This window comes from Ixodes scapularis, unplaced genomic scaffold (assembly GCF_016920785.2).
Source record: "Ixodes scapularis isolate PalLabHiFi unplaced genomic scaffold, ASM1692078v2 PGA_scaffold4__175_contigs__length_147842914, whole genome shotgun sequence".
NCBI lineage: Eukaryota > Metazoa > Arthropoda > Arachnida > Ixodida > Ixodidae > Ixodes > Ixodes scapularis.
In genome coordinates, this window is record NW_024609879.1 from 14,958,421 (window position 1) to 15,102,599 (window position 144,179).

At 45.7% G+C, this 144,179-nt stretch overlaps 1 protein-coding gene and 1 pseudogene across 1 annotated transcript; one reads left to right on the forward strand and one right to left on the reverse strand.

Annotated features, from left to right (window-relative positions):
- LOC120846175 overlaps positions 1–1,973 on the forward strand; it is a 6,994-nt pseudogene extending 5,021 nt beyond the window's left edge.
- A 27,297-nt stretch (positions 1,974–29,270) lies between these two features.
- Positions 29,271–109,954, reverse strand: LOC120846174 (cytochrome P450 2F5). Its single transcript, XM_042293394.1, has 10 exons — positions 109,732–109,954; positions 109,561–109,646; positions 97,166–97,416; positions 88,115–88,239; positions 87,904–88,010; positions 51,619–51,923; positions 46,991–47,106; positions 39,500–39,755; positions 33,096–33,286; positions 29,271–29,449 (listed from the first exon to the last, which is right to left on the reverse strand). Exons 1-10 carry the CDS (start codon positions 109,952–109,954, stop codon positions 29,271–29,273), a joined length of 1,839 nt encoding a protein of 612 aa, XP_042149328.1.
- Positions 109,955–144,179: the final 34,225 nt, after the last annotated feature.

Genomic DNA, 144,179 nt, shown 5'->3' on the forward strand with positions numbered 1-144,179 from the left:
CCTCTGTCAGGTCCTGCATTGAGTCACATGATGAACTTTCGTTCCGGAACTCAAGTGGGATAACGTTGGAAAGTTTCCTAGAACTTTTCCATTTCTATCTTAGTTCCACTTTCATAGAGTGGCAAAATGGGGTTTATTTACAAAAGTCGGGTGTGTGCATTGGCTCATGTGTAGCACCGGTTTTAAGCGATATTTTTCTTTCGGGTGTTGACCGTGCTATTGAGTCTTCCATTGATTCCACGACTGTCACAAAAGTGTTTAGATATGTCGATGACTTCTTGCTGGTGCACAAAAAAAAACGGTCCATAATGATGTTGTCTGTAAGACAATGGACATTTTCCACAAATGTGGTTCGGGACTTGTCTTTACCTGTGAAACGCCAAAGGAAGGAATTTTGCAATTTCTGGACCTTCCGCTTTCTCTGCTACCCAATCACCTGTGCTGGACATTTTCCCCTCGTTCCAAGAAAGGCATTCTAAACTACACGTCCTCTCACTCCAAAGTCGTTAAAAGGGGTATAGCTATGTCATGCCTTACAAGCGCCTCAAATAAGTCTTGTTTTCATACCCTCCAATGTAGTTTTGAAGCACAAATTGAGAGGCTGACATCCTCGGGCTTTCTTATGCAGGTGCTGACTGAGGTAGTGGGAACTCTGGTCAAGAGAGTGAAGGGAGTTCAAAAACCTAAGCCCGCTTTTGACAAAGAAAGAATTGTGGTCGTCCCGTATATGCATAAAATTTCCCACAATCTTAAAAAGGTGGCTAGCCGTTACGGGGTCCCTTTAGTGATGTCAGCCCCCCAAAAAATGGCTCAAATTTGTCAAAAAGTTCATGCTAAGGTAAACAATTTTAAAAAACATACGTGCCACAAGAACCACTCCCACTTTTATGTGCCCTGCTCCCTGAGTGTAGTATATAGTATCCCTCTTTCATGTGGTAAAAGCTACGTTGGACAGACCGGAAGGTGTGTGAACGACCGGCTACGAGAGCACAATCTCTCTCTAAAGTCTACGGTGGCGGGCCATCTACCCGTTCACTGTAAATCGTGTAAATGTACGCCATCCTTAGCCGAAACCAGGATAATAGGCAGGTACCGAGAAAAACACACCAGAGAGATTTTTGAAGCTTTCATTATTCTAAGCATGGGCGAGCGATGTGTCAGCTTTCCGTCTGTGTCATTAACAGAGGAGGAAATTGCCTTTTTAAAATCATTTTCGTGTGGGTAATTGTAACAGTACCCCTCGAGCCCTCGGGCCTCTGGTCTCTCGTGCCTGTGTGGCCAACGCTCGAGCGGATTCCGCGTTCTGTACCACTTTCTTTTCTTCTTTCGTTAATACATGAGTTGTGAGTGTGCGCTTGTCTGTCGTCTACGTGTTCCTCTTCTCTGTCCTTGTCCTTGTGTGCGCAACTGTCACTATGTTCAACTAACGTGGAATGCACGTGTTAGGCATATCAAGACACGGCTATCAAGGTCTCTTGAGTGAATGTACAGAATGAGAAATTTAATACCGCTCTGGCAGAAAAAAGTGTCTTTATCACTCCCTGCTTTATTCTTATTTTTTATATGGCATTTTGGTATGGGGTACTACGACCATTAAAAACTATAATCGGCTTTCAGTACTACAAAATAGGGGTCTACGTATGTATGCTAATCACTGTGGAAACCTGCACGACTTTGACTTCGAGAAACATTGCACCTTATTTAACATAGCAGACCTATTCAAAGCCATATTAAAATAAAATCTCTACATAGAATTTAATGAAACTCGAGACAATCGGGGTTACTCACTCCGGCACACCAAATGGAAAATGCCTCGAACCACGGCTAACTATAGAAAACAGAAACTTGACTACCATATAACCGATCATTGTAATACTTTGGGAGCAGAATGCAATTATTTGAACAGCTTTGTACAATTCAAAATCGACCTCAAGCGTCTTCTAATGTGTAATGGTATTGCTTTTAGTTGGTAGTGTGTTTTCTGGTTTGCGTGGAGTACGCTTCTTTCCTATTGATGTTTCTTTTTTTTTTGTTGTTGTTCGGAAACATGGGAGGTGTGTTGTTGCTTACGGCTGTGTGGGTGTTTGATGACTGAGTTGTGCTGCAGTTGTTGCAGGTGCCTAATTTGTTGGGCGCTTTCTTGTATGAGACGGTATCACCTTTGATTATGACTGAAGTGTTCACTGCTTTGCGTATTCATTTGTTTTCTATTGATGTTTTGTTTATGTGTTGGTGTGTACGCGACATGCGATTGTTTTTATTGCTTTCAACTTTTATTGTTACTGTTGAAGGGGAAATATACGTGCTGTGCTGTTGCCTTTAACTGTGGGGGTGTTTGGTGCCCGGGTTGTGCAGCAGTTGTTGCTGGCACCTAGTTTTTTTGTAATGTCTCTGGGTTGCATATTCTTTGGCAGCTGTTGAGTTTCTGTCTGCTTCTTTAGAACTGCATTACAGCTGTAAGGGGCAGTGAAGGCTCGTCAGGCAAAAATGTATTTTTCGTCTTTTGCCCTGCCGGCCACCGCCTGCAAATTTAGTATAGAAAAAAAATAACACCCAGCGCACCGTGCAGGCTGTGGGACATTTCCTCCGTTCCTGTGTTGCACGGGCTTGGTACAAATGCGCTTTTACAAAGCGTCGCTTGGAACTGACGTACTTTCTAAAGGTTTCGCCAGAGCGTGCAAGGTTGAAATTCTGATACGCCGTACATGTGGCGCGGGAGGTTAAATAACAATTATCAGGAAGAAATGTTACATTAAACGCGGGCACACTGAAGCTGACAAAAAGAGCTCATTCATGAACGACAGAGGGTTGTGCTCGGATATTGTGACTTGTAGGACTTCAATTGCGTTTCGTGAGGCCTCTTCGAGAAAACGGCGAAATCTATGAATGTCTCTAGACAAGAAGTTTTATGAAAGTGGAAGACAAAAAAAAATCTCGCAGACAGCGAACTGTTTGATGAGCACATTAAACATCTGAGATTGTTTTCTGCATCGAATCCTTGAATTTTTTTTGAGGCACTCTTTGTTTAGACACAGAGCCGAAGAGACTCGCTTTTTGTTTGCATTTTGTGCAAAGCCGTTTGCATGTATTGCAATTACCAAATCTGTAGCAAGTTCAACACGAGGTTTCGTCAAAATATTTTTTTCTAAATACTATTTTCAAATTAAGAAACAATTTCAGTGGTAACCAATACGCAATATGACACTTCTTTCAAAACTAGTCCATCAACTTCGTAACGTGGTTGAGACTAAGCGTCGGCAACGTGATGAATGCATGTTTTTCTTATCACGAAACTCCTGGAAAGAAAGAAACTCCAGGACAGCAGGACTGCGTGTCTTGCAGCTACATCCTGCATCCCCATCCCTTTAAAGGTGCAACTAGGTGGGCCGGATGATGACAGTCATATCTTGGCGACGTTCTGGTGAGTTTTCAGCTTGTAGACGCACACCGTGCTAGACCCATTCGCTAAAGGAATAAAGGAACACGCGAAGTAAAATCTGATTTTTGATTGAGAATGCCTTACCTATTTTTGAGCCCCGTTTTAATAATCACGCAGTGAGCCAGAAATTTTAAAGTATATTTCACCCGATTAAGCGATTCTTCGATTCAAATAAACGGGACGTTTCCCACAAAACATTTAGCATCGGAATCAAAACATAATTTTTATTATTGTTTTGTGGCACGTAGCTAGCCTGACAAGAGCGAAAGCGCAACATGGTGAAATGTAATTACAATGCCGAAGTATCAAATACCGATGACACTTAAATAGACAGAAAGTATGTTTCCTTTATAAATAGTTTTGTCTTTTGCAGAATTTTTTTAAAGGGTCAGCTTCCCTCAAAATTGATTATGTCGAACTTCTCATATACCGTACTTAAAAATGTCGAATCTTGGCAGATGAAAATCAATATCATCTCCCAGATTTACACAAAGGGTTAGGGTATAGGAGGTTCTTTGTGGAAAACAGACCTCGATTTTTCTGAACGTACACAAACTCGCTTGCTCACATTTGCGCAACCCTCTGGTGATATTGTCTATTTATTTCAATGACTTCAAAATGACAGCTTTGTGTACAGTCATTGAAACGGGGCAGCCACAGCTGATACACTAGGTAGCCACTGGGAAAACGAACACCGAAAATCTTCTCAGCGATCTAAATAAAGAAATACTTGATATAAAAAAACAACGAAAGCGAATGGGGTCGTTATCTTCTTACAAGGTGAAACGTATCAGATGTTGAGAGCCCCCTAAGACTTTTCCGTAAGCATTTTGTTTTCATTTATTTTATCAAAATAATTGATATTAGCCAGTCAGTGCTCACATGAATAAATTCACCTTTTCACAATAATTATTTGAAACACTTTTCTATTCAACTATTCCGACAAATCAAGGGCTGTCGGCAACATTTTTTGGCGACGGGCCGAAGTGGGGTCCTTGAGTCTCTGTGAAGAAGCGGCAAAGGGGGGGGGGGGGGGTCTTTTCAGGTGTCGTGTCGGGGCCGTATGAAACTTCCTCGGGGGCCACTTGTTGCGGACCCTTTCTCTACACAGCCATTTTTTAAGAACTATGGATCACCTTTTTCCACTGCACGAATTGTGCCTAAATGAATTACGACTTCTAATTGTTTCGCCGGAATTTTTTGCAAAACTCGCATTTATTTCAGTAGTTTAACTGAAACTGCTTGAATTTTAAATTTTATACCATCTGAAATTAATTACACTTTTTCGGTTTTTTATTCGAAATTGATTTCGACGCAATAAGGCGTTTTGAATGTGTTTTATCAATTTCTAAGTGTTGTTGAGATTGAGGGAGTCAGAATTATCTGAAAAATGTTACGAACTCGCAAATAAAACGGGTGCAATGCAACAAGCCTTTGCAAAAAAAAAAAAAAAACCTTGTTCTGCAACAAAATAATTTCGGATCGTGTTACCATCTTGCCTTTCTTTCGAGCAAACCGGAGTACCTTCAAAGCATATTAATCTTGCTCGAATAGCACCCCAGCCAGACTCTTCTCGTTTTCTAATTAGATTTTGCTTCGTTCTACTGTTCTTCAATAATATAAAACGCCGCAATAACACAAATTTTCGGCATCTTAATCGAATGTCTGCGTGTTTAAATTGGGGCTAGGCTAGACGCCGTGCAGCTAAAGGTTGTTTATTTTGTGCGGCACAAAGATATGTCGCAGTTCGCGATGTAGCACAATTTTTCGGACTAAACTTAGATATTTTTTCTGGAAATTAAGGGCCTTAAAAAGCCCGAAGAATCCCGAAGAATACAAGGTAGAGCCAAACTTGACCTTCTTTGAAACATTATTTTGATATTTTTTCTCTCATTCGCCAAACAAATGCCAAGGGTAGGCTTCAGTTCTGCTTGTTCAATTTTTAAATGGCAACTTTGAGCCTACATCGCAAAAACAAGGTCCAGATGTAGGCTACTCTGGAGGTTCGTCGGTAAAAACGTGCAATCTTCGGCTTATGTCTGGTACTTTGACGGTATGTGGCGAGCCAGAAGAAGCAGTAAAAACGTCAAAGGAATGTATCTTGGCACTAACCATGGCCTCGGAAAAAAACCGTATTAGGCCGAAATTAGCCTTCTAGGATTGAGTAGCTTGAGTCGAGTTAGACGTACCTTTGGCGTGTTACCTGTATTGGAATTACGCTAATTCGAAACCTCAGCTGTGTCATGAAGGAGTTCAAACGCTATTAAACGGTGTCTCCGCTCTATACTAACCTGATGCATTGTACAATTTCAGGATAATATTCCTTGCTGCCTCACCTATCGTAGAATGATTTAGCTGGGCGACGCCTCATCGGGTGTCATTTTGTGCCATCCCGCCATTGTATGATATTCTAACGCTACGAAGGAGCCTACATATTAGACTGATAGCATTTGTTACCTGTCTAATAGGCTCACATGTTCATGTGACATGCACAAATGCAAGGTGGCACTTGTTAATCTTGCTTTGGTAACTTTTTTCTGGTAGCAGACTACGCTCAAGCCACAAAATATTATCATTTAGACAGATTACATCTATCCAAAGCGGATATCCTTTACCCTTTGTCTTCGTGTAGTCAAAAAGGAGAATTTGATTTATATTTAATGAGGAGTAGTTTTGCAATATTATTTATGAGAGATTTTGTTTTATAGCGAACGTGCGTGTAGGGGCGTGCATGTTGGTATACCTAAAATGTATATGTTAAAGTTCATTTTCGTAATTAAGTACGAAGTCTTTTATATAATTTAGAAAATGTACATCTATTCACTAAACGTTTTTGAATTATTAAATACTATACAACTCCAGTTATATACATAGGGTGTCGAGCCGTACAAATTTAGTTCTTTTTTTCTTCAAAGGTGCTTTCATCAATATTTGAACTTTGCAAACAAATTAAACATAACACACTTTATTGAAAAAAAATATATATATATATTTTACTAACTTTGTATATGAGGCTGCGCCTGGTCTGGCGAACCGAACGAGGCCGGAACTTTCAGGATCCATAAGCGGCGCAACACGAGCTTGAAAACGAACACCGCGAACTGGAGTCAGCAGCTATGGCTCGGCACTCCTCAGACCTAGTTACACCTTAACGATTCCTGTAGCTATGCAAATAAGCAGATTGTTATCGGAAACCAAGGCCACGACGACTACGGGCATACTCTTTCAAAGTAAATATATATATATGTGCCAAATGTAACAAAAAACAACAGCAGAAGGTTAAAACGTCTTGCCCTTAAATATAACACGTGTTTCAAAAATGTTTCATTATATGTTATATTAAGCAAACCAGTTTCGAAAGATAACTCTGAGATAATTTAGTCACTAAACGTTTTACGTGAAGCCAGACGAATTATTAAATACTATACAACTTCAGTGAGGTATCGAGCGGTACAAATTTAGTTTTTTTTTTTTTCTTCAAAGGTGTTGTCCGCCTGTCGAAATCTAATTAACATATCACAAAAAAAAAAGAATCGAAAAAAAAAGGTTTTACGTCTATTTCTGGTCTTATAAATTTAGATATATGAATGTATGCGCAGACCTTTTTTCCTTAAGCAAAAGGTCCGCACACAAGGCACTTCTGATTTTTATCAAAGCGAAGAAAAAGAAAAAAAACAGCCATTCAGAGAAACCACAGTAACATGAACCTTCACTCTTTCCCTTCCACATTTCATTTCTGACGTCAGCCAGGTGCTAGTTACTTACGCGGAAGGCGACACAACGGAAGAACAACCTCGCAGAAATCCACTCTATCAAACACCCACGTCATTCAAAAACGTTAAACGTCTGAGGTTAACTCACAGGAAGCGTGGAATGCGCAAGTGTTGCCGCTCGTAAAACGTGCTCACGGCTGACGCAGTGAGACGGCGGGTAGTAGGAAACTGAAACACCACTCGGGCCCTTTGGCGTTGCATGCATTTTAGACACGCTTATAAACAAATCCCGCGCTTAAAATCTTTGTAATTGATGGATTTCGTGGTTTTTGATTGTGCCCTGAAAATATCTACTTAAGATATGCGTTTATTTTAATGCGAGTTAATTTGTCAAAGCTTATTCAAGACGTGAGAAAAAGAAACGCAATCTACATAATGAGACAAAGCTAATAAAAAACAGATATCGCAATTTTTTTTCTCTTTTGCACTTATCCTTGAAAGCCGAATATTTTATCGGAAAGTTATTATTCGGTTCAATAATGTTGGTGAAATGCCACAAAGCACCGATGACGTGGTCGTGCTAAGTTCGTAGTGCAGAGTATCTACGGTGCAGACGGTTATCAAAAAGGTTTGAAAATAAATATGTAATGCACCGCGAGAATGAGAGCTATGAGCTAACTGCGATACCGATTGTAGCGCCGAGATTGCTCGATGGTCACGTAGTGACCAGCATCACGTGACAGAGACAGGTATTTTAACGACAAAATAGTCAGAGTGCAGGCGAGGTGGTGTGAGTTGAACATGACGTTGCCTCCTCTTTTTCTACCTTCTGTTGTGTTCTCTTTTCTGCCCCAGTCTCAGGTTTACAATCATGGTCACAGGTATTTTCTCCGCTTTGCTTCAGTTGCGTGATCTTTAGCGCCGCAACAGAAACTGTTCGCTTAGTATATTTTGTTTATGCCACGACTCAAAACGTGCGTAAACATAAAAACAAATCCAAACATGCGAAGCGAAACGAATGTAAGTTGTGTGTAAGTTACGATGAAATCCTACTACAGCATCAGGGCTGTCAAAATCGTCCAGATTCTTCACCTCGGAGACAAACGAGCATAATTCTACGTGCTCTTTGGCGCTTCCAGACTTCAAGCAGCAAATTTAAAAAAATAAAAAAAATACGAACTCCAAACTATAATGCTTGTTGAAGGCCGCAGCCGTCGTACATCATTCGCTGTAGACGACCCGCTGCTCTGTTGAATGGAAAATGCGCGCATGACCCTTTTCGATTTTTTTTTCTAAGTCGACCCCTTTCAAATTTGAACCTTAAGCTAGATTTTTAGTTTAAAAAGTCAGCCTTACATCTTCGTCGTTCAGTTGTCACTTTTGAAAGTGTCGTGCCATAGAATCCTGTATACTCACAAAGACTGGCAGTTCGGTGACGGAGCCATAGAGTGCCCGGCCGCAGATTTTGAGAGCGAGGATCAGGTCGCACAGAGCATTTCTTAGGGAACCTGGACGTCAGCGCACAGCCTTTGCAGAGGCAAGGACCCTAAACACACTTGTTTGCTCGGGAGAAGTGTGTTTCAGGACATCGCCGGAGCGGGGCGCCGGTCACGTGGGAAAGGAAAAGGGAGATAAGTAAGGGAAAGGGGATAAGAGAAAGGGAGAAAAGTCTGATAGTAGGAATTATCGTCCCATAATCGCGACACCGGTTATTTTCAGGTTGGTAATGCCGATTATAAAGAACAGACTGGAGGAATAAGTAGATGGCGAGGGTATGCTGGGCGAGTTACAGAACGGGTTTCGGAAAAAAGAAGGTTGGAGGACAATTTATTTTCTCTAACAGAGTGTATAGAAATAGCGCAAAAACAAAACAGACAGCTCTGGCTGGCATTTCTGGATATCTAGAGTGCCTATGACAATGTGAACCAAAGGAATCTGTGGGACATAGGGGAGAGCTTAAATCTCGATGAATGACTAGCAGTAATATTAAGGAACATTTACAAAGATAATAAGGTGATTGTAACAAAGGCAACGGGTAAAATAGAGATAAGACGATGCCTTAGGCATGGGTGCCCGTTATCGCCTTTGCTGTTTCTATTGTATCTGAGAGGATTGGAGGATAGACTAGAGAAGAGTGGGCTTGTATTGAACCTTTCGTACAGTAGGCTAGGCAAAAAAAAAATTTAGCAGTTCTTACCGGGATTGATGTATGCGGATGATATCGTACTAATGACTAACAACAGGGTAGATTTGCAACAATTAATGAGCATCTATGGTAGGGAAGGAGAGGAATTAGGTTTAGAATTCAGTAGTGAAAAATCAGCAGTCATGATTTTTAACAATGATGAAGTTGAGAGGCTGAAGATACAGAATATTACAGTTGAGAAAGCTAGTAAATACAAGTAGCTAGGAGTATTGATATGGTGCAGAATATCTCAGTGAGCATGAAAAGTATATAATAGGTAAGAGCAACAGAAATTCAGCTGTAATGTAAAATAGAGCACTTTGGAATTACAACAGGTATGACTTGGTGAGAGAGATTTGGAAAGGGGTCATGGTGCCTGACTTGACTTTTGGAAACGCAGTGCTATGCATGAAATCCGAAGTGCATGCAAGACTAGAAAGAAAACAGCGCGGAGTGGGTAGACTGGCTTTTGGGGCACATTGCAAAACGCTAAACCAGGGAGTACAAGGAGACATGGGATGGGAGTCATCGGAGGGCACGGAAGCTGTGAGCATTATGTTGAATTAACAGCCAAATACGACGAGGAAGGATAGGCAAAGGAGACAAGATAAAGCGCTGAACTAACAACCGACGTTTAATGAAAAAGAGAAAGAGGAAGAGGCCCTAAAAATGCGTTTAAAAATATAAGGAAAACCCGCAAAAACATATGCTATAGCTTGAGTGCTCCCATACACTGCCTGAAAATGAATTGCTAAGGATATTAAGCTGTAAGCTGCTCGCTTAAAAGACTTTTTTTAAAAACGAGTGAGTCCTGGAACGACGTGCATAGAACTCGGTATAAAAAAGAAATAAAAAAAATTGAAAGTTTAAGCCTAAAATATTCACAGAAGCTAAGGATAGTTAAAGATCGCGACTCTACCTTGTCTCTTTTCCCTATCCTTCCTCGTCCTATTTGCGCTGTTAATTCAACATAATGATCAACCAACTAGCCCACCAGAGGATCGTGATGAAGCTGTGAGCAAGATAGAATTTGAGGATCGGTTGAGGCAAATAGATGGGGCGCAATGGGCACAAAATGTTTTCAGCTATTTATACATGAGGAGTATAGACACAAAGAACAGACAGCGCACTAGGAAATTAAGAGGAAAGTTTTAGGCTGTAGTGGAGTCACGGAAGAGCAGTACTCCGTTAAGAAGAAAGTTAAGGCCACAGAAAGAGATCGGTGGCTAGACGGAATGCAGGCAAATACGGCTCTGGAAAGCTATAGATTAAACAATACAGTTATTGCCAAAGAAAGCATTTGTGACAATTCTAGGGGAGGCTCATTGTTGTTTGAGGCAAGGACAGGTGTTTTGCTATCCAGAACATATTGAGCGAAGTACTAGGAAATGGATACAGTGTGCACTGCTCGTGGAGAAGAGGACGAGACGGCTGAGCACTTGGTACTCTACTGTAAAGGGCTTCACCCTATGCCTACCGAAGACAACATAGATTTAATAAAGTCATTGGGTTTTTGGAGACAGCGAAAGAAAAGTGGATTTCAAGACAGTAAATATTACCAAGCAAAGATTAAGTGAATGAAGATAAAGTAAGTAGGCAGGCGAGCTGGTTGATGTTACACATTTTTGAAAACCGGAGACGACGGACGAAGAAGGGGACAACACACAAAACACACAAAACGTCTCTCGAAGAAGGGGACAACACACAAAACGTCTCTGAGACGTTTTGTGTGTTGTCCCCTTCTTCGTCCGTCGTCTCCGATTAAGTGAATGGTGGAGGAAAGCGAGAGAAAACAAGGTGTTTTCTTACTAACTGATGGCAAGGGGATTTTATAGCCTCACTTTTTTTCAGTGCGGAGTGAATATAGTGTTCACATTTAAATATTCTCACCTTAAATGGTAAAACAAAATGGCCAGGTAGCGTAAGCTACCGCCTGATCCAAATGCCTCAGCCGGATTCATCCATCCATCCATCCATCCTCTCCTCCTGTGTCTGCCGATGGATCTTTTCCAATTCGGCGGCCGTTTCTAGTGGCGACCTGCCAAGCTTTGTCAGTAGTAGGAGGCTATGGTGCAGCAGTGGTGGCAGACCCTGTCGTCGCAGAATTCCACACTCGTCGATTCTATAGCATTAGCTGCTTTCCATAATCTACAGCTCAAAGAAACCCGCTACGCATTACCGTCTCTTCGTGCTATACGAACACTTCGTTGCTCGAGTTTCTTCTTTTATTCCCAGGTGACAGTACAAACCTCATCACGGATTGAGCTACACCATGTATCGGTAGCTACGCTAGTCACGAGACACCGGATAAACACTTCTTTTGCCGAACTCACGTCAGTATCGAGACCAAAATGTCAGCGCAGAAGGTAATGCTGCGCGTGCGTGATATTTCAACACTCGGTTAGTTTTCTCGGGCCACAACAGCCTCAAAACCACGCGAGCACACTCCGAGAAAGCCGGTGATCGAAATGCGAAGTTGGACGCCTACTCAACCATCTACGCGAATGCTTTCTGCTTGCTGTCTTGTACCGACAAAGTGGGAAAAAAAGCTCGACCTTAAAATAAAGTAGTCCCGGAATCTGTTTTGTCGTTTGACAAGCCCCCGAAGCCGCGACCACGGCCGACTTGGTCGTGGTCAGTACTATAATAGTTGGTGCTGTCCCGTAGGCAGTGACGTCACTATCTTGTGTCGTACCCTCCATCCTCTATCCTGTGCCGTACCCTGGAGCGAATCATCAAACAGGCATCTTCTCAACCACTTGGAGCACCTCCCGCTTCTTCCACCATCCCAGCATGGGTTCCGAAGTTCTCACTCGTGCGAGACCGCCCTAGCAACTCTGTCTTACAACGTTAGTGACACCATGAACGGCCTCCTTCACACCGACGTGGTCCAGCAGGACTACAGCAGCGCTTTTGACACGATGGACCACGTCTGCCTTAGTAAAAGTTGTCGGACTGTGGGCTAGGAGGCAGCTTGTTGGGCATTGAATTGATGCCCTCCTCGCTTGTCGCAGTTTTCGCGTAAGGCACAATGGTGCTGTCTCGCATAACCTTGCAACAGACTCAGGTGTCCCTCAAGGGTTCGTCCTTGACCCAACCCTCTTCCATATGTATGTTCGTGACATTCCGCACTCCGACAGGGTCCTCACAATTCAATACGCCGACAAAACTACTTTGGAGATGTGCATAAGCCGCCCCGTTGATATTGTCGCCATGCAAGATCACCTGGACAAGCTGGCTGTCTGGTCTACCACTAACCACCTCCGTGTTAGCCACGGCAAGCGTGCCGTGATGTGGTTCAGCTCAGACAGGAAGGTCCAGATGCCACACTACACGCTTGGAGGCTCCTTCTCCCATCTGTACAGGAGCTCAACATCTTGGGTGTATCATTCACGCCCTCACTCGACTTCGGCTGCCATGTGGCTGAGGTCGTAAGCAGGTCCCGCAGGGTACTGGGATTCGCATCCAGATTTTACCGGCGTTTCAGACGGGAGGCCCTGAAGACGCCGTATACGGCTCTGGTGCTCCCTCGACGAGAGCACTGTTCTTCAATAGGGAGAACTCATCAGATACACCTCACTGAGCGCCTAAAGCGAGCGCAGCACCGCGCGACTCGAACCATGGCCCGCCACGACCATTCCTCTGACTACGATGAATGCCTGCGGTCTCTTGGCTGGCACCGCCTGAGCCACCGACGGGCAGTGACACGTGTACAACTCGTTGCTGTTGCCTCTTGCTGGCCGGCTCCTACTTAGCGTCGGCCCTCCGTATCTCCAGCCGGATAGGCTGTCCTATCGCTTCCCGCCCTACCGAAAATTCCGGTATAACGTTTCGCTATCCGGATTATGGAACCGGAAATCTATCTGGATTCTATCCGGATTCTATCTGGAATTTAGGTTTTCAGAAATTATTCCTTTGTCTGCAATCTGGATTTCGGGTTTCCAGAAACAAATTTCCGGTTCCATAATCCGGATAGTGAAAAGTTATACAGGATTTTTCGGTAGGGCGCGGCTGCACACGGCGACACAAAGCTTCACTGTTCCCCTCCGCGGTGAGCTCGTACCTGTCTTTACCAGAGCGCACGCACCCGCCCCTGTCCGGGACCGGGGACGAACTCCGCGACTTTAGCAGGACGTGTCGAGCGCCCCCGAGCTTAATAACTTCGTGTAACTACCATTTCTTTCTCCCTTTTATTTGTATATTCATCTTCATAACTTCACTTTTTAACACACAGCCGAGGAAGCAGCCATCACTTGGTTGTACGGGCTTCTTCCTCTGGCTGCCTCAGGCACTCGGCTGTTTCGAAGTTGTACCAATAAACACCTTGAACCTTGAACCTTCGGTTTAACTTCGATGAGATGTACAACGAAAACATTTTGTTATTAGCAACACTAAACATTCGTTCAATATAGAGAATTAAACGTGAATTCTGAACGACATAAACGTCCATGCGCAGAAGCGGTCACGTATTACTTTTTCCTACGTCACAACGAGGAGCAGTCAGGTGGCTTTCCTCCATGTTCCAGGATTAATTAAAAAAAGAGTAAAACATTTAATCTGTCAAACTTGGAATTAAATTTGTCAGACTGGTCTAACTGGCCTAACAAGGAATTATTCTGGACAGGTTAGTCCAAGGCAATCAAACTGGCCATACGAGAATTAAACCAGCGTAAATTAACTGGTTAGCATGGTCGGACTGGCAATAATTCTTGCCTCACGAGAAATTGAGTTGGCTAGACTGGTTCAACGCAATCGAACTGGATATACGAGGAATCAAACCAGTTCAGCACAGTCGTGTAGATAATTTTCCGGAAACAAACATTAATGTGACTGTCAACACACTTTTAAACACCTTCCTCCCATTATTCTTCTGTAAAGCATACCATAAGGGTGTCCTAAAATAATGTTCTGAAGATCTCACAATTAGAAAAGACTATTTAAGAGAAAAAAAATGATTGTATATTGCGTCCTACAGTAATTTCAGCGCGTGGTTTGTATTTGTCAAGCGCCAAACACTTTTCAAGGCGTGGACTTTGGTTTTAGAAAAACTACTTTTATAAGTTTGTTTTAAGAAATCGTACACCAACGTTAGCTATAATTTATAGTATGATCTCAGCGGCCGGTGTTGCTAAAGTACTTATATTTTACTAATTTCAGAAATAAAAAAGTGTGACCAACCTCAGTGTCAGTGGCATAACGAAATGTATAAAAACGTTTGCCAACCATATTGAATGTGTATTGTATGAAGACTGTTTAACACGTTTTAGGAAGTCTTACGACAACAGCAGGTCACCCTTGTTTAATACGTACAATTTTATTAGTTTATGAATATATAAAAATGACTGCGCACATTTTTGATCTGTGAGTTTTGTAACGGACAATTTATTTACTATTTTAGTTCTGCAATTTCTTGATTACAAAAAACTTTCAGTGACAAAACAGAGATATGTTTCTGCGATGATCAAAATATCAAACCCAAACTGTAAGTTTTCTGTTTAAAAAAAAAAAATTTGCCCGATTTGTTACGTCGTGTAACGCTCAGTCCTAGAACGGTCTATTGTATAACGGTACTCTGAAAATGCTTCGGCACTCTAAAAATGCCTTTTCCTCTAATATTTTGTGTGATAAATTTATTTATTGTATGTGCAACAATACTTAACTGTTAACAAAAAATTTGACATTCACCCAAATAAATAATATTTTTCTTTAACATTTGTTTAAGTAAGTTTTAAACAGACGAGGTGGCTAATTTCAAGAAGCGTTTGCAAAAAAAAAAACACCCCTCGCAAGAATATTTCCAGATCTACACACAAAAGTTGAGCCTATAGGTTTTCGTACATTATTGCTAATATTAATATAGCAAGATAGCAACAAAATACATTTTATAAGCACAAAACTTAAGCCCGAACAGAGCTATGAATCATTTATATTGAGGACGTTGAACAATATTTGTTGTTAACGATATTACAAAACACTGTAAGCTCGGCTGTGCTATTTTATCAAACTAACATACGAATTACCTATTCATGAACATAAGATAGTAAACTAAAACCAAATGTTGCAAAATCAACCTTTCGTGAAACTTGTTTCTAAATGTCTAATCTTCGGGAGAATGACCCGTGTAGCTGTTAACCAAACTGGTCAACTAGGAGATGAACTGGTTTAGCTGCATATTATTCTAATGGAACTAAGAAAAAACTGCGCATTTAATGAAAAAATTAGGTACCGATCAACTTCAATATGAAAAAAGAATAGTTTACTTTCCAGTACCTGCATTAACGTCGTGCATACATTGAATTACATGTCCGTTTTTACATGTATAGATATTTATATTAAATAAATTTAACTTTGGTGTGTACATATGAAATAATTACGTTCGAAAATGCGACATAGGGATAGTACATATCATAAGGAACTGTGCACCATACAGTTTTCGCGAATTACAAATTATCCTGCCAAACTGACCTTCCGGTTTTTCCTGTGTTTTAATTATGTTTGGGTGGGTCTGCGACGACTCTTGGTTCCCTAGCGAGCAACTGCGTGAGACCTGTGCTCTAAAATGCCCCGGAGTCGCGCGTTTGAATGGTCGATGCGTACCAGTACGGAAGGAATGCCACGAGTAAAGTTGTTTTGATTATCTCGAGACGAGGACGCCACCGACGCCGCCCAGCTTCGGTGCTCTTATCTGAGCAGACGGTGTTCGCCTACTTCGATGTGCTGCCGAAAGATGGCACAACACGACAAACTCCAGGATACTCGAGGATGCGGCACCTCCCGGGGGTAACTCTAGGTTGCCTGCCTCGTCGGCAACCTTAAGTTACATGAGAACGAGGAACACGAACACGTGCTCCTCGTTCGATGGGACGCTATATCTTCTATCGTGGTACGTGTCATCGAAGACAGCGCGGAAGCGCAAAGGGGAGGAGGAACCGGAATATTACGTGGGTTTATAATCATCTGTAATTGGAAATTTTCCGTTCTTCTTCTGGTGTTTACAAGCTGCTCGTCTTGTCTCTGGCTAACGCTAATAATATAGCTGTATACACATACCCCTCTAAAAGAGGTACAGTATATTTCATGATGATAAGCGAATCGAATACTACACTGATTATAAAATACGCTCAACCCAGATTTGTAACTCTCAGATAAGCATCAAAATAATACCAATGTGTTGGACGAATACACATTTAGTACCAAATATTAGCAATACGATGAGCAAATAGATTACAACTTTCCCACAATATGATACGAATATAACTAAACGTAAAACCACAATGATGAGCGAATATTATACTACTCCGATGGGAAAATAAACACAACAGTTATACCATAATAGATCACAATAAGCGAATGTAATATTATGATGCGCACATGATGTCATGTTACAGAAACTTTTTCTTAAACATCCACCTAGCAAAGTGGTATAACAACACCTACGTATACTTCTTTATGGCCGGAAGTTTCAGTGTGCGTGGGAATCTTAAAGAGCCCCCGAATATAACAGACGAAGCGCAAGCGTGGACAGTGTAATAATCCAACTTAACGTCGACGATCAAGGTGAAACTGCTGCAGTGACGCGCAACCAAACGTCGACCAAGAAATATGAAATATTTATCGCGAAACTTGCTGAGTAAACATTCAAGCAACATGCCGATAACGTAGGTCTCTGTCGCTTAGCGCCCATTTCGATTTATGTTAACTCCCAAGCGCGAGCTTATGAAAGATTAGGGCGCAGTGTAAGCAGGTTTTGATCAAATGGACAGCCACTGGACGCCGCAAGTTCGCGTCCAATAACTCCCAATATCAACTTTTTTTTATACAAACAAATCGACAAACACCACACTCTAACCCCCGAGGTCAACTTCTTTTTTCGTCAAACAAAATCATGCGGAGCTCTTCCTTGATGACCTCACGGATGATACCGCCAATGCCAGGTGGTAAGGCTGATGTCGTAGCTTTATGCAGAAGCAGCGAGGCTCGAGTGCCGATGGTAGTGGCTGGCTCTTGCGAGGGGGGCGCCTTCCATGTTCGTGAATTGCGTGACGACATCTTCGACGGTGGTTGGGGGTTGCGGTAAAGACCACCGAAGATATCATCCTCTGCACCCCGCATTAGGATCTGCAGCTTCTTTTTGTCGGTGGCTTGAGGGCCGGAGCGAGCAATCGGGTGCAGAACAGCTTCGACGAAACTGGTGATAGTCTCGTGTCCGCCCTCGGCCCTCATTCGAAGAAGGTCCTCGGCCCTCTCCCGAACATATTGGTTGGTGAATGTCCGTCTTAGCCCGTCCGTTTGTAGACGGTCCTTGAAATCAAGGAAGTCTCGCGATTCTCGAACCAGTGCCTGGCCGTTTTTTTAGAGCGCGAAGTAAAAACTTTGCAGGCGCTGTTCGTCCGTCCATCGGTTGTGCTGGGCCACTCGCTCGTACTGCTGTAGCCAGTCCTCGACGTCTTCATGAGGCTCATCATGGAAGGACGTGGGCGTAGGTGCAGCAACGGACAGGGCAACGACGGGTGGAGTGGTCATCGTCGCGGTCTTTTTTAGCCTCTGCGGCAGGGGACCAAAATCCGGTGGTTGGAACGGCGACTCCTTCGGGCTTCGGCGTCTTCTGCGAAAGGAAGCATTTCGGGGTTGAGCACCTCACTTGGAAGGGGCGTCTTTAGAGTGGTACGCTTCACGGGCACATAATACACCTCCACCAAGATATTATGAATGACAAATCATGAGGCGGCGAATACCTGAAAAGACTAAACGTTTAATGGGGCTAACTTGTGCCCAAAACCAAATTAGAATAATGGAATGCGTCGTAGGCGAACGTCGATGTTGGCGCAGTAGCAGGACCGAGCCCTGGCGACGAACTAGGCTGGCAGAGCCACGCGGATCGTCTTTTGTAGGGGCACAAGTTTCGCAAACATTTGAAAAAGAATATTCGGCCTTCGAACATTCTAATCGAGAAACTTCTCGAACGTTGTAAAAACTAATATTACAACAATATAATAAAAGTTACGCAGCCCTCAGGAATTAAACCTGGAGCCTCTGCGTCTGTGTCGGGTGCGTTGCCACTTGGCCAAGCACGCAACAATACTTCGTATCATGTTCTATGTAGGCGATGGTTCCGATTAACGAAGATTGGAAAATACATCAAGGGTGCATGCTAGTGGTGCAAAACTATCGATAGTACTATCGATAGTATCGATAGTCGCCAGAAATCTATCCATAGTGAGAAAAACTATCGATAGTACTATCGATAGTCGACTATCGAAAAACTAACGATAGTACTATCGATAGTCGACTATCGAAAAACTATCGATAGTACTGATAGTCGACTATCGAAAAACTATCGATAGTCGACTATGAGAAAACTATCGTTAATCGACTATCCGAAAACTATCGATAGTCAACTATCGTAAAACTATCAATAGTACTGTCGACAGTTTACTATGGATAGTTTTGCGACACTAGTAGTTTGCGTCGCTCCCTCTAGTCTATTTATCGCTTTAATTTTTTTTTCAAACGGGGCACCAACTAGCCCAGGCACTTACCACCCCAACTTTGGTTCAGCTTTCAGTGATGACGAAGATGGGGGTTTGGGCGAAAAAAGAAAAAGGGGGAGGCGAGCGGTAGGGCGAGGGCAAGACGGGCCGGAGAGGAGGAAGCAGACGAACCGCTGGAGAAGAGAGGGGGAAACCTCCTTCTCTCTTTAGCGTTCCGTCTCCTTCCTCCTCCCCGGCCCATCTTACCCTCGACCTACCTTGTTGAGTTGTAACGGACTATGTTGGTGCAAGACTATCGATAGCACTAGCGATTGTATCGTTAGTCGCCAGTATAGTAAAAAACCATCGATAGTTGACTATCGAAAAACTATCGATAGTACTATCGATAGTCGACTATCGAAAAACTATCGATAGTCGACTATCGATAGTCGGCTATTGATAGTTCTGGGACACTATCGATAGTTTTGGAAAAACTATCGATAGTATCGATAGTCAATTTATCGATAGTTTTGCATCACTAGTGCATGCACTTGATACCATTTCAGGATGCGCAATATCACCTCTAATAATGTAGCAGACGACATCGTCGATTCTCCTGCAGTAGACGAAAGAACCTCCTTCTGCTTGGGAGCGCGTGAGCCGCGTGGAGTTGACACACAGAGTGGAAACAGGAACATATGACCAATGGGACCAGTACGTGCAACCGGGACCGATTGGCTCCGGTAGCACGTACGACTTACTGCGCGTCAAAACTAAGCTGGAATGAAAAAAAAAAAACAGCAAAAAGTAATAGCATTCGCACGGGAGTGCCAAGACACGGCAATCTGATTAAGCTCGTTCATTCCCCCCGTTTTCGGTAGAATTTCAGTGTGACTGGACTCCGCTTTTTGCTGCCACCTCTATGCCACGACGCTGTCTTTATTATCTCGGCGTGTGGTTCCGACACTGGTTTAATTGTTATTTTAATGTATGAACAGACAAACGTGACAATCACTGCGAACACCCACTGTAGCAGCACGCGCTCAGAAACAGCGCACAATTCTCAAGCATGATCAGACCGACTTGGAAACCAGTAGCCTCCGGACACATGTCTGCATGCCTTCTCTCGTTGCTATTCCAACTTCATGCGTTGGGGCAGCACAACGGGTATGTTTCGGTGGGTGCTCGGTCGTTTCAGCTCATGTTGTCCATGACTCTACAGAGGAAGGATTGTGTTGGGTGTCGTGACCCGTTGGAAGCATGTTATCAAGAGAGAGAAGCAATGCTTCCACATTGGTTCAGTGAACCTCTTAAGCAAGCTCAACATTCAGTCACAATTACACAAAAATAGTTGTGTAAACAATTAGGCGTAGAAAAATTGACTTGCTATAGAAATAAATGTAGTAGTACACGCAAACCGGTACAGGCCGGCTGACTGAAGACGCTGTAGGGGAAAGTGATGGCTCGCGTATTGCCACGAATGACAGACGAAGCGGCAGGAGAAACCGGAATAAACTAATGATGTCTTTCTTGGGCGCACACTTGTGCCAGAAACGAGCAAGTGAAGGACAAATGACTACAAAGCGGTAGCGAGCGTCGACGGCGGAAGCAGCAGGCGACGGTACATCGGTGTAAGAGCTGGCTTTCGCGAGAGAGAATCAGTGAGTGAATCGGCAATATGGCTCTTGACTATTTATCTACTATGTTCGTCATTTGGATATTCAACCGACCTAGATTCTTCGGGAAGAAACTAGGGCGACACTGACTAGGCAAGATAATTCTGGCCTCCGAATCGTTTACGCTCGAGTAAGAGTGTACGGGATCTTCTCGATGATGCACGCGGAAATGATTATGTAGTGAAAGCAAACTTCCGACAGTTTAATTTATAAAATTAAAGCTGTTCTGGAATGAGGGTTGGCTGCGGTGCCCATATCGTGCACTAGCAATTTCCTACGAGTACCATCTATTGCCAGGCGTGCCGCCGAGCGAGCGGGTGCGTGGCTGCTCGTGCGCACAGTAACCGAATGGTTACTGTGCTTGGCTGCTCGTGCGGAGGCTCCAGGCTCGATGCTAGATAGCCGAATGTAATTTTATTTATTATTTCAACTTGCCATTTTCGCAACTTCAAAAACCTTCTTATCTAACCAAGTTACGAATGGTCTGCGCGCCGAACGTTGTACGGCGAATGATCCAGAAACGCACGCGGGTACAAAATGTGCTTAGCGTTTGGGGTCGGAGTCAGTCATGCCCCAGCGCTCGATCCTGCTGTTTTGCCGACATCGACGTCTGCGACGCTAACCTTTTTCTATTTTGTATTTGGTACAAGTTGGCTTCATTAAACGTATAGTTCCTCCAGGTATTAATTAGCCGCCTCATTATTTGTCATTCGTGACATCTTTTGGGGGAGCCGCTGGGTAACGCAGCCCACAAAACGTACCCCTCCGAGGCCTCGCAGCGCGAGCCAAATCCCCCGAGAAAGCGGATCATCTGAATACACTACTGTGACCCGAAGAAGCCGCCACACCCAAGGCCTACCCCCGAAATTCAGACGTTTGCCACCCAAGAACAAACAGCCAACGAGGCCGACGATGGTTAATAAGTCGTCACAGACCCAGGCCGCAGCCACCGTCGTCGTCGCACCCCGGACTCCGACGCCTTTTTACGTTGACGTTCACTAGGACATAGATTATTGGCTTCAACACTATAAACCTGTAGTCCGCCACATCAAATGAACGACTCAGCAGTGCCTCCACAAACTCTACTTCTCACCTGAAGCCAATGCGAGGCACCGAAGCCTTCTTCACTACATGGGAGGCCTCCGCCGCCGCATTGAAGCGTACGTTCATCAACCACCACCGTCGGCAGCGAGCGAATGGTCTTTTCCAAGCAAGAATGCAGGACCACAACGAAAGCGTGACCAGCTTTGTTGAAGATGACCTGCGCCTAAGTGCCCGAGCAAATCCGGAGGACTCCAAGGAAAAGAAACATCACGTCTTCATGCGTGGAGTGAAGGGTGAAATTCTCGGTGGCCTCTTCAGCAATTCCCCGACAACCGTCGACTTTTTTGTGGCTGAAGCCACCAACATTTAGCGCGCAGTGTCGGCCTAAGAAAGCCATTACCACTGATTCCCCGGCGTGCCCGCTCCTTCAACCGTAGCATCTTCACGACTGGACCTGAACACCGTCGGTGTCGACTGCCTTCGGGAGATCGTGAGCGACATCGTCCGAGAACAACTTGGCAAGATGCTACCCGCTGCTGATTGCCCGTCCTCTCTCTCACTCGGCGACGTCGTCCGAGGAGAGGGGTACTGAGCCTTTCAGCCTAAAACTCCAGTCACCGTATCAGTACTGGAGGAGCCCCCACTAAGTTTTGCCGCAATGGTCCGACAAACACCACCAGCACCGCGTCCGTGCATGCCGAACCCCCGTCTTGAAACTCCCGCACCGCAGTATCCCCAACGCCAGGAAGATTGACCGCACGCTCGCGAATAACAAACCGCCTCAAGAAAGACCGACCTCCGGCGAACGATCGACCGACGCCCGCTCTGATGCCACTGCGAACAAGCCAACCACATCTATCGTGGATACCCCTACCGACGACGTGTTCTGCGTGTTTTCACCCGAACGATTCATGACCAAGGTACGGCTAATGCCCTCATGCCATAGATGAGTGCCTCCGACGTTCGCCATCCTCAGCACCACATCTCCGCCGTGAATACCTCTAACCATCGCCAAGACGCTCAGCGTCTCAAGCGCCACGACCCTGCCGACAGAGACTGTCTCACTTACGTCGCCGTGAAAACTAACTGCTGCAACGCCTGGAGGTGGCGTTTCCGTAGACGACTGAAGTAAAAAGCTTCCAAGAGCATTGGAGCGCTCTCACTCTACCGACGCCACGTATCGCAACAACGCCCTTGCCACGGTGCCAAACAACCTAAACGTTGTTATCGACGGCCACGACGCATCAGCACTCGTCGACACCAAAGAAGACTACTCAGTCTTGAGTCGGAGACTTTCTCGCCGCCTTTGAAAAGTGACGACGCCATGCGATGTGCCGCAAATACGAACCGCTGAAGGACACCTCATCACGCCAGGCATAAGCTGCTGTAATCGCGTCGAAATTGCCGGCGAGTCGTGTCCAGCGAATTTCTTCGGTCGCCAAAACTGTGCCAGAGATGTCATTCTCGGCATAAAATTTCTGTTTCAATATGGCGCCGTCGTCACCCATAGAGAGAACAGATTGACATTTTCGGCACCTGTTCCGCCTCCAGAGAAACCCCCAACAACGTCAGTCGTCGTCCGAGTAGCTGCCGACTACGTCCACCTGCCGCCGCGATCAAGTCTTGAGGTACCCGCCGTATCCACTGCCTCTACCTGCTCTGAGGTTCTTATGGGAGGCAATATTTAATTGCTCCTGGGAAGAGGAATAGGTGTCGTAAGAGGAGTAGCTGAATTTCAAGGATGGAGCACTGTGGTCCGCGTGACGAACTTCCGACGAGAGACGCAGCACCTCACGAAAGGTGCCGCTGAGGGCCTCGTGGAAGAACTTCGGAACGCCTTTGAAATCGCCGCCATTACTGAAGAGTCCCCACCATCTCACCAAGGCAGTACGTCGCCAGCGCAGCTCGACATTGACCCCAAGCATCCAGGCCCAAAACGACGGCAGCTGATTAAGATCCTTGCCCAATACATTGACTGCTTTGCGACATCAATGAAGGTGCGCCAAACCGCGGTTGCGAAGCAGCGCATCGTAACCGAGGACGGCGCTCTTCGTGTGCACTGATCGCCGTAAAGAGTCTCCGCAAAAGCAAGGGGGGTCATCTAGGAGCAACTGCATGAAATGCTGACCGTCAACATAATCCAACCTTAAAGCAGTCCGTGGGCCTCTACAGTCGTCCTGGTTATGAAAGACTGAACGCTTAGGTTCTGCGTGGACTACCGGCAGCTGAAAGCGGTAACTAAGAAAAATGTGTATCCACTCCCCCGCATCGACGACACGCTAGACCGGCTGTTCAACTCCCGATACTTTTCATCGATTGATATAAAGAGCGGCTACTGGAAGATCGAAGGCGACGAACGTGACCAAGAGACGACAGTCTTCGCCCCACTGAATGGCATGTATGATTTCAAGATTGTGCCCTTGGACTATGCCCATCGCCAGCAACGTACCAGCGGGCCATTAACACCGTACTGAAAGGACTGAAGGGGCGTAGCTGTCTCGACGACCTTGACGATGTCGTAGTATTTTAAAGCAACTTTGATGAGCACTTGCGACGACTCCGAGCTGCTTTCCAAGCCATACAGACCGCCGGACTCACCCTCAAGCGGTCGACGTGCCTGTTCATCTATTACGAACTCAAGTTCCTAGGCCACGTTGTTATTAACGAAGGTGTTCGCTCAGACCCAAAGAGGACTCGCACCGTGGCGGCATTTCCACGACCGACAGACAAGAAAGCCGTGCAAAGATTCGTTGGAGTATGTGCCTACTATCGGCGCATCGTTCGGGATTTCGAAAATATTTCTGCACCGCTCACAAACCTCAGGAAGGACGCCGAGAAGTTCCAATGGGCCGAGGAGCATCAGTAGGCATTCAACGAACTCAAACGAAGACTCCAGACACCACACTTACTTGGGCACTTTGATCGGGATGCGGAAAACGGGACTCACACGGACGCTAGAGTCGCAGGCCATGCAGTGGTCTGGCTTAAGTGCAAGAGAGAACCAAGCGAGTCATCTCCCCACGCAAATCGGACACTGTCCAAGGCAGAGAAACATTATTCCACGACTGAAATAAAGTACCTTGCGTTCGTCTGGGCAATCACGAAGATTAGCCTGTACTGGCACGGTAGCAGGTTCTGTGTAGCCACAGACAACTACTTACTGTGTTGGCTTGCGAACCTCAAAGACCCTCCAGGACACCTCGCTCGATGAAGTCTCCGGTTGCAAGTGTTCAGCATGGCTGTAGTCTACGAGTCACGCCGCAAGCACAGCGACACCGACTTCCTCTCCATAGCCCCTGTCGAGACAACTTCTGGCAGCAGCGACGACAATGACGACGAGCTGTTCCTAGGCGCATTGAACACCGACGACATGGTACGACGTCAACGAGGCAATCGGGACCTGCGCGCAATAACAGAGCAGCTGGAAGGGACCGGGAGTACTATGCCACGCGTTTTCTCACGAGCCCTGACGACCTTCGCCATTTGACATTGTGTGCAACACAGAGAGACCTTCGGGGACAACAACTCGCCGTGGCTGCTGGTAATCCGGACCGACCTTCGAGAGGAGACCTTTCAAGCACGTCACGACAGCAAGACGTCCAGACACCTTAGTTACAGCAAGACACTGGCCCGCATTTGTGGCAAGTATTTCTTGCCGAAGCTCCCCAAAACCGCCCACCTATCCACACTGCCATGATACGAGTGCCAGCGACGCAAGGAACAACATACGAAACCGGCAAGTCTCCTGCAGCCGATTTCTCCGCCAACTGCTCCCTTCCAGCTGATCGGAATGAATATAACGGGGCATTTTCCGCAGTCAACCCTGTGAAAGTGTTGGATAATCATTTCCACTAATTATCTGACAGTATACGCCGAGACTAAAGCCCTTCCGTCGGTGCACTGCTGTGGACGTCGTCAAGTTCTTCGTCGAGTCCGTCTTCCTCCAACAGGGCGCTCCTCTAGTCCTCATTACAGACCGGGAGTCATCGTTCATGGGTCAGCTGACCAATGAGATAATTTGTCCACACCGAACACGGTCGGACCACGGCATAACATCCACAGACCAACCAACTCACGGAGCGGCTCAACAAGACTATCGCCCATATGATCGCTATGCACATCGACTTAAGCACAATATATGATATACAGTATTGCAGTGCATCACGTTTGCCTACAACACTGCAGTTAAAGGGACCACCAAATGACACCATTCCAGATGGGGCATGAAAGAAAGGTTAAAACGATGCTTTACGCAATGCTGCCCCACGACCCTGCAAACGACGGAACCGACGACGCCCAGTTGAATACCCAACAAGCAGAGGAGGTCCGCCAGCTCGCGCGCCTGGGGATCCATGACCAACAACGTGTTGACGCGAGACAATATAATCTTAGTCGTCGCGACGTCCACTTTGAGCCCGGAGACAAAGTGTGGGTGTGAAACCCATTCGCCGCCACTACCTCAGCGAGAAACCGTTAAAAAGGTAATTTTGACCCTACAAGGTGCTTGGGTTACACAGGGACCTGAACTACAAGGGGATTTCCGCACGAAACACGAATTTTATCAAGCCGCCCTCTACGACCGGAAGTCGTTTACGTCGTGCGCCTCAAGCGGTACTACGTTCTTTAGCACTGCGAACTGTGTTTTCGCACTACGCTCGACAGGACTGTGTTCGTCATGGCTTCGTCGTTTCCCTTTTTTTTCGTTTGTTTTTAGGTTTTTGTTTCCTGACACGTTGCCTCGATACGATTAGCTTTTAAAGGGGGAAGGGGGTCATGCCACGCGCGTCGCCGAGCGTGCGCGTGCGTGGCCGAAGGGTTGCCGTGCTTAGCTGTCGCGCGGAGGCTCAAGGTTCGATTCCAGGGAGCGGAATGTTATTTTATTTATTGGTTCAACTTGGCGTTCTTCGAAGTTCGAGAACTTTGTCGTCGCATCGAGTTACGGATGTTCTACGCGCCGAACGTTCAACGCCGAATGTTTCAAAAACCCGCGCGTGCACAAAACGTGCTCCGCGTGGCGAGCTGGAGTCTGTCTTGCCCCAGCGATCGATCCTGCTGCTTCGCCGACATCGACGCCTGCGACGCTAACCTTTTTTTTTTCTTCTTTTTGGCACAGCTTCGCTTACGTAAACGCTTAGTCTCTCCAGTTATTAGCAGTCTCATCATTTGTCGTTCTTGAGAGTATTCTTATGACAGAGTAGTGCTCTGGTCTTGTATGACGTCAGACAAAGTTGCTCCTTGGCTCCTTGCTGTAAAGACTACAAGGACGACGTGGTGCCACCATACACAATTTGTGGGCATCCAGATTCCCCGAAGTTATGTGACAATGACATGAGCTTGTTTAACATCTTCGATAAGTTTTTTTTAGAGTATCCAATAACAAAATTTGTCGAAAGCTTTTGAGACGTTTAGCTGGATTTGGTTGAGGGGTGCATATATTTCCAGGTGAGATGTGGCAGGCTACACAACTGGGCATAACTCACATCTCACAGCTGGCTCCACTAAAAATAAACTTGACGTCTACATGTATGCAGTAGTCGATGCTGCGTTTAGTCATGGATAATTAGATGTCAATTTACGTACTAAATCAAATAACGTTTGATAAGATTTGCCTATATGATTATTTGTTCATATCAAACAACTTAATATGAAGTTATTTCTGCGCGAATATCGTGTTGAGCGTTGTGTTTCCAACTGACACCGCGCTATTATTGGTCCGAGTCTTGTGATCATTTATTATGTGCCTCCGTTGACATTCGATGAACTGAAGGTGCAGAGCGGCCCGAGTTGTCCTTGTTAGGAAAAAAAAAGGCTCTCTCAAAGCGCTTCAAAAAGTCATCCGAGAGCTTTGCTGTTTATATTCTGCGCCGCTGTTGTAGGTTCCGGTGCGTTTCCTTTGAAGCTTTGTCCTCAGTCGTACCATCGGCTTGATGACCTGGTGGAAATGTTTCTTTTCTCTCCAAGACACTTCCGCCCGCAACGGCAATTTCTTTTCCGCGTCAATTTTGTGCAGAACCGTCTAGCCGGTTGACGGTGTTGAGAAAGTTGATTCTTCGCGCCCAGCTTATTTCCAGAATTACCACCCATTCTCTTTCTTCTACTCAGTAAGATTCTCCCTCGAAGTTGGCCATCCTGTGCGAGGAGTGGATACAGATCAAAGGTCTCCGAAAACTATTATTGCAGTTGAACGATGACCGACAGGAAATTTACTGCCATTGCATTTACTTTCGTTCACCTGACTTTTTTAACCCCGTACAGAAGCATGTGTCTCGATTACATGCAATTGCACTCTTTTTTTTTTCTGATGATCGTGGTCTGAGGGTGTCCACGTGTTTTTCTTGTGAATTTCGCAAATTTGCTTGGTTAAACCATTTCGAGGTTTGCCAGTGCTTTCGTTTTATGTGTTGATAATTTTACAGGGATTTAATTAGAGAAGACTTTATAACGAGCTGTCCTTCGAGCTGTTGAACGTTTGGCCAGTCGAATAACTCACAGTTTATAAACAAAAGAAGCGTCGTATTGTTCAGTTTTGAACGAAATCCGTCAAGGAGCAGGTCTTCACTAGCGGAAATTAGATTCTACCAACGTTTGGGCTACAAACAGCAGAGGTTTCCATCTTGGCGGCGGGCAACAGAAGATTAATAATTGCAGTATATTTTGCATACTGTTGAGTTCTCGATTGCTGTTTTCCCGGGAGGAAGGGCCGGAAAAAGGAGCCTTTCATCCCACTGCTGATCTTTCAACTTTGCCTAATAGCTTTATCGACCGCACACTCTTGTTCTTTATCCAAAGGGTTAGTGTGAACCCTACAATAGACGAGCTAGACAGCTCCGAGTTGCTTCAAGGGTGTTAGATCTCCTCATATGTATAAAATGTTTCATATTTTAGACATGTAACTACTACAAGCACCATATCGATATGCTTTTGGACATATCTAAAGCAACTGAGCAACTCATTACCCAATCGCCAGTTGAGTTGCAAAACTGTTTTGTCAAAGGGTCTGATCTCGATAAACTATGAAAAATAACCTGGCAACGGCACTGCCTTTTTACCTTTCGTGTTTTTGTCTAAGTCAAGAAAGGCATTCTAGTAAGGCTACTGTCAAATTTCTTTATTTTACTTGATCTCTGTCGGCCGTGAGACCCTCGATTCCAGCTTGGAAACTTATACATGATCAAAATATTTTTGATAGCAAAAAAAAAAAAAATAAATAAAAACCGAACTAAACAATTTATAACGTCAAAGAACACCCGATGCGTAAATATGCCAATATATATTGCAAATAGAGTTAATTACGGAGTGTTTGGCCTACTTCCTTCGCCCTGCAAGCAATAAAATGTCATGTGTTTTGTAACTTTCAATGTTATATCATTACAGTAGGTCGAAATAAATAGTGAAATGTTTCAAACTTAAACACTTCCAAATCATTTGGATCTACTATAAACACGCAATAAATTAACCATTGATATCTTTTCCAGCAATGAGGCATGCATTATAGTAGGATGTGCTCAAAATCTAAATTAACATAACGTTTTATGAAATATGAGTACGTAAATAACAGTGAACTCCTACCAAAGAACGTGTACCAACGGTGGTGAAGAAACCTTAACTACGCCTATTTGTGAACAACTTCATGCAAAACTATATACAACGCTGTACGGTAAGACAATGGGCATAGTTTATTAAAACCCTAACTGCAGTGCAATTTAACGTAACACACATGAAGTAAATCATGACTAGTGTAGGCTATGTGCGTGAAATGAAGCGCAATTTCTGCATTTTAGGAACGTTGAAGGTCACGCAGTCGACAGACAAGTCAACTGGAATGTTATCTTCAGGCATCACAATAAACTTTTGCAGAATTGTTGTGAGATACAAGAAAATCTGAATATTGGTGGGCGTCTCTGCTGGGCACATTCGTTTTCCTGGAAGTAAAATAAAAGCGCAATTAGATTCAGTCGTATCACCAACTGTATTCAAGTACCTATTCTAATTTTAATTCAGCAACTAAATATGTTTTCTACCTGTTATATGTAGAATGAGAACGCGGAAAATGTGTGCTCTATAATAGGGGTAAAGCCGCGTGATTTCTGCCGCTTCGCTAGGACCTGCCGCTTCGCTAGGACCTGCTGCTTAACCGGGAGATGCATAGGAACAATAATCCAGCTAGGTTTGCTGAGTTACTCACTCGAGGCACAGTCCAGCGGACAGAAGCAGTGGTGTTGCATCGGTGGGGCTCGCGTCGCTCCCGGCTGTTCGCGCTAGCTACATTGGTCGCTGGTTAGCGCCACCAGGCTCAATTCCCGATCACTGCGGCAGCTTTGAGGCCTTTTCTTTCCCTCAGAAAAAAAGAGCCACTCGACACGCCGTTCCCGCGGGCAACTTTCTGGTACTATGCAGTCAATACTATGAGCCCCCGTGTGCACCCAAGAACCTGGAGAGCTGATCGAAGGTGTTCACGCGCCCTCTTCACAGCTTCTAAAATACCACAGAAAGTTGTTCACGTGCTTTGGCGACATGCGCGAACAAACCCGTTGCTCTGCTCGACCCTCCAAAATTGGCCAAAACGCTTAATTTGACGTCTTCAGTAGGATTCATTTTACGTTTACTAATATATCTGTAAAGGGATCGGTGGCCGAGTCTGTTAACACACCGCAGCTGAGAGCGCGTGAAGCGAAAGGTCGCACTGCAGAACTCATAATTCCCGGGTTAAATCCCCACCTCTTCCCGCCTCAACCTGGATGAGCGTCGTACCGGCGTGCGGTCATGTACGTTTAACTACTGCGTGGTGCACGTCAAAGACTTGAAGCTAGCGGTTGTACTGCACTGGCTAAATTTCTCATCTAAGGCTGAGAGACAAGTCGCCCATTGAGGCTAACTTTCGGTTGTCTCAACGTACATAGGACATAGTAGACATATCGCTAAGTTATGCTAACATAAAAGGGAATGTCCGGAATGTAAGCGCACGTCCTGTAAGTGCTCGCCTTCCTTGTCTGAAAAAGTTGAAATAAATAACCAAAAAATAAAGTGATGACAAACGCGCCTGAAGGATGCCATATCAGAACAGTTACTGCTTCAGATACCAGCATGTGCACCTCGTGTAACCACTGAAAGCATACTCCTTGGTGCTTAGGTAATAAACCTTTCTTGATAAAGCCCCTCGATGTGTTTACGGTTGCCTCGCAAGTAGTGGCAAATGCGACAGTGCACGAGGCTCCTGTCTCGAGCGGTTCTTGGAAGCAAATGGCGGCGCTGCGCTGAAATGAATGGCTCTTGAAATCAAATGGCAGTCGGGCACCTGATCGTGGCACCTGTCTAGCGCGTTTCCACAACAATAGTTGGCGGTACTTAAAAGCGTGAATTTTATCAAGGGACATTTCTCGAACGTAGCGTGTGCCTTGAAGCGGCACGCGTGAGGCATTATTAAAACTGTGAGGGTCGCTGATCCGTCGTCTTCTGCTACCGCCGTACTGTCTGTGAGAACTACGTTTACTATGCGTTCGCACTGGGTTCCTGTGTCCGGCAGACGACAAACTTTGCAGCACCCTTTGCTTCGCTGCGTTGCCCATATGAGTTGAGAAACCCTCAATCATAGCACGTCCGTCCATTTCCCTTTTGTAGATGCACCATCCTTCTGGATGTGCCAGGGTTGTTTTTTTAATGCGCCAACACGCGCGGGCCACGCGTCAAAATAGCGACATGTCACTCACGCATCCAACCTGTTTTTTTACATATTTTTTGCTACGGGAATCAGTTGAGCTAGTTAGTACATATTATTTTCTTTCGCAAGTAAAAAAAAAACGCACCATGTTTCTACAACGTTTAAAAACCGTTACCTCGCCTGGATACATAAATGCCTTAAGAATGGCGCTGCAGTTCCGGGGGTAGTGTGTGCCACCTTGCATGCAAAAGCACGACAAAGCTAGATTTGGCGTGGCTAAAAGGCGCCACACCCTTATAGTTTCCGCAATGGTCCGGAGCGCTCACTGGTGGTGCAGTTGTTTCCACAAAGGGCGCATTGTAAGACTGTTTAACTTTCAAGGTATTGGTTGTTGTTGAGCGAAAGCTATCACCGTTCTTTCTACACACACCGTCGAAATTGCCACTGGCATTTAATAATCCTACTCGTTGCTATAGTCCGTTCACCCTTCAGCTGAAACTATTCACCGTTCACCCTTAAGCTGAGACTAGAAGCTCCGCCTTCAGCGCGAGCATTCAACTCCTGCTAACACAAGTGCGAACGCGCAGGCACGCGCAAACAAAGCACTGCGGAAGCCAGCCAGCTCGTGCTGAAGGCGGAGCTTCTAGTCTCAGCTTAATGGTGAGCGGTGTTTAGGTGTGAAAAAATTGAGGTTGTGTGGATATTCGTACAGCGAGTCGTTGGTCAGCCATTTTTAAAGTTTCGACGAGGCACTCGCTGTACATAAGCAATTTAGCCAGTGCGGTACAACCGCTAGCCTGGGGTCTTCTATATGCACCACGTAGTAGTGATACACGACCGCATGCCCGTACGATGCTCATCCAGATCGAAACGGGAAGGGATGGATACTGAACCCAGGATGTCTGGCTTCTACAGCGCGAGCTTTCGCTCCACCTGCTCTGAGCTGGTGTGTGCTAGCCCACTCGGCCACCGATCCCCCCTTTTAGGTGCAAAAAGTACTGCCGCAAATGTTTCGATTTAGCACGCTCACATTCGTAATAGGGCGGTTAGGTAGTTTAGAGTGCCTTAATATGAAAGGCCTAAATTTTAGCACAAGCATCGAAGCTGTAAAATCCACAGTGTGAAATTTCGATAAAGAGAGCCCGATAATAGGCAGCACAACGTATATAACTTTCAAGAGAAAAAACAGTGAGAGGGGTTGAGCTTAAAGATATCATTTTTTTTTTGTATTTAGAGATACAGTAACTGCAGGGCAGGTATGGTTAACACTTTTTTGTTTTGTGTTTTATTTGACAACATGCACATCTAAAGGAGGAAATGTCACAGGTCTAAAAGAAAAACCTGCGCCAGAACTAGGAGGCGAATCTTGGAGCACCGAGATAACTAACCGCGACAACTGGCTGCTTTACGAAAACGGCAAACTTTATATTTAAGAAAACAATGGTTGTATTCAATTTTAAGGGCGAACAGTAACCATTATAGAGCTGTATTATGAACCATACATCGGCTACTCCTTTGGCCAACGAGATGTCCTGTGCATCCTTTACTCTGCTCAACCTGGGTGTGGTTCACTTTTTTTATCCAAGCTTTTCATCACTACATCAATTAGTCTGATTCAAGAAGGATTCCGCAACGGCGCAGGACATTCTCACAGAGCGTAGAAAGACAACCAGCAGCGCACAAAGTACGTTTGGGTGCTTCCTCTCCAACATCCTCTGCAACGCAGATGAGCCGCGGGAAATCAAGGCGGGACAGGTTGCGTAACTCCCTTACGGAAACCAATAGCACTTGGAGATTTAGCCGCTTGGTGTTGCCTTTTTTGTACAAAGGTCAATTGAGTAGCTCGCATCTGTTTAAGCGCGACGTTTGTAGCCGTTACGTTAAAAATGCGTTATAATTACTCAGTTTACCGGCAGAAAATGGCACTAAGTGCTCAGGCCTTGGAATCAAACCCGAGCCGTCATTCTTCAGAAACCTTGAGGGATCAAAGGCTTCCGGATCCTTCCACAGGGTTGGATCCATGTGTACAGCCCATAGATTCGGCAGTACGATGGTTCCTTTGGGAATCATGTAGTTGTCGATGCTCGTGTCCTCCAGGCAGCTGCAACACGAGTTTAAACCTTTCGGAACAAAGTTATTTTTTCTTTTTACGTATACTGAAAGTGTAAATAAGCAAGATATCGGGCTCAAGATGTTCAATGAACACGACATCGCCTGTGGCCACGACAAATGCATCTTCCGAAAATGCTGGAAATATTTTATTCATGATACCATTGTTTCCTGGTAACGTTAAAAAAGTAGCGCATAGGATTAGAATAGGTGCATTAAAAGAACAAAAAACGTCTACGATAATGCTACAAATTTACTAATTATACCGCTTATATGCAGCCGAGACCGAGAACATGATGCGCAGTTTATTTTAAATTGCATTTGACATCATTATGATACTTTGTTCGCTACCGAAGAAGAATCGCATCTTATATTTTTAATTCAAACACGTATTTGTAGTTGGTGTTCCCTTTTGTGAATGATATCAACAGGGACAGTGCTAAATTGTGGTTAAGGGTTGGTACTATCGGAATCAAATGAAATGCGAACAGGTGCAGAATTTCCATCGCACAACCGGCGCATCGTCGAACCTTGGGTTGTGCTGGGCTAGGGTCAAACGCATCGGAGCAGGACGCACATCGTCGCAGCTCCCTACGGTCTACTTCGCAGATTTATCAGTTTTTTATTGGACTCCAGGAGGCGCAGCGTGTGTTGGCGGCTACTCGCTTCAGTGTTCGCATTTCATTCGAACCCGGTAGTACATGAAAAATAAATTAGTTTGTAGCTCATAAACCACCACAATTGGATTACGTGATTCTCATGAATCTTCATAAATCAAGGACAAATTCAAGTTCGCATAGCATTGTGTATGATTACAAATATTGTCTAGTGACGAAGAACAAAAAAAAATCTAAAAACGTAAAAATTAAAAAAAAAATTATATACGATTATTTTATGCCATTCACTATGAAACTAAACTAATACAAACGATTGTTCGGGTTATTACTTATCTCCATCAACAAGCGGTATTGTTTTAATTTAATCGGAGTCAAAACGCTTTGTTATTTTATGTATAGGTGTCATTGTATTGAGTCGCCAGTGATGCCACCTGTGTGTTTCCGAAGCAAATTTATCGTTTACAGGGTTCCACTTAGCGAACTCACGTCATAGCCAAGAGATCCCGCAATTTTACTGTTCAATAGAGGCAACGGGGTAGATAGAATTTCAAGTTTTGTCCTTTCCTTTCAAAATAATGTTTTTGTTCATTGTTTTTAGAAACAAATAAAACGGCCTCCAGAAAGCACATGGATTATAATAATAATTAAATTAATGCAAAGGTGCAAGCGAGCTGGACAAGAATGACCAAAGTTTTTCCTAAAGAAGGGGAACAAAGGGGACAAAGGACAAGCATAAATTTCCAAACACAGCTATAGGTGACTGGTGCGGTGTCGAAAAACGTCCGCCTGACACTCCATATCGAACCAGGGACCTCTCTCTTTCCAGGAGAGCGCTTTACCAACTGAGCTAATCAGGAGTTAGACGTCAGTAGAGCAAACAGGTTTTATGAACTGCCTCCAGTCTAAGACCAGCAAGGGTGAACGGCGCGCATTTAAAGGTTATAATAATAATGCAATTGTCCCTTTTTCCCCCTTTCCAGGAATTCTTATTGTCATTCTTGTCCATCTCGCTTGAACCTTTCCAGTAATTGCACTATTACCATAACCCTAAAATCCAGGCCGTTCACACTTGTCCGTCTTGGACTGGTGTCAGCAGATAAACCCCGTTTGCTCTACGGACGTCTAACTCCTTGTTAGCTGAGTTTGTAGAGCGCACCCAATTGAGAGGTCCCTGGCTCGATACCAGTTCCAGGCGGATTTTATTCGGTCGCGCAGAAGTCACCTATAACTTTGTTTTGATATTTTTGTTTGTTTTTTGTTCTTTTTGTTACCCCTCTCCCGGGGATTATTGTCGACATGGAGGATATTGTCTTGGAAATCGCAGTTTTCGCAAATGCTTGGTAGCAGGAATCTACAAATCCGTCACAGGTCGGTCCAGTTCTACTAAACCCCTAAGCTGACAGTGTGGGATGCTCCACGCTTGCCTGACCATTCAGCCTCCTCCCTTTTTTTTTTCTGACCCCAATCTTGGCGCGTTGGTATGTGCTGAAGCCTGGTGATGAGGCAAAAGGTATCAGTGCTGCGGAACGGGCACCCCCATTCCAATTCCATTCCGGGGAATAGGAGTTTCCGACCATCCCATTCAAATCAACTCCCCGGAATGGTGACATTGGGCCTATTCACACTCCTGGAATGAAGGAAATTAACTATTCCACTCCTCTAATTCCTAAACGCAAAAAATGGCCACCCACAGTCACATTCTGTTGGTGAAAAAAAATTATCAGGACGTTGCTGACGTTATCCAACACAGAGACGACTGCAAAGGTATGTAAAGGCTTCCTAAAAGCATTATTTCTAGTAAACCAAAGGGTAATCGTAAAATGCACTTTCTGCCACCTGGTGTCACTTCGGACATTAATTGCGTGATCAAGCACAGAAACTCGCGAGTCGCAACAAATGTCAAAACTAAAAACACTCATTTTCTTCCCAAGCGAACCACATCCTTTCCATATGTACACGGTTACCGTGTCGATTGTTTCATAAGTCTTTAAAAATGTCTAGTTCCTGCGTGACGCAAGATGAAACCACCTTGCACTCTGCTTTGCATACTTGCACAGCCGATCCGCCAGTGCGGGGAAGAAGCGACGCCGCGTATACCCGCTCCAAATGTCCATGCACTGCAGCAAGACGTGAACACCGCTGAGAAAGTGCAATCGGTATACCGCGTCTGCACAAGGAACTGTAGAACCATATTATAGGACCTGCCTTAAAAGGTAAACCTTTACGTTTGCTTTACAATTCTTGCGATTTCTTAACATATTCAATCCAAATACTTGTTTGTGTTTCACGAAAACACTAGAAGATCGGCTCGGTTAAATGCAGGAAGACGAAATGGTCATTCTTTTGGTTCGGTTCGGGTTGAGTAGCTTCGCATTTTGTTTATCTTTGGTTCTGGTTTAATTATGGCTCAAAATAAATGTTCGGTTACCGGTATTACCTAGCGCGAAGGAGTTGAAACCGCTTTTTAAAGAACCGTGCGTAGCTCCTAATCGTTAAAAAGAAAGGGCCACTTGAACACGGCGTCATCAGCATTAAAAAAGTTAGATCTCCGGAAACAATAACAGCAAAACAAATATGCGGTTGATTTCGTTTTGTGATCTTGAATATTTAACTCAAACGCCGTTCTATAAGAATTACGCGGTTATAGGCGCTTGGAAAACTACCAAAGTACAGTACTCAGATGTGAAGCATAATGACACGTACTTGACGGAAGCACGCGCCGAACTCGCCAACTATTCAACAAGAAATGCAATTATTCGTTGCTTGTTTAGACAGCAAGTGTTTAGTCTGCCAGAGTATGGTGACATTGTTACCCACTTTTGGGGAAGAATTTAGCATGTGCAGTACGACTGCTGACATGCGGTATTTAACGGGAATCATGTAGTACTGGCACGACCGCACGCCGGTACGACAATCGAACCACTGGGTTGAAGGGAAAGAAGACAACAAAAACCGCTCGAAAGACGAGTAAGAAATTGGATATAAAAATACAACGCACAACTTGCTGTTTCTAAAAACGCTCACATACAAAAAAAAAAAACATTATTCTAGCAGGACAGAGGGATTTGGGCGATTAAAGTCCCAGCAACGGGCGCCGCAGTGTCGCGCTCGTCGCGGCTTCGCCTCTAGCCGCCTCCAGATTTCGGCACCGTGAAACAAACGCACCGAGAGTTGGCAACTTTTTAAAATATTTAATGCTTATATCCACATTTTCCTTTCTTGGGGAATATTGCTTAGCAACAAGACAAAAAGATACACATTCACACACAACACACAAATAATGGCTCTGACACCTCTCGACATGGTCAAAAGTACTCCATTTTATTTTATGATGCACCCCAATAGACAACGAGCTTCAGGAGCTAACCCATAGGTCGTAGCTTGTCACGTGACTTTGCGCTCCGCACGTCGCTCCGCCCAAGCGGAAGGGCCGGTGACACCCCCTGAGCTATGAATAGGCTCCGGTGTCTCGCCGAGGTCAATTCATGCTGCACGACATGAAATCTACTTATTTGTTCATTGTTACTGAGATGTCTCCATGTCGTCGCTGCTGTATGTTTAGTGAAAAATGAGCCGCTGACATAACCATCGCGAATATTTAATTGACTTCGCTCCGACACCACCAAGTAGGGGTGTGGCTCAAAATGTATTACGCCGAACCGGTTCCAATAAATCGGTAACCGTTACATGAGATGCCAGTTCTGGCCCTGTTCGAGTTCAATATAAAATGCTTAATTTCAGCTACATTTTTTTCCTGTTCAGTTAAAAATAAAGCTTTCGCTTCGGTTTTTGGTTCGGTTCGACACCCTGGTTAAAAGACTAATCGCGCATGATTACAACAGCCACTTTGTTGCGTCTCGCGGCGCCAGGAGCGACACGTTGTTCGTCTACAGCTATTATATTTCGGTAGCTTCACTGAGGGCGTTTCATTTTAATCCTCGAAGGAGCATAAACCAATGAGACACCCGAGTCGTTAGTCTCCTCCAGTGCAACAATGCAATTTTAAGATAAACTTTCCATGCGCTAGCGAGTTGTCCAATAATCCCATAGGACCAAGATGAAACTTGACACAGCTTGAAAAGAGCCCATTATATATTTTCACTTTAATCCGGACAAAAAGCGCCTAATTCCATTCCCACTTCAACCCCCCTGCGCTGCCGCCGTTCCATCCCCATTCTATTCCGGATTTGTGAAAGTGCGGAATGATTTCGGACGGAATTGTTTCAACTCCGGAGTCACCACTCCGCCACACTGAAAGGTATACGCATGCTTTGTCTAGAGTGTCTTCATACAGACGCGCGTTTTTGCTTTAGTGGTGATATCTCAGCCATTTTTCCGCCCAATCGAATTTTTATGCATTTTGAAATGCGCACAATCTGGTGTCACTCAGCTCGAGAGCGTAGCTTTGGTAATGCATAAACGCCTATTTACCACCCAAGTCACGCACCGAGTGCGCCAGTGCATCACGCGCGGGCACATTTAGAGGAACAATGGATGTCTTCACCCTGAGACAGTCTAGCGCTGGACAGAGAGACATGTAGGCACCCTAGTTTTGTTCATCTAGCTTGTACCACCCAAACAAATTGAACGTACGTGCTTAGGCAACTTAAGGTCGGTCTGTCTTTGCGGCGCGGTAACACTGGTATACGACATAAATTAGGCATTTTGCCAACAGTCTCACTGATAGCCTGGGGTTGTTAACGGACCTCACTCAGGAGTGATACAGGATCAGTAGCTACGAGTACGTGGCTACGAGTACGTAGCTACCACCTCAATGTTAGCTTAAGGTTAGATGAAGTATGATAGAAACTGCAGTGTTTTCCGATTCTTGCAGCGATGCCGTGTGTGAAGAGAATTCCAAGACTAACTGGCTGTCGGCCTAAGTCGTGTTCAACCGCATTCAACAATGTGCTGTTTTAACATAATATTAAAAAGCTACAATCGGCAGGGACGCTCACTGTGCTTCTCTGTCCCGCACCGAATATCGCTTTCTTGAATAGAGACGTTATCGGCGCTTCTTTATTTTAATCTGCGAGTGTCAATAACTTACCGATTTGGTTGCCACAAAATTTGTTTTAAAATGCAGTTCGGAGTACGGCCGCTACCCTGAAGTGGCACTAGTATCGGAGCTTCTGGTTTCTGATTCTCGTTAGGCCCTTCATTTACCGTCCGTTGCTCCTCTCGTTTCTTACCGATGTAACCCATTTCGCCCATCTGCCAGGATTCCGCAGTCAAGAAGTGTGCAGGTATGGCATTCGGGCGCCGCCATATCGCTGCTGGCATATGTAGACCTTCTAATAGCCAAGCCGGATGGATGAATAGATGAATGCTAACGGCTGTACTTTTTGTCGCATACAGTAGCTTGCCCCAGCTAGCTCGGAATTTAAAAGCAAAAAGTATGATTTTTCTCCTCCGTGGGTCCTGCTAAGGCGTGCCCCCGGTTGCCAGGCACACGTCTAAAAAAACAATATTTCATCTAAGGCGGCCAGTCTAGCTTTTTAAGCGCGTCGGTTTGCAAACTTCCATAGAGGAGGATATGCGTCTATATAACATATGATAAAATACTGAGAATTATTTCTCTCGTGTACCCTCTTGGAATTCCCATTGGACTCATCGTCCTCCAGCGGTGAGTCTCCCAGATGCAGGCCATTGTGAAAGGCATGCTGTAGCGGTCCTCCCAGGTGGGCGCTCGTTGCTGTCCAATCACACTGTCGACTTCTTGTCGAATCCGGTTCTGAAGGCTTAGCATGTCAGCACAGTTCAGCAGATGCCAGACGATGCTGTTGCTCACGGGATCCACGCCGGCACCCATCAAGCCCACTACATGACCGGCAGCGTATTTTACTGCAAATATACGCCCAGCGTTTTTAGAGATAATGATATAAAGTGTGTATTTGTTGAACACACGATTACTTCTAACTTTGAGCCACGCAATTCTACGTACTATGGTAACTGGAAAAAGTCTCAAACAGGTGTGTGTACCGCGTTCACCTTCGTCGTCTTTTTATTTCCGCCACATGACGTCACAGTTGCTGCCGTTGCAATCGTGACGGTGCACGGTCGCAAACCCTTGTTCTCCCGAATTATGCTCTCCAGCTTGAAAGTACACGGTAGCTTCAGAAGCCAGCAGTTGGGGTCCCGTGATGGCACGGTACTCGCCTTCGCTTTTACTCGTTGCCGGAACTTACATGACCAAACTCCAGTAACGTGACACCCGGCAGCACGACAGGCCAGCTCCTGTGACGTGATTTGTTGCAACTTCGGGACCCATTTGAATGCATGCGGGTAAGATCGTTGAACACACCAGTCGGAGACGCGTTCAAGTCATTATAGTATATACCAATCTTAAATAAGCCCGGAGGTCTCCTTTCCCGCAGAGCACTTAAAGATTGAATCACTGCGAATCATGATGTCACCTCCGTTAATGAGAAGGTCAAAAATACGTTCAGAAGTAAAAATGTTACGTAATTTTGCTGAGCGTGTTGGTGATAACGTTTAGTACTAGAAAGAATAAAACACAAAGGACAGACCATACAACGCATCGACTTGCAACTATGCATGATTTCCCAAATATGTTCACTGTTAGTCGCAGATTTATTTTAGGTATAATTATCGTTTCGGCTTCATGATTCGCCAAGCTCTCTTTGTAGGTTACAGGAATTGACTCTCCGAGCATTCTGGAGGAATGCAAATCGACGTATACATTTTTAAGAATGGATAGCAAAGAAACATATAGAACGAGGTACATTGAAAGCTCAAGTTTGCTGGCAGACAAAGAACCGCCAACACAAAACTGTAAAGTGGGTAGCGGTTTGAGTTACGGTTGATACGTCACAGTCTACCACAAATGTGGCCTTGCGAAGTCCTATTTTTCGTTTTACTACAGTTGCCTAAAAGTGTGTTATGTCTTCAAAAGGTATTCTTCGTCAAATAGCATAACCGAAGCTTTTTTCGTCAATGTTCGCCTTCGCTGATGACGGAAATAAATATTGTTGCAACGCCCCATGGATCCGCTCTTGCAATGGTATTCGCTCTTTCTCGCATGAGTTAAAACCCGATGCCGCCAGTGTGCAAATTGCCCTCAGCAGCTTCCGGTCTTAAGCCATAAGGCAGTTTCTGCAGTATTTACGGCACCACATCTAAGCGGAATTTTTGGGAAATTGTTTCTTATGGCGCTCTCAGACGTAATTTACTCTTAAGAGAAAAGAACGATGGGTACATAATTAGGAAATACACACGGACCGGAACTGCGCCAGGGCTCCCCGATAGATGGCACCACTAAGTTTGTTGCCAAACAAAAAGAGAGCGAATAGAGGCTGAGGCCTCACGACGGCCAGAAAAAATGACGATATAAGTCGGTGTTTGAATCTCTATTATAACACTTGGTCGCTCCGTGATAATATTTATAATATAGCACTGTATACTACAGAAAATAGCATTCATCTTCATGTCAAATATGTATAAATAAATTAAAAATTCAGCTCGGATGGAAAACGTGGGGAAAATGGCGTTTCCGATCGAGCATGATTTGTTAGTAGCAGACTTGTGCCTATCTCAAATACTCTACTCAAGGTACTGTATTTCAGATACTTTTTAAAGTATCTTGGTATCTTGCAAATACTTTTGATCGAGAGTATCTTAAACTTTGTTTTAATTACAGTTCTGAGTATCTTGCACTCATTACCTTAAATACATTTTTTACATTCCACCATTTTTCGAGTTTTTCGGTATGAAGTGGCGTGGCGTGGCACGAGCAAACGTGAACATTCTTGCGAGCAACCAAATCCTGCTGACAGCTCCAAATAGCTAGGGTGACTTTGATTGAGCTCGTGAAAACATCGCTTTTTGTGCCGATTGTAACTCCTATTTCAGCCGTAAGTTTGCATAATGAAGGTATTCCCCTCGCCTTCTCAAGGGCGCCTTTTGTTTCCATAAAGTTTCTCCCCAAAAAATCCTCAAAAAAAGGTGTGGTTTTACGGAAGTAAAGATGCCACCGTGAGCCCCAACGCAGACCGGAAAACGAACTACGACAACAATGCAGGCCTGAGTATTAAGGAAATAACAAATAGAAGAAAATAAGAAGTGGACACACACACACAAAAATAAAACCTTTTGGTTTTGCTTTTTGTATATTTGACCCATCTAGGGCAAAACGTCGAGGTTTTCTTTTGTTTCTCTTGTTTTTGTCGTCAGTCCGTCAACTATTGATCTCGCGAACACTGTCTGTAAGCGAACGTTGATAACCAGAGAACAGTACAGGAAACAAACAACGAGCTGGATGACCTCTAAAAATGCCAACAAAATGTACCCCAACGTTGAGTGCCTTTTTGAACGCAACCTACTCGAAGAAAGTTCGATCACTGCCGTGGCTATTATGTGGGTTCTCTTTGTTATCCATACACTCATATCCCTATCCCAAGTTCGTTTATAGTGAACTCCCCATATAGTGAATATGGATTGTAGTTAAACGATGCGTCTAAGGTTCGCCGCAGGACGTGATATTCAGCGATGTCACTACAGGCGAGGCGCTCTGACCCGTTTGTCCCCCCCCCCCCCCCACACACCTCAGTGTGTACCCAACAGAAGGCGTGTGCACATGCCCACAGGCCTTGTGGGCATGTACATGTGGTTTTTTCATAGAGCACGAGGCACAGTGTACTGTAAGAATACCAACAATTAGTGGAATGACGTTAAGTGCCGGATCTCCCCCGAGAGCACACGTTACAGGATGCGAGCTTGACCCACTTGGGCTTTTATGCTGAGCTGGGCACCCTGCATGCTGCATTGGTCATGCAGGCCGCAGTGGTAATAAAAGAGCTCCTCCTCCCCCTCATCGGAGAACACGAACTCCAGCCGAACGCTGACGCCGCGTTCGGTTATGTCGGCCGAACGCTGCGTCATTGTATTTGTTGTCCCCATCCGTGTAGTTCTAGGTTAACCGCTTGGGGCGTCACGGTCTGATCTCCTCCCCAACAGCTAAAGTGACTTCTTTCTTGTTGTCCCAGAAATGTTTTGTAACCTCTGTCAGTGATAATGCCACGCGCGCTGCCCAGCGAGCGCGTGGCCGAATGGTTACCGCGTTTGTCTCTCGCGCGGATGCTTTCGCGCGGAGGCTCCGGGCAAGATGCCAGGGAGCAAACTCCTCTTTTATTTATTCTTTCAACTTGACATGCTCGTAACTTCAAGAACCTTGTCGTCTGATCGAGTTACAAATGTTCTACGCGCCGAAATTTCTACGCCGAATGCTCCAGAAACCCACGTGGGTACAAAAGGTGCTCCGAGTGGCGGTCCTGAGTCAGTCTCGCCCCATTGCTCAATCCTGCTGTTTCGTTGACAACGACGCCTGCGACGCTAGCCTTTCTCTATTTTGGTTTGTGCACAAGTTCGCCCCATTAAACGTTTAGTTTCTTCAATTATTCGCCGCCTCATCATTTGTCAGTCGTGACAATATCCTTCTCCTTATAGTTGGACTGCATAAATTAGCCCTGCGATACCTTTAATTTCTTTTTTCGTTTTGTGTTGTTGCGGGATAATAAACCATCCTGGTAACCCAGATTTGCGCAGCTGTATTACTGCCACTGTTGATGACGTCGGGACAAACTACGCAGTGCGGGAGTATCTTCAAAAGTAATCGAATTATATTTCTAAGTATTTCTACTCTACTCAATATACCTTGCAGTGAAAGTAACTTGAGTAGTAGTTTCAATACTTTATGAAGCAGCTATTTAGTTACTTAACTTAAATACTTTTATTTATCGAGTATTTTGTCCAACACTGAGTAGCAGAAATGGGCAGAGTTTAGGGTTGGACCAATTTGTTTTTAAAGTTTTAAGATATGAAGATTTGGGGCTTTTCCTATCGTGGCCCTTTTTCCTATTTTCATCTTTGTTTAAGAGATATCTCTGTTGCAAAGCTTCGTGGAAGGAAATGCACGATCAAAGTCTATGAAACTGCTCGGTTTTTAGGTCTAAAATTTTTTAACAGCTACTCATGTATATAGTTTAAAATATGTGTGCTGAATGTCATAAAGGTTAGTGCTCAACGTTTGTTGTAAGGTTCGCATGGAAATAGAAGATAATGAAAAAAAAAACATCGAAATAGAAAAAAAAATGGGAAAAATAGGCAAACAGTGTTTCATAGTACAAATATACCGCCGTTAAGTGTCAGGAAGAGAAAGCAGCCATTCAGAACTTGAGAGAAGACAAGAGCATCGTCGTCCTCCCTGCCGACAAGGGGAACGCAACCGTGCTACTCGACCGCGCGGACTACGATGAGAAGGCGCTTCAGCTTCTCAACACCGACGCATACATGATTCTGCCAAAGGACCCGACTGCCAAGATTCAGGCAAGTCTAAACAAAATGCTCTCTACGATTTTTGATGGGTATCCCGAGTCCCGAGGCCTTTACTTGGGTCTCATTTGCCGGAACGGTTCAGCGCCGGCCTTTTATGGCCTGCCGAAGGTGCACAAGCCAGATGTCCTCCTCCGACCCATTGTGGATTTCACCACGTCTCCGTTACGTGCGTTGTCCAACCATCTCCACCGACTGCTGTCGCCTTTAACCGGGAAGACCGACACGTACGTCCAAAATTCTGGACACTTCATCGAGCTCACATCGGGCCTCGAACTGCGGGACGACGAGAGCCTTGTCTCCTTCGACGTCGTGTCGCTTTTCACAAGTGTGCCTGTGCCTCTCGCAGTGTCTGTGACGCGGAAGGCCCTCTCGTCTGACACGATACTCTCCGAAAGAACGTGCCTTGAGGTGGACGAGATTTGCCGTCTACTGGAATTATGCCTATCCAGCACTTATTTTTCTTTTGCTGGCCGCTTCTACAGACAAACCAGTGGTACGGCTATGGGTGCTGCGGTCTCCGTCACTGTGGCAAACTTCGTAATGGAGGCGATCGAGAGAAAAGCCCTGGACACTTTCTCCCCAGGACCCGTGTGTTTCCTGCGGTATGTCGATGACTGCTTTTGTGTTGTAAAGACCAGTGAGATCGACCGTCTCCACACACATCTCAACTCCATCGAGCCAGCGATTCAATTCACGATTGAGCAAGAATCAGATGGCTGTCTCCCTTTCCTAGACGTCTGTGCAGTGAGAAAGTCCGGCCGCCTGGACTTCCGTGTGTATAGGAGGCCGACACACACAGGCCTATAGCTGGACTTTTCCTCAAGCCACCCTAGGACACATAAGTCTTCCGTGGCTTCGGCACTCGTCAGACGGGCGATCACGGTCTGCACATCAGAGGAGACCCTTCGAAAAGAGATCGAAACGATTAAACAAGACCTGCGGAAGAATGGCTACCCGGCTGGATTTGTAAAAAGCACGATCAAAAAAATTCGACGCACCCCTTCAACCCAAGACGCCCCCCCTCCCTCCACCCGCGTGTGGGTACCCTACATCAAGGGCACAAGCGAGGTTCTCGCCCGAGTACTGCGACAGTACGGCATAGCGGTATCACACAAGCCAGTCTCGACCATCGGCGGCCTTCTCCCCCTGCCAAAGGATCGCCCCCCGAGGGAGAGGGCACAGGGATTGGTTTATAAAATTCCCTGCGGTGACTGCCCCGCGTCGTACGTTGGGGAAACGAAAAACTATCCAGAGCGCCTGCGGCGCCACCGCTACGACATCGCGAAGAAAAATGTGGAGGGAAGCGCGCTGGCCGAACACATCGAGAAGGCGAACCACTCCATCGACCTTGACAACAGCTCCATCCTCGGAACGGAGAAAAACTGGCGGAGGCGCCTCCTGTTGGAGTCGTGGCACATTCAATGCACACGTGGCAACATAAACCGGTCGACGGGGACCCTTCCCAGCAGCTACGTTTCGGGGTTAAGAGGGATAATCCGGAAAACACCCGGGGGTGTTCGGGTTCGTGGGAAGGCCGTTCCGCGGGACAAAAACAGTCACCCGTGATCAAGGGACCGAGTTGGTTCCGAAACGTCGGGATTTTTGCTTTTTAATAAAGCTTGGTTAGAGTTTCTAAGTTGAAGATTTATTAATCATCCCTAACCAGACGGATGTCCGTCGAAAATGTTTAAGTTTAAGATATACAAACTTCTGTCGCGCAAACTTCAATATATGCTGGATTGCATATTGTGACACTTTTTCAAATCTCGCGTTTAGTGTTTCTGTGGAAGTGTTTGAATCTGCAGCAAAAAATGCATCCTCTTAAACACAAAAAACTAATTTTGATATAATCTTTACCAGTTGGCAGATAATGTTTCTGAAAACTAAATAGTAGAATATTATCGCATATATAAACTAGCAGCCTTTGATTTCAGTAAACGTTGCCCAGCTTTGTCTAAAGTCCGGAAAAAAAAAAAAACATAAAGAACCAAACCGACCGGAGCGGTCGGTTTGGTTCTTTTGGGGTTTTCATCGCCGCTTGCGCCATCTGTTGAGTTGTAACCAAAATTGGTGAGAACTAAGTTTGCACAGTTATTAGAGTTAAAGGTAAACTGAAGAGGTTTTAGAAACAAAGAGCTAGAAGTGAATTTGAGAGTATTTTTATTATATGAATTTTACGCTCGTCGGGCCGAGCAAGCAACGGTTGGTCCTGCATCGGGGCCATATCACGTTCCTTTTCTCCAAAGATGTAACTATACGCGAGAAAACACGAAAAACCTCCGACCAGTCGTTTGTCATAAAAAGATCTTTCGGCCATCAACGCGTGTCTTTCGTGTGGGCTGCGCGTGCAACTGTAAGCTTGCCATGTATCTTTCGCACCCTGACACCAGTCGTTACGTCTCTTTCTGACCTTCTTCGAAAGAGGAAGAGTGCTCGTGCATAGCTTTGATAGGCACTGAAGATGCACGAGAATGGAGGTACCAACAACCCGTTTTATGACGTAACGCTTCTTGAAGAAAAAACTTTAGCGGTACTTTGAAAATAAATGTTTGCAGCCTCTGTGCGCCAATTTGAAAAATATACTCAATATTCGTGGTCCTGGAGACAAATTGAAGATGATTTAAGTGGACTTACTTCAATAAAATACAGCGCCAGCTTCCCTTTAACCAGCTTTGGCCATTATCGACATAGAGATCGCTGAGATAAACAGAATCGAGATTACCTACCACTGATATGAGGGTTGCTGTCTTTACAGTACTCGCACGTCTCCTTTAAGTACGCATCTGTGAAATCCAAGATGGTGTGCTCGTCAAGAACCTCTTGGTGCTCTCTAATTTTTTCGCTGAAAAGATAAAATTGCCGAGGATGCAGTAAGCATAAATTTTAAATATCAAGCAAAAAATGCAAAAACAGGCAAGATTCCTATGTTTTGATATCTGTCATTCAAAACATTATGCTTTGTGTTTTGATTTTTATACATGTGCAGGAAAATGCAAAGCTGGGTGTAACAGATCTTCCCTTCCTTCTTGATTTCGACACAACGGTGATGGCTTTGCGTGGTGCTCATTAAATACCCCAACCTACCAGGGGTACTGCACCAGCAACGTCTATCATCGGAGCGGAGGCACCAACGCCCATCGATCACGTTGTCTAAATAAACATACAACATAACTACATTGACACCGCGGTGAACTTGCTAAATTTGGAAACCGTGCACGCAAGCCCGGTACAGTCAAACATATGGCAGCAGTCTCCACAAACGTCGTCTAACTAATACAACAAATGTGAGGAAAAAAATATATCGGCTGTGCACAGACTACGTACCGAATTGAGGTTCATAAAATGTGCCTTGGAGTGGCATAGGTGTCTCTCTTGCTACCTTGTTCGAAATAGATTTTTATTAATGCAGTAAAATTCATGTCGTTATCGTATTTAAAAACAATGATTTCTTTTTTCATCTTCTTCCTCCTTGGCTCCGCTCCTAAACCACGGTGAAGAAACATATTTAGGTGATTAATCTGGCCGCTCTTCCCGCGGGGAGCGAGCGACCAGATGATGTTCGGAGCTAGCCTTGAACCAGGAGTAGTTCGTTCCACGTCGCCGCGAAGGGCGCTGAGGCATGAGGTCCCTGCTCGGCGGCCACAAGTCTGAGGCGTAGCGTGCTTGCCTTTTTCGCGGTGTGGTGGTGTGGCGGTGGTGTGCGGCCAGTAGCTGGGCTCGTGGTTTGTTTTGGTGCTGTGTCGACCACAGGTGCCACCATCGCGCGCGAAAGTGAGCGTTAACCCAAAGGAGAAGAAGGAAGAGAACACAGCTTTACGGACTCTGGCGACTTGGTAGCGGGGTGCCGGCAGTGAGCTACAAGAAGCGGTGAGCGAGAGAATGCGGGACCACCGCTGGGAGAAACGATCGGAGCGGTCGGTTTGGGAGGGATCCCATACTTGGGCGCCATCTATCCTCATGTGAGTGAATCACGCTTGGTGCGCCAAATAGGATAGAGCAGCCGCGTCGGACAGAGAGCCATCACCTAAATGTTTCGTTTTCCGTGTCCTAAACTCCAAAGCGAAATGAGAAACCGGACACTTCCTTTGGAGGAAAAAGCCAGCCTCAAAATCAAGAACCACCATCATCATTATTACCATCGTTTACTGCCCGATAGCCGAGACATCCCCGCCGATAGATGGCTCTCGCCAAGCCCCCCAATTCAAGGGGGGAGACGTCACGGCTGCGGGACGTCCAGCCATTCGAGCCAGAAAACCTCTCCGTGCCGAGGCTATTATATTTTCGAAGAGTGGAATCTGTTCCCCCTAGTAAAGTATTGGCTAACCGCTTACTAATGAACAACTTTCTCTCTTTCTTTTTCTCTCATCTATGGGAAAGTGAAAGGACAAGGCGCTGCCTCCAGCTCGTTCAACTATGAAACGGTAAAGGCCATTCGTAACTTGAGTTGCGTGATGTCTTTAAAGGGAGACTGAACCAAAACATTTAGTGTCCATAATAAGTGGCGCACGTTCTTTCCACGAGCCAGCAGCCGCCGGTGTGCGCGAGTACACGCAATGAAAATGACGTCAAAGACCTCTATTCGCGCTTAAAAGGACAGTGAAATGCATGGGCTTCGGGCCAAAGGCGAATAAAGACAGGCTTTTCATCTCTACAAGTGAAAGCTACGTGCTTGTTAGACCAAATAATCGCTTACCTTTTACACCAGACACCACTGTGTAGATGAAAAACTTGTCTTTCTTCTCCTTTGGCCCGAAGCGCATACATTTCGCTGTCATCTTAACCACGAATAGAGGTCTTTGACGTCATTTTTGTTGCGTGTGCTCGTGCACACAGGTGACTGCTGGCTCGTGGAAAGAACGTGCGCCACTTATTATGGACTCTAAATTTCTTGGTTCAGTATCCCTTTAAGAAGGTCGTGGTGGGGCGTGATTGGACGTTGGATAAGTGGAAACCCAAAATTCGTATAAGTTAAAAAATACTGCCAAAACAAATACGAATATATAAAAGAATAAAGCATAGAGCACGGTTACGGAAGCAGAACTTCTTTCATTTAGCAACACAGAATGACAAGAGCATATGTTTTTTTCCCTCTGTGCTGTCTGCCAATGAAGTAGGGGCCCTGGACCTCCTCAAGCCGACAACTGTCGGCTTTTAGTTCGTGCCTCCAACGACTGTATTTCAACATGCAGGAGTAAATAAAATGAATGAAGGCAAAATGAATATAATAACCGCCCTCCCTTCCCCCTTACCCCCCCCCTCCCAGGTTTTAACATTCTCGAAGGGGAAAATAAAGAAAAAAATATGAAGGAAAGGGAAATTTATTATTAATTTTAATTCCCCTTATATTTTTTTATACTTGGTGTCAAGTTGTTGCTCAATAAAAAAAGTTATGTTTCCATTTCACCCTTCATATTTTATTATTTTATGTATTCATCTCTAACTCTAAAACACACTCGTTTGTAAGTAATGCTGCAAACATAACTTTCAACGTTTAATCGCAGCAAGATGCCAATACAAAAAAAGGCTCAAGGTATACCCAAGCACTTCTTATGAGTTGTGAATGCGAAAGCTTGCAAGCCGCTCATCCGCTCTCTTCTTTCGTCTGCGGTGTTCTTGCGTTGACGGTCGTACGCGCGCGCTGTCCTTGCCGCGCTGACCTTGGGTGTGGAGCAATGGAGCCGCTGCCTCGCGTACACGTAGCGTTATGGGGCGGCGGTCGTTGAAACTGACGCACAGCGGCCAATGGGAGCCTCGCCGACACTGGCCAGCCAATGGGACCGAAGCCGAAATCCATCAGCTTTACTCACTGGGGAATCTAGGAGCCGTTTGGCTAGGTTTCTCGCGTGGTTTCAAAGCTGGGAGCTGGCTTCAATTGGAGAAAATATTTAAGGTACCGTTTGGCGGCTTCAAAACTGATGATTTCGGCTCGCTCGAGGGGATAGTTAATGTTTTTTTCATTAAAACTACTTCAATGCTTAGATATGGAGTCTATATATTTTAAAATATATTTTACTCGTATCATTATGTTGAAGAAAAGGTACAAAATATTCCAAGTGATAGTATTGAATGCAGCGACTGGAGCTGATCATTTGACGAAATAAAATTCCGCACCTATCTAGTCGTCGTTTTCTCGCGGCTATTGTATTCAAATTGCGGTTCTATCAAAGGAAGCATGGGGTACTTGTTTGGTATAGCCAAAACGCGCGCCAACGTCGGACATCTATCTCCGCCCCCTGAGTGGCTGATAGAACAAACTAAAACTACTTTAACCCGATACAGATGATAAGACTCAAAACTCGCTCGGATAAGTTCACTGAAATGTTTTTCAAACTTTTACCTTCCCGTCCTGTACTCTGCCAATATACCTCTCTGAACAAACGGCAAGATTAGTTTAATCATTTTCAAAGAAAGTAAAAACCTAACATTCATGACATGCTCATTCGTACCCTTGCGGACAAAGTGTAGAAAATATTTATTCAGGTCATATGATTTTGCCTAAGAAAGCAAGGTTACGAAGAAAACTGGGCGTTGCCCAAAACACCCGCGCACCGAAATGCCTAGTTCCAATCCGGTCAGCCGCTGTTCGTCCGATCAGTCGCCGACCGCCAGTCGCCATAAAAATTATTTGACGTCCTCATTATCAAAGACGTCAGCTCGTCCTTCCGGTACCTTCATGCAGTTATCTCCATGCGCATAACATTTCTGTGGCAAGGGATGGTCTTGCTGACGCATGATTGATGACAGAACTACGGCCGCAACTTTCTTCAGAGGGAGCACACAAATGTAAATGTTTGTGACACGTCGGAACAACTGCCTATATCTGTGTGTTGGTTATGGGGAGAAGTGGTTAGAGTACGAACCTACATTTGGTGTACGCAAAAATATTTTTCATAAATCTTATTATTTTTACCCAGTCCTTTGGATGTTAGAAAAAAAAACAGCCTTCGTGAACATTCACGCACACTTACAAACCAGCAGCAAAGACCAACTGACAAAACTGTTTACATAGTTTACGTGCATAAGCAATGTAAGGTCACCAGAAATACATCACGGGTATTTCAAGTTTCCACAAACTAGAGCCTAATATCACGGTGTTTAAAATCTCACAGTAACCATGTTTTTTCACCCAGTTGACCACATCTGGGGCATTAAAAATCGTTCCCAGTTTTCAACGCAACAAAATTAATTTAAATGCACTTTTGCTTTCTTAATATAAAGACGAAACTCAGCTTATTTCCGTATGCGATCATAGTGGTCTGAGTGCAGCCTATCCTCAATGATGTCCCTGATTAATAGAAGACAAAAAGCCGAGAAAGGGAGGCAGAGAAACAAGGGGGTGTGACGGCGCACGTACCTGACGAATTCCACAACCCCTCGATACCCGCTTCTCAGCATGTGCACACTTGAGAACGGCAGGTAGCCCGCGATCGTGTATAGCCAGGACGGTGCCCAGACAACAAGAGAGCAGGAGGAAAGCCCTCGTCCCACTTGCGACATGCATCTGTCCAGAAGCCTTCGTCTTGGATCTCCAATTCGGTAATATTCGCCGATCAGCATCTTCATGATGCATTTCTCGATGCTCGCCTTCAGGTGTTGGTTTATATGCACAGGAATTCCATTGTGCTCGGTAAGCTTGCTGCACAGGTACTGGAGCTCCTCCTGTGAACAGAGTGTGAATTAGATACTACAAAATATTTGAATTAGTACGTTCTTTCTTTTTATTGCGTCTAACTCATATTCACAACGATCCGTCTAATTCCGCTTTCTTGCATTCAACTTAGCGTAGAATCTTCGAATCTCGTAAACGCCTTGCGCCTACTAACTCCAGTCACCTCACATGATAGTGGGTTAAGGATCATATCCTGACCAGGGCCGAAATCTAGTCGCAAAACAAATACACACGCAGATACAAAAAACGCAATGTCAAGACAAAATCTTCGCGCTTGATTGGAACAGGTGGTGAAATAGTAACACACATAGAAACACGAAAAAATGCCGCGATCGATACTTTGTTTCATTTTAAAGGTACCTTGAGGAAGTTTCCAAGGTCGCCTAAATCTGGCGATAACTCACTGCGCGGGCTTTAAGCATCCTAGAAAAATCATAAACATTAACGATGCGCGGCCGAATATCCCTATTAAAAAAAAATCAAAGAACGAAATTATTTCCGGTGATGAAAAGAGCACTGTGATGACAAGACGTGAACAATGAAAACGCGACATTTCGGTGAGGTTGCAAACGCTGTTATTACAAAGTGTGCCTGATTTCGTAGTTAATGGACACAAGAAAGTGTAGTCTAAAATGATTAAATTCTCGCAGAGGGGGAACATAATGCTGCAATAATCGTATAGAAAAGAAGCAAACTATATTGTTTTGTTTTTTCTGTCTTCTGCCTGAATTATCTGTCCGAACGTAAGCTTTCGAGCGCTCGAGGGCGCGTTCGCTGGGTTCATTTGTTGTCCCGGCTGTATGGTCAACAAGCCGCGAGCATTCGAGATAACACTCCGAGGTTCCACCGGTCAGAGATGCGAGGATCCTTCGCTCGCTATTGGCTGACAGTGATCCTGGTTTTGGAACAGGCTCCTCCGATTGGCGGATATGATATCGGTGTGTTTCGATCATTGATTGTTCTTTTAATAGGAAAACCGGCCTCGGGTATCGTCAGGATCTAAGAATATATAAAATGCTTAGAGCAAGCGAAGTGTGTTATGACTATATTTAGTCAATCTTAGAAACCTCCTGAGGTCACCTTTAAGTCCAAGTGAGGCAAAAAAGTATTTACAACGCGAGAAAAAACGCATAAAGGGGGATTGGTGGCCGAGTGGGCTAGCGCACACCACCTCGGAGCACGTGGAGCAAAAGATCGCGAGCAGATCCCAGGGCCGGTTTGCTTATCTTGCGGCTGCGGCTGCGGCTGCGGCCAAGAGGGATTTTTCTGTCACGTCACCAGCTCCATGGGGACAAGGAAGTACCTAACGTCCCTGCCTAATGGCGGAGAAATCCGTATCGCTTCAAGCACAAAAGCCTAATTTCGCTCGCAGAAACCGACTGCAGGGACTTTCAACTGGAGTCCAATTGACTGCCCCCGTATACTGTAGGAGCGGCAGATAAAGTCACGGCCAGGGAGGGTAAAAATGAGCCAAATTAAAGGAAAAACCACTCGAGATGAACGCGGTGGCAGAATATTTATATACCTCCGCCAGCGCCGGCGGCTCGCGCTTTCTACAGTGGTCAAGAGGTTAGCGTCACGGCGTGAAAGTCTTGGATTCCAATCACGCTTGGAACTTTTTTCTTTTTTGTATTTTTCGTGTGTCTTACTTCTTAACTGTGATCCTTTTTAGGAATCATCCACTTGCACTACTGCGCCTTACACGGTGTTTACTGTTAGTCCCACCTGTTCACTCGAAACACCGGTAAGAAAAAAAAAAGGATCAACGCAAGTTAACGCGTTAATACAATCATTTCATAATGTTCATTAAAAGGAAACCAAGGTAACAGCATGGGTATGGCTTCCACACAAACGGAGCCGAAACAAGCATCCTTTCCCCAGCAACTAGTTTTATGTGTTTTTAAATATACAACGCTCTTGCTACGACTCCTTTCAATAACAGGAGACGCCCGTTTAGTATTAATAAAAACTGCAGTTGTGGCAATTAAAAAAAAAGACTTTCACACAATAAGCAAAAAGAAAAAAAGACTAGCAGCTGTGGATGCAGTGATTGAGCGAAATCCTACAGGCAAGGCAGCAAGTCAGACGTCTGAGAAAGTAGTAAAACCGAAGTAAAAGAGATCTTACTTTTACTTGCATGGAATGTGATAAAAGCTATGTTTTTACTCTTTAAATTTTGTTGTGGCAATCGTTTTGTAATATTAGGACATTACTTGTTGAATTTTAGTTAGAATAGCAGACGATCGCAACCGAATGCAAAAATGAATCAGGTGTCGGCATCGCAAACCCTCTCTCGAACGCATATACCTAAAATGACTTTGGATCAACAAATGAAAATAATTAGAGCAGTTGGAAAACGGAAACAACAAATTCTAGAGATATTCAGCAGCACAGTTACCTGGCGAACGAAGAGACGGGCATGGGAAGATATTGTCAACTTTCCGCGGAGTGCACGGCAGATGCAGGAGGTGTGGCGGAAGTTGGTAAAGGAAGCCAAAGACATGTATGCGCTCTTCCGAGGTCATGAACAACGAACTGGTGAGTCATAAGTACCCGCCCAATGATTTTATAGAGCTCATAGGGCCATGTCTACATTCTTAGTAAGAGTGCAGTCAAATAGAAAAAAAATTACTGCCTCGATTTTTTTTTTTTTTTTACCGGTGTTTCGAGTGAAGAGGTGGGACTAACAGTAAACACCGTGTAAGGCGCAGTAGTGCAAGTGGATGATTCCTAAAAAGGATCACAGTTAAGAAGTAAGACACGCGAAAAATACAAAAAAAATTCCTACCGCGATTTGAACCCGGGACTTTCACGCCGTGACAATAAGTACCGGCGCTCTAACCTCTCGACCACAGTAGAAAACTTTTTTCTTTTTTTATTTGCACCAAATACGCAATACACACAAAACACTCACAAGACACGGGCTAAAACGCCACGTGCCCTCACCTGGGGCCGTAACGATCCTTAAAACTCCTTCATACCTTTTAAGCCATCTAACAAGCCAACCCACTCGGGCGGGGTCTCACTCATTTCTAAAACACTCTTGACCTGCAAAACCACTTCAATAAAAAATAAACGCGCTGACTTTGGGCGGACTTCGGCATGCCGCACCGCCATACGGGACCTCCACAGACCGTACAATCCGAGGGCCATAAAGAGATTGTAAGGCACAGTTTCACCTTTCTCCACGGGGAGAAAGCGAATGGTGTATTCATCAATGCACATATATTTTTTCAGGGTCCGTTGTAAAACATCCCAAAAAAAGACAGCGTCCCAGCAATGCAGGAACGCATGCTCAATAGTCTCAGGCTGTCGACACAACAAACAATTGACACCCCAAGGAACGTACATGCCCCGTTCCTGAAGCCTTACCTTCACTGGTAATGTGGCAGTGTGTAAACGGAAGAAAAACGTTTTTACCCGCTGGCGGCACACACATTTTCTTCACGCGGCTCAGTACGTCCTGTCCAGGACCCGCCACATACGGCAGTCGGTAAAGTGGCACCGGAAAAACTGCGTCAAGAAGGTCGCGGGTTAATCTTTTGTGCGTTACACTCGACAAATAGTCCATTGAAAATCTCACTACCAATAATTTAAGAGTCCACAACTTCCTTTATAAAACCACCCATCCTTGCGGGCTGTCCCACCTCTGAAGACACAAGAAAAGACGGCAGAAATTGAGCTAAGCGGGTTTGGATCATAACCCGAAACAGTGGCTTCTGCTGATCGCGTAAGAAAAGAAAACGAGAAACAGTCTTTCGAACAAAAAGATGGGCGAGCCCTACCCCTCCTTTGGAGGCACGTCGAAAAAGATCGTCTCGGCACATCCGGTTCATTCTCCGACAACCAAACAAAGAGCGCGAAAACTCGATGCATCTTCTGGATGCAGCTTCGGGTACACCATAAGACTTGGAGGACATACCATAGCTTGGCGTTTAAAAATACATTACATACGGTCGCAAGAAGAAAAATAGACAAATTGCGGTTGCGCCACCCGGATGTGCTTTTCCTAAGTTGCTCTACTACACTCTCCCAGTATGGTGTTGTGCTTTTCATGTGCTGCAACGGGGCCCCGAGGTATTTGCACGGGGTAGTATCCCATCGTATCCCTTGGTAGACTGCTGGCGTTGTAGCCCACGTCCCGTGCCATAGACCAACACTTTTGTCCGGATTAACCGCAGCCCCCATTGCAACGCAGAAAGACTTGCAAAGTCTTAGAGCCTCTACGACACTCTTTTTGTCGGCACAAAACAGCGCGATATCGTCCGCGTATGACAAAATTTTTGTTTCTATAGAATCCATTAAAAAACCTTTCACATTCTTGCTTTGAATTATGCTTAAACATAAGGGCTCCAAATACAAAGCAAACAACAACGGGGACAAGGGACACCCCTGCCTCACAGAGGCCGAGATGGGAATTTTCGATGTTAAAGAATGATTCAGTACTAACTTGGTGGTGCACCCGGTGTACGCTATACAGATCCCGTCAAAAATAATATTACCTACATTTACCCGCTTTAAAACAGCCCACAGCACATCATGCTGCACGCGGTCGAATGCTTTCTGCAAATCGACTTGGATCATGACTACTTGGCCTGCTTCGTTTTCGACAGATTCTAAAATAGCACGCGCAACGTGAATGTTTGTTTGAATGGATCGTCCCCGGATCCCACAGGTTTGGTGTTCACCGCGAGACGCCGGCGCTGGCGGAGGTATATAAATATCCTGCCACCGCTTTCATCTGGAGTGTTTTTTTCTTTATTTTGGCTCATTTTCACCCTTCCTGGCCGTAACTTTATCTGCCGCTCCTACTGTCACTCTAAAAAAAAAAAGGTGTCAAGGGAGAGTAAGTGCCCTAACTTACTCTCCTTTAACTCTATCTGCATGGAAGTTACTCTTTCCCGACCGCTTCTTTCGATGATACTCTCCCTTAACCCTCCCTCGACCTCGAGAGTAACTGTAACGAGAGTTAGTTTCTCCTCGCGATATCACGGGCTGTCGATAGATGGCGCCGCTATGGGTTCGGCGCAAGTTCGACGCTGTTCGGCGCAGGTATTTTTTTCGTTTTCTCGGGGAAACCTTTTTTTCCTATCCGCTTTTCTTTTTGCTTTTTTTTTCTTCTTCTTTTTTTTTTGGGGGGGGGGGGGGAGATGGGCAAGGATGTTTTAATAAATGGGTTGGTACAGCCTGCCTTGACGGGTTTATATTTCAGTATTTATTAACTTAATTATTACCTGCGGCAGGAAGATCATTTGAGCGGGGGACACTCCTTTATCCAAGCAATAGGCAATTAATGTTTTTGCTACACAGATATATTAAACAATAAACATATAGATCAGTGTGTAAACGGGTGTATGAGCGGATGCTGACGCGCGTGTGCGATTATGTTTCGTTACATAAGTGCCTAGGGTTGTTATGTAGCCCAGGGATGTTTTTGGGGCATTGTTATATTTTTGGGGGGTCGTTTCAAGTTACTGCTGAGCCCGACCTCACTGATCGTAGGAACAGGTATATGTATAAAAAAAGTATTTTTTCCACATTCGCATTAAAAGCAAGCAAAGAGGAAAACCTCCCTCCGTGACAGAAGAGGTCGGCTTCGCGCGGTCTATTGCATACGCCACGTGACGACCATTTTATAAAGCGTCGCCCTAAACACGGCGTTCGTTTCGAAACCATGTGTAGGTTCAAAAAACCTATACATGGCGGCAAGCCAGGTTTATGGTACGTGACACTAGGGGCTCCCTTACTTTCACCGCCGTGGAGAAAATAAACGACGGAGCCAGAGCGTTTGGAAAAGTTGTTAGCGATGATTTCCAAACTTGTTATGGGGTCTTTGTTTTGAGTCATTAAATAAACTTGGCTTGACTACTACCTGTTTTTTTTTTCAATATTTACATTTTACTTTCCGAAGCGAGGGAGTCGATTAGTCTTCTGCTCTGTTCAAGAAAAGCTCTGGGGGGTTAAACCTTTAACTCTGCACAGTTTGCTACATCCTTTAACTGTTTTAACCTCACTCTCCGAAGCTCCCTTGACAGGAAGGTTTTCGATATAAGAGAACATTCAAGATCGCTGCTCTTTTCCGCTGTTCATCAAACAGTTCCTAAAGGTGTATTCACACGAGGGACTTTGTCCGCGGACAAGTTCCCACGAAAGGCGTGACGTCACCTCTTCTGGGGTATGAAATCGGTCATGTCTCTGGCGAAAACAGCAGGCAAAACCAAGGGACATGTCCACGGACCTGAAGAACGTGTCCTCGGATCTGGTGTATCTTGCGTATCACGTGGGCGAACGTCACAAAATATGTCCGCGGACCTGCCGGACCACGATTATAGGGGTTTTAAACGCGATCCAATTCCGTCTTTTTTCGAGTCCGCTGTGATCCGCGGACGAGCCCCGAGAACCGACTGCGTGATAGTGCTCGTGGTACTTAGTTGCACGAGCGGTTTTCTCTTTTTTTTATATGCCTCTCACGTTTCTCGTACACGGATGGGCCTTTGCTCATTTTTCAGTACGATTAGTACGCACGAGCTACAGCTGTGGAAGATGCTCGAAGGTTCCTGTGTATAATGAAAAAAGGAGCCGAAAAGAAAAAGAAAGAAAACGTCTGGAATATGTTTTCGTTTCGAACATGGAGGTAGACAAGGCTTCACGAGTTGTTGTGGCTTGTGCACTCAAGATGGCGGATGAGGAAGTCGTGGAATTTGTTTCCAGAGCTCTGATTTTATGTCGCTGTTGCGGTACTGGTCATTTTGAAGGACCAAAGTTGTGGAAGCTCTTCTACAAGTGCAATTGAAAACAGCGTCGCTTCATCACTGAAGGTCTTCATCGTTGTCGTCTTCAACCATTCATTCGTTCATCAGATGCTGGCGGGATTGGAATCGACCGACCGTCACGTGGCGTTGCGTGGCCGTTCTCTTGTAGCTTGGAGCGCAAAGAAGCACAACCAAATCTCTCGGCGCAAGGTGAGAGCGTTGGGCAATACCAATCCTGAACAGTATAGCTCGTGCAGCGAAGGCAGCGAGAAAGGTACGAGCTCGGACTCGCAGTTCTCGCCTTGGTTCACGGCAACCATGGAGTATTAATTCGCATGTCCTCAGACTTGCCCATGTCCGCGGACTTGTCCATTGTGACGTCGAAGCCACGTGATACGCATATTTCACAGGTCCGCGGACATCCTTCCCGGAATTTGTCCGCCGTGTGAATACACCTTAAAGGAGCTGTGCAACGATATTTAATTGGAATGTTTTTCACTTGACACGAGCTTACTGGCACACCTGGGACTCAAGGATACTCACACGCAACGCCACTGGCCAAGAAACTTCTTTGTTGCGGTGTAATTTCAAGGACAAAAGCGATCATTTTCATTCAATCTCTCCTTTGCAAAATTTGATGACGCAACATGGGGATCGCAGTACACCCAAGTGACGATATTTGAATGCGGTTCATAGATTGGACCCGAGCATTTCGTGGGCACTCGACTTGGGCTCGTGACAATTGCTAGCTCGAGAAGCATTCGGGTTGTGACCCGTGTCCAATCGCTGCAACGACGACAACAGCCGAGCCATAACAATGTTTGGAACTCAGCGCGTGTCCTGCGCTTTGCCAACCCCAGCGCGTGGCTATGATCAACATTGGTGGCATATAATCGGCTCCAGATCACGTGGCCGCTTGTTCTGGCTGCGAGTTGAGGGGGTGAACGCTGCTTGATTTTCTTTAATATTTTTCTGGGACTTCTATTGCGTGGGGTAAAAAACGAACGCGTGTTTCATAGGTCATTAACCTTAGGGATCCGTTTTAAACGGTATTTGCGCAAAGTACAAAAATCGTTGCATCGCTCCTTTAATGTACAGCGGAAGCACCGTGTAGCATTCCGGATATCGATATTTGTGGTACGGATCTCACTGGCTTTAAATATAGACACATTAGTGTGTATTACAGAAGTCTTATTTCGCTGTCCAACAGAGCCACATTTAAACTGCCATTGACGGGTTCACCTTACGTTCAGTTGATTCTACACAGCAAGCGATAGCTCAATTATTTGGGGGAGAACGTAGACTGCTCTATGTCGCCCTACGATATGTTAAAAAGTATGCTAAGCTTCTTATGTTCAATGTCCCCGAGGTACGAAACACGGACGACAGAAGCTCAGTTAAAATGAATGAGCGAAAATGTCGATATGTTTTGTAACTAGCGGTAGCTTCCTCCATCTAGCATGGCCTTTGAAAAAGCCTGTGTCTAGAGTGCCGTGGTACTCTTGCCAAGCGTTCAAGTGCCCACGTCCGATGGCACTCTAAGCACGCATTGGAGTGCCGTCCGAATTCCCTAAATGGGCTGTACAGAAGACGTGGGTCAGTGCGTCCCGAGAAGCATAGCCTGCCGCATCCGTGAGCTAAAGAAATCCGATTCACAAAAAATTTTTCACCATCGAAGTGCTTCGGAAGTGAGGGAAGTATCGCAAGCGGAAATTTAGAGGACCCAGAGGAAATTAGAGAGTAAATAAATTTAGAGGAATTTAGAAGATAAATAAATCTGTCTTTTAGAGACAGCCAAATTTACTTATAAGCTTGGTCTTGGTACCAATCCAGCCAGCTGAAAGTCATGATGTGGAAAGATTGTGAACTTTAATTTGGTCTCCTGTGTTTGTTAGTTACCGAATCGACAACAAACCAGCACCGACCAACCAGCTCTTTTAGGACGCAAATATTTGCACGAAAAAACTTAAAAAAAAAAAAAAAAGAACTTCGGAAAAACAAATAAATAAACACAAAAAAGTTAGTGTGGAATGGGCATGCTGCGGACACTAAAGTTCGTTAATATTTTTTTTTTTTTTTTTTTTTTTTTTTTTTTTTTTTTTTGTATGGAGCATTAGTGCAAGCTGGGTGCAAGGTGCGCAAGGAACGAGCGAGGCGCCCGTTGAGTCCGGATTCCCTGGATTACCGCCTTCGGACGCACACGCTGTCCTCAGTTGCCACACAAAGCCTTTAGTCATGGATCGGGGACTTTATCCCCCGTAAGCTGACAGCGCGGTGGAAACTACGTGCTTGTTAGACCGTTTGACTGTCACTTTCGCACCACGTGATCACCCCTTCTCCGCATACACACGCGAGGCGAGCGAAATCAAGCGATAGGAGTCAGGCCACTGAATGGTTGGCTAACGCTTAGCTTCACCGCATTGTCAACTTAGAGATGAACGAAATAAGAGCTCACCTCTACAATCAATTTCCGGCCTGTTATCGCCTGACATCACTTTCTGCGCGCGAAACCTCCAACCTTGAAAGCAACAAGATCGTTTTGCCCACGAGCAAGCTTCCCGGAACTTTAGAACGGATGCCTTGCGAACGATGGGCCTAGGAAGACTAGCGCTGCCATATTTTTTTTTTTTTAATTCTGTTTTTGATTTTACGAACGGTTTCGGAATATATGACCGAATACCGTTTTGGCATCTCCACAGAACTAAGCTTTAGTGACACTATGACTGTGTCATTGATAGTAGGTATTCCATGCGCAATTATGCATAAATATATAGGACAACGATAATTTATTTGTTATGTTTGTGAACACGGAAAATACATAAATGAATTAATTAATATATTTATAAAAGTATCTGTTTCACATTTTTTTCTCAAGAAGGTCTTTCTCGCGCGCTTCATGGGTAACAACACAATCATTTAAGTACTGACGTGTGCACTTATATGGCAGAATTTTTTTTTATTTTTATACAAAAGAACTTTACGTTAATTTACCTTAATTACTTTTCTCGATTAAATGTTCCCTATAATAAGGGACGTGCTTAAATGCATATATGCTTCTGTGCAACCCTGCTGTCATTGCTGCCAAAAAAAGCAAACATCTTTTTGATAGGACAGGTCAGGAGTGCTTATATTATAAATTTGAAATAAACACCCGTGCCAAAATCACCGGTGCATTTCCAATGAGAGGGGCCGCCATCCCGTGCTCGCCTGGCGTATAAATGATCAGTGACTCGTCATTCGTAATCTATAGATAGTATTTCGAATGAAAACATTATTTCAAAGCAAATGAGGGCGAAATTACAGTCGATGTGCCATAATGAATCGTTAATTAAACAAGAGTTCCACCTACATCAAATCTATGACGTCGCGCTTAGGCGGTGGTGCAGCCTGTTGAACGGAGCATGGCCGAACGCTTCACACTTCGGAAAATGGGTACATGCAGCGCGTCGTGCGCGGAGCTCTTGTGTGCAAACGCGTGCTTGTTTACACGCAATGAGTTGGTGTACACTCGATTCAAAGGTCAAACTGTTCGTGAGAGATTATTCGGCGTGAGGTCGGTCTGCCTTTCAAGATTTGCGACACTGGTTCACGCTGTACATGAGACACGCGTAGCTATACTCTGTTTCATACTTAGCGTGCAACGCTGTGAAAGCTACTGGCGCGAGCGCGTGGCTTCATCTATGGTTTTGTTTGAGCGAGAACGCGTGCTAATGATCAACGAGATCAAGCCCCACGCTCGCGCCAGTAGCTCTGACAGCGTTGCACGCTAAGTATGAAACAGAGTATAGTGCAGCACGACCGCTAACCTGAGGTCGTTAACGTGCATCAAGCGCTATACTTAGTTTCACCTCCGAATGAACCGCAGATGCTGTTTCAGTGCTTGTGCACCCTGAGCGCTCGTGTGCCCGCCGAGGCGTCATCCAAAACAATTAGCTCGCGCTTTTAGCACGTGTGACCAACAATGGTCCATGCTGAGTTGAGACGTAGTATTCCTGGTGTTCATAGCACGTTCTACAGAATGAGCTTGCGCTCCTCGTGCTCCTAGCTCCAACCAGTCAGCGACACGCGCGGGCTAGCGCGTAAACCTCCCTTTGAAACAAAAATTTCTAGCGCAAGCGGTCATTCCGCGAAAACACCTCTGAAGGCTGCACTTTCGTGCCGGTAGCCTTCGCTGTTTAAGGACAAGCCTCGGGCACGTGCAGCATTCGCGCGGAAATATATGTTGGTGGTGTTGTAGTATTTTGAAGTGCAGGAGAAAAGCTGGAAGCCACCCGCATCTATTTCACAAGCAGAGTGCTCGCGAAAGTAGCGTAAGTGCTTTTAACGTAAGCTACCACTTTTAAAAACAGATTGTAATTGTGTGAATAATCTTCATTCTTTTTTTCCCAAAAAAATTGATTTGTGATAGGAGTGATCTCCGAGAATACGGGTCACCAGTGATACCTGTATAGTGCCATATTGGCGTGATATTTGAGTTCTGTGCTCTTGATGGATCGTGTTCCTTCTTATTATTCCTGTTTTTTTTTTTTTTTTTTCTTTTTGCAATTTGAGAACTGGACTTTTATGTAGTCGGACGCTGTGTTTCTCTACCTGTGACAATTTGATAGTTTATGTACGAAATTAATCCCTAAAATAATGCCCTCTGCACACCGTAGGTATTTTATAAATAAATAGAACAAATAAATATCCGCGGGAAGGGTGCGCTAATAACTGATTGAATAATTTTCGATTAGTCTTTCATAGGTTGGCACTTTACGACAGTTAATCATTCAAATATTAAGCTGAGATCTGTTTTTGTAGTGAAGGCAACGTGGAAACCGTTCGCGAGCTTTAGAGATTCGAAGAGCTATCGCTGTAAAACGCCAAACACTATCCAATGTACTTTTTTTTTTTCGGACATGTTGGTTTGAATATATTTACTGTGGCGGATGCTTTCAACGCGTGAGCTCTTGTTTAGTGGGGGAATTCCTTCAGTAGTGCACCTGCTCTCTCTTGCTCGGTATTACGCAAATCATATGATTAATAACCCCTCCAACTAGCAATCCGGAAAATGGGTTTTATCGACGTGTTTTATCCGCTATGGCAATCAGTTTGTTGGAGGATGCTTCATCGACAAAATCGTCTCGTCGGCACCCTGTGCTGTCCCATCGACGGTTTCATCAAAACGAGCGTTGTATCGTTTCATAACATAGCTTGCTTTGTGGTAGCATTTATGGGCGAGCCCTGCGCACTTTACGCGTCCGTAACGGTCCGCCGGTCGGTCGTTTGTAACCATACAACAGATTGGAGCCACCACGTAACCACAGTGGAAATAGCGCTCCATATAATAGTCACAAGGTCACGTGACTATAATCCATGCGGGCCATGTAAACATCCTCACTGATGAATCCATGAATCCCGAACAAGAGCTCTGCCGGACAAAAGCTTTTATGACCCGTACTAAACCTCAGCACATTTTTTCCAGAGACCCGGATAAAAGTACATCATTTTACGACTACACATGAGCAAAGGGTGCATGAAGAATTTTTTTTATTTCATTGCCGATCTTGATATGAGGACCGTATGTTTGTTTCTGGGGGCCGAAAACTGCGATCAGAAATGTCTCGATATGGCTCATCGGGGCCGCCAAATGGGGCTGCCGATGTCCGCGTCAATGCCTCGCCGTTCTGTCGCGGCCAAATGCATGGGAGCTTTCGCTCCAGATTATTAAGTTGACTCTATGACCTCGAGAGAAAAGCTTCGTACTCTAACTACGGGTTTATGGACTCCATTTCGTGTCCAGTGAAGAACCCCGGTGCGATTGACAGGACAAGAACATATTCTGAAACGTGGTTATACAAGGACGGCTCTATGACTTTACGGCACTACTGCTGCCACAATAACACGCCGAATGCCTCCAACATGGCACCAAGGCACTGATAGCAGACGATAACGTTGTTTTTGATTCAGAGTTTAGCCGGAAATAACAACAACTGCAAAACGCAAGAAAAAAAAAAACAAAAAAAACGAGCACAAAGAAGTATGAGTGCACACTCGGAGCGCTACTGGCTACTGAATTTTATTTGGAAAACACGAACATATATACACACATTATTATACCTCACCCCAAATGAATCTGATTTTCTTGTTTGATGAAACGAGTGACGACGCACTGATGCAACCGTCATCCTTCTTTACACTGATTTTGAATGCCTCGAAAATTTTACCCTCTGTTTTCGGTACCTACTTGCCCGGAATAGGTATTTTATCTAGCAAAAAATCATACGAACGCTTATCACAGTGGACTGCCAAGTTCCACAAGGGAGACCGCTTTACAGAAAATTCATGCCCTGTGTACGATCTGGTGGTGCACGAAAGCACCCAATGTCAAAAGCCCGTGCCAAATGCCCCACGACTGACACCTCACCCTTTAGCCCCGCCTTTAAAAGGCTAGCTTGATCAGAAGCCCATGACGCGAATCCCGAGATCACATGGCCGGGTCCTCACCGTGACGGCGGAGCATTCTGCTTTTAATTAAGAGACAGCAAGTGTGCACGCGAGCGTGTGTAACGTAATCATGCCGTCATTTGTAGACCCTCAACGTATTAGCTTAAGACATGGAACAATGCTGGTTGAAGCTCGCACAGGGATTCTGCACGTGAGGCTATAATGCTACACCCGTACGATCGCCCACATGTGGTTGGTATTTTAGACTACCGATCTGGCGCAATCCTCATGTTTGCGTGCATGTTTTTTTTTTTTTTTTTTTTTTGTGTGCGCATGTTTTGCTGTTTTGTTTATTTTTGAGCTTCGCTGGTGCTCCAAGGCAACGCGAAAGTGACTGACGATTTTCTTGAAAATCATATTGCTTCTTTTTTATTCGTTGGGAGACATTTGATTTATCATTCTCTTTTTAATGTTGACATTAGGCTTCAGGCTGAGTTCGGAGCGTCGTGTCTGCCAGACTCCTTTTGTCTTCTTGCTAGAGCTGTCATGTCTAAGCAATCTCTACCACATTGGTTTTTTGGATATCCGGCAAGCAGATACCAGCAGAGACAAACGAAAGAATTCGAGCGCCCTTCCCCCGCACGGCGGGGGGGGGGGGGGGGGGGGGGTGAAGGAAGGCGCACGCACCGACGGCCTCGAAACCGGAATGCTTACAAGGTCGCTCGGCCTGGTGCAAGACCTCTATCTTTCCCTGGAAAAGGGCGAGAGAGGGCGATGAGAGGACGGTTCCCCACCCGTTTTCCCCACACTGCCCTACACCATCACCAATATCTCCAAATCTCTTTGTAAGCGGACTCGGCGTCCTTGAGGCGGAACTCCCTTCATTCCTAAGCTGATAGTGCCGGGCGAGCTAAGCGCCCACCGGACCAGTTACCACCTGCCCCGCTCTCTGCGCGTGGTTACAGGAGGGAGCGTGATCGGCGTGATCACGTGATTATGGACAGACGTGCGATTAGTTCACCGGGCACCCCTTAGCTTCCTCTACACTTTCAGCTTAGGAGTGACGGAGCCCAACCCGCAAGACACACACGCTGTAAAAAAAAAAAAAAAAAAAGAAGAGAAGAAGGCGTTGAAGCGGCGCGCAGCAAAACGCCGTCGAGGCGAGATCTCTTTGCTCTGGCGGCATTTCGCCATCGGAGCGGCGGAGGGGGACGAAAGCCGGTGCACTCAGCTCGCGGACGAACACGTCCGTCACGTGATGTTTACTGGCCGGACCATCGACAGCGCTGCGTGCGCTCGCTCGCGCGGGAACCACCACAGGCGGTCCGGATGACAGCTCTTCCATGACTTCACTGTTGCCGCTATCACCTGTCACCATTCAACCACACTTAAAAGGTAAGTAGATCATTTTCGCATGCGCCTTTTAGAGGTAATCGAAGTGCAGAAGGAATGAAAGACGCGCAACTTAACGCGATAGCGCGTGTTGTGTCAGGAAACGCGCTCAACCTTGTTGCTTCCGCTTTCCCCACTCAGTCGCACGAGGTCAACGCTTCCTCGCATCAGACTCGACTCGATTGACGTGTGCAGGACAAGGGCTCATTGCCATGGGAGTTTGGTTTGTTCTGGTTTCTTCCGAACACTTCCTGTTCGTACCTTTTCGTTTTCCGGCGCCGTAAGAACAGAAGAAATCAAAAACACTGAACCGCGCTCGTTGAATAATTATAATGGGCGCTCTCGCGTGCTGAAATTTAAGAGAGCATGTCATCTTTTCTTTAGTCTATATATATATTTAAAAAAAAAAGTTCTTGTCTTAGGCAGTGGTGTGTTCGTTTCACATCGCGCATCCCCGCTCCGCGAGTGCGGCCACCGGACGGCCATGTGACATGTCGAAAAATTGCCTATTTGGAGCGTTGCGGATGCTGGCGGCAGTGTGCTGAAGATACGTGTTCTACTCGTTCGTCGGTATTCGCCGAAGAAGTTATTTAAAACCCTGTGTAAGCCGTGAGACTTGCCGTTGAGAACACGTGAAAAGTTTTACGGAAGCGCAGTGCCGAAGGGAAAAGACGCAACTCGTCGAGATCAAGTTTACCGCGGCGTGATCAAAGCTTCCTTGGCACGCCGAAGCGCTGCGTCTCTCTGCCTTCGCGCGCTTGGATACCGATCAAGAATCGGCGCCGCGGCAAAGTTTTGAAGGTGTGTCGCGCGTATATGTCATTGCATCATATATCGGGCACGGAGTTCTGGGTCGTCCAGCTGTTCCGGCGAGTTGCTATGAATAAAGGGGGAAAACAATATGGGGACGGTTGCTCTTATGCACTATTAACCATGGCTATTAACCAAGTTCCATATCTGCTCTAATGAATCACATGGCAGCACAAATAGAGCAACGCTGCGGTGCAAGTTTGGTTTTTGAAGGCAAACCTACAAGACAGCGAGAATTAAAATTTTTGAAGCGCGACCCATACGGTCGTGTGCAGTCCCTTGGCCAATCCCAATTAGGCGAGTCGCGCTCAAACGTCAAGTGCAATAAAGTAGGTTTATAATGAGTCAGCACTGATCGTTATAAACCTACTGAGGAGCTGTTGTGCACAATATTTTGTAAACCGTCTAACGACGAAAAAAAGACGTGCTGAGTGCGACACAATTTGTGCGAACAAGTGATCGCTGGTTTTTCCAGTTTTTCTCTTTGAAACCAAGGGATGTCATCCAAGTTATTATTGCTACGGAAAGAGCTCATATAATGTAAGCAAAAACATTTTGTGTTCGCTAATACTATTTGGAAGTAAAATGTGCCGACGTCGTGTTCGCGCTAACAATGTCGTGATGTGTACTTTCCTCTCCTCGTTCGTTGCCACTGGGCACTGGATCAAGCTCTTTCTGGGCCGCTAGTGCCGGAAGTTACAAATACAGCCGTCAGAGTAAAGTAAAACGCTGCTCCAGAAGCACATATGGCTTCATGTACATTGCACTCGCAAAGCACATTTACACATTGATTCCTGATAGTTATCTGAGCATGGGAAGGCACAGAGACACAGCACCTTTTTGGGCCAGGGAAGCTTTGATCACGCCGCTAGACCGGTGAAACTTGCTTTCGACCAGTTATGCCTTTTTCCTGTGGCACTCTGCTGCCGTAAAAATGTCCACGTTTTCTCAACGGCAAGTTTCACGGCTTACACAGGGTTTTAAAGAACTTCTTTGGCAAATGACGACAAACAAGTAGAAAACGTCTTCAGCTCGCTGCCGCCAGCCTCCGCCACGTTCCAAAAACAATTTTTCGACGTGCAAGATGGTTGTTCGGTGGCCGCACTCGCGCTGCAGCGAGGAAGTGGGAATGCGTGATCCGGCAATTGCCATAGAGACCAGTGGTTCGTTCGTTTCGCGGTAGGCCTACCGAGGCGAACGACGACCGTGCTTGCATAACGTACCGCAGGATGGCGCCACCGACATCATTAGATGCTGGCTGGAAGCAGACGAAGACGTGCCACCTGCTTTTGCCACTATGATTTATTAAATACTTTCAGCGGATATGATATGTTACCGCTCGATAATAAATAGGACTGAGGTACACGAACCACTTCTGTCCCACGGTGAGCTGAGCAAGCACTCTGCCATAGACGGAAACAATTTTGTCCTTTCATGAAATTAAGGAACCCCAAGTTACTCGCTTATATTTCTCTACGTAAAAGCAACCATTAAAATATGTGCTTGAGCGAAAAGTAGCCACTTTCCGAGAAAAGTTTCAACTTTTACTTTTCCTTTATGGTTGCTTCCCTTTGGCTGGAACGATTATTGATGCCTTGCATGGGAGGAAGTGAGGTGTCAATCATTGTTTCAGTGGCCCCAATTACTTGAGGAACACTCGTACGATTCTTCCTCGCTGTATTTGCATTTTAAAGGGATGCTGAACCGAAATCTGGATTCCACAAAACACGGCGGCAAAAGCGTGCAACGGGATGCTACAGACACCAAAACATCACCCGTATAGCAGTATCTCGACCATATTTTCTAAAAAAGGAGGTGCATTTGACAGATATGTTGACGTCTTGTTTCTCCGAGAAGAGTCGAGAAGGAAAGGGAACGGTCTCGCGTCCTCCCCGCCTTGATAGGGCGAAGCGAAGAGAGGAGAAAACCAGATACGTTGACTCCACGTCCCTCGTCGGCCTCGTTCAATCTTGACCTCTTTTTCCAAAAATACGGCCGTCAATTCAAAATATCGCCTTACAAGTAGTCTCGTAGGGATTCTAGCGTCCCACCAACGAGGTATAGGGCATTAGAGTGATAAACTGGCAGCTGAAAGTGACCCCCAATTGACCGCCGCCATGTTGTACAATTTTGACCACTAGACACGTGACCAGGCCAAATCTATGACGTAACCAGACCAAATCTCTGGCGTCAACGATAAGATGGCAGCGCCCAGTGCGTATCGGAAGCGTTGTGGGCGTTGATCGGAGTGTGTGGATTTCGTGTGCGGAATTCGGTTTTTCAGGGTTTTGTATGCTCCCCGCGTAGGAATAACGTGAAGTAGGAGGGAATGAGGCTTTTCTTTTTTATTTAATTCAGAGTAAGCCAGATTCGGTCCCGTGCTTCTCGTACGGGCTCGGATCACTACCTCGGACATCGCTCGGTCGTTCGAGTTTAATTAAAATATCCGCAATCGTTAACCACGGGAGCTCCTCCATAATCGCTGAGTCGAAGGATACGTCGAACCCATCCGGAACGCGGAGTCTAAAGGTATGTAGGACGTAACCAGAACGCGGAGTTCTAACGGTACGGCGGACGTGCCCGGGCAATTTTCTTAGCTCGACCGTCAAGATTCGCATTTGAAGCAGCGAGCGAAGTGTTGAAATCTCCGAACTGCTCGGTGCTGAGCTAACTACGGACCACTTCACTATGTGATCTGTGGTGACGTGAAAAAGACCGACGGCGGTCACTCCGGGCGGACGGCGGCTCCCGGCCGCCTGCCGGGTGCCTTCTGTGAAGGGGCGACAGTCGTGTAAGCAGTACTGTACCAGCTTCTCTTATAGTTATGTTGTTCTCAAGCAGCTTCCCGATCACTAAACCCCGCAAACGCGTGCCGAAATTTCAAAAGGTGTCTGCCAACCTGGAAAGCCTTGAACTCCCAGGGAATTTCGGATCATCTGGGAAAGTCAGGGAATCATTCAAAAAGTGGGCTAAATAAGGGAAGACGACTAGTGAAAGCGGCATGGCGGTTGCTCGTCGGCACTGCCATGCTGAATGACATTGCCGAAATGTCATCGTTCGACTCAAAAACTCAAGGAATTTGATCAAAATAGTCAGGGAAAAACTTGAAAAAGTCGGGGAATTTGAAATCAGTAGTTTGTTAGACACAATGTTTGATTTTCTTGGCACTCCAGGCGTTTTTACACACGACAGGCACACGCCCGTGTATCACACGGCAGCCAGGCCAAGCGACTGCCAGCCACTTATGCAAGGTCGATAAGACGCAAGCGTGGAACGCTTTCGGACTGCTGTAAATACACCAGCGGGAGCGTCCGGCCGCAGTCCGACTGCCCACGGTAGGACACCCGAGACAGACTCTGCGTCCTGGGTACGTCTGACGTATCTTTAGATTTTGCATCCTAGGTACGTCAGACCTATCTTTAGACACAGCGCCTGATAATAGTAGTGAATAGGGTCACGTTCAATGCGCAAGTCACTTTATTACACTCGGAGAGCGGAATCTCATTCCCGTTGCGCAGGTAGTTCCCGAGCTAGGCATGCACTTGAAGACTATGTTTCACTCTTTCATAAAGCAAGCTTTGCGGGACCCCTCCGCCCTTGTGCACCCATTCGCAGGTCGTGTCGCCTTTCCTCACGTAACTCCCGCAGGTTCAGTGAGTTGCCGAGCCACTGCAGCCCTGGCGTCGCTCGGTACATACAAGAGGCGGCTCACGTCGGTCGTCCAGCAGCGTACTGGAGGGACGCAAAGCTAGCAGCCTCCTTGGTGCACGCAAGAAGAGGCTGAGCAGAGCTCCAAGCTCTTCTGACGCACATGTGCACTCCAACGAGACCGGTGTCACACCCCGATTCCTAGAGATGTGCAGTCTTGTCGGTCCCTGGGGGCCGTCGAGGAGTGTCAGAAAGCAAAATTCCATCCTTCTTGCGCAGGTAGTTCCCCAGCTAGTCACTTCCTTGACGACGTCGCACCCTCTCTGGAAGCAAGCTTCGGGATGATCTTGTGCACCCATTTGCAGGTCGTGTCGCCTTTGCTCACGTAACTCCCGCAGGTCCAGCAAGTTGCCGAGCCGCTGTACCCCCGCGTCGCTGGTCGTGCATCAACCACCGCTGCCCATTTCCGCTGAGTGCTTGGGTGTGGTAGCTTGACGTGCTTTCGCAGAAAGCTGTATGCCTTTGCCGAGTAAAAATGGAGCGTGAGGGCAAACTTGCGCACATCCTCTGTACATGCGTTTTTGTTTCGCCTGACTCTTTTTAAGACGAGGTTGCGCATTGTGTTGGTGAATGCATTGTCAAGTATGTCAACTGCTGGCTTAGGAAGTCGTGTCCTCAGTTCACGGAGCAGCGTGTTCAGCTTCCTAATCCTGGCCGTCTTCCGATTGACCTTCTTCTTTGCCTGTTTCAACAGTTTCCTCGCCTTCTGCAGCTTTTGCCTACTCGTGGCCAGGACCCTGTGCAGTCGTGGTGACACAGCTGCGTACGAGTGGTCACCGAAGGAAGTGTTGCGTCGCTTGAACACAGCTTCAGGGGGAGTCTCTGACGTCGTAGCCTGAGAGGGGGAAGTAACCAGCTTTACATTGCTTCCAGAACCAGCAGCAGCTTGGGCCTCTCCTGGGGTTGGCTGATCAGTCGTCGATCCAGGCTGCCTCTCTGGAGGGTGAGACCTGTCAGCAGAACAACGAGCGGTGACATTCAAGACTGCCTGTATTCCACAAGACTGTGTGCCAGGGCATGCATTCTTGGCAGGTTATACTGTGCAGTGTGATATGTGACCACACCTTTTATGCGTTGGCCAGAGCTGGCACTGACCCACAAAAAGGGGGTGCTGGGAGTTCTGGCTTATGAATAGGGTTCCATGTTTTGGGTGTTTTTTAATTTGTGAGTATTACCTTGCTCAGTGAGCAAAAGAAGAGCCGTGATCAAAGGGTGCAGCCAAAAGCTGTAACCAAAAGTTGTGTCCAAATGCCGTGACCAATGCGACGCAATCTAAGGAAAAAGAAAATAAGAGAAAAACAAACAGCTGTGCTCACGTTATCATTTTCGTCATGTGACTTAATTATTAATCACGTGATCGAACAAAAAATAAACCTAGAAATAAATTATCCCCTGCCCGGTTTCGAACCTAGGCTCTCATGATCGCACAACTAGTGTGCTATTCATTGGGTCAACCTTGCTCATTGACGTCAATATAACTCGGCCAAAGGTAATGCTCACGCATTCTCACATCATGAAAGAAAGCTGAGGTGCTCTCGTAGTTTTATTTTTTTTAAAATGGGGGTGATTTTTTGGTGCTTATTTGTTCTCTCGAATTTTGAGCTTATCAGTGTCTTTTTTTGATATCGACTAAAACTCGGAGTGTCACGGTACTTATGTGGTAAAAGCAAATGCATATCTGTGGCGCTTCTAGGAGACACAACATGATATGCACTACTCATTGCTAAATGGAGCACATAAAAACAAATTCCAAAGAAAAAGAGCAGCCTCGCAGACAGTTCAGTGCGGTCGGTGTTGTGGTTCAACAAAAGTACAGACGTTTATCAAGGTTCCCTGCCGTGGAAAGTGCAATTTCTCTTCAAAGCAAGCTCAATTCGGGTTCTTTCAGTTTTTGCAGATATCAAGAAAAATCGTTTGGAGCTCATATTCTTATGTATATCAGTATATACTGAAAACACGTAACCCACTTATGATTGAATGATTGTAAAAAGCATACAGCATGCCATGGAATTAATATAATGGTGGTGGCTGAAAGTGTTGCAAAGAACCTGAATGTTTTACTCGAAGCTATCAACTTGATCCCAAAGATGCCACTTTTCTAGTGATTCGTTGACCACCACTTTCAGATACAAGAGACACACCTTTGCAAGTTGTGCAACTAGTCGCCCGAAGTACCTGAAAACTAAAGCTTGTTACTTCCCCCTCTCAGGCTACGACATCAGAGACTCCCCCTGAAGCTGTGTTCAAGCGACGCAACACTTCCTTCGGTGACCACTCGTACGCAGCTGTGTCACCACGACTGCACAGGGTCCTGGCCACGAGTAGGCAAAAGCTGCAGAAGGCGAGGAAACTGTTGAAACAGGCAAAGAAGAAGGTCAATCGGAAGACGGCCAGGATTAGGAAGCTGAACACGCTGCTCCGTGAACTGAGGACACGACTTCCTAAGCCAGCAGTTGACATACTTGACAATGCATTCACCAACACAATGCGCAACCTCGTCTTAAAAAGAGTCAGGCGCAACAAAAACGCATGTACAGAGGATGTGCGCAAGTTTGCCCTCACGCTCCATTTTTACTCGGCAAAGGCATACAGCTTTCTGCGAAAGCACGTCAAGCTACCACACCCAAGCACTCAGCGGAAATGGGCAGCGGTGGTTGATGCACGACCAGGACCAGGATGCACGACCAGCGACGCCGGGGCTACAGCGGCTCGGCAACTCGCTGGACCTGCGGGAGTTACGTGAGCAAAGGCGACACGACCTGCAAATGGGTGCACAAGAGCATCCCGAAGCTTGCTTCCAGAGAGGGTGCGACGTCGTCAAGGAAGTGACTAGCTGGGGAACTACCTGCGCAAGAAGGATGGAATTTTGCTTTCTGGCACTCCTCGACGGCCCCCAGGGACCGACAAGACTGCCAGTGCGACCACATCTCTAGGAATCGGGGTGCGACACCGGTCTCATTGGAGTGCACATGTGCGTCAGAAGAGCTTGGAGCTCTGCTCAGCCTCGTCTTGCGTGCACCAAGGAGGCTGCTAGCTTTGCGTCCCTCCAGTACGCTGCGTGACGACCGATGTGAGCCGCCTCTTGTATGTACCGAGTGACGCCAGGGCTGCAGTGGCTCGGCAACTCACTGAACCTGCGGGAGTTACGTGAGGAAAGGCGACACGACCTGCGAATGGGTGCACAAGGGCGGAGGGGTCCCGCAAAGCTTGCTTTATGAAAGAGTGAAACATAGTCTTCAAGTGCACGCCTAGCTCGGGAACTACCTGCGCAACGGGAATGGAATTCCGCTCTCCGAGTGTAATAAAGTGACTTGCGCACTGAACGTGACCCTATTCACTACTATTATCAGGCGCTGTGTCTAAAGATAGGTCTGACGTACCTAGGATGCAAAATCTAAAGATACGTCAGACGTACCCAGGACGCGGAGTCTGTCTCGTGTGTCCTACCGTGGGCAGTCGGACTGCGGCCGGACGCTCCCGCTGGTGTATTTACAGCAGTCCGAAAGCGTTCCACGCTTGCGTCTTATCGACCTTGCATAAGTGGCTGGCAGCCGCTTGGCCTGGCTGCCGTGTGATACACGGGCGTGTGCCTGTCGTGTGTAAAAACGCCTGGAGTGCCAAGATAATCAAACATTGTGTCTAACAAACTACTGATTTCAAATTCCCCGACTTTTTTAAGTTTTTCCCTGACTATTTTGATCAAATTCCTTGAGTTTTTGAGTCGAAGGATGACATTTCGGCAATGTCATTCAGCATGGCCGTGCCGACGAGCAACCGCCATGCCGCTTTCACTAGTCGTCTTCCCTTATTTAGCCCACTTTTTGAATGATTCCCTGACTTTCCCAGATGATCCGAAATTCCCTGGGAGTTCAAGGCTTTCCAGGTTGGCAGACACCTTTTGAAATTTCGGCACGCGTTTGCGGGGTTTAGTGATCGGGAAGCTGCTCGAGAACAACATAACTATAAGAGAAGCTGGTACAGTACTGCTTACACGACTGTGGCCCCTTCACAGAAGGCACCCGGCAGGCGGCCGGGAGCCGCCGTCCGCCCGGAGTGACCGCCGTCGGTCTTTTTCACGTCACTACGGATCACATAGTGAAGTGGTCCGTAGTTAGCTCAGCACCGAGCAGTTCGGAGATTTCAACACTTCTCTCGCTGCTTCAAATGCGAATCTTGACGGTCGAGCTAAGAAAATTGCCCGGGCACGTCCGCCGTACCGTTAGAACTCCGCGTTCTGGTTACGTCCTACATACCTTTAGACTCCGCGTTCCGGATGGGTTCGACGTATCCTTCGACTCAGCGATTATGGAGGAGCTTCCGTGGTTAACGATTGCGGATATTTTAATTAAACTCGAACGACCGAGCGATGTCCGAGGTAGTGATCCGAGCCCGTACGAGAAGCACGGGACCGAATCTGGCTTACTCTGAATTAAATAAAAAAAGAAAAGCCTCATTCCCTCGTACTTCACTTTATTCCTACGCGGGAGAGCACACAAAACCCTCAAAAACCGAATTCCGCTCACGAAATCCACACACTCCGATCAACGCCCACAACGCTTCCGACAGGCACTGGGCGCTGCCATCTTTTCGTTGACGCCAGAGATTTGGTCTGGTTACGTCATAGATTTGGCCTGGTCACGTGTCTAGTGGTCAAAATTGTACAACATGGCGGCGGCCAATCGGGGGTCACTTTTGCCTGATGAACAATATACTAGTTTATCACTCTAAGGCCCTCTACCTCGTTGCGTCCCACCTACAGCTCCTGCATTGTTTTCTGAAATCCAAATTTCGGTTCACCATCCCTTTAAGGAAAAATGCATGTTGCAACGTGTGGTTTATTCGCTCTGTTGAAATAGTTTTATTGCCCTGCAGTTGTCGAAGACTGAACTGATTTAGTAAATGGATCGAGATTTAAAGGCGTTTTGCGTTTTTACTTTCTATCCCCTTCTATTACAACACTTCCAACAACAATCTTTTTGCTGCAAATATTTGTCTGTGTTTAATCACAGTTAAGATAGTTTTTATGGCACTTTGAGGAACTGCGGGGTTTTCTATAGTACTTGCATCGCTTTTTACAGGGTGATGAACCGGAACCACCTGCTCCAAAAGCTGAATTCAGAGGGGGGGGGGGGGGGGGTCACACTACCACAGCGATGATGGAGCACTCAGACATATTTTTGTTGCAGACTATACTTCTGAGCATCGCCAGCAATGACGGGGCCCATGTGCTGGACGGACCATGGGACGCCACTGAACCGATCATTTTCGAGCCAACCACGGGAAACAGCGACTCCCAAAACCCGTCCTGGTGGATTTCAAGTTAGGAGCATTAGGAGCCTGCCAACATTTTGCGTCAGCTGCGATGCCTCTACAAAAGCCGTTATCCCATGCCGGTCATTCGGGGCACGCTACCACAGCCGTGATGGAGCACTCAAACATCTTTTTGCTGCAGGTTGGTTATTTGAAAACTTCAGCTTGCTGTCATTCTAGCAACTAATGTCTGCTAGTGGTATTGTGGCCCAGTGATTGCCAAATTTAACATAGCTCTCTCAAAATTTTCTGACAATTATGTTGTAATTTTTTTTTTAAATTGTACAGTTAAGGACAACTAGTTACTTTCCAAACAGAAGTTGCTAGAATTTATTCTTGCCTTTGTTCTATGCTTTCGTATTTGGTTAGACAGCACTAAACCCCCGTACAAGGAAGATTTTGAAAACTAGGGCAACAGAAAGAAAAGACTATTAAAGATAGCCAAAAACTCGAATGTCGAGGCAGCCTGGACCAAATATAACTCTTGGGCCAAACTCTGTATCGAACGTATGCATTTCTTCGAAGACAAATTTTATAACTGTGACCTGCCTTTAACATTATAGAATAACCAAAAAACGTTTTGGAAACTTATTTTCTCATATCAGTCATCCTGTTCAATACTCTTGATAAACAATGATGGCAGTGTTATTTCGGACGCTGTATGCCCTACGGTTTTGAACAATTGCTTTTAATCTACTTTTACTGATGGAGATAGTTCCTTCTTAACTTTTGTACCAGATGTCGATTTTAGGTATATGAACACTACTTCTATAACACCGTCTGAAATTGCGATATTGATGATAACCTCAAAATTTTCAGCTTGGCTGCTGTCGACTCAATTAATACAAAAATTCTAAAAAATACCAAGGGTGTAACCAGCGAAATATTGTCACAAAAAATAGGTGACGAGGCAAAGTAAAACTGAACAAAATGAACGTTTAATGGGGCGAACTTTGCCCAAATTAAAGAGAATTAACAGCACGTCGGAGGCGTCGAGTGTCTTCAATGCAACAGGGTCGAGCACAAGCGATAACTGGTTGCATAAGGCCACGCGGGGCTTCTTTTATAGCACTTTCCTTTCTAGAACATTCTCTACTCGAACATTCTGTACTCGAACATTCCGTACTAAAATATAGAATTAACCACGGCCTTCTCAAATTTTCCAGAAGCATCGTCTTAGGAGTAAATAAAAACATCTGCCAGTCCCAAAATTCAAACCCGGGACCTCTGCATGACAGTCGGGCGCGGTGCCCACTGGGCTACCCCTAAGCACGCCGTAATATGCAGTCTACTTTTCCAGCATTCGTCCACTGGTTGCATCCCACACGAGCGGAAGGTTGGGAAGGTCGTTCCAATCTACAAAAGTGGCGACCGTCACTCTGCGGGAAACTACCGTCTTATATCATTAACCAGGGTTGTATGCAAGTTGTTAGAACCTAATATTTTCTCATGTAGTATCGCATTTGGAATCTACTAACAACTTTTTCTACCAAGATCAGTACAGGTTTCGTAAAAGATATTCATGCTAGAGGCAGTTGCCGGAGTTCACCCATGATATTCATGTTAATATGAACACTAACTCCCAAATTTGATGCCATATTTTTTGATTACTCTAAGGCTTTCGATCATGTATCTCTCTGTCATTTAATATCAAAACTTTCCTCACTGGATCTTGATTCTCTCACTTTATCATGGATTAAAAATTTTTTGTGAAAAACAGCTCAAAAGGGAAAAGGACAAAAAATGAAAGCCGTTTACAACTCCCTGTAACGCCGAATTAGAGCGCAGCTCTTGAGGAGGAGGAGGAGGGAAGGGTACTGAGGGGGTGGGTCAAGTGACCTCGGGTGGCGGGGGGTCACGTGAGCTTGTGGGTCACGTGACCTTGTGGGAGTCACGTGACCTTGGGACGTCACGTGACGTCGGGGGGTCACGTGACCTGGGGCCACGTGACGATGCCGATGACGTCATCAGTGACGTCACTGATGACGCCATCAGTGATGATGATGATGCGGATGTCGGTGACGTCATCAGTGACGTCACTGATGACGTCATCAGTGATGATGACGATGACGATGCGGATGCCGGTGACGTAATCAGTGACGTCACTGATGACGTCATCAGTGGCTATGACGTCAACGGGGGTCACGTGACCTCGGGGGTATCCCCAGGTCACGTGACCCCAGGGGCGGTCACGTGACCTGGGTAACTATCGTGACCCTCGTGAGGGTAACTCGCGTGACCCTCGTGAGGGTAACTCTCGTGACACTCGTGAGGGTAACTCTCATAACCCTCGTGACCCTCGTGAGGGTAACCCTCGTGAAGGTTACCCTCATGAGGTTTACCAACCCTCCTAACCCTCGTGAGGGTTATGAGGGTAAGTAACCCTCGTGAGGGTTACGAGGGTAAGTAACCCTCGTGAGGGTAACTCTCGTGAAGGTAACCCTTTTGAAGGTAACTAACCCTCGTAACCCTCGTGAGGGTTACGAGGGTAAGTAACCCTCGTGGCCCTCGTGATCCTCGTGAGGGTAACCCTCATGAGATTAACCCTCGTAACCCTCGTAACCCTCACGAGGGTTACGAGGGTTGCGGTTACGCCGACGGCGACGCCGACGCCGACGCCGACGCCGACGCCGACGCCGCTCAAGCCGGGAACGGGCCCCTAAGAGCTGCGCTCTAAAAGGAAGGACTACATAGGATAAGTGCTGAATAACAACTGATTTTTCATTGGAATGTGTAGATGGCACTATGTTCGCACGGGCATAGGGCGCACCGTAGATTTTGCACTTCTTTCTTCTTCATTGCACACTCCACATGCTAACCAAGATCCAGAAAATGAATCTCACTCAAGATGGTCTGTTTTTTATTATGTAATAGGTTTCCTTCATTTCCTTACACATTTGGTCTTGGTGTTTAAACAATACAATGGTGTTGGAGAACTGCGGTTTGCACCCGCAAGCGCGACAGTGCACCGTTAAATACTAGTATTAGGTCCCTTGCAATGAGCTTTGGTGTTCTCAGAGTTCGATGTTCAGGCATCGCCCGGTCACCCAGGTATCCTGGTCACCAGATAGAAATCAGAAACATTAAAAGATATATTTTTGTAATTATTGGAACTTTAAATATTCTGAAATGTTTTCTGTATGTCCAGTAACCTATGGGGCTGTCATGTAATGAATACTCTTACTTGCCTAATTTCTGTGTCCTGGCCTCTTTCAAGTAATTTCATTTGGGTTTACAGCTTTCTTGAATCACACTGGCACCTGCAGTGCACTTACGTGTAACTCATAGTTTGCAGGTATCGGGTGGTTTAGTTCGTCATTGCATTCTGTTCAGAACCTAACCACATTCCACATTTTTTTGTTTTTTTTTTGTTTTCGAGGTTCTATAGTTGTTCATATAGACTTGATTGCTGTGCAAGTTACGAACATTGCCTTCCACTTGAAAGCTGGACGTAACCCACTAATTATTTTTCAAGAAAAAAGATACGAACATGTTTTACTCAGTGCTGCATCTTGTGTGCACTTGCTTGAAATTTCTTACTAACACGGTGTTCAAACACCTATCTCTGGGAGGTGCACTTGGCAGTAACCTCTGAAATTAACTTGTGACAGCAGGCTTGATGAAACTCATTGAATGTGAAAATTTCATTTTGAAAGGTATTTTTCGAACTTGCCTTGTTAAAGTGGTTTCATAGCATAAGTCACAAGTTGGTTTCACTGCTTAGTGCCTGCCAGAATGAATCTGAGTTACCTGCACTGCGCTTATGTATAACTCATAGTTTGCTGAAATCGGGAGGTTTAGTTTGTCACTGCATTCTGTTCAGAACCTAATCACATTCCACTTTTTTTTCCAGGTCCTGTAGTTTTCCGTATGGACTTGATTGCTCTGGAAGTTAGAGATTACCTTCCACATAAAAGCTGGACATGGCCCACTAATTTTTTCCCAAGAATAAAGGTATGAACAGGTTTTACTCCGTATTGCATCTTATGTGCACTTGCTTGAAATTTCTTACTAACATAGTGTGTAATCATCTCTGAGAGACACAGTTGGCAGTAACTTTTGAAAGTAACTCGTGACAGCATGCTTGAAGAAACTCATTGATTGCAGCAATTTTGTCTTCGAAGGCATTTTCGGACTTCCCTTGTTAGTTCGTAGCATAAGTCTCAAGTTGGTTTTGCTGTCTAGTTCTCGCGAGGAGTTAAGCTGAGGCTCTTGCAATGCGCTTACGTGTAACTCATAGTTTGTAGAAATTGGGAAATTTATTCTGTCATCGCACTCTGTTAATAATCTAATCACATTCCATATTTTCTGTTTTGCTTTTCCAGAATCTGTAGTTCTTCATATGGACTTTATTGCTTTGAAAATCAAAGATTGCCTTCTACATGAAAGCTGGAAATGGCCCACTAATTATTTCTTGAGAAAAAAAGGTATGAACATGTTTTACCTAGTACTCTATCTTGTGTGCACTTGCTTCAAATTTCTAACTGTTTAAGCACCTGCTAACCGCTGGGATGCGCAGTTGGCGTTAACTCTTGAAAGTAACTTGGGCCCACAACCTAATCACATTTTATGGGCGCTAGATATTTAATTTGAATTGTTCCGGCATCAAAAATTAGTTGGCGTGTTCTCCGTAACTTGCGGCACCAGAAAACTGCAACTCTCAATCACTGAGCTGCACGTCAGGCGTGACAACGGGAATCATTCACACATTAAAAATTAGCTGCCGTGTTGTCCGCACCTTGCAGCAACGGCTAGAGCCTGTTGAACTGCTAGCTGTAATGATCTAATAAAACGGACGTCTCAGTGAACAATAATTATATTAGTAAAATGCCATATTTATTGTTCACTGAGGCGTCTATTTTGTTAAGTCACTGCAGCTAGCAGTTCAACAGGCTCTGGCCGTTGCTTCAGGGTGTGAACAACACGCCAGCTAATTTAAACGATTCCCGCCGTCGCAAGTTACGGAAAACATGGCAGCTAATTTTTGATGCCGGAACAATTCCCGTATCCGTGCATCACGTGCGGTACAGTGACTGAGAGTTACAGTTTTCTGCCATGCTTCTACGGGTCAAGTTACGGGGAAAACCGTAGGGCCTCATTACTCTCATGCACGTAAGACATAGTTAATGCTGTGACCATGATGGAAGACAACGGTAATTGTACCGGCATCAAAAATTAGCTGGCAATTTCTATTGATTTGACGGAATTTGTTTTTACAGTGAATGTACTTTTTGTCAGGATCCGATGAGCTTGGATTGTGTCTAACTCTGGACCGGGAATCTCTGACAAGTCCAGCGTGTAATCCACGGCGAAAGGCCCTGTACAGCGCTATTTGTAAGTGCTTTTTATTCTAATAGTTCATGAAAGACGTTATGATTGGTTACTTTTGTGTTCGAAGTCACGTTTATTTCATTTTTGCTGTTAAAATATGGCTGTCTTCTTGGCGGTAGATGTGTGCTGTAGTAAAGTCCTCCCAGTAGGTCCAAAGCCGAATGCCACAGAGCGTTGAGTTAGTCCTTATTTGCCAAGATTCGGCTTGTTGGGTGCGAGTGGAGTGTCAGTTACGTCACTGCGATATGTGAATGTATTTGCCAGTAATTGTCTTTAGTCGACGATTTCTTTTTATATGACTGATTTATTTTAAATTCTTGATTCGTTCAAATGTCATGTTCTTTCCTATAACAGGGTATTTATTCGACTTAATTTAGTAGTACATTTGACGCTAGTGAGCTCAAGAGGAAGGCCAGCGGTTTGATTTTTAACTTGTAAATGATATGGAGGCAATATGGGTACATTTATGACTACATATTTCTGTGCCACAAATACCGTAAGCCTTAAAACATTTTTTGTTTGTTTTCAAATCAACATAGAAATATAGGTGTGAACTTAAATGGCGAGGTTGTAATTATCAGTTCTTAAAAAAACGGTAAAAGGAAAAAAAAATGTTTTTTTTTTAAATCTGGTTGGGGCACGCGTGGCAAAGAAAATTGAAGTGAAATTTTTTTTTATTTTAGAGAAATATTGATGGCGCGAGGTGCCTTGCAACTAAGTCAATAGTCACCTCCTTTCAACTGCTTTTCTCTTGGCATTCGGGCGTGCGGAGGAGAGGTGGATCGGCTTCGCCTTTACGTTGAGGTGGAAACAACGAATGACCATCTCGTTGAGGTGGAAAGAGCAAATGACCATTCTGTGATGTCATGGACTTTGCCCGCATAATTTCAAATCAATCTTTTGCCGTCAATATTGCTCTAAAAATTATTTATATTTTTTTTCGCGTAAAATTTATTTTTTGACACCCACTAATATGGACTTGTCCCAACCAAACTGCTTAAAAAATATATATATATTTTTTTTTTCAAAGCCTCTTCAAGGTTAGATGAAGGGTTGAGGGTCACTATGATGTTGCAAGGTTAGGCCTAAGCAATTTATAGATTCACCTTCCTACTATTTGAAAAAAAGAAAAAAAGAGCTCTAAATTCGACCTTGCAATGCAATTCATTCAGAGTGGTGCAACCAGTTCATTCACATGCAACGAGAAATTTAAAGCCCACATCTATTCTGCAGCTAGCTGCATGATGAAGTGGCACACATGAACAGCTTGCTGACTATCTAGTAGTGTCGGTTGTGGCGGAGCTTAGGCATGCCACGATGCATTCTTTGTTTTGACATCTGGCACATTTATCAATTATTTTAACTCTTGCGAATCAAAACCTGTGTGTTCTTGGGTTGGGGTACTTTTATATATATATATTTAGAATTTGTGCATTTTAGTATGTATAATTTTTTTTTTAAGGTTAAAATGTACTTTATGGCAAATTAGCTCCTTGTAGAGTCGAAATTACTTTTAATTAATGGTCTCCCCAAACTGAGATGTTACATGCATTCGCTAGCTTTTTTTTTTTTTTTGTAAAGTTGTCAAATAAACTATAATATACGGCAGTCAGCACTGAACCACCACAATAGATTGTTCACACTAACTAATCTATAAAAACTTGGACGAGTCTACTTGGACAAATCCAGATGTTAAGAAATTGCATTCATCCTACCCTTCGGGAAAGTCTGTATAAATATAGAGCTATGTCTTTTGCCACTGTGGGCAGAGGCCAGCTGAATTGCTACCGTTTGGAAGGTGGAGGGGTGATGTGCAGAGAAGCTAAACCCTGTCCCCCTCTCCCATATTGTTTGCTATAATTGTTTCAAATGTCAGGAAAAGGGGGGGGGGCAACTGCCCCCTCCCCTTGCACCCTTGTCCCGATGCCACTGGCAGGGGGTGCAAGCTTGGGGATGCCATAAATAAATGCAACCACTTACGGCTGCCATTGCATACAAAGGAAAAAATAGAGAGAGAGGGAGAGAGATGTGGATTATTTTTCTTTTAGGTGTTCATGTCAGAAGGGGTACTAACGGTTTTGGATGGTTGCGGCTGAGTGAGCTAGCCATGAGTGCTGCCTAACTGTTTGGTTTGGACTCTTGTTCAATCGGCAAAAATGCAAGTCCCAGCCAACTATTCAAGTATATTCTATGAATGGCTCCTGGGATTTTCGAAAACGGTCTATTGTCTTGCAAATGAGTGCACTGGTATTAACTAAGGGCACTTAGCAAGCTTACTCTTTTTTAATATTTCTGACTTTACATTTATGCATTCATTTTTCACAGGAGGAGTGGCACGACGGATCGACCTGCCCGGTGATGCACAGTGATGAAGAGGACTCAAATGCCATAACTCTGGTGTCGGAGGACCACTTCTTTGAGGTGACGGATATTGTGGCTCGTGCTGTGCTCGTTCTTGCACTGCACTGGGTCCACGACATATCTTACCGTCAAAAAGCAAGCCGGTCACTCGCAGTGATTGGGCACTTCATTGGTTTGAAGTACAAGATAAAGTCCGTCCTGGCTTTGGATCTGATATCAAAGTTAGAAACTTTTAGCCAGAGGGAATTTAGGTGCCAGTTTTGGTTTTTTTGCCATGTGCTGAAATTAAAGTCTTGGTTTATTAAGCTTTTTTCTACTGTTTTTATTCTTTCCATGCTGACTTTTCATGAAGACCTGTAGCCTCTGTACAGGCTCATTATCTATGTGCCGTTCCACATTTCCTATGCAACCATCTTGTAAACATGTACATAGCCGATTTTAGATTTTAGGGCTACTGTTCATTGCAAAATACTTGAGTTGTCTCTAGTTGTATGCAACAACTTCTGCAATAAGGCCAAAAGCATTCCACATTACAGTGAAATCAAGAGAGGTATTGACATTCATAAAATAATTGCAAAAAGAAAAGTACAGTGGTCGCACTTTAACTGGCTAGAAATGCTGATTGCCAGTAGAGTTTTTTTTTCTTTTTTTACTTTTTTTCCAGCAAACGTTTTATTAACAAACAGCCAAATTTACACTTCTGTTCTTATAATTTTCTTTTCAGGCGTTTCTGTTACTTTTTACTGGGTTAACTAGCACTCAACAACACAACAAAAACAACATATAAGAGTATAATTGAGTGGAGTTTGTGTGACCCCTTCCTGGAGAGTGTGTTTAATTCTTTATACAGAGTTTAGGCACACGGGGGTGTACTTTACACAATTCTTTGTGGAGAGTAATTGACTCTATTAAAGAGTTAAGCACTCTTCGAAAAGGGGTCACACAAACTGCTCAAGTGTGCTTTTATTTGACATTAACTCTCGCTAGAGAGCATACTTAACTCTTTAGTATGAAGTGTAGGCAACACTTCTAATGGAGTTTTATTTACTCTCCTCAAAATGGTCATCACAACTCTTCCTAGAGAGCATGCTTAATTCTTTAATACAGAGTTTAAGCAACACTTCTAATGGAGTTGTAGTTACTCTGCACAAACAAGTGAAATCAACTCCTGGAGAGTTTTTTTAACTCTTTACACAGAATTTAGACAACTCTTTTAATGGAGTTCTCATTACTCTACACAAAAAAGTGAAATCAACTCTTCAGGGAGAGTATGTTTAACTCTTAAGTACAGAGTTTAGGCCACACTTCTAATGGAGCTGTAGTTACTCTACACGATGGAGTGAAGGTAACCCTTCCTGGTGAGTACGCGTAACTCTTGAATACAGAGTTGAAGTTACTCTACATAAAGGAGTGAAGGTAACTCTGCCTGGAGAGCCTCCTTAACTCGTTAACAAGGAGTTTAGGCAACACTTTTGATAGAGTTATAGTCACTCTACACAAAGGAGTGATATTAATTCTCGTCAAAGAGTTTAGACAACACTTTTTATGGAGTTATAGTTACTCTACACAAAGGAGTGAAATTAACTCTCACACTTACACATCAAAGAGTAGTCCTGACTCTTCCAAAAGTATTGGCATGACTCTTTATAGAAGAGTTAAGTGAACTCTCGCATGGGAGGGTTAAACTGACTCTCGTCGGTGAAGAGTAACCGTTACTCTCCATAGAGAGTGTGGTTTGCGACAACCCAGATACTCTCCAAAAAGAGTCGAGTCGACACTTGTCGACTCCTTTTTTTTTAGAGTGTATAAGGGGGCGGTCAATTGGACTCCAGTTGAAAGTCCCTGCAGTCAGTTTCTGTGAGCGAAATTAGGCTTTTGTGCTTGAAGCGAAACGGATTTCTCCGCCATTAGGCAGGGACGCTAGGTACTTCCTTGTCCCCATGAAGCTGGTCACGTGGCAGAAAAATCCCTCTTGGCCGCAGCCGCAGCCGCGGCCGCAAGATAAGCAAACCGGCCCAGGGATCCTGGGTTGCATCCCCAACACTGCCCGTTTCGATCTAGATGAGCATCGCAACGGCGCGCGGTCGTGTATTGCTACTGCGTGATGCAAGTTAAAGACGACAGGCTAAATTTCTCATCTATAGCTGGTAGACAAGTCACCCGTCAGGGCTGACTAGGTTCCGGCTGCAGAAACATAAAGGCTACATAATTGTTATTAAAATTATTAAAAACGCATTGACTAACACCGTGTGGCACGACGCATTCTGGATGCTGGATTGGAGCCGTTTACGATAACATAAAAGTAAAAACAGTAAAGATATTTTATATAGTCCTTTCCTAGAAGCTCAATTGGCCCCAATTGTCTTTGGCACTCTAGATACACCTTTGAGAAAATTCGGGGACTGTGCCTCGAAGGTTTTGTTATCACAATCGAAAATATATCTTAAACTCAAAGTAGGTTCTGCCCTCGGCCCAAAATTTTTCAACCTGGCGACATAGAAAATTATAAAAAGCGGTAGAGATCTAAACAATAGATAGTTTTTTAGACACGAGAGTCTTACTGGCGACGCGCGTGACCTGAAGTGTCGCTGAAGTCGGCGTTCCAGCATTGGCCAAATGGTCACCATAGTTTCTTTGGCAGGAATACCTCCGCATTCATCGAGGTCTACAGGAGTAACGCCAGTCTGTGAACTTTAGCGGTGTCGGTCAATGAACACGCTATCTCCGGGGTTCCTACGTCTTTTCCACGCACCATCGAACTTGTCGTTCGCAAATTTCTGATCGTGACGTCACCGGCAGGAACCATCAAGTCGTAGTAACACTGCGAACACATCGTACAAAATGCAATGTTGCAATGTGCAGGCAATGTCTAGGATGAGTCAATTTCTTGCGTGGCCGTCCTGACGCATCGTTCCCACTACAGAGACTGTCTACAGACATGTTGGAATAAGGACACATGCTTGGCACGCGTCTTCAGATGATTCTGTCCAGTCGGCATCGAACGACGACGTATGGGCAGTGACACAGCGGCTTAAAGAAGACCGACATCTAGAGCTAATAGGCCTGGTTGACCTTCACGAGATGAGTAAAAAATTAATTATGAGCATCACCAAAAAGGCGAAAGAAAACCTGGAAGAGTTGCTAAATTTAGCGGACTTTTTACACCACGCGAAATTCGGTGGTACCCAAAATGTGTTACGCGCCCGCTACGGAAATGTGCTACGGAACTTCTATATTCCTCGTTCGCCCATGACGACACCATGCCACGTTGTGGCGTCGGACCCGACAGTGTATCGCGTGACCTAATGGCAGCTCAATGTCACAACGCGGTCGCTCGGTTTCCACCCGAAGAGACAACGACCCCGTACCGGTCAGCTACTCGCTCCAAACTCCCTATAGACCTTTGCAAAAAGTCGCCTTGTGCGAGGTGCCATCTTTCTCTGCTGGGCTGTGGAAAACCTTCTGAGCATGCGCTATTTCTCCGCTGTGCTGTACATCTGACGTTGCGCATGCATTCACAGCTCAATGACTCAACATTTTTCACCCGGTTGATAAGCAACGCAAAGGTCTATACTCCATTTGACAATAAGCCCGAACGAAGCCGATCAAGATCTGTCAAACGTGCATTACTACTGCGCTCTTCGCTTTTCAGGCTTTTTGCTACGTAAATAGTAAAGTAAATAGGCCCCCACTATGCGGTTTTTTTCTATGTAAGTGATTAGTTTAGACGATGTGAAAAAACCTATAAAGACGACGAGAGCCATGACCGCGCACTCTTTGCGTTACATCAAGTGCTACATAAGATTGTAGCGTCGACCGAGCTCGGACTAGGCGTGAGGTATAGTAGTTGTGCGCCGAACTGCCTGGGGAGGAATATCACCTGGACCTGTTCTTCCATGTTGGCCAGTTTCCAGCCGTTGTCTCGCAAAATGTTCAGGCACACACGACGGTTTTCACGCCACGCTTCTCCGTTGAGAGTTGCGATACCTGCGAAAATGAGAGTTGGGATCGAGCAACAAACCGTTATTCAGTCAGGACATGTAACGCAATGTATTGTGGAAGGATTATCAGTAGAAAAAAAAAGAACTAACCGAGCACGCCCGTGTTCCTGCAGAACACATTTCTGAGCCGGGATTGAAATGCGCTGTGAGAAAGCCATTTCTTGACGGAGGCGTAGTCATTTAGAACCACGACGTTCACCATTCCGTACTTGACTCTGGAAACACAATTAATACCATTTACTTAAGGTGCCTGTTTGATACGCCCACAATCTGTGTTTTTGGCGCAGTTCTTTGCGCCACCTATTGACAAACTAAGAACCATTTTTGAAGGCTTTCTACGATGCTTTGGTCACAAATTTCGCCCGAATTCTTGAAGCAAACGATGGCGGAGAAATATTACGGCGTATTTCAAATTAAGCGCTGGGTCACCGACCGTCACCGAACTGTTCCTTACTGCCGATACCTTCACGCGTGTTCTACAATTACGCATGGAGGTATGAGAACTTATGAAAAGTCCCGCTGCCGTTCAGCTTCTCGAATGGAAAAGGCACAATGTAGGAAAGAGGTTCGGAAACATCTACCGGAAACTCCTCGCAATAGATGCCTACTGCTGGCTCGGGGTCACATGGTTTATGGGCAGAATTTTGTGTTTAGGGTAAATGCCCATAAACCCTGAACTTGCTTCCTCAAAATCAAAAAAAAAAAAATAATAAGCGAAACATTGTTGTCTTGGAATCAGAAAAAACAAGTCTCACAGGAAAATATCTTCAGATACAGCTCTGATTTTTTTTGTGTCGACTAGACACAGCTCTGCTGAATTCTCTGCTGTTTCCTTCTTGGGTGAGCAGATCCACTGTCCCGTTTTATTGTCTTCTGTGCACTAGACTGTTTTATTTGTTTTTGTTTTTCAGTGATAAAATGGTTGTGACGTAACCCCCCATTCCCCAAGAACGAAAGTCCGTCCGTACGTCCGTCTACCCGTGCATTTCTCGATAAATTGATCCTTGAAACTAAATTGGTGTCTAGGACACGCGCAGTAACATTGTCATGTGAGCTGGCGTCACGTGATCTATATATACTAATTAAATGTTTCGTGCAAAGTCGGCAGAAAAAAATTATGTCACTTGACCTGACCTTTTGTGACGAACACACCAGTGCAGTTTAGCAGAAATGTAAGGTTCCGTGACCTCGCATCACGAGACTTAAACAACAATCGAATTTTCCCCTCAATAAAAAGTGTATTCAATAGACGCCATATATGAGGGTGGTGTTTAGAGCGCTTGCTGAGAGCCAGCTCGGATTAATAGCTTGCTAAGACCGGGAATATTGATGGTGCGGAATGTACGATGCAAAAGAACTGTGGAAGCTCGCCGGCGGCACGCGCTCAGCAATCGCGCAAACAGATGTAGCCGCCAGTGAATACACCCTATAGCGAAAAGATTGACGTCATTTCACCTATTGTCACTTGTCCTGAAATCCTTTTGACATCTTTCACCTATTGCCTGGGAAATTCATGTCACGTGATGTAGACACCTACAGTTTCCCCGCTACATTTAGCGACAAAATTGACGTCCCTGACCCGACGACACGTAACACATCAAAAACATTTCCCCAGTAAACCTAAAAGAAATATTGAGGTGATATGGCCTATTCACCAATTTAGTTTTCCCGCTTAATTTTGCGACGAAAATAATCCCTGGAGAAGGGGAACAAGAGGAACAAAAGACAAACACAAATATCCAAACGGACGGCAATTGACGCCACGTGACCTATTCATTCAGTTTTCTTCCTCAATTTATGGACGAAATGTGTACGAAAAATAAAGGTTCTACTTCACTCCCCGAAACGACGGTGTAATAATATTAATGTGTTATCACAGGCAGGAAGCTCACGCTAGGAGCGGACCATCAACTTAGTTCGTTAAAGGAGCTGTGCAACAATATCAGGGCTCTGCTTAAATAATTGTGGAAGTTGATGCCTGACACTTCTGCAGTGAACTACAGAAAACAAACTTTGCCTGGATACCCTAGTTTTTATTTTAAAAAATGAAAAAGCTCCAGGTTTTTGCCGCCTCTCAGCTCGTACATCGTCTTCCGGGTCACGTGCGCAGTGACGTCACTTGAGTAGGCGCGGGGCTCCGCAAAAGTTTTCTCTTTAGAGCCATCAGCGAGCAGCGAGAACTCATCCGCTCGCGACCGCGTGACCACGTGCTGGCGGGCGCTCCGCGAAATATACGGTGAAAGGAGGAAAGTCTCATCCGGGTCCGGCCGTACCCGTCCTTGTCCGTCCGGCGCTGTCCCCCTCCCCCTCCGGCTTCTGGCGGCTATTCGCGGTTTTCTGGACCTAGGATAGATGGCGCCACTAAAACTCCGTATAATAAAAGTTTTGTCGAGGGAGATCGCGCAGCGCGATGACCGACGCAGGTCGCAGGTAGAAAAGCGCTCCACTAGGCCTAACTTCCTACCCCAGCCAGCATTCGTTCGGCTGAAATCCGAACCCCACGGGGTTCCACCCTGTACCCCATCGTCAACCCTGGACGACGCCGTAGCCGGGTATCCCGCTTCACCAGCGGACGCTGAGGACCAGGCCTCCCTGAACCCGAACTGCACCCCGAGAAGGGCATTCAATGGCAAGATCCGCGTCCTCACAAAGGCGCAGGTAATGAACCAGGCAGCCAGGAATCCATACCCGGCACCCTCAACTGAAAACATCGCAGCGATGCAAAGCTCAGCGCAATCACCACTGAGCGTGGACCCAGCAGAATGGAAGATGTACCTTTGAATTTCAGCAATTGCGAGAAACCTTCAACGCGTTTTTTGCAGAACCAAGAAGAGGTAGCAGAATTCATGTCTCTCAAGCAAGAGCTAAAAGAATACATGGCTCACAAGCAAGAAATTCAAACATTTCTTCAAAGCAAATCGAGCACGTCTTCCGAAGGCGAAGCAGCGGCAAATCCTCCCGAGAAAGACGACGACGTTGGAAACAATATGACACCAATGGATGAAGACAAAGGCAACGACGGTGAATGGCAGCCCTCTCGTAGGCGCAAGCACCGCAGCTCAGACAATGCGCAGAATACTACATCACACACTGCACCCACGCAGACAGTTGTGCTCAAGCCAACCTGTAAGGCCGAAGTATATAGGTTTACCGGGAAAGACATCTGTGCCCCTATTGAGAAGACCGGCGTGCGCAACAAAAATGGCTTCTCGGTACATATGAGCTAGAAATCCAACACGATTTCAATAACCACAAAGAATCCACTCATCACAAGTAAGCTGCTCTCCATCGGAGAAATAAAAAAGGATGACAAGACGTATGAGGTCACACCTTACATGGCTATGGCTAGCAATCAAGTCGAGGGAGTGATCTATCTGCACGGCTCCGACAATAAGGAAACGCCCGAAACTCTCATGCAAGACCTCATGTGTCGAACAAATAAGATTGTTGCGGCCAGAGCGATAGGCAGATCCGGCAGGACCGTCCTTATCACATTTGAAGGCAAGTCCATTCCAAAATACGTACGTTTCTTATACGAATCCTACCCCGTATCATCGTACAGACCACGACCCGTAGTCTGCTTCAACTGTCACGAAATCGGACATAACTCAGATGTCTGTCCCAATAAAACTAGCCGTTGCGACAAGTGCGGACACGACCACAGCAAGGACAGCGACTGCGAGCTACAACCCAAATGCCACAACTGCGGAGGCTCTCATGTGGCCACCAGCAATGATTGTCCCAAGCGCAGGATTCCGCCAAAGAGGCGAACGACGCACACAGCCACGCCTCCACAAGAGAACAAAACAAACAAACCGGCCCCCACAAAAGGAGCCCCGGGCCCGTCCCCAGTGATACCAACCACACCAAGTAGGGGAGCATGGAGCACTCTCTTATGTTTCACCGATACTGGCGCACCGGTGGTACTTGGCATGCCATCCAACAAAGAGGCAGAAACACCCTCAGCAACCGTAGAGCTCGCCATCTGGCAAAGCAAGGTAGAGGCAAGAATGACCTCCGTAGAAACTTCGATAAAAGAAATGAAGCAAATGTTAGAGACCTTATTGAGCAAGATCAATGTATAATCAGTCCCATCAGAAGACACGCAATCACACCGACAAAAAGAAATATATGCCTTGGATCATGCAATGGAACTGCAGAGGATTTCAAACCAAAGCTGCGGAACTTAAACTTCGATTTCAAGACAAGAGAGTAGAAAAACCAGCAATGATTCTCTTGCAAGAGGCGGATTGTGAGAACATAACACTTCCGGGCTATGTCACATTCACAACGCCCACCATAACAAGGCACAAAGGAGCCACGCCCCGTTCTTATGGTATAGCTGCAACACTGGTTCATAAAGGAGTACACCACGCAAATATCGACATGTCAAATATCAGCGATAATAATAAAGAGGTGATCGGCATCAAGATCAAGATCGGTAGCAAGACCCTGAATGTTTTTAATGTCTATATCAGACCAACTATAACGGAAGACAAAGACTGCAAATGGCTCGACCAACTTTTAACGGACAAAACACCAACGATTCTTTGTGGCGATTTTAACGCCAGACACACGATGTGGGGATACAAAACGACGAACAGGAAAGGAAGGTCCATCAAGAAGCTGTGCGAGACTCATAATCTCGTACTTCTTAACGACAAAGACACGCCGACAAGGATATCCCAAAACCCTTCGCAGGCCGACACGTCGCCGGACCTAACATGGGCCTCCAAGGGGCTCCGAATGTCCTGGCACGCCTCGCCAGACTCCATGGGCAGAGACCACGTTCCGATTCACATCGAACTACACAACCAGACATCACCGCGGAGGAAGACCCACTTCGTTAAATGGGACAACTTTCGAAAAGTCATCGCCAACCTCCCCGGCCAAGACTTAGCCCAAAAGATCCAGACGGCACTTGAGCAAGCCATGGAAAATTATAACATAAAAGACGACGCCCCAACCCGGGACCTCCATCTCCTAAACCTATGGGCAAGTCGGCTTCAAGCCCTACAACGCTACCGGAAGAAGAAGAGCTCTAAACAGCTACGAATCAAGCTTAACCTAGCCACAGCCAGAGCCAGACGCTGCACACTTGAGCTAAGCCGGCATAGATGGAGGTCACACTGCAACTCATTCAACGAGAAAACGGGCCTGAAGAAAGTATGGCGCACGTACAAATGCATGGCGGGTAAAATTAGATCTGTGGGTACCAGCGGCAACCTAGCCCTCTGTCTAGGACTCACGGAAGAAGAGGTAGCAGAACTCGCGAGAGACATATTCTTTCCGCAGCCAACAACGGCACCCCCAGCGGACTGCTATGAGCCTAGCAAGATCAAAGTACCGACCGACGAGGATCTCCCATTCACCATGGGAGAGCTGCGTGCAGCTCTCGCCAAAGCAAAGGCGAACAGGGCACCTGGGCCAGACCGAGTTACGGTTGCGGCGCTACGAAACCTGCCTGAGAAGGACACCGCCGACCTTCTAGACTGGATCAACAGGATCTGGGAAGAGGGCATCATTCCGACAGAATTGAAGACATCCACTGTCCTTCCGATCACAAAACCAGGCAAAATTCCATCCGACCTTCGGAATCTCCGCCCTATTTCTCTCACTTCGAACTTCTGCAAGCTTATGGAAAGAATGGTCTTAGCTCGAACCACATGGATCCTCGAAACACACCGGAAACTGCACCCTATGCAGACGGGGTTTCGTCCCAACCTCTCGAGTCAAAACAGCCTGGCGCTTATACACAAGGACATGACCGAAAACCCTGCCAATGCAAAGCCCAGAACGATGGTCGCCATCGACATAAAAAAGGCTTTTGACACAATACCTCACGGCACAGTAATCCGCGCAGCGGAAAGAAGAGGACTACATGGACGCATACTCAACTTCATCAAGGCATTCCTGAAGGACAGGCAGTTTCATGTAATCATAGGTCGCACCAAAGGAACCCCCAAACCTAACCACATCGGGGTCCCCCAAGGGGCGGTAATATCCCCCACTTTATTTAACATGGCTATGACGGACCTGGCCTTCGAACTCCAAGAGATCGATGACCTAGGATTTACTATATATGCTGATGATGTCACATTATGGACTATTAAAGGAACCGCCTCGAAACAACAGGCCATACTTCAAGAAGCCTTAAACGTCACCGACAAATTCATGAAAAAAACGGGACTGCAGATATCTACCGAAAAGACTGCCTATATGACCATAACTAGCAAACGAGCCAGAGGCAAGCATAACATCCAGCTATTCCTTAACGGTGCTCCCATACAACCACAACCCAGAATCAAGGTTTTAGGCCTAACTTTCGACGAAGACGGTAGAGCTACAAGCTGGCAGAAGCAAATTAAGGCTCAGTGGAAGGACGGACTCAACCTCCTCAAACGGATTACCAGCAAATCATGGGGATGTCAGGAGGATTTGCTCCGAAGATTAGTCCGAGCACTGCTCGTCTCCAGAGCAGTGTACGGAATAAACTATCTTAGGCTCACTGCGACGCAAAGAGAGAAGCTCGAGGTTCTCAACAGGACCGCAATGAGGGTAATCACAGGCCTGCCAAAAATTACACCCATCAAGGAACTGCACAAAGCAGCTCAGGTCAACCCCATCGAAGAGATCGCACAAGAAATGAAGATCAGTCAGTACAACAGGCTGGAGAAGACATGGCACGGACGCATCATACTAGAAAAACTAGGCAGAAGGACGTGGTGCATTCCAAGCAACCAACCATCACAGCCTCCGTGGGAGGACGAACCTGTCGTCTCCCTCAAACCTATACCCATGAATCAAGGTGAAGGACACAGGAAACGTCGCGCAGCTGCAGCAAAAAAACACCTCGAAGATCTCGGAAGACTTAGGGAACAGGAAGACGTCGAAATCCTATATACGGACGCAGCTAGAGACAATGACGGGAGAACGGCCGTAGCCTGGTTAGCAAAGAGCTCCTCCAAGAAAGAGAGTAAGCTCGCACCAATAACACCCAGCACAAAAACAGCAGAACTGCTCGCCATCCAGTTAGCAATTGAAGCTCATGTAGAAAGCACCAACAAACACCTGTACATATTCACCGACTCGAAGGAAGCGGTTAAAGAATGCCTTCACATAGGCAGCAAGAACAATATTACACGAAAAATCAAGAATTCAGCACAAACACTACGTCTTAAAGGAAGGCGGCTCGAACTGTCATGGATTCCGGGATGGAAATTCCAGGAAACGAAGAGGCGAACGAGGCCGCGAGGGCTAGACTACAAGATGACGTACCCTCACAAGGACTCGCCTCCTCTTCGGTCAAAGAGAAACCCGTGGCACCGGACCCAGAGGAACAGAAAGAGATAGAGCGGATAGCCAGGAAACAACGATTGGCATCCCTGCTGCCCATGGACGACTGCCCCATCCCACCAGGCTTTACCAGATGGGAGAGGGTATGCATCCGAAGGCTCCAGACATGCACAGCCCTGACCCCAGTATGGCGTGCTCGATTTTCTAAGCCTACTTCACCGAACGATCCCGGCCCAGACCCGCTCTGTAAAACTTGCAGCTTACCTGCTACCTGCCAGCACCTTTTATGGGACTGTCAGGCCACCAGCAAGGAAAGACAAGCTGCCATACACGAACTGCCCGCGGAAGCCAGACCCACAAACTACCGAGAATGGACAAGACCGGCCAGTGACAACGTCAACAGGAAACAAATATTAACCTCTTTGTTGGGCTACGTATGCTCGGCGGGCCTTCCTCAAATCATTTAACTTCCTCCCATTCCCCTACCCTCATCACCCTATTCCCTACCCCATCAAGGCTAGGTGATATTTATCAAGAAGCCTTGACATAACCCTTTCATCAATAAAAAAAAAAAACGTTTAACCACCACCAAAGTCTTGTCGATGATACCAGGGTTTTGACGCATTTATATATATGTTGGAATGACAAGATTTATAGACAAGTTACCTTTTATCGAGCAGGTATTCGCACAACTTGCTATCTTTTTTACAACTACCCAAGTGACGTCACGCCGCTTGTTCCTCATGGCCGCCGTTCGTGGCTGCAGGTCGGGAAATATTCTAAGTTTTGCCTCGCTATTACGCGGTGGAATCGCAGCATTTCGATGAAAGGAGGTGTGTTTTCTGCCTTTTGTGACACAGTGAACAATATTAAAGGCAGAAAATGCAAATTACGTCAAGGTTAAAATCGTTGCACAGCTCCTTTAAGACTACATGTTTGGGAGAGTTGATTGTTCATACCTACGATGTTACAACTCGCAACAGCAGACACGCTGTTTGAACAGAAAAACGACAAAATTAAAAAACAAAACAAAAAACATGTTACTCAGCGTTGCGTGAATGTCCCCCATGTCTGCCTGCGCAAATTATGTGTCTGCTTTTGAGGGCCGTAAAATCGTAGGTATCTACTGGTTTCTTAACCTTTCACCATCGCTGGAATCATTTTCATTCTGCTTTCTCGAACGTTTCAATCTATAGAGTGTAAATCCCAAATTCTCTTACAGGCAGTCATGGCCGCCTGTTTGCATATTTTTAAATGTCATTCTAAGGAGCATAATATGACTGTATTACGTTTCAACTTATCATGAACTGCGGAGAAGGCTAGGAGTCACCAGAGTCAACCCAGCGCCGTGGGAATGTAACGTGATCTTTGGAAGTAGCGCAGTGACGTGCGGGGCACGTAGTCGCACCAGACGTTCAGAATGCTGGATTCACTGCGATGGGTCGTAGTATCCGCTGCGGTCCATCACAATTTGACAGGGGACATAGGTGTTGATGCTCTGTATCGTGATTATACTTTGCTTCACCTCAATTTCGGATGCAGCCGACGCTACGAGCTGGAGGGATCAATCCGACAACGTCAAAATGATACCATCATGGTGTTCGTCAGGTTTCTGTACGTTTTCTATTGTCGCCCGAGCAATCATAAGCAGAAAAAAAAGCATCTCGTAGCGTCGGCTTTTTCTTGACCTGAGCTCAAACGAAGTATAGTTGACTGAGCGTTTATTTTTATATTAATCCTATTTCATTATTCATTTTCAACTGAGTTCCGTCAGGCGGCATTAGCTCACCTTTCGGTTCATCAGTCGAGACTGAAATTCCGAAACAAAACAATATTGTTATTTACCTCACAATGGATCCGTATACTTTGGCGAGTTCTGCGAACTTCACGTGATGATTCCTTCCCAGGAAAGGAATGAAGCCCAACAGGGGAACTCCCTTGGGACCGGGAGGCAGTTTTGAGCGGTCTGGTGCTCGCAGGGTGTACCACACGACGACCACGGTGATGGCGAGGAGTGGGACAAGGGGCACCCACTCCCATGGAGCGCTTGTTTCCAGCGAGGGTTTCTTGATCAGAAAAACAATCATCTTTATAGCCTACCAATGGGAACCATTTTTGTCTCACAATAAGCTCCCATCAGACTGCTTATGCATCATACAAAAGACAAGATGGCATTCGCTGCTTCCATATAATGACACATTCACCTGCCGAGTCGCGTGTGGCATGTTCGAAAGGCGTTTGCTTCATATATAGGCCTGCTTCGACTAATGAAAGTCTTTGTCAGACCAATGTGGGGGGAGCGTGGTACAAGGCAGAGACATGCCCCACACGGTGTTTGCAGGTTGTCTTTATTTATGACGAATTAGCAGAGTTACCGCGAAATTTGTCTTCCTGAGATTGTGTAGCAGAAGATTGTAATCCCTTTCGAGTGCTAGGCTCACTCACCCAGTAAAAGTCAGAATCAATCCTCCATAGAACACTTAGAACGGTGCATAATTAATTATATTGTGACATTGTTTCACAACAGACCCCAGCCCTGCTGCGAGTTTAGTAAAAAAAAAAAGGTGTAGGCTCGTAATTAAACACAAATTTGAATCCAAGATTTCCCATGAGTTGAATTTACAAAACCCTGAATTCGCCTCGAAGATCTAGGGCAAAACCGAACCGCGTACGATTAATCTTATAATTAGTTTCTTCGGGTATGTAGAAACAAATATCTTAAGTGGAATGTCTGACTCCGCGCTGATGTTCGTTAATGTGCGAAAGTGTATGCCCGAGTGCGTGTCTTTGTACGCGTGTGTCTGTGCGTGAGTGTGTACGCGCGTGTGCAAGCGTGTCTCTGTGTGTGTGACATAAATTCTAGGATCAGCGAGCCCGGGTACTCACCTTGCGCATTTCCCCAGTGTCCATCCTTTGCCTAATACCTAGTTTCAAACGATAAATGCTGAAGCCGATGACAAAGATTACTCAGTGCGCAGAAACCCCACAGCTCAGTCTACTATAGAATTAATTTCTAAGTACAAAAAAAAAAAACGGGATGTCACGAGGGGGCCAACCAGAGGTACCTCCAAACCAGCTGTGGTCGGAAACAAGTGCACGCACATGCCGCAAAAAACACAGGAAAAGTCAATCTTGCTGCATCTGCCACAGCTTTTGTGAGTCACGCCAACCAGCTGTCCCAACGTTGCCCATTCGAGGGACTAAACATTACAAAGCCTAAATTTTAAACCGATCTCTTTAAAGGGGCGATGCAACGATTTTTCTACTTTGCGCAAATACCGCTTAGAACGGATGCCTGGCGTTAATGACCTATGAAACACCCGTTCCCTTTTCACCACACGCAATTGAAGTCGCAGAAACAATTAAAGAAAAACGTGGAGCGTTCACCCCCTCAACTCGCAGCCAAAACAAGCGGCCACGTAATCTGGAGCCGATTAAATGCCGGCAATGTTGGTCATAGCCACGCGCTGGAGTTGGCAAAACACAGGACAGCCGCTGAGTTCTCGACATTGTTATGGTTCGGCTATTGTCGTCATCGCAGCGATAAGACACGGGCCACTTTCCGAATACTTATCGAGCTATCAATTACCACAAGTCCAAATCGAGTGTTCACGCAATGCTCGAGTTCAATCTATGAGCCGTATTCAAATATAGTCGCTGGGCGGTACTGCGATCCCCCAGTTGCGTCATCAAGTTTTGTGAAGGAGAGGTTGACTGACAACGCTCGCTTTTGTCCTTGAAATCACACCGCAACAAAAAACGTTTCCTGACCAGTGGCGTAGGGTGCGAGTATTCTTTAGTCCCACTCGTGCCAGTAAGTCCCTGTAAAGTTAAAAACATTATATTTTAATATCGCTGCACCGCCCCTCTAAGCGTTCCACGTATGAGTGAGGCCGCTATAACTGTAGTTCCTACGATCATAGCCTCCTCTATACTTACAACGCCCGGAAGTTCGACGACGGAGCCATAAAGTGCCCGGTCGCAGATTTGGAGCGCGAGGATCTAGTAGCACATAGCATCAAAAAGCCATTTTTCAGGGAACCTGGACGTCAGCGGACTGCTTTTGCAATGGCCAGGACCTGAAACACATTTGTTCGCGCGAGAGAAGTGCGTTTTGGCATCTCGCCGCATCGGGGCGCCAGTCACGTGGTTCTCCTCTCACAGTTGCCTGCCGGTCCACGATTACAATTTCAGCGGCCGCTTGTCGTGGCGATCTGCCAGGTTTCGTCAGTACATAGGAGGCTATGCTAAGAGGTAGGCGCCCGTGCAGGAGACAGCTCGTGTAGTCTTGTGCTCTGCACGCGCAGACCTCCAGCTGGGATATCGCGCGTGCAGAACGACTACAGTTCCCACGATGCATGACGACGACGGTGGCGCACTCAAACTAGCTGGAGATACTGGCCTAATGAATAGCGTGTTGTTCAGGTAGCGATAAGGCACGATGTTGAGTCGACCGTTCAAGGCAGGAGGCAATTCGCTTTTCATGGCGAGTGCGGTTATTGGTGGGGTTTCGGAGCTGATCTCAAAATTCGTTTCTTGTATATCGTGGCATGACGTCGTAATCTCTCGCAACGTCATAATGTCAATTGGTGTCATAAAATGTGCTCGCTATATTTAGCGGAAAAAATACTGCGCGGTCACACTTCACGTCACTGTGTCCGATTACAATATGACGTCATGTTACCCTGGCGTCACGTGGTGTCATGAATAGGTGGGTAGCCATTGGTGTAACCTGCATGCAGCGAAGTTTGTAATATAATGTGAAGCGCATTGCATAATACCGCAGTTCATTGCAGGACCCGAAAGGAACTGGGAGTAGTTCATTCAATTTAGATAAATTCCTTCTCGTTTTTTTTTTTAGTAACTTACACTACAGCGATTTTTTTAATAACACATTTTATTCGGAGCTGAGGACACAGTTATGAAAAGAGGGCTTTCCTGTATCAGTAACAATCATGATGCAAGAGACACAGATTGTCACGAATGACAATTGATGAGGCGATGAAAACTGATTCAAACTAAACGTTTATTGGGGCGAACTAGTGCTCAAAGTAAAAAAAAGAAAGCTAGTGTCGATGGCGGCGAAAGAGCGTGATCAATCAATCAATCAATCTATTCCATTATCATGAATTGCGTCATACACATTATTGAAAACCATCTTGGTCCATCGTCTTTTGGCTAGTTTGGGTCTATATTAATAATGTAATATAAGGAAGGCAGCACTGTTAGGAATACTACAGGAAGTTCAATAAAATAAAAAATAAAAGAAAAAAGGCAATAGAAAAGAAACTGTTAACTACAGCAAGTAATTTATACATTGTATAATAACCAAACGGGAAAGAAGCACAAGTGTATTCAAAGTAAAAAAAAAAAAACTATTATAAATTAAATAACAGAAAATGTGAGCGAGTTTCAGGATAGTGGGAGACATGTTCTATTAATAAAAATATAGTAATTTAAAGCGCTGTTAAATTTGCATGAATGGGTGACTGAAGATGGAAGTAAAGTGTTCCAGATTTTAGTTCCGCACGATTGCATCACTCGCTCGCCGTATGCGTTACGAGATCGGGGTACGTTAAAGCGACGAGATGTGTTCGCCTTTTTTAATTGAATAACCTTAATTAAGATGCTCGCTGGCAGTCGATTGTTTGATTTTAAAATAATATTTATTCAGCAGGCAATCTTATAATGTTTAATTTTCAGAAATGTGAAACATGTTATGCCGACGAAATACGATACGTGATGGTTGGGAATAGTGGGAGTATGTCAAGAATCTGAGTGCTCACTTCTGTAATTTGATCAATGGCCAAAGCTAAGGGCCGGTTGCACCAACGCCGCTTAGCGCAAAGCAGCAAAGCAGGGCTTAGCCGGGAACCTAAGCAAAGTTTCGGTTTCGTTTGGTTGCATCAAAATAGCTTATCGCTAAACCTAGCACTAAACTACGCTTCTCGTAAGCGCTCAACATGGGGCGCTTAGTTTTTGGTTGTTTCTTAATCCTGGATTTAAAACATGGCGGCTGGTTTGTGGCGGTTGACGCGGTGGACAAATGTGGTTCTAATGTGTGTTTTAGGCTGCAACTGTGTAACAATGACCAGAGAATGATCTTCAATTGTGCCAAGGATACGAAATATTGCCATGATAAGTGCTTATTGACCCCTATGTTTAAATACGCTCTCGACTAAGAGTGAGTGTTATCTCTAACGGGGCAAAGCGGGGATCGCGGGGACATGTCACATAAGTAGGTTGTTTTTTTTTTTTTGCACGACTCGGTGTTTGATCTGATAAACGTACACGATCGAAAGTATTCAGCTTGGAAGATTACTGAAACGTGTGTCCAAAGTGTAAATATTTGTATTTTCATTCTTCGCCATGAAGCGGAGACCAGTCGTTGCTATCGATGTTTTAATTAGGGGCTACATCCGATTGCAATGATCAGCTGATTCTTGACGTCTGCTACTGGAACTTTTATTATGGCAGACACCTCGCTTGAACAATAAACTATTTAAACATGCTTTAACGTTCTTGTGTATCGGATTAGTTGTATATTTCATATCATATTTCTATTTAATCAGATTTTCAGCCTCACGATTTACATTTTAGGAGTTTTAGCATGTGCTTCCTCGAAAAATGAATGGTTGCTGTACGGCGATATGTTTGCCGATTTGACTTCTTTTTTTGGTGAGGATAGTGACCAGGAAGATTACCGAGATTCCGTCGATGTTCGTTGGATCCAGAGCCGCTGCAGACCACGGCAGGTACAGCCGAGGGACGACCCCTTCTGCCGGTACGATGACGTAGATTTTATCACGCGATTCCGACTCTCCAAGGACGCTACCATCCGGCTACTGAGCCGAATCGAACATGTCATCGCCTTCGACGGCCTTCGCAACTGCCCACTGTCGCCCATAGACCAGCTCCTGGTCGCTTTTCGATTCTACGCGACAGGCACCTTCCAGGTAGTTTTGGGCGACCTGTGGGGTGTGCACAAGTCAACTGTGTGTCGAGTCGTCAAGCGGGTCATGCACGCTATTGCTGCGCTGGCAAGGGACTTCACCTCTTTTCCCACGACCGAGGCGGAACGCAGGATTGTTTCCGAAGGATTCTACAGCATGCAAGGATTCCCAGGCGTTGTTGGAGCAATCGACTGCACGCACGTCCCCATCCAGTCGCCTGGAGGTGATCATGCCGAACTGTATCGGAACCGGCAGGATACTTTTCCATTAACGTGCAGACAGTGTCAGACCATCAACTCTGCATCCGCAACATTGTGGTCCGGTGACCAGGCTCGGTGCACGACAGCACAATCTTTGACAACATTGCTTTAAAAATACTGTTTGAGAGTGGACATATGAATGAGAGCATCTTGCTGGGAGATGGAAGCTATGCCTGCTCCAGGCACCTCTTCACACCAGTTGCTGCTCCGAAGACGCCAGCTGAGAGAGCCTACAACCGAGCCCACATACCCACACGCAGTACTGTTGAAAGGCAGTACGGCGTGTGGAAGCGCCGCTTCCCCGCTCTGGAGTTTGGACTCCGTATCAAGCTGGACACTGCACTGTCTAGCATCGTGGCCATCGCAGTGGTCCACAACCTGGCGCTCCAGCTGGGTGAAGCCGAACCGCCCGTAGACTTGAGGTTGGCAAGTCGTCGACGTGTCTTCTCAGATGTAGTAGTCGAGCATGTTCCTGAGCACCATGGCAGGACCAGTGCAAGATCGGCACTCATTGACCAGGTGTTTGCCAGGCGAGCCCGTGCAGCGAGGCGAAAAGAGTAAAACAGCACAGTGGTGCTCTCTTTTGATAAGTTCCTGCGGAAGGAAGACGCCATAGCAGTAGCTGGCACAGCAGATGCCTTCCACTCTGTTGGAGCAGACAGAGTTCTCTTATGTACTCAACTGCACACACAGCCATGTGTGAACATTTCTGTTTTCTTTACATGTTAAAGTGCAGTTGCCTAATTCTTGTTTCAGTTCTTTCTTTTGGTACTGGAAGCCCCGCTACTGCTATGCTGTGGCACCTTACCACACCTTGGGTGGAAAAGAGACAGCTGTACATGCAGCACTGATAATTAGCGTAGCTCAGTAACCATGTCGATGGTGCTAAGCCAAAAGCGCATTTTGGGAGAGCTGGTTCATGCATATAAGATACAGAATACAAAAGGCGTCAACGTGAAAATCAGCAACGAGAAGATACAGGGTCGTTTGTCACGAACTTTATGCAATGCACACTTTTCCAGGCGTCATCGAAGCGATTGACTACATCTCTATTTTGCCTGGTGTCTGACTCATCACAGGTCTTATGTAGGATTCTTGTACACCTAAGGCATCTTCCCATGCTGAAAATAAGTAATGTGTTCAATAATAATTCTATAAAATAGGTCCTTATAGATCTCCTGAGCAGTTTTTGCAAATTCATAGTCAATGAGTAGGTGTATACATAGTGCCACAATATATACTTCCCCACAGGACATATATAAGAATCTTCTGGTATGAGCATTGACATCACACAACGCACACTATACATACCATCCATCAACCTTTCCTTGATCTGAGGACCTGGATGCAAGCAAAAATGAAAAGCTGTTCATATTGCCCATTTTGATAGTTCCCTTCGTTGCAATACAGAAATCTTTTCTGGGAAAACCAATGCCATGACTACATCACATTTACATTGTATGCTATAGTTTTAGATGACATAATGTGCAATAACCACCTTAATATTATCAAATATTGCACAAATAAAAAGCTATTCAAATTTTATTATTTTGTGAAGTTCACTTTGTTGCACTACAAGTGTACTTTGTGGCGAAACTAATGTCACGTCTACGTCTACATTGAATCAGATCTGTTTATCCACCCATTTAATTTTCTATGAAATATTTGCTTTCTAAAACAATGCAATCTTAATCTCCTACAAGGTACTCCCCTCAGCAGCTCGCACATTTATGCCAGATTCCTTCCACTTTAGCTGCCTCGTCGTGTTGTCTCTTATCTCAATAAAGTCTAAAATATTTTGCCTTGCGATTTCAGCTTTCGGAAAAGTCAGAAGTAATAGGGAGCCGTGTCTGGGCTGTAGGGGAGCTGGCATACCTGGGTGAAACCCCGTACGAGACGTGACGAAATGGCAGATGTATCGTTGTTATGAAGCTGTCAATCACCAATTGCCCGCAACTCCTGTCGTTTTCTTCATACGGCATCTCTCAGACGGCGAAAAACTTCCATGTAATGTACTCTTTATTTATTGTCTGGCCTAAAGGACCATACTCATAATGGACCTCTCGTTTATAATCAAAAAGTGTTGTCAACAGTATGCTCGCGTGGCTCCGACTTTTCTGTGCTCTCTTAGAACCTGCAGACCTTAACATTGTGCATGAAAATAAACGAGACCGATTAATCAATAAAAGGTGGGGATTAATCGGGTTAAAATTAATAATCGACGCCCAGCCCTAGTTATAACTTTCTTTAAAACTGGATTGTTGTTGCTTTAATCAAGTTCTTTGCAACTTTATCACGAAAACCATCCTGTTTTTGTGACATAAATTTGGGGTGAGGAAGAAAATTTTTTATAAAATAACATGCCTCTATAGGTACCACCTGGACGGGCACCACCAATTTAATGCGTATTTCGAAATAAAAGAATAGGATGGCAATCCACCAATCCTGTGACAAAAACCTCACAATTAATTTTTTTCACCACACGTTTTATGCTTAAATCCTCCATCATAACTTCTGAAAATGTTCTCTGTGGAATTGCCAGGTCTCCTAATTCTCTCACTGTCATTCGGCAGTTATTGTTGATAGTAGCTCACATTCACTTTAAGTTGACAGGTATTCTTGCTATGAAGGGCCTTCTGGAGCATGCATCACTCTCAACAGCATGCCGACCATCTCCGGAGTGCTCAATGAATTGTACCTGAATGTGTCCGGTGATGAATATTGAAGTATAAAGATCTGCGATCTCTGATCAACTCTCTAAGTCATAGTAAATCTGATGATGACACAGTTCTTCACCTCATTCGATGGCATCTTGCTGATTGTTCACGCATGTGCAGAAGGGTCCCTGACTGTTGGCCAATTGACATTGGAGCTGTGCCTCGGGTTAGTAAGATAATAAAAATCACTGAATACTTTACGAACAAACTTTATAAGTTGTAGTTTTAGGTGCCAGGGAGCTATCTACCTGGATATAAGCAAAGAGTGGAAAAATGAAAAGCTGCTCATGTTGACCATTTTGTTTAGTACACTTCATTGCAATACAGAGATGCTTTATGGGGAAACTAATGTCATGATTTTCTCTACATTGTAGATTCTTTTTGGATAACATATTCATTTTCGATAACATAAGGAAAACTAACCCCATGGTTTTGGAAAAAAATATGCAGCTCATATTTTCTTTATTTGATTGAGTGCACTTCATTGCAATACAGGGTGCTTTTTGGGGGGACTAATGTCATGACTACCTCTACATCGTAGGTTGTCATTTTTGATAACATAAGGGGAACTAACCGTCTGGTTAGTGCCGATATTTTGTTTTAGATGACATAAGGACAACTAAACCCTCATTTTACAAATAAAACAAAAAAAAATGCTGTTCGGATTTTTTTTCACTTTGTTGTGCATACTTTCTCGCAATACAGGGGTGCCTTGTGGGGAAACTAACTACTTGGCTACCCCTTGATTGTAACTGTAGATTAAGATGACATAAAGCGTAGTCCTGCTTTTTCAAACTGTCATTTAAAGCTATAAAAGCTATAAGTTATTTATTTTTATCAGAAAAAAACTTATAAGCTTTGTATTACTGCTTTGGTCCCACTTTCTTCCTAAGATAATTAACGGATTCCTACTCAGTGGCACAACATACATAACATCAGTTTAAACTCCAACAAGAAAATCAATGATTGGGTTGATAATAAGAATGGAAGATTTTCAAAGCATAATACTAGGCTAGGGGTGGCCAAACTGCGCCTCGCAACCGCATGCGGCTCTCTCAGGTTCCAAAAGTGGCTCACAACTTCCTGGTAAGCATGCTCAGGTAAGAAAGAAAAAAAAAGGTATAAAATAAGACAGCTTGCATTATGGCAGCCTTGTGCCAACATGCCTATACTGCCATGAGGCACTTTTTTCAACAATGGAGGAGGTAAAATTAGAATAACATGCGACTCTGATGTACGAACCTACCTGAGCTGCTAGGATTTTGTGCACCCTCTTCCGGCATTGCTGGAACCTGTCTGCCAATAATAGTATAATAACAATGACAGGACAGCTGTAGTGGTCAATAAAATATGAATGCGCTTGACATAATTGAAATGTGTTCCGATGCTGGACAACTATAAATTCTTTCGCAGTGACCAACTGGATAACCTTTCTTGAGATAACTGCAGGAGCTACAAAAGTCATAGACACTGACCATTAACAGCCCCATTATCCATAAGGTTGTCAATGGCATGAAGTCTCTAAATATTTGTCTTCCATTGTGGTCAATAACGAAATTTACTCTGAGGCGGGTTTATATCACGACACCACTACGGTGTGGCAATGACATTGTTTGTAGACCCCACTACAATATTTCAATATTAATATCTGAGGCCTCTGCATTTTCACTAATTGATGAGCTTTGAGCAATTGCTAAGAATGTGTTCTTTTCATATCTATGCAATGAATTAGCCAACTGGGCTCTGACAGAAGAAAAAATAGCTGAACAGGCAATGTCAGGATGAAAAAATGCCTATACTCACATTAACCTCACAGCCCCACCTTCTATGCTATAAGTATGTTGGAGCCTCAGGGTCATGACCCATTTCATTGACAATTCTTAAGCTTAATTTATTCGAAACACAATACCTTAGGTCGCTAATGAACATACTGAATGTTTCTACAATCTGACTTGATTATTCAAATCTTTCCTTACTGCAACTCATTAAGCAAAGAATTTGCAATAACAAGCCACTAAACCCTAGCTATTGCTATATTATTGCATGTTGGTTGTTGTGATGATCCGACAGAAATTATAAAACAGAAAAGCAACATTAATGAACAGATTTTGAGTTTTATTGCATGAAGAAGTATACAGGTAGACACTGAGAGGGAGAAGGAGATGAGAGCGAGCGGGGATGTCAGAACACCAAGCTCTGGTTGGAATAATTAGTGGATAGAGGCAGAGCCTTTGTCTCTACTCATTGTTTGAGAGCGAGCGCAGAACACCAGATGCCGGTGCTTGGCATTCGAATGCATGGAAACAGTGAGTACAGTTTTGCATCTACCCACTAATCATTCCAACCAGAGCTCAGGGTTCTGACGTACCTACGTGCTCTTGCATCCTCCCCTTCCTCAGCTTCTATCTGTACAAAACAAACTTTAAAGAGCAATGTCAATTACTCATTGAAGTTTTCCTATTCTTTTTGTAGTAGTTTTAGTTTCAGGATTTCTTGATCTCGTTGGAGTGTAAGGACACCAATTTCTAATCTTTGTCTTTCCATGTCTAGCATTCGTCTTTCCTCGACTGCCTTTGTCTGGGCCTCTAGCAAGCGAACTTTTGCCTCAGCTACGTGGTTATAGATGGCTGTGGCATCGGCAGCAGCGGAGCTCCTCTTCCCGGGCCTGTTGGGTCCCTGTCGAGGCTGGGTCTGCCTGCAGGGCATCGCTCCAGAGGACACTGGACTGCTTCCAGAAAGAGCTGGAGTCATTGGTGTCTGGTCCTGCTGGTCATTGTCCTGAAATCATGGATGCCTTTGCACAATGGTACTGCAACAAAATATTCTCTCGGAAAACCCAGGTTAAAGGATGGTGCCAACTGAGGGATTATGAAATAGCAGAAATATTATTGCTTAGGCAAAGCGAGCAAAATAATTTATTATATTTTTTGTGCAATAGCGAGCAGGCCATCATGCTGCCACCATGTTTCTCCTCATGTGAGCAGGTACACACAATTGCAAGCCTGTCCGATTTATCTTCAAGTGCATATATGCTGCATATGCTTGCACACATGGGGCACCAGCCATGATGCAATGTGCTTAGAATACTGTATAAACAGGCAAGTGCCCCCCCCCCCTCCCCCCCAGAATTAGCATTCGTATCATAAAAACAGTAGTACCTGGCCACTTTGAAATAATAGGTATTGATGAAATCTGGTGCTGACAAGAACTGATAGGCCAGACCGAAGAAAGCCAGGCTTGTTATTTAAGTGGAACATGGGTAATGAGCATTAGAAGAGCACCTATTTTCACGACTCGGTGTTTCACTACCAGGTGCTCAAATATGTGTCGCAGTTGCAGACATACAGTTGTTTTAGGAAATTATGGCTTTAATTACTTGGTTATAATGATTTAGTTAGAACGGTCTATTCGCACAGTCATATACATTACATTTGAGGATGTTGAACTTTGTATAAAAGTAATGCTGATAATAAACCAAGCAAACAGTTATGAAGACCCCTTTGATTAACAAGGAAAGGTCTTTCTAAGATACTTTGCAGCAGTACAACACTCCGTAAAACCAAACAAATGTAACGCATTCAATGCACTCATTATGTGACAAAAAGCATAGAAGGTGATCATTACGTCTTGCAGACAAAAAATGAAAGAAGTTAAAGCAGAAAAAAATCCCACAGGGGGCATATAAAAGAAAAAGAAGATATATGTAGACAGGCCTGTTTTAATTACTTCCTAATTTTTAGTTATGCACAACACACATAGTGTTAGTTTAAACAATATGGTTGCCTTAACAGAAATAAAGCCAGGGACAAATATTTATTTGGGCCCTTCAGTGATCCCTTCCTGAACATCTCTATTTCATGTCTCAACATGTTTGAAAGATGTCAAAACACAGTAAAAAAAAAAGCAGCACGCATAAAGATTATGACACGGAATATCAGTGATAAAGGAAACACAAGACACAAACACTGTGTGCTTTTGTCCCCGCTACTTCCGCACATATTTAACCATATGTCTTAATTCTCTGTATAGCCACCATATTAAGTCATTGTATAAAAATTAATTTTTCTTAGAAATTGTGAGCCTAGGATGTCATCTCTATGGGGTTGCTCTAGCTTACTTTCTAAACTCCACAGCCGTGCTATTGAGCTTGCTAAAGCAATTCTAGTTACTAGAACAAAATAAGTTAAAAGGCGGGGGGGGGGGGGGGGGGGGGGGGGAGGGGGGGCGAGGTAAAGGTGTAATTTTAGACTTAATGACATTAAGAAAAAAAATACGGCCTCGTTGTCGTGTGTTATTGAGTATATGTTTACCTGTGAACTGGGGCTCACGACTTCGAACTCAGGGTCCCGCGGCAGGTAATATTGCACTGTTGTGATGCTCTGAGTGTCACCGTGCACTGGACGGAAAATAATAGAAACGAAATTCTTAGATACGTGCCTACGGAAGGGCATACAAGCTAGAAATGAGCAAGGTTGAATTACCTTCAGAGGGCACAGCGTCAGAGTCGAAGCGGTTCGGTAGAGGCTCCAGCAGCGGTCCGATGAAGGCTGTCAACCTTTCGGTTGTTCTGCTGAGAGGCGTTGGGCAGGGCCCCCCACCAGTGGCCCTCACGGCCAGCCTGTTAGCGGCCAAGTCTTTCCGGGCCTTCTTCTTTATATTCTCGTAGCATTTTTTTAGTTGATGCGCCTCTCGCCTAGCACCCATGATGGCATTGAATTTTAGCGTAATTCGGTCCCATAGCCAGTTTTTGGTTTTCGTTGTAATCTTGTCGGTTGTTTTGCTCTCTACAATGTTCTTAAATTCTCCCACTAGGTCTAATAATGAATCCGTCTCGCGTTCAGTGAAATTTAGAGCCCGGTTACGCGTCGTTTTCTTCATTTCGAGTTGGGGAGCAGAAGTGAAGACGATTCTTGGTGGCAGTCGTCTGCTAGCATCCATAAGAAACCACACGTAGACAAATGTACAGATCGTTCGTATTTATTTAAAGTTTTCAAATATTTTTTTGTCAAGTTTACAAAAGTCGGGGTCAGAGTTGTTCAATCAAACAATGTTTCATCTGCTACTCACCGGAGAAAAACAGCGAAGAACAACCGCCGCCGCCGACGACCGCGAAAAAAAAGTTTTTTACATCACGTGATTTCTCTCCGCCAATTGTATTCCTCCCTCTGAGCGTTCTCTAGTTCGCTCTGTTTGTCGCTAGATTCACTACGCAAATCCAGCGTTTACCTACGGGCGCGTCTGTAAACCCTAGTTTACTTTGGTGCAACCGGAATTTAAACCCGTGCTTATCCGAGTTCAGTTTAGGGCGCTAAGCCGGCTTAGGAAAGTGCCCCCTCGGGTTAAGGTAAGCGACATTGGTGCAACCGGCCCTTAGTGTCGTAAGTTAAGCCCCAGGTCTCAATAAGACATGTTAAATGACTATATATATAGCAAAATATACAAGTTTTATCATGGGAGTGTCAAAGCATTGTCTTGCCTTCGGTAAGGCGAGACAATGCTCGCTGGGGAGAGACTGACCCCGGCTCGCCACGCGGAGTTCTTTTCGTAGACGCGTGGGCATCTGGAACAATCGATATAGAAAATTCGCGCGTAGAACATTCTAACGTCGAATAAGCAACAGGCTTCTCGAATTTACCAGAACGTGACATTACAGAAACAACAAAGAGATTGTATCCGCGGCCAAGCATCGATCCTCGGCTTTTCGGGTGGGAGGCAAGCACGATAACCGCTAGGTCGCGGGCGCGCTGCCTACTTGGACAGCTGCGCGCGCGGCATTACTCCCCCCTTTAAAAAGTGCAACGCCCCGATGCAGCACAAAAAAACTAAAGCAAAGCAAATAAAAAAGAACCGTAAACTAAAGACTGATTTGAAACACATGAGGTCCACCGTTCTATCGAACGTAGAATCGCTTGATTTGATCGGGGTGAACCACCTCGGGGGGCGGTCGGCGTTGCGATGATGCCTTCGTTCCGTTGGGAACGACCTCATAGTTGAGATCTCCCAGGCGTCGAAGGACCTCGTACGGTCCTAAGTAGAGTGCTTTAGAAGCTTCTCGCTGAGACCACGGCGTAGTATCGGTGTCAAGACCCACACCTCGACTCCGGGCTCGCCGGCGAAGGTTATAGCGAGCAGCGTCGAAGCGATGCTGGTCATGGATCCGGACTCGGGCGAGCTAGCGGACTTCTGCTCGTTGAGCAACCACCTGGGCGTCGTCACTTCCGACACCAGCTGGCTCGTGAGGCAGCATTGCGTCAGGCATCGTGATCATCTTGCCACCAAGCGCCAGCTAACAGGGTGTAAGACCAGTGGTCTCATGAATCGCGGTGTTGCAGGTGGATGTGACATAAATTTACGCGTCGACGTAAATTGACAATCTGTGGGCGATGGTCTTGCTCAGGCAATCTGTCAACCCATTAGTCTGAGTGTGGTACACTGTCGTTCGCCGGTGGTTGGTGTGGCTGAGACGGACGATGTTTTGCATTAACTGTGCCATGAACAATGACCCGCGATTTGTAATCAGAACTTCGGGAGCGCCGTGCCGGAGTACGATGGTCTCGATGAAAAATTTGGCGACTTCCAAAACAGTCCCTGAAGGAACGGCTTTTGTTTCGGCGTATCGCGTGTGATAATCTGTGGTGACGATTATCCAGCGGTTTCTAGACGTTGACGGCGGAAAAGGGTCAAGTAAATTCATTCCGAAACGCTGGAATGGCGTATATGGGGGACTAATCGGATGTAGAAGTCTGGGGGCTCCGTCAGTAGTTTCTTGCGCCGCTGACACTCGTGGCATGATCAAGCGTAGAGGTGACCTGTCTTCAGTAGTCTTGGCCAGTAGTACTTTTCCCGAATCCTGGCGAGCGTCCTGCTGTAGCCAAGGTGCCCAGCCTTTGGGTTGTCATGGCGTCCTTGGAAGATTTCTTCTCGAAAGCTGGAAGGCATAACCAACAGCCACGCTGTGTTATTGACGAAGTTCTCCTTGTACAGCACCCTTTGCCGTATGAAGAAGGTAGGCAGGATTTGTAAGAAAGCACGAAGAACCGTACTCGCTAGTCGCTTTAGGTGCTCGATGAGTGCTCGCAGCACAGGGTCGTCTCGTTGGAGTGCTGCGTGACGTTCACATCTAGAGCACCTCGAAAACACTCATCGGCGTCGTCTTCGATGCAGGCAGGACCGGCCTTGTCGGGGGCCCTTGACAGGCAGTCGGTGTCATTGTGCTTCCGGCCAGACTTGTACACCAGACATGTCGAACTCCTGCAGTCGTGGGCTCCACCGGGCAAGGCGTTTAGATGCGTCCTTCAGATTCGCAAGCCAGCAGAGCGAGTGGTGGTTTGTGACTACGCGAAAAGGGCTTCCACACAAATATTAGCGGACCTTTGTTATTGCCCAGACGACAGGAAAACCCTTTTTTCAGTCGTCGAATGGTTCCTCTCTGCGTTAGAGAGTGTCTGACTTGCGTATGCGACGACTCGCTCTGCCCCGTCCTGCCTTTGGACCAGTACCACGCCAAGTCCGGTATTGCTGGCATCGATGTGGATCTCTGTTTCAGTGAGCTGGTCGAAATCGCCAAGAATCGGGGGCGTCTGGAGTCTTCGTTCGAGCTCATCGAATGACCGCTGGTGTTTTTCTGTCCTCTCGTACTTCACGGTGTCCTTCTTGAGGTGCATCAGCGGTGTGGGCAGCTTGGCGAAGTTCCGAACAAACCGCCTGTAGTAGACACAAAGTCCAAGAAATCTTCTCGCGGCCTTCTTGTCAGACGGCGGCATAAATAAAGCGACGGCGCGGGTCGTCTCGTGGTCAGGGAGAACACCTTTGCTGTTCACAATGAGGCCAAGAAACTTCAGTTCACCATGGGGCGACTTCGTCAGAGTACGCAAGCCACCTGGTGGCAGGAACGGAGGCCTTCAGTATACAACGTTTCACTAGGAAGAGCGGAGAGAGAAAAAATACCCCCCTCTCACCCCTGTGTCGTCTGCTCCCCCGAGAGGGCTGTACCTAACATCCGGCTGGCGTTCAAAATCTGTTTAAAATTACGTCATTTTTGGAAATTTTAAGCGCAGATGCGCGGATATTTTATATGCATGATATGATTTTTGAATGCTGCGCTAGATAAAATGACTAACCGAGTCAAATTGCGTTGTTTTTTGCTTGCAAATATTAAAAAGATGGGAAAATTGTGCCAGAGTGGCCGCTCTCTCCGGCGAAAGGTAAATCGGGTTGCTGTAGCTTTTTTTTTTTACTATACAAAGTTCGTACTGGTCTCGGCCTTTAGCGACAATGAGTGAAGTCTGGAATAATAAATAAAAAAGCGACCTCCTGACGCAATAGACGCAGCCGGTTAACTCCACTGCTATTGAAGTAACATAACAAAGATACGCTAGTTGATCATTGACTGAAATAAAAAAACAGAGCGCTATAGGCTGATCTTGGAGTAGCTATAAATATTCTCAGAAGGCGAACCACTTCACAACGGCAGCCACGAATGAGAGTTCGATGGTCGGTACAGCCCGCCGGTACAACCCAAAGATGGAGAACGGTTTGTCATCTGCTAGCAGAGTCAAGTACGTGCCCTCTCTCTTGTTTTACCCCGCCGAACCTGCTGAAATTCCCGGATGTGTGGAGAGGGCGCTGCGGTCTAACAGAATGGCGCCGCCCCGAGACCGCTAAAACGGAATGGTCTTTACGACACCGTTGAAGATCCTAAAAAGGAAAGGGCCAGCGACGTTTCTGCTGGAAGACGGACGGACGTGGAACGTTTCGAAATTAGTTCTCGTCCCTCAAGCGGAAAAAGAAAAAGAGCCAGCTTGGCCAGGATGGTTTTCGTTGAACTCAGGGGCCCCGATGGAACCGCAGTCAGTTTTATCCCAGCAGAGATTGTTGCGAGACGAGCAACCGCCTGAACTTGTTGTGGCAGAACAGGGGACACCACCTGGGCGGGAGGAGTCTACCTCCGTGCATCTCCCAGCTTTCCAGCAAATGCCGCAACCAGACACTAATATGCGGCGGCCCTAAACACGATCACGTAAACCACCAAGCTGGTTCCGGGAGTTTGTCACATAACATGATAAGTAATGAAGGGCACGCATCATACTTTGTCTCGCTTGGTGTTATTGAAATAATGTTTTTTTAGGGGAAGGTAATGTTGTGTTCTGATTTGTGTAGCTGGGTTGTGTTAGCAACATATGTACAAATCAGCATCACCACCATATAATCTGTAATTTATTTTTGTCTTTGTTGATAAATGCAGTCTGATTTGGAACGTTGACTGGACTGGTCCAGTCCTTTTTCTCTGCCGTGTCCTTGAGGACACCAAACATCCTCAGCGGGCGACTTGTCTCTCAGCTGTAGACGAGCAATTTAGCCAGTGCGGTAGAACCACTATACTTCGTTTCAGCTTCGGTCCGAGCGCGGCCGATGTTATGAGCCAAAGGGCCAATCAAACAGCGCGAAAAGCGCACCGTCATGGCGTGCACTCGGCGCTTGATAGGACTAGGCGGCGGAGGAGCGCGCACAGAGAGATGGCAAATAGCGGCTGGTCCTATGAACTGCTGAGAGCACGCCATGACGTTGTGCCTCTTTCGCTGTTTGATTGGCCCTTCGGCTCATAACATTAGCTGCGCTCGGACCGAAGCTGAAACGAAGTATAGCCCGGGTCCCTTAACGTGCGCCACGTAGTAGGGATACACGACCGCACGCCGGTAGGATGCTCATCCTGATCGAAACGGGCAGAGGTGGGGATTTGCAGCGCGAGCTTTCGCTCCACGTGCTCCGAGCAGGTGTGCACTTTCCTACTCAGCCACCGATCGCCCCCCCTCGCCCCACACACACACACCAGAAAAAGAAAATAAAAGAGAGTGAGAGAGCATATCCTCTACTATACTCACAAACCCTGGCAGTTCGATGACGGAGCCATAGAATGCCCGGTCGCAGATTTGGAGCACGGGGATCTGGTAGCACACAGCATTTCTCGGGGAGTTTGGTATTCAGCACACAGCTTTTGCAGAGGCAAGGACCCGAAACATGGTTTTCAAACCCGACGAGAAAAGAAGCGGTAGGCCGAGGAACCGAGAAGCACGAGCACATATTCCATCACTCGGGACCAGAGTGTTTCGGCGTCTCGCCGGAGCGGGGCGCCCGTTACATGACTCTTTTAGGGTGACATACATGTCCGTCTGTCTCAAGGTGAACACATCCATTGTTGCTCTGAATCTGCCAGCGCGTGACGCTCCGGCGCACTCTAAGCGTCACCTGGGGGGTAAAATGGCGTCTATGCATTAGCCAAACCTACGCGCTCGAGCTGAGTGACACCGGATTGTGCGCACATCACAATCGATCGTATTTTGTACCGGTTCCCTAAAACTCTCTATTAGCGAGTTTTAGCAGACCGTGTTTCCCGCTCCGCTAAGCCCCTCCGCTACCCGGAACTCTACAGCCAAGGCCATCGGCCCGCAGGCGCAGTGACGGTTTCTTCGTAGCGGAGGGCTAGCGGAGAGGAAAACACGGTCTACTAAAACTCCCTAGTAGGGAGTTTTAGTAGACCGTGACGGGTGCCTGAGGACAGGCACAGAGCGTCATTACAAAACGTGAACCCCGGCACAGCTAACACCTTCGACACTGCTTAGGTGACTTCGTAGCGGTTGTAGCCCCAGGGCCCAGAAGACCCTGCCGTTGCAATTCTTCTTCACCTTCTGCTCTTCGCCTGGTCCTAGGCCTCAGAACTAAAACTTTCAGTGTTCACTGTTTCGACACTGTGAAAGTTTACCAGCTTGTCTGTCTATTATGTTATTTGTGTTCGGTCATGCCTACCGTTTACGGAATTTATTGACGTTCGGAAACTACATATGTTGCTGCTCACTCGCTATGAAAACATGGGTTCCCAAAGTATACGCCTCGCAAGTGGGCTCATTTTCGTCTTATGCGCTTAAGAAAGGAAGTAGCGGTGACGTCAGAACGCCGAGCCCTGTTTGGCTGATCGCGACCCCCTGTCTGAGCGTCGTCTGCTCCTTTGGAACATCGTCTGCTCGCAACGTCGTCTGCGTCAGTCTCACCTTTCCTGTGACTTTCGGAAGTGCAGGTCTTTACGAGTGAGCTCGACTTCACCTTTCAGAGAGGACAGACGAAATAACTCGAGCGGTACGTTGTTTTCGTCTAACTAGCAGACGCGCATCAAGGAGGGAAGTCAAAGGACTCACTGGCGAGGTGTCCCGAGGCGCCGAGGTTTGTTTGCTAAGAACCGAGAGGGTGAGCGTGTTAGTGTCCGCAAGTTCCCTCCCAAATACTTTTTCCCTCCTTTCCTGCGTCGGCGGGTTGGAGCAGTTAACGTCGTCTGCTTTACGTCTGCTAGTCAAAGCGATGGCTGCTTTACCTTTCCTGCGTCTGTCGGAGATTCACCGCTTTTTCACCGGCGAGAGTCACCGTTGCCTCGGAAAACAAGGAGAACAAGAGGAAGAAATTGACCTCTTAATCTAAAATTGAGGTCAGCGATCAAAGTATAATACGGGAAGGGTTCACAAGGGTCGCGCGGGCATATACCATTCAGCACGCCAGCCGGTCGTGGGCAGACGGTCGCGGAGTGCCTGCCAGGTCTAACTGCTGAGCTCGCTTCGTCGGTTTCGGTGGTATCGTGGCCGTTGGAGCTTTTCCCGGGTGTTTGTGGATCCAGCGTTCTTGTTCGTCGTGGTCTGTTTCAAGTACTTTTTACTTTTTTCTTGCTGCTTGAATTCGGGACGCGTGAGAAGCGCACGTAGAAAAATAAACGTCCGTGGGTCGTCGCGACCGCGACGCTGTCGGCCATGCTGATTTGATCGTAAGAAGTGCGTAAGACAGCTTCGGAGCTGTCGTAGGATTTCGTCGTAACCTGCGCGAAACTTACGAAAATTTCGTTTCGTGAATACGAATTTGTTCTTAAGTTTTGTCTTGCGCACATTTTTGGCGTAAGATCGTTTCGTGAATCTGGCCTTTGCACTTCCGAAAGTCGCAGGAAAGGTAAGACAGACGCAGACGACGTTGCGAGCAGACGACGTTGCAAAGGAGCAGACGACGCTCAGATAGGGGGTCGCCATCAGCCAATCAGGGCTCGGCATTCTGACGTCACCGCTACTCCCTGCGCAAGGAGCAGACGAACTTGCCCTTCGCATAGAATACTTGGTAGTGTTGGGACCGGAGCGGCTCGGCAACGGGAGCTCGTGAGGGCGCGTGTATTGACAGTTTATAGCGGCGCTGTACTCGAGTTACCCGGAAAAAATCGCGCAGCCCGCCACTTTTGGCGGAAGGTGTATTTAAAATCAACGACGCTATCGCTTTTTTTTTTTCACTTAGAGCGGTGCGCGCGTCAGTAAGCCGACCACGATTTTGTAGCTCTGCGTGTTCGATCGAAATATGTTTTGAATCTTGTGTGTTCTGGTTTTGCGGATTGTAAACGCGTAAAGGTAGAGCCCAAATGCCGTCGGCGCAATGGCCACATCATTCTTGCTGCGTACCTGGTTGCGAAACGGGCTACATCTGAGTGAAGGCGTAAAAACGGCATCCCTTTTCAGCGTTCCAAAGGACAGTGCCACAAGAAAATTTTGCGAAAGGAATCTGCTACGATCGAACAAGCGTCTTCAAGAAACAAGCGCTCTCCTCGAGCTGCACTTCGAGCCCCGCTTCATCCTTCGAAACGACGTCCACATAATTGGCGGAAAGGAAGTGGCAATTCCTTGCGGACACCCCTCGCTTACGCCAGACGCGGTGCCGACTCTGCTGCCAAGTGTACCCTAGGACCTGAGTGGTGACCCTCCCGCAGGACGAGAGGAAAGGAAGCGGAAGGCAAGTCTACCAGAGCCGATCGTTGCAAAGCATTCGGGGCTCACTCGGGAAACTGACCCGTTGTTACCAGTGGTGAACAGCGAAGCTCCTGCCGTGATCCCACCAGGCATCGATCGCGGCGCACTAGGCTCCCTGAATGTGCCAAGTCCCTACTTGGCTGTTCACAAGTTCAGCGACTTCGATGGTGTTGATTATTTGGAGACTGCTCTTTAGCCGAAGACTAACGAGATCAGCATCGAAAAAGCGGTGTTCATTTGTTTTGACAGCTTACCTGATGTGGTATGCCAACTGTACCTTCAATACTGCACATTGTAACCATGTAGTTTAATGCCGTGCTATAAACTATTACAACTTTTACCTTGTTTTATTTACATGTGCTGTTGTTTTCTGGTCTAAATGATGTGAAATTCTCGCTTGTTTTTTTAGGGGAGAAGCCATGTCCGTACGTCCGATGTCCGGCGTCGGGTACACGTGCTCACGAGCACGTCAGCACGTGCTCCCGTGCTCGTGTAGGGCAAAAAAAAAACGCATCTCCGCGTTATGAATGATGTTGATTGGGGCGAAGCTCTGGTGGTGCTTGTCTGCGTAGATGCTGAGCCGCAGCATGCCGAGCCTTTCGTTCGTTTTCATCCATGTCAGAAAGAGAATGTGTAGTATGGAACGTGGTTATATACGCATTTGAGCATTTGACCGGAGCGTGACATGGATGAAAACGAACGAAAGGCTCGGTATGCTGCGGCTCAGCGTCTACGCAGACAAGCACCACCAGAGCTTCCCCCCCCCCCCCCCCCCATTAACATCATTCACCATGAGGAGATGCGGTTGTTTTTTCTTTGCATCTTATAAAGCATCACTTTTTCAGCCAAAGTTGTCTCAGTTGTTGGACAGAAGTTCAATGTAAAAACGCGTGATAAAAATTGTCACGGCTTATAAGCACCGGAAAGAGTTGAGCACGTTGGTTACACATACTTAATATACACCAGCTGAACGACCCAAGCACACAAATGTAAGAAGGACGAGAGAGACGCATTCAACCGCTGGACTACCAACTGAAATTTAATGAAACACTTCATCTTCATCGACAGGCTAGGATCAATCATACCTAGCTTGCCTCACTTCTTCCTCTTTTTCCTCATTATTAAATTAAGGCATCCTCCTCGTCTGTCTACTTGTGGGCGGTACTTCCCCTCGCAAGAACGTTCTCTCTTCTCTGGTTAAGGTCACAGAGGGTGAACTAACACACATGTCCCCTTTCTCTTGTATGTTTAAAGCTTCTAAAACCTCGCGTGCAAACCGGTTTCGATGGTGCCCCATGACGGTAACTTTGTCTAGGTTCGCCTTGCACTTGCAGTCGCGGCAATGTAGGGCTAAGTGACCTGCTGCCGTCAAGGTCTTCAAGCTATTGGCATGTTCCCGGGTCCTATCATTTATACACCGCCCGGTTTGGCCGATGTAACAGCGGCCGCATGTCAGGGGTATGTGGTATATAACCTCCTTGTCGCACTGGGCATAAATCGTCCTGTGATTGGTGTTACAAACCTTGCCGTTGCTGGTTTGCCCTTGATTAACCCTGCGGCACAACGAATAGGCCTTATTGGGCGCCGAACACAGCACCTGTACCTCATGTCGATTGGCCATCTTTTTCAACCTATGCGTAATCCCATGAATATATGGAACAACCACAAACGGTCTTCTTTTCTTCTTTTGCTGTGTGGAAGGGTCGTTGCGTCCGCAAGTCGTCTTGATGGTGCGGCAAATTCTTTCGCACACGGAGGCAATTACATGTCGCGGGTAGCCCGCGTCTTCGAGTCTGGATATTTGCATCTCAAAACTTCGGGAGAGCTGATGCTCACAGGATTTCTTCAGGCTAGAAAACAGGGCTGTGAAAGCTACCGCCTGCTTGACAGTTTTTGAATGCTGCGACGAGAAGGGGAGAAACCCTTTCCCTGAACGGGCTTGGTATCTCCAGCAAACATGTTCTGCTCTGAATTCCAAGACCAAATCCAGAAACTTGATGATTTTCCTCTCTGGAAGCTCATGCGTGAAAGTGAGCCCCATACATGAGTGCTGAAAACTCCTCAGGATGTTGTTGAGGCACCCGTCGATATGATCGTCAACTTCTGTAGTGCATAAAATGAGGAAATCATCGACATACCTAAATATCGCCGCGATTCTTGGATCTTTAATACTTTCTTGGATGGCACGCCCGCACGCTCCGAGAAAAACTTCACACAGATGTGGGGCCACTTTGGATCCTATGCATACGCCGCTTCTCTGCACATAGTGGCGATCTTGGTAGGCTACCACCGTGGCTGATAGGTAATAGCCCAAAAGTTCTAAGAAGGTATCTACTTGCATCCCTGCCGCATTCTGGAATGACGTGAGGCCTTGATCTTCTATGTTTGACCGAAGAACTTGTAGTAGACGTGCATGCGGGATGGAGTAGTACATATCTTGAACGTCCATCGAAAACCCAGAAACGATGATGTTCCCTTTTTCTTTAAGAAAAGAAATCACATTTTCAGAATTGGAAATCCGGAAAGGGTCTTGCATCAAAACAAGGTTGATCTTTTCGGTGAGAAATTTGGACACGCAAGCTTGCCACGTGTTCCTCTCCGAAATAATTGCCCGGAACGGACTTCCCTCTTTGTGCGTTTTGACGGAGAAGAACACCGTTAACTGGTCAATCTTGGCTGCCTTGATCTTGGAGCACAAACCCCCTTGATGATTTTTCTCTAGTATCGTGAGAATGGCTCTTTTTGTTACTTTAGTTCTATTGACATCCACCGGAACGAAATTCTTGTCCATGGCTTGAAGAGCTTTCTCTCCAAAAGCCCCTGAGTCAAGAACCACAAATCCTCCTTCCTTATCGGAAAGGCAAAGTTTAAGATCTTTGCCTCTCAGTTCTTGTACGGTCGGTCCGAAGCTCAGACGTGGGAGGGCTTGATGCTTAAGGTTTGCAAAAACCTTAAGGCCTATTCGTTGTGCCGCAGGGTTAATCAAGGGCAAACCAGCAACGGCAAGGTTTGTAACACCAATCACAGGACGATTTATGCCCAGTGCGACAAGGAGGTTATATACCACATACCCCTGACATGCGGCCGCTGTTACATCGGCCAAACCGGGCGGTGTATAAATGATAGGACCCGGGAACATGCCAATAGCTTGAAGACCTTGACGGCAGCAGGTCACTTAGCCCTACATTGCCGCGACTGCAAGTGCAAGGCGAACCTAGACAAAGTTACCGTCATGGGGCACCATCGAAACCGGTTTGCACGCGAGGTTTTAGAAGCTTTAAACATACAAGAGAAAGGGGACATGTGTGTTAGTTCACCCTCTGTGACCTTAACCAGAGAAGAGAGAACGTTCTTGCGAGGGGAAGTACCGCCCACAAGTAGACAGACGAGGAGGATGCCTTAATTTAATAATGAGGAAAAAGAGGAAGAAGTGAGGCAAGCTAGGTATGATTGATCCTAGCCTGTCGATGAAGATGAAGTGTTTCATTAAATTTCAGTTGGTAGTCCAGCGGTTGAATGCGTCTCTCTCGTCCTTCTTACATTTGTGTGCTTGGGTCGTTCAGCTGGTGTATATTAAGTATGTGTAACCAACGTGCTCAACTCTTTCCGGTGGTTAGTTTCCTTTCTAGTTACCTGAGCTCTTTCATGTCCAATTTTCACCTCATCGATTCGGCGGGACTAAGCCTCCTCATTGCAACCAACATCTGCCAAGCCAGATTGCTCACACGCTGCATACAAAAGAAAATCATACTGGAAGATGTGCAGGCTTTCTTCGGAGCGGTTCAGCCATCGCAGGGACACGCCCAGCGGGTTTCGAAGATACTCAGGTCTGAAAAATGGCGGCAGGTGCGTCTTCTTACTGACGTTTTACGTGTCAAATGCCCAAATCACTCTGCCTTTTCCTTTTACCTGAGGACGACCAACGATACTACAAACTTCCTTTGGGTTTCACGCTTTCTTCCGATATGGCGTCGTCATCTGTCCTTACATCGCCAAAACCAAGCGAATCCAAAATTGTCTCCACCCCATTTAATTGGGGATTTTGATCTAACTGCGCGGGCTAAACATGTTTTGGGGCACGGACCAAAATATGCCATTGCGCCTAAGCTTGAAGCCGTTGACCAAGTAGCGCTTGTAAGGAACATAGCTGCCAAAGCAGCACATGAAAGGAGCCCGCAGGTCATTGATGAAGGAATTCAGGTTTTTGCAAACCTTAAGCATCAAGCCCTCCCACGTCTGAGCTTCGGACCGACCGTACAAGAACTGAGAGGCAAAGATCTTAAACTTTGCCTTTCCGATAAGGAAGGAGGATTTGTGGTTCTTGACTCAGGGGCTTTTGGAGAGAAAGCTCTTCAAGCCATGGACAAGAATTTCGTTCCGGTGGATGTCAATAGAACTAAAGTAACAAAAAGAGCCATTCTCACGATACTAGAGAAAAATCATCAAGGGGGTTTGTGCTCCAAGATCAAGGCAGCCAAGATTGACCAGTTAACGGTGTTCTTCTCCGTCAAAACGCACAAAGAGGGAAGTCCGTTCCGGGCAATTATTTCGGAGAGGAACACGTGGCAAGCTTGCGTGTCCAAATTTCTCACCGAAAAGATCAACCTTGTTTTGATGCAAGACCCTTTCCGGATTTCCAATTCTGAAAATGTGATTTCTTTTCTTAAAGAAAAAGGGAACATCATCGTTTCTGGGTTTTCGATGGACGTTCAAGATATGTACTACTCCATCCCGCATGCACGTCTACTACAAGTTCTTCGGTCAAACATAGAAGATCAAGGCCTCACGTCATTCCAGAATGCGGCAGGGATGCAAGTAGATACCTTCTTAGAACTTTTGGGCTATTACCTATCAGCCACGGTGGTAGCCTACCAAGATCGCCACTATGTGCAGAGAAGCGGCGTATGCATAGGATCCAAAGTGGCCCCACATCTGTGTGAAGTTTTTCTCGGAGCGTGCGGGCGTGCCATCCAAGAAAGTATTAAAGATCCAAGAATCGCGGCGATATTTAGGTATGTCGATGATTTCCTCATTTTATGCACTACAGAAGTTGACGATCATATCGACGGGGACCTCAACAACATCCTGAGGAGTTTTCAGCACTCATGTATGGGGCTCACTTTCACGCATGAGCTTCCAGAGAGGAAAATCATCAAGTTTCTGGAATTGGTCTTGGAATTCAGAGCAGAACATGTTTGCTGGAGATACCAAGCCCGTTCAGGGAAAGGGTTTCTCCCCTTCTCGTCGCAGCATTCAAAAACTGTCAAGCAGGCGGTAGCTTTCACAGCCCTGTTTTCTAGCCTGAAGAAATCCTGTGAGCATCAGCTCTCCCGAAGTTTTGAGATGCAAATATCCAGACTCGAAGACGCGGGCTACCCGCGACATGTAATTGCCTCCGTGTGCGAAAGAATTTGCCGCACCATCAAGACGACTTGCGGACGCAACGACCCTTCCACACAGCAAAAGAAGAAAAGAAGACCGTTTGTGGTTGTTCCATATATTCATGGGATTACGCATAGGTTGAAAAAGATGGCCAATCGACATGAGGTACAAGTGCTGTGTTCGGCGCCCAATAAGGCCTATTCGTTGTGCCGCAGGGTTAATCAAGGGCAAACCAGCAACGGCAAGGTTTGTAACACCAATCACAGGACGATTTATGCCCAGTGCGACAAGGAGGTTATATACCACATACCCCTGACATGCGGCCGCTGTTACATCGGCCAAACCGGGCGGTGTATAAATGATAGGACCCGGGAACATGCCAATAGCTTGAAGACCTTGACGGCAGCAGGTCACTTAGCCCTACATTGCCGCGACTGCAAGTGCAAGGCGAACCTAGACAAAGTTACCGTCATGGGGCACCATCGAAACCGGTTTGCACGCGAGGTTTTAGAAGCTTTAAACATACAAGAGAAAGGGGACATGTGTGTTAGTTCACCCTCTGTGACCTTAACCAGAGAAGAGAGAACGTTCTTGCGAGGGGAAGTACCGCCCACAAGTAGACAGACGAGGAGGATGCCTTAATTTAATAATGAGGAAAAAGAGGAAGAAGAGAGGAAAGCTAGGTATGATTGATCCTAGCCTGTCGATGAAGATGAAGTGTTTCATTAAATTTCAGTTGGTAGTCCAGCGGTTGAATGCGTCTCTCTCGTCCTTCTTACATTTGTGTGCTTGGGTCGTTCAGCTGGTGTATATTAAGTAGGCTTATAAGCCATTTCTTACAAGTGAACGTCGGGTTGTCCTCGGATGGTCGTGGCAGCCATGAAGAAATATAACGCACTCACCTCTTCGTGACCATAGCTTGGGTGGTTGGTCGCATAAATGAACACAAGAATGAGTGACAAGTGAAGCGTACTGATTAAGGTCAAGAAGAAGAAGTAGACGGGCAGAAAAGAAGACAGAGGAGTTAGACTGGGGTACTTAAAATGATACTAAAACAATCTCGCACTTTAGAATGGGCTGTTTTGTTCCACCGTAAAATAAAATAGCAAAAAAAAATAAAGAACTGCTTCCGAGTTTTAGATATTCTCGCCAACTACCTAATGTTTGGCCTTTTGCAACCAAGGAAGTGGGCATTTCATTTCAAATGCTCACCATCCGACAAACCGAAAGTCACAGCTAATTCTAGGTTGAAACAACTTGCAATCCGCGTCTTTAAAGTCGCAATTTTTTTTACGTGAAAGCAGAGTAATGTAGCTTGTACCGTCCAATACGTTGAAGCATCATGTTGCAAACGGTCGTGCCGCAGCGTAATAGATGCCGCGGCACGACCGCCGAGCGGTCATAGCTTTATCAGAAATCCTATGTGCACTCTACCAAAGCGGCACCAAAAATTCAGACTTTCGCGCCTGCAGCCGCGCATGCGCACACCTTCTGGGTAACTCACCGGTGTCGACATCTGTCGCGATCAATACCACGCTCCTCGGGCAAGCCGGTCCGGTCCCAACACTACCCAAGTATAGACGCTTTACACACGCGCCAAATTACAGCCGCCATTGCTGACCTTCTCTTATCTTACTGAGATGCCGAGCAACTGAAACGTTAGTTGACGATCCTCTACAAAGGCCGTTGCTTTAGAAAAGGGCACAGTTGAATCTAATCTGGCAGTAACCTGGCCTGCTATGGTAATGATGAAGCGAAATAAACGAAATAAGAGGAAACAAAAACTGAAGGTCAGTTATGGCGGCGTCCATGCACAGCTGCTGCAAAGTGTCTATTCTAGTACACTGTGATATGGCGGGACGAGGCTGGATGAAGGGACACCACCCCCTGCTGCGATTGGTCAGCGGCGTGGCGCTGACCAATCGCAGCAGGCGGCAATGTCCCGGTGCCTTCGCCGCGCCGTCTTCCATTGATCCTGGACTACACATACTCGCGTGTAGATTAACGTGCAGTTGATGCGTCATCCCATGTGCTACAACGTGACAGGTGGCCACGTGTGCTCGCGGCTCCAGTCCTCGGGCAGGTATGTGGACTTTCATTGCGTGGGCCGGTGTTCGTCGAAGCCGAAGAAATGGTCGAACTGGATCGCGTGACTTGGGCCGAGAAGACGGACCTATTCCTGCTTTTTGTAGCGGCAACCATCGGCCCCGGGAACCTGTACGCTTTTCCGCTTGCGGTCTACAAAAACGGATGCGGTGAGCCACCGTTTTTTCTAAGCCGGGGAAGATTTAAGTACGTGCTGATAGAACACCACTTCTCGGTGACGTTCAAGACGAAAATCTTCGCGCGCGGTCGCCCTTCCACGATCGGTGAATAACTCACAATGGCGCATTTCGTAGGACTTATACCCCAATCACACTGCAGCCTGAAGGTACCTTTACTAAGGTACGTTTAGTGAAGGAAGTTGGATAGTGTTATTGCACTGTGCACAAAGGTGACTTAAACTAAGAGAGGGCCTATGTTACACTCTCAAGAAAAAAGGGTGTCAAAAGGTGTATCGTTACACCCTTTGTCCCATATAATACACCCCAAAACTTCAATTCGACGTACAGCGTCCTACAGACGAACAGACGGCCCGAAATTTTACGAGGGGCTTGATAGCCGTGTGGTACAACTTATTAAAATTGCTAATGTACGTTTTACTGACAACAAACAAATAATCGGGGTTTTCTTGGCCCTACTGTAAGAACTCGGTGTTTTCTTTATGTGGTCTTTGATGCGTACTTTAGCTATTTAAAATGTTGTACCACACGGCTAACAAGCCCCTCGTAAAATTTCGGGCCGTCTGTTCGGCTCTAGAGCGCTGTACGTCGAATTGAAATTTTGGGGTGTATTATATGGGACAAAGGGTGTAACCATACACCTTTCGACACCCTTTTTTCTTGAGAGTGTAAAGGGAGCTTGCAGAGCTCCCTTTACAGCTGCAGGAAGTAGTAGTCTTAGAAACATGAACTCGAAACAAAAATTACATATACACATTTATGCTGTTCAATGCTATTATAACAAGTTGACAATTTCTAAGTCGCAACTGGGCTAATTCTGAACACTAGACAGTTTTAGTGGACCGTACGCAATAGCTCTACGTACGCAAGGAGATTGTGGGTCGTGAGTGCGCAAGCGCAGAACGCGATAGAAGGGCTAGCGTATTGCGTACGCACGCAATGCTGGGGATTTTGCGTTGCTGGCTAGCGGCCTTTGCGGGACGCTCTCGAGAGATCTCGGGCCCAACGAGAGCGCCAGTTTCAAGATGGCGGTTGCCTCGACTGGCGCAGCAAGGGCGACGTGGTGTTTTCGAAGTTCTGTGTTACGTGAAATTGCGTGGGGTTGAGCTCGGCGATTCTTTCTGGGACCTACCGCAGTCAAATCAGATCGCCCTGCAGCTGAAGGAGTGCACAGTGAAAATGTTCGCCGCTCGCAGTGTGCGTCGACGCTGCGATCTGCTCAACGCTAAGCCTATTCCCACAGTTCATCGCCGACGGACGAACGACTAAAAGAAATCGCCGAAGTTCTCGCTAGGCACTGGACATCAGGGTCATGAATTTCATTCCTCCATAGCATTGATAAAAGGTGCCGTTTCCACGGGACGACTGACGGAAGCTCCGTGATCGAATTCGGCTACGCACTCGTACTCGTAGCCTCTGTACCCACAGAAAAGCGCGCTTGACGAGGCAGCTGTGGCTTGGTTTAATCTGAAATAAAATGATTGGACACTTTTTCTTTTTCAATATTTCTTTCCAGGAGCATGGTTGCGGTATAAGCACGCGGAATTCTACGGCTCTAGCAAATTTAACCAAGATCATGCGCGGTGTTGACACGAAAACGTAACGCACAACTAAATTCGGTCCGAGCAGGTCATTTTTAGCGTAGGCTATACTATTGCGTATTGCGTACGTAAGATCCAGCAACGCTGTACTAAAACTGTCTACTAACGTGATGGAATACGTTAGCGAGAAACCTAGATTGACGCTAAAAGGTTCAATCATTTCGAGTTAGCAAAACCATCGAGCTCATATGTCTATATGTTGTCATACTCACTTCTAAGCATTGGCCTGTGCTTCTCGAAGTGTATGTTGGGCGGTGTGGGACGTTTATATTCGAAGGTCTCGAAGAGAAGCACCTCATTTTAGAATAAACTTGTGCGATGCCTGCCGCCAGTGGCTTCTTGTTTGACAAAGGGGCCCCGTCATGGCGGCCGCGATGCCCCGCCGCCCGAGGAGGTCAAGTGCATTGAAAGACGGCAAACATTTCTGAGGACAGGATACACGGAGGCGTCGGCGAATCGTTTGTAGACGAACATTTTACTTAGGAACGACACCTCAGCTTCTTCAATAAACCGCCTGGGCCCGTTTTCTCGAACGCGAACCGTGGGTTAAAGTTAACTATTGTCCCTAGGTCACGTGACTGGGAGAGCCGGGGCGCCGAGGAAGGAGCGGTACCTAGAAGCAAAATGGCCGCGACGTCACTTAATGAGGGCTAATAGTTTTGCTTGAGTCTGCTGAACATTCATTTCGATCCGCCTGTTACATTAATGACGTACCATCAACCTACTAGCACGTCAAGCAAAGCGGTAGTTCAGAGGGACTACTAAACAAACCGACGGCAGCATTCCGCGAACGCATCACTCTTCAGCAGTCCGGGATCCAAGACATATGACGGTACATAAGCCTTGCAAGTGTTTTTATGGTTAGTAAAAAAATGTATTGCGAAGGAGTCTTGGTATATATTTATACTAACACGTTTAATTTGTTACACTATGCACGACAACTCGAGAGCAGCGATTACTTTGCGAAAAAAGGGGGTTATCCTCGATAAATTCTTCGTTCCGGGTGAACAGCTGGGACATTGTACTGTTTTTTTGTTCGCAGTGCGCCGACAGTATGCCGACAGCATCGAGGTTTCTAGATATCCCCGGTGGCCAATTCAACGGTGACGAGAAGCTTAGCTTTTCGTCACCGGTGGATCGGTTGGGCAAACAGTTGAAATCAGCAGGAATCGCAGAAACGTGCGTCGCAAGGAACACAAATGAGACTACAGCACCGGCGCTGCCAGACTGGAAGGCACACGGGAAAGTTATGCGTTGCTTATGGCGAAACATATCGAAGGAAATATTTCTTGCATTTTCGAATGTTCGTCGACAAACTATAGCATAGTAGCTAAAATTTCTTCGTGCCAATTAAGCAAATAAATTGGTCTTCAAGTACAACATTACTATATTTTGACTTAAAATACCATAGTATATCGAAAACAACCAGCGGAAAAAGAGAATAAACAATATGACTGGCTTGTTTCACCGATAGATGGCGCATCTTACTGCCCCATTAAAAATAATTATTGTTGTTCTATATCCAGCCGTTTATTACAGTACCTAGGTACTTTTTCCTTCCTAGGCACCGTGGTTTACCGAACTGGGTTTACCATCGCTTCGAGAAAACCGGCCCTGGAGGTGTGCGCTGCACCGTTCGCTCAAGCTTTTCTTGCTTCATCCGCCATGTAGAAAGGCTCTTCTTCCTTGGTCATCCTAGTTTACGCGCCGCCTATCATTACAATTAGGCCGCTACACAGGGTATGGGAAGTACTAGAATCAGTGAATGGTGGACTGTGCTGGCTAGTGTTTATTGACACCAGCCAGTACCGTCCATCTATATATTGATCCTTTTTTTTATTCACCGTGCGACATCGAATACCCTTTACTAAAGGCACCTTTAGCTAATGGATTTAAAAAAAGGTACCGTTGCGCTACAGTGTGAATGGGTATTTTCTGCTTTCATCAAAGAAGTTATAATGGGCAGAAGGTGGCGCCCATATTCTCCATGTATGGTGTGAAGTGTAACGGAAGTAGGCCTAACCACGAAATGTCCCCTCACTTTCTCGGTCATTGAGACAATCCTATTCCCTTGTCTTTTGTCTTCTACTAAGTTTCCCATATTTTACAATAGTCTCGGGTAATTTTCACAGCAATCATGAAACTCAGTTAATGAACGTCACCACGTAAATTTGAGGCAACCGACCGCGTTGCCATGGCATCGCCGTGGTAACTCGGTTGCTTGCCCCATTTTTGCATGGGGCGTCCACTGAATCGGTGTCAGAAAGGTGAGATTTGGAGCCCAACACAGATACTCTCGACACCGCGCCGAGAGCGTCGTCTAAAGCGAGTCGTCATAGCGAGACTTTTGAAAGCGAACGTATCAGGCGTCGCTCGCACGAAATCTAAGGAGGGCACCGAGGATTAAGAAAGCCGCACAAGCCCAGCTTCCAGCACGTGTTCGTTTCCTTCCGCGGCGATTGGAATGCGCGTTCGAATGGAAAGTTCTTTTGGTGCGCCGATCGTCTCGAAAGCCAGCCCCGAAAGCAAGCAGACGAAGCAGACCGCAGATACAAAACATACGTAGCCTGAAGCCTGGTTCAGACAGTTGCGTTTGACTGCGTTTGACTGCGTTGCGGCAGCGAGAAACCATGACATTCCTGCTGCTTATATCGCGTGTCAAATGATTCCTTGAATTGGATTCCACGCTTCATACGAAGCACAGATGTGCCGGTGACTCGCTTTCGGTTCTCGACGCAACGCAGTCAAACGCACTCAAACGCAACTGTCTGAACCGGCCTTAATGTAGCCGAACGAGCGGCGACCAGATAGAGTCGATTGGAGCTTGATTGAGAGCGCGTCAGTGGCGTCGATGCGCAGGACGAACTCGAATTGAGTCATTTTTTCGGCGTCACCGAGAATAACGTTAGATATGCTAAGCCAAGCACCTTAGATATCCTATGAATAACATAGGATATCTCAAGGTGCTTGGCTTTCATGGTAGCATCGACAGAGAAGGGAGTCATGACAGAAATTCGGATTCGATTGTGTTGCAGTTGAACATGCGACCAATCGAATCTTCCACTTTGCTTTTTACGCACACCATCAAACATGCCGTTCGGAACGTATGATAAGTATCCGGAATCGCAGCTTGGAGGCGTCACGGCAAGGCACATCCTCGTCGTGACATGACTGAGAGAAACCGTAAGTGGGAGCTAACGAAACATCTCGCCTAAAGTTGGGGCTAACGTGACTCAATGATGCTTGCTGGCTGTGCCTAGCTAGAGTAGTTGAATTTTTGGGAGGTCAAGTGCCTTTATAGAGCCGCAGCTGATATAATATTATTAATAATAATACTTCAAATAAATTACAACGACAATAGGGCTGGCCGAGACAAGCAGCTCCCTGCTTGTGCATAGGGCCAGGCAGCCAGCAAAAACACATATACAAATGAGCTTCATGTAAACAATACAATGAATGCATGCTTGATCCAAACAAGCAAATAGAACGAATGTATGCTCAATATAAGAAAAGACAATGCAACGAATCTGAACACGCGAAAAAATTCCATATAAAAAAAATCTACAGCTAAAAAAAAAAGAAAACAAAATTCAACACTAAATGGTTCATGCACACGCCCACGCACATAGCACACTCGGCCGAAAACAATGTCAAGAACAAAGACATAAAAAACACAAAATTCTCAATAAATTCATCTTACAATTTTAAGGAACCTAAAAGCGACACCATTTGTGTTCTTTCTTCGACATCCTTCTCGACCTTAGGCAAATTGAGAACTGCGGTAACTCATTGAATAAGGAAGGTAAATTATAATTTCCATGTAATTTTCTGTATTGTGTAAACACTAGGGATCTCTCTCCTTGCGTCTTAAGATTTTCTTCTTATAAACCTCCTGTTTATAAATAGAATACAAATAGTAACCATTTATAAGCGTAACGTAAACATTAAAGTCTTAATAAACAAAATCTAGAGCTTTTCGCTTTCCCTCCTAGCTCCAACGTTACGTAAGATGTTTCACATGCATTGTTGTTCATCATGTTTTAAAAATCCGTCTATTGATTTTGTTTTGTACCGCGAACAGTGACCATAGAAATTAGACGCAAAAGGCAGAATAGATTCAGATAAAGTTCTGAACACCAGTCTTATCTTCCAACTGCACATACTTCTTATCGTACATAAATAAGCTGAAACGGCGCGCAGTGTCTTAGTGGCATATTCAACGCGTTGGTTCCAAATAGGTGTTAGTCAACATATTGTCACGACAAACAATTGATGAGGCGATAATAACCGAAGAAACTAAACGTTTAATGGGACGAACTTGTGCCCAAAACAAAAGGAAACGGAAGATAGTATTAGAGCGTAGCGGGTGTCGATGGCGGCATAAACGCAGGATCGTACGCTGGGGCGAGACTGAGGGCCGGTTGCACCAACCTCGCTTACCTTAACCCAAAGCGGCTCTTTCCTAAGTCGGCTTAGCGTGCTAAAGCGAGCTCGGATAAGCACGGGTTTAAATTCCGGTTGCACGAACGTTAACCCGGCTTTACAGACGCGCCCCTAGCTAAACGCTGGATTTGCCTAGGGAATGTAGGGACAAACAAAGCGAACTAGGGAACGCTCAGAGGGACGAATACGATTGGCGGTGAGGAATCTCGAGATGTAAACAAAAAACCTGCTGTAGTCGGCGTCTGCTTTTCGCTGTATTTCTTCGGTGAGTAAGGCCCGCTTCAGACTGAGCGATTTCACCTGGTAACTTGGCGTCGCAACACCAGCGACACCAGCCGCCCGCGTTCACACGCAGCAACCGAATTGCTCCGACTTGCCATCATCATCATTAAATTTGATTCTTCTTTCACTATTTAGACGCCCAGCTACGCGCTAAAAACGCGTTCTTATATCTTTGAACGGCGTTGAAAATACTAACTCATTTTTCAGAAACTGTTCATTTCCAAAACCGATCCATTCCAAACCAGAACTAAGTCTTTAGCTGTCAACATCACCACCACAGGGGTGTCACGTGAAAATATCGCGTCTCCGATTGGCTGCAGCCGCTTCAACCGTCTTCGAATTGCTCCGAGTTGCTCGCTTGTTCGAGCCGGACCCGATCTCAGCAATAGACCGATCTCACCAAGCGTTCCACGCATGCGTGACGCCGCCATAGCAGTAGTTCGTAGGAGGCAGACGCCAGTTCACGCGACAGCTCATGCTGCCTGGTGGTCTGCTCGCGCAAACCTCCAGCAGCGTTGTCGCGCGTGCAGAAAGACTACAGCTCCCACGATGCATATCGGCAGCGGTGGCGTACTCAAGCTAGCTGGTGAGATCGGTCTATTTGCGTTGATCTAGGGAAAGCTAGGGAGCAACCCGCCAGCAACCTCAAAATTGCTGGAAAAGTCGCCCCGTCTGAAGCGGACCTAAGGAATAAAAGGTCTCCAAATTCAATCATTTTTTCGCTTAACTTTCAAAAACAGGAGTCAACGCTTTAAATAAACACGAATGCTCTTCACATCTGTGATTGTGTGTTTAATATCGGTCAATAACAGAATATTTTGACAGTGACAGTAGTTTTCGTGCTCACATTTTGAAATAAAGGAACCATCGGGAGCCCCAAATCTCACCGAACGCGAGAAGGACGCTCTACTCGCTACATCGCTGAAGACAAAACATCATCGAGAATAAGTAGGCAGGTAAGATGACTACTAAAATCAAGTCATGCCTGAGACCGATGAAGTTCAAAACAGTGACGAACTCGCCACGGCAGCTGCGAAAATGCCCGGAAACCGTCGAATAGAAGTCGTCGAGTTGTCGTCGCCACGAACTTGTCGCCACAAATGAAAGCTATAAAGCAAAATATTCCTAAAAAACGCAATCACCAGAAAGGTTACGGTTATGGAACGATACTGTTTTCTGAAGACAAGAGTCTACTCGCGAGACAAGAAAAATTCACCGAAGATTGTCCCGAAACTCAGAAAACTAAGGAAATTGACTTTTCGCTGCTTTATAATTTAAGAGCGCCGCAATTTGATGCAAACGGCAGAGGTGTCGACAATCAGCTGATCGCCGAGATCATCTACTGCCACTATTCAACGCGCTGATCGGATTGAAGGATATGCGTTGCAAGTAGAAATAAACAAGGTGGTAAATAACAATACGTTACAGTTATGCGAAAATCAGTAGAGTAAGTACGTGCATACGAATAAGTTCGTTGACAGAATAACCAACGGGAAGACAGACGTGAGCCCCCCACAGCTCCGTACGTATCTCGGTTAGGGCTAACAAGTACTGAAAGTGGAGAGCCAACTTGAAAACGGGGGTAGATAAACACTTCACGCGACAATATTTTGCATCCTTGTCACAATCGAAGGTCATTCTGTCGAGGCTCCCACGCTGTTGTAGCCTAAAACACTTTGTACAACCTATTTCGTCCACCGCGTCGACCGTCACAAACCAGCCGCCATGTTTGAAATCCAGGATTAAGAAACAACAAAAAGCAAAGCGCCCATTGTTGAGCACTTACGATAAGCGTAGTTTAGTGCTAGGTTTAGCGATATGCGATTTTGGTGCAACCGAAGGAAACCGAAACTTGGCTTAGGTTCCCGGCTAAGCTCCGCTTTGCGCTAAGCGGCGTTGGTGCAACCGGCCCTGAGTCCGGCTCGCCTCGCGGAGCGCCTTTACTACAGGCGTGGGTTGCTGGAACATTCGGCCTAGAACGTTCGGAGCGTAGAACATTCTAATCTCAAATCAGCAACACGGTTCTTGAATTTACCCGAACGTTACATTACAGAGTCAACAAAAATGTGCATCCGCGGCCAGGTATCGAACCTTGGATTTTCGCGCGCAAGGCAAGCGCGATAACCGTTAGGCTACGAGCGCGCTGCCTACAGACAGCTGCGCGCGCGGCAATATGTACCTATAGGAAGCGAGCAAGCCGGCCGTGTCGCGGCGGTCGCCTATTGTTCGCCGCGACCTGGCGGTAGCCGCCGCAGGAGCATCGGGCAGCAATGGCGACTAACAGCACGGCGGACAGTGTCCTCGTCGTGATTACGACGGAATTTAAGGCAGTAACGAGTTCGGAAAGTTCCTTCGGAAGCCGGTGCCGCCGGCTCAGAATCATCGCGAAGTAATAGCAACGAACAGCACAGAGGACAGTGGGCGACTAAGAATCCGGAAAGCTTCTACGGTAGCCGGTGCAGAATCATCGGGGGGAAGCAGTGGCAATTGCAGCGGACAGTGTTCCCGGGGTGATTACGGCGGGGTTTAAGGCGGTTATGAATCCAGAAAGCTTCTTCCGTGGTGAAAATATGACGAAGAGAAAACAGTTTCATGAATCTGGCCGCGTGTGCGACGTGAAGGAGGTCCGTCTCGACGGACAAGTGGATGTCACGGAGCGCCGTACTCTGCAAACAAAATTAAGCGCGCCCACAAAAAAATCTTGTTGGCGTTGAGTGGACTGCGGTAATTATGTACGGTTACTTCTGAATCAGCTTGACAATAGGCGATTTTTTTTCGCGCCGTTCCGCGATTCTCTTTACTATCTTCCTGTAGGCTGATGGAAACATCCAACGGTAGGCTTAGGAGGGCGACCGCATTCCGGTTCTCGATTCCGGTGAAGTATTTGCTGCATACTTTAGAGTTTGCCGTTAGTGTCGATGCTGTTCCATCGTCGCTAGAAGAGAAAAAAAGTTAATTGCATTATTCGTCAGCTGCTCAAACAAAGCGCGAACTGGAAGGTAAGAAACACCACTAACCTGTATGGACGCACAAGTCGTACCCAGGTCGCGCAGTACTCCGCCTCGTACGGCTTCGAAGGGACGATGTAGTAATTCGCGCCGTGCGCGATCTTGCCGACCACGCAGCAATTGTTGCGGCTTTCTTGGTGCGGAATAGCCTTCTCAGAAATTACAGCGCTAACCCACAACAACACGCAACCAACGCAGCGACTGGCAGAAGATGCCCGATGCAACGGACCCGTTTGCCGCTAGGGGCGCCCTGGTCGGGGCTTGAATTAGATCCGCACGGTTCCTATACAGTTACCGATTTATCATAAGTCAAAGGTGTACAATAAGATTTCGTACACTGAGACAAATAAGTTAAATTGTGGGTGTAAATTAAATTAGTTTGTGAGCATATCGGAAGCAAATAAGCTGTTCTGGCAACATTAATTGAAATAACATTTAAATTAAACCCTCACATCAAATTAAACCCTGAAAATACCACTGCATCATCAGCATGCTGATTTATCTTAGACTGCAACGGCCGAATTCCCAAATCATTTATTTAATAATTCAATAACGGGGCCCCAACGTGCTTCCCTGTGGCACACCGCATTCCACTTTAACTGTTCTGCTTATATTATTCAATATTTAACTAATTAAAACATATCCTTAAGATAGTCCCGAAAAAAATTATAAAACAGGCCTCTGGAACCTAATCTGTCAAGCTTATCTAGCATTAGAGAGTGATCAATAGTATTGAAAGCGTTCCATATATCTATAAACGGTGCTACAGCAATCTTATTGTTGACATCTGTAATATCTTCTAATATTGTAATGTCACTTTTTTTGTTGTCGGAACCGATAATGGGTATTACCTAATAAAGTAAATGTATCGCGGAAGCTAGTCGTCGTAATTTGTACCCATTTTTCTAATATATGATTTATATGAGGCAGGTAGCTTTCTCTATCTTTTTTTTTAATACCTGAAGGTTTCCATTTGTATATACAACCCATATAATCAAGACCTTCAGGCTTTTGCGAATACTCTCGGTTTTGAGGATGTCATTAATAATTTTTTGTAAGCTCTGCGACGGTCTATCACAATTATGCCTAATATCTAGGATCCTAATGTTGCCAAACGCCGGTGGTTTAGTTAATGACATAGAAATAATAATTCGAAATTGGCGATTTTATGTTATATAAGGCAAATACGCTTAATTAAGGCACTTGACTTGTTAAGTGACCAGACAGTGACTAACCGGTGAATTTTTTTTTTTTTTTACGGAGTCAATAAAACAGTTGTTAAAACTCTGCTAATGCCGCCTAAGAAGCCGACCCTTGTAAATGTTTCTGAACTGTGTCACTCTCGCTAGTTTTAGTTTTTTTGTCAATTAACTGGTTTACTAAGTTCTAGGTTTTCTTCGAATGTTTTCTTGGTTGAATGAACTGATTTATATAATGTTTCCTTTTTGGTAAGCCTATTTTTGCTGTCACTTTGTAACGGATTTAAAGAAATTCATTTTTTAGTTGGTGTTTCCTGGATTTTGCTTAAATCTCTTCCAAAGCTTTTCCTTATAATAACATTGTTCTAATATTTACTCGTTGATCCAAATAATATCGGGTCTCCGTTTCATTATCAACTTTACCCTTCTGGTGCTATTTGAATAAATCGTTTGAAAAGTTTCCACAACTTTATCAAAGCTGTAGCATGATCTACTGTAACAGAGAATTCCAGTTAAGCGTCTACATTAAGTTATCAGTTTTTTGTCGTATAGTATCACTTTGGACCTCCTTCCTGTATCTGGATTTTCAAAAACCTGTCCTGGTGTTAAAAGTATAGTCAGCTACCGTTTTACTAACTCCGGATAATTTTTAAATTCCTGATTCTCGTTACTATAATATATGCATGATATCGTAATTTTATTACCACAGTATTCCTCCCGGTTATATTTATTAATCACATTTGCTAGTCCAAATGTCGAGAGTGTGTCAAGATAGTGGAATACTCCTTGCTTTGTTTTATTCAAAATATAAATTTCTAAAGATTTAGCAAGAACTATGTATTTATTGTTACTGTACGTATTATGTATTTGGCTCACTTCATGACAGAATATACTTATACTCGAATTAAGTGGTCTGTAAACCGCGCACACAACGTATGAAGCATTTATTTTTATTAACGGTTTTTCCAGACAAGCAATAATCATTTATATACGGTATTTTCGGAGCTATAGCTTGCGCCCGGTGTATTGTCCGCGAGCGCCAATTTCGGCCGAAGAAGAAGATTTTGCTTAGACGTATAGCTTAAGCACCGCTGTATGTATGCTACGTATTGCACTCATTCTGTTACTTTTTGTTATATTAATAATAAAAATTGACAGTTTAAGGTAATAAAGTCCTACGCTCTAACATTTTAATAAAATAATAAATTCGTACAAATCTCCAAGATACCAGATTGTTAAGGGAAAATTGGGTTGACACACTTTTGTTAGCCAGGCAAATATAAATCTGACAATTATCCATATCTGAGTATTTTAAGCGTTAATATAAAACTACAATCCACACACGCTAATACAACCACATTCACATGCAAACGTTTCATGTTATTGTAAATTATTTACGAGGAGTTGAAATTTAATTGGCTCAGACATATAAGAGACCCGAATCGGGGCTCCCGAATCAATGGGGACAATATTGATAGGCGCAAGGTCACTCACCACAATGGTTATGCAAATAATATCCGAAGTGAAACCAATAGTAAATAAACTTGAAAATAATACAAAGAAACAAATATCCGACAGTACTCGTAAAAAGACATAAAGCCTGGCAGAAGAAAAAAAAAACTTCACAGACAATTAAAATTCTTAACCTCGGCTGAAAGCTGAAGTTCAATTTTGTATATGTCAATAGTCTGGCATGTTTACGCTAGTGTTTTCTGCTCGCACCGCAGACGGCGCCACACTGCGCCGCTCAGGCAGACTTTTAAGAGGCTTGTTTCTCAGCCCGCAGTAGAAACAAAAAAAACGACAAACAACGCTACGCTATATTTGTTGTGCGTGCGTGTGCGTGCGTGTCTATGTGTGCGTGTGTGTCACTGAGCGCTAGTCCGCTTATCCGAACGCTGAGCTTTCAGAACGGTTCCTTCGGTGCCACAGTCTTGCAAAATTAATTTTAATTGATCCTGAAATTTTGCAATTACTGACGCTAGAAAGTAATTAAATTACAATTACAATTCCTTCTGGCCGGAAGTATTAAATTACAATTGCAAATTACAAAGAAAATATTTCAATTGCAGTAATTGAACTACTAGCCAAGCATGGCAGGGTACGATCAGGCACGCTAGCTCTTCCTTCGACGACGGGGCAACAATGCGAAGCTTATCGATGAATGGCTATCTCCTTGATATCGCTGCTGAATCATGGACCAGACCGTCTTTTTTGCAGAAAAAGCAGGCGAAAGCCTAAAAAATAAGGGAACTCAGGCCTGGTTCACACTTACAGCTAATCCGCTGCCGCCGAAGCGGAATCGGCCGCGGCAATGCACAGTGGACGCTACGCCCGGCGGCCGAATTGTTGCAGATTCGGCTGCCGATTCGCAAGTGTGAACCAGGCCTTAGTCCGTGGACATGCATTCCGCTGGTCTGCCATTTTGGCTCCCGCAGTGTTTTGACCTCGTATGATCGGCTTGTGCACGCGGAAATGCCGAATTAAAGAAATACTCGTTGAAATATGGATAAATTACTCTCAGTAAAGTTTTCATCGATGAAGCATCGCAAATGCAGTAATCTGTACAAAACTATCGCATTATTGTTAAGCGCGGCGCTAAAATCAAGCTCATACGTCACGGAACAAGGGACGTTATGTGTTCTTAACCTTGTACTGCGACATTTGTTAAGCGGTAACGCTCAATAACTGCATGAACAGCTAATCTACGGCTACGATCAGTGAAAAGCAATAGGACGACTCCACAAGCAGAAGACAGAGTTGCCCCCCCTTTTGGAGGGTCGTCAGCAGAGCAACACTGAGACATTTCTATTGAAAATTATGTTTACCAGAAAATCGTTTTCAGTAAAAGATCCATTTTTCTGGATTATGGGACTCTTTTCATATCCAGAGTTGAAATATACCGGAAGTCGCTGAAATTTACCAGACGTTACCAGATTTGCCAAGGTTCACCGGAAATTACCGGTAATCACTGGAGTTGCCGAGATTCATCAAAATTGCTCCGGAAGAGTTTTTTTTTTTTTCAGACATCATTGGAAGGATTAAAAAAAAAGCCTGTGAACTGTGGGTAATGTATGTTTACGAGATACTGCTGGATTCGATAATCATTAAATCGGTTAGTCCATAAAGAACTGAAAGTTCCACGTCTTTATTTCACAGGGTCGCTAACAGTGAAGAAAATTTTTACAACCAAAACTATAACATTTTATGCATAAGATATTACGAATAAGTATCCCACAAAATGCAAAATAGTCCTGGATAATGGCAGTTATTTGAACACCTTGAGCGACTGAAAGTATAAAAAAAGTAGGCAGGTTTAAATAAAACAAAACGTTTAGTACCAGGAAAGCCACTTCACAATTAAGGTGAACGTGTTCAGTAAGCATGTATTTAACAGTGATATTAAAAACTTAAATCGACAAGCGAAACTGGCCCAGAAACCCAGGAGAACATTGCACATTAAAAGTGACTGCTTTCAAAGGTAGGCATATATGATGTACAGATAATTTAAAAAAAAAAAAGTTACGTTTGCCAGTACCCACAAATACGGGAGTACATTGCAGATTAAAAGTGACTGCCACAGGTTTCCTAAGGTAGGCACGACATAATTAAGAAATAATTTAACAATGTCCACTGCCAACACCACTGGCTCACGAACACTGAAAGCACTGCACATTAAAAGTGACTGACAGTGGCTTTCTGAGGTAGGTATGACGTAATGAATAAATTATTAATAAAAATGGCACTCACCACTACAACTGGCGCACAAACACAGAAACAGATTACACATTAAATATGCCTAAAACTGGCTTCCTGAGGTAGACATGACATAATAAATGATCGATTTAAAATAATGGCATCCACCAGCACAATTGCCTCACAAGCACTACAAAACATTGCACATTAAAAGTGACTGCCACTTGCTTTCTGAGGTGGGGTCCGCCCGAGCGGTCTCGTACGGGCTCTGTCCCACACAGTTTTGCTGTTGAAAAAAGCAGGTTTGCCGGCGAGCGCCACCCATTTTTCTGGAGCTTGAAAACACTTCGCTGCGTGCACTTCTTGCAGGATTGCAACGTTATCACGGTCGCCCTCTCTCTAAGTGAGAGGCGCGGATACCACATTAACGGTTCGCCCGACGTACATCCACAACGACTGTGAGCGAATACTTTTTAAGGCCGGTCAGCCCGTGCGGTAGGTGCGTGGGCCCAAGTCGGGGTAAACGCAATGAGCCGAGTCGGACACACATCGATTCGAACAAAGAGTATCAATAATTACTTGGAAAAATATATCGAGGATTGGCGCATAAGCAACGATTGTACAAAAACAGATCCAAGGTTCCAACGGAACGATACGCATTAATTAAAAAATACGAAAAGACGGCGCACTACAATATTACTAATGTTCTAAAACAGAACACTGAAGAATGCAGTAAAAGAACGAATAACAGGTCCGAAAAGTTCAAAGGAGAGGCTTCACTCAAACTGGAGTCGAAGGGGAGTCGTCGGGTTTTTGGCGGTGGTATTCCAGCACGAAGACGACAGCTGCGACGATGAAGGAGCCTCACGTATGGCGCCGCTTTCGAGGGTCACCCCGTAACCACGAACGCCATGTCTACTTACCAAGCCGAAAACTTTGTTCGCCCGCCCTCCGAAGACTGTTTCTCTCTCCCGCGTCGCATTCCCACCTTGCCGGCGCCGAGAAAACCGCCTTCCCCGGTTAACCCGGAAAAAAAACAAAAACAAAAAAAACAAACAGGATTCGCTTTTTTGTGCGAGGTCTCGACACGGGGAGACCCACGCAGAACGGAAATTGGAGCTGAAGCAACGGCGAGCAGCAAAAATATACAAAGAAGACGTCCGTGGGAGCATCGGCCGTGGCCATGGAGTTTGGGACATGCGTCGTCCTGAGCTAAAACACTCACGAGAATATGCCGCTGCCTTGACGACCACTATTACACACTCAGTCCCAGGTACGAGTCCGCTCCACCCTAGCGGTCTCGTGGCTGCTTTGGCACAGACACTTGCTTATCGCCAATAGCAAATTGCCAACGATCGCTGCGAAGATCCTTTCTGGACCTTCAAAGAAGTTCGCTGTGTGCACTTCAGGCAGGATTGCAACGACACACGGAGCTAAAAGACTTACGAGAATATCGCAGCCTTGTCGGCCGCCATTACACACTCAGTCCCCGTCTTGTTTTCTCTTTAGCCGTTCCCCTCATGTCGGCTTCAAGGGAAGTCCTGTAAACAAGAGTGGCTGCCGGCAAAATTTCCAGCAAAGCAGATCGGCTGCTAAACGAGAGAGTGCCGGTAAAACTCCCAGCAAAGTCTGGTAACCGTGAGTGGCTGCCTGTAAAACTACTGGTAAACTACCGGTTAAAATTCACCAGTTTTCACCGAATGTCACTGTAAGTGCTTTGCCGGATTTTCCAAAAGTAAATCTAATATCGCTTCTAATAATGGAGGTAGGAAGAATAGGCGACATACCGGCTCAAGCCCGCCAAGAGTGCCCACGTGTGTCCTACCGGCTGAAGCCCCCCAAGGGTGCACGACTGTGTTCTTTCCGTTCAATAGCGTCGTTTGGTTACCTTCGTTTTTGGTCACCGTTGGGGGCGTGTCACTCCAAATCTGAAGTCTCTCCCGGCTTCACCTTTGGTGGCATCATGTCGCCTCCAGAAGCTTCCTACTTCCAGGGTGCTAATAGTCGGTGATACGTTACCAACCCAGGAGGTGCTCCGCCTCGAACGTGAGCTTTTCGCCTTTAGTAACATTGGGCGCGTTAAGTCCGCGCTCCCTTCCTCCTACTCCGACGATCCGAGTATCATACTCCGAGCGCAGTAATTAAACGGAGCACAGAGTACAAGAACGCGACACACCAAAACTATCTACGAGCCGCACAAGCCACTTCCAACTGCACGGTTGTGACAAACTCGGCGTCTCGTGGATACGAGTGGCCCCAGAAGCAGAAATTATTTCCTAGGTAAATTAATTAAGGCCTGCCTAAAACGGCCGAGTGTAAATTTTTAAAAATACTGCGACGTGACAAAGCTTTTACGACTGTTTTAATTATCGTGAAAGGTTTGAAGACTCGCTTCGAGTGCATATGCTTCAAGTGACCTTGGCCGATCTTTTTATTGACCATAGATGCTTTTCAGATTGGAATAAAAGGATATTTTTTATTCTTAGATTAACAGCGCAGGATTATTCACACACACCGATACGCAAAAGGACAAACAAACGCGCTGACTTACAACTCGTTCTGTATTTTGTTTCTTTTTTTTCTTCATTGGGTTTACTCTCGCAATCTCCATAACCAGCACCATAGCATGAATACAAGAAACACTTCTAAATATGCTTCTGAATCCTCACTGCAATTTTCAGGATAAAAATTTGAGCTCTTTTTGAGACAGTGTTAAGGACGGACTACTAACACACTTGTCAGCGAGAAGCGCTATTTTTTTAGCTTCCATTATTTCTATGGTCAGCGGGTCCCGACTTCTTCCTATTACAGAACCTTTTTTTTTTTTTTTTTCGGAACGCATTTTCTATCTTTACAGTGTATGCCCAGGTGTACCGAAACGACTCTTTGGGTGTTATAGAAGTGCTCTCCTAAGCGATCATTTAAACACCTGCCCTTTTTCTCCTATATATTCTCTAACACATGAGAGTGGAATAGAATAAACTACCCTTTCGATGAAAGAACAACAAATACTTTATTAGGGGGAATACATTCCACTGCGCTTATTCGCCTTAGACAGAACGCCTACAGCGCCGAATCAAGCGCTGACGGAGGGGAGGTCCATATCAGTCCACGGGCATGTACACGTGATGTTCGCGGTGGTGTCGTCTCCGATTCCACCTAAAGCCCCTCCATGTTTCAAAAGTAGCTCAAGGTGCGTCGATGCAAGAGGCACGTGCTACGTGCAGCCCTTGGGAAGATCATAACGGCACAGAGCAGCAAAGTATTTGGCGCAGCACTCAGCGAGATTTTAAACGCCATGTTCTTCCTATAGAAGTGGCGCGCGGCACGTGTCTCGCGCATTTCCACAACAATGAATTTGGTATGTAGAACAACCATTATCAATATCATAATTTACCGCCCGATAGCCGAGACCTCCCCGACGATAGATGGCTCTCGCCAAGCCCAGAAAATCCGTCCGCGCCGAGGCTATTGTATTTGAGAGGAGTGGAATGTATTTCCCCTAGTACAGTATGTGGTAACAGCGCTCTTCTGGTAATTTTTTGTACAATCAGCTTGATGGTGTGCTGACACGTTGACCTTCCTGCATAAGCTCAGAAGGCTATTTGGTGCAGAAAAGGCTACCCTGATGTTGATACGGTTCCTATCATCTTAAGTTCGTGCGACAGATTATGCATATATAAAAAACAGCCGTCTTTTTATCTCTTACTTCGCTTAATACTTGATTACCTCATCTGATTTTCTTTAAAACATCTTCTGCTGCAGCCGTCAGTAAGGAACTAGGGTACCCCGCTGACTTTAACCTGCTAATCTTTGCATTGAAGCTGACTTTGAGAGAATGAAGACATGACTGTTTACGAGCATTCGTGTGGCATAAATCAACAATACCTCTCTTCACCAGCCTAGACTGTGCCGATCTGAACGGAAGAAGTGGTTTCTTTCCTCTCGGTTCGTATGACCAGCATACATGATAATCAGTAAAAATTAACTGAAGGTCTAAACATCGCAAGGACCCTTCTGTGGGAAGTTCATGCGTTACTTCTAGTGGATTTATATAGGTCTTAGAACACGAAAGAACGTTAGGTACCATAAGCTGGAAGTCTTTAGCTGCGCAATCTGGGATAATCAAGAAGTCGTCCACAAAGCGAAACACCTTCACTACAATAGAAGCATCTAAGCACTGTAAAAAGTTCCGGTACTGATGTGCGAGGTAAA

What these genes read in the sequence shown, in the direction of transcription:
- LOC120846174 (XM_042293394.1), bottom strand. Translation starts at nt 109,954, where the DNA reads ATGGGTGCTAGGCGAGAGGCGCATCAACTAAAAAAATGCTACGAGAAT. An exon ending in CAGCAACCCTCATATCAGTG is followed by an intron (nt 39,756 to 46,990) that starts GTAGGTAATCTC and finishes GTATATTTGCAG; the next exon opens with TAAAATACGCTGCCGGTCAT. An exon ending in CCAATGGGAATTCCAAGAGG is followed by an intron (nt 33,287 to 39,499) that starts GTACACGAGAGA and finishes CTCGTGTTGCAG; the next exon opens with CTGCCTGGAGGACACGAGCA.